Here is a 144179-nt window from a genome sequence, read left to right on the forward strand (position 1 = left end):
GTAACTCCTTTATCCTCTTATCTACATTTGTTGTAAGAATCTCTATATTACAATAGACCCTGTAGATGTTAGTACATTTTTTCAAAGAATTTTCAATAAGTATAAGTTTCTCTTCAGCCTTCTGCTTTTATGTCTCAAAAATCTGGTCAAAAGCAGTTTTCTTAGCCAAAGTAAATCTTTCAAGTGCTTTCCTGTCAAAAATCTGATGTAATGATTGAAAGTTTTTAGAGATGTGCTTTGTCAATACCTTAAGCTTGTTAAAAGGGCTTGCTTCATTTTCAATCATACAATCAGGAATCAATATGTGCAAAACTACTATTGGCTGATCTATTATTCCTTTGTTCGCAGATCCTTCCTTCATTAGCTTTTGAGTAGCCATCATCATTAGCTCTATGAGACTCATCTCTCTAATTGATTTCTTCTCAACTTGAGAAGTGTCAATTGCCAAAAAATTTGTTAGGGAATCAACTGCCAGTACAGTCTCCTTTTCCTTTTCTATCTTCTCCTTATCCTCTCTCGGTGTGTCCTTTTTCTCATCCTCTTTTGCACTAGTGGCTTCGCCACTTGGTTTAGTATTTGTTACTACTGGTGGAGTATTATCCATAATATTAACAGTATCTTGTACATTACCTATATCACCTTGCTCAGACTATACAAATGTTGTCTCTATCTGCTTAGTTTGTACACTCTCATCCATTTTAGAATTAAGTATCGATTCATTCAAAATTTGATCTAAACTTCCCAAAATTCCTTTCCCTTTAGATTTGTCTGAAATGGTGGGAGTTGTTGCCTTAGCAAATTATTCTTGAGAAGTAAGGAAATCAATTTTCTTTTGGAATAATTTAGCCCAACCATCTTTGGTCTCATTTATTATTGCATTGACTCTACCCATCAGTAAGCTTATTTGCCAGGGTTTGCTACTAAAGATTGTTCTATTTGCAACTTTTATACATATTTTCATTTCCTCATTATTTATAGAACCACACATACTTAGAAGTTGAACTTCTTTAATCTCTTTGTCCCCTTTGATTGCATCTAATCTCCTTGAATCTAAGTTATTATATAATGATAATGTTGGCAAATGCACACTCCAATGAGAAATTGTAGGTGATTGAAGGTATTGTCATTGATGGCAACCTTACAATGCTATGGCACCGGTAGACACTAGCACATGCACAGACACTAGCAGCGGCAGCGACAAAGATGTTCACCGACACACTAGCCAACATGATTTTGTTTATTATATTTTGTATTTATTTTTAAAATCTTTTTGTAAGACGATAAGGCAAATTGTAATAAGGCTCATATATAAGTATGAGATCTTAGAGAACATCTATAATAGGAATATGCGAGATGGATAATATGTGTGAATATTAAGGCAGATTGTGGAATAAGGTTTATGATTATTGCAAGAGCTTAAATCGGTACTGAACCTGGCATAGCAGATCCTGATCCGAAGCACTACATGACAGTGGATTTATATAATACACTTTTGTAAGTGAGTGAGACTTCCTTTTTGTATTTAAGTAGTGAGATTTAGGTCGTTGGCCTTCCTGCATGTGCAAGCCCCTCTTGTATCAGCAATATTCACTTATCGGCCAGTGAGCGAATATTGTGGGTCACAAATCCGACCAAGGTTTTACCCACACTGGGTTTCCTCATTAAAAATATCGTGTTATGGTGTGCTTTCTATGTTGTGTTTACTAATCTTATTTACAACATTATTTCTGGTTTACTGGTACACTGTTTTGGAATGCAATTCATTTAATAAGTTTAGAAAATCCATTAACCAATTAGATACCGATTCATCCCCCTCTCGGTATCTTTAGGAATCCTAACAATTGGTATCAGAGCTTGGTCCTCTATTTTCAAAAGCCTAACAACTTGAGGAAGATTCTGACATTGGTAGAGATGGAAAATTTAAGAAAGCAATTCGTAACAACTCTTTCAGACTATGATGCAGAAAAGTTGAAAAATATGAAACTTGAAGATGATTTGAAGGCTACATAGGAAATCATTTAGGGACTTCAATTAAATCTCACTATTGCTAGGAACAAAAGAAGAGAACTTTTTGAGAAGATGTAGAGTGATGATGATGAAAAAGATACCCTTAATGACCTTGTGAACAAACCGCGACAACAAGAAAATAGTACAATGAAGAATGAGATGCAAGATATGACTATGAGGTTTTGCAAAGATATTGAAGACCAAAAGAAGATTGAAGATGACTTGGCTAGAAGAATAAATGATGTTGGAAATGAAAATCTAAGACTCAGTCATGAAAATGATATGTTGAAGACAAATATAATTCACTTGGAGCATGACAAAACTGAACTAATGAGATAGAAAGATTTCTTAGAAAATGAGTTGGCTACTGCAAATCAACAGAAAGAAAAAATCAAGAAAAGCTCAGAGGAACTTGATGACATGTTGAAACATCAGAAACCTAATGGAGATACAAATGGCCTTGGCTTTGAAGTTGGTGAAAGCTCTGGTATTGTAAACAAGCATGATCATAGTAAACCGGTAAGACAACCTAATGCCTACAAATTTAATGGAAAATGCTTTAACAGTAACAAGTATGGTCATAGAGAAAATCAGTGTAGATCTAGAAACTATCAGAACACCAATGCACCCACTGGTCAATGTTCTAAATGCAATAAAGTTTGTCATAACTCAGGAAATTGCAGAATGAATGTAAGATGTTATGTTTGTGGAAGATCTAGACACCTATCTAATCAATGCAGGACACATACCGACATAGGATATGGAAAAGCTATTCAGAAAAAAACAATGTGACTTGTTATGCTTGTAACAAGATTGGACATATTGCAAAATTTTATAGAAGTAAGGCATCACTGACAAATAACAAATGACCCAGTTTGAAAGGTAAAGAAAAGGCTGAAGAAGTAAAGCAAGAATTTTCAAAACAATGGATCAGAAAGTTAGATATGAATGTTAATGAAGCTATTCCTTCACCAGTAGAACAGAGTATCACTCCACTAGTAGGAGATCATTCATATAACTGAAAAAAAACCTTTTGGGTGTATGGCAACGAATTGAAAAACATGCTAATTTACCCTCGGTTGATGGTCAGAAGTTGAAATACTTCTTTACCTGTAGATGTGTTAAGTTTGACTTAACCGACAAGCATTAAATGTGGTATTTGATGGAAATGACATTATAAAGCAAGTGTTTTTGGCTCTTTTCATTCACCGAGCATTCAAATTTCCTAAGAGCACGAAAATCCCGAGCGAAGGCATCCATAGCGAGAAGTGAAGCAAATCATTCAAGCACTCATACCTAAAGGAATATTAAGGTATTTATAACAATGGCTTCCTCCTTTGCACCTGAATTCATTGCAAACCCTACTGTAATTGAAGTTGTTAAGCGCCCTAGACCCATATTTAACTTTATTCTTGAAATTGCCAAGAAAGATGATACCCTAGGAGCATTCTAAAAAATACCTAAAGGAGTCGCTTATGCTTAGGATCCTAGAATCTACATACATTGTCATATAGAAGAACTAGGAGATGATGAAATTAAGAACATGTACAAGACTGTTATATGTGATGAAAATGGAAATGTTAAACAGGAACATAAGATAGTCAAAACCCTAGGTTTTGTGGAGAGTCTTAGTATTCCTAATTTTCCAAAGGATGTTATAAGGATTATGTTAAGTAGAGTTCATGGGGAGTTCTTTTGGTTGGGTTCAATTCATAAGATAACCAAAGAGGCAATTAGGGCAGTGACAGGCTTACCTTCCATCGATAGTAGGCCTGACAAGACTAAAAAGGTTCCAAATGACACTACAATGACCCTAACTGGCGCAACCTTTGACAAGAGATCCTTGAGAGTAAACGATGTAAAGGATACCAATGTAAGGTTCATTAGCATGATTCTTGGATACAAAGTTACACATGCAAACACATTAAACTCTATTTCTAGCTTATGTATCAAAAGTGCTTATGACTTCATAAACAACAATACAAAAATTGACATATGTGAATGGTTGAAGGATGAACTGATAGAAAACCTAAAGAAAATCAAAGGTGATAAGAAAGGGACTTTTAGATTTCACAACCTACTTGTATGTTTAATGTTGTATATAACCAAAGAAGTACTCGGTATTGGTAGAAAGGATTTTGGTTTTGACATCCCAATAGGAGAATAACTACTGGACATTCTAAACAACATGGGAGATGACAGAGAAAAGAACATAAATGAACATTTTCAAACACTGAAGGCTAGAATGAAAATTAGAGAAAGGCTATCTCAATCTATAGTAGATAAATATCAAAAGGATATATGCTTTGTGATAAAGAAAGATGAATTCTGGATGGAGGTAGTGGGTCTGAGGACTATTTGGCTTACAAAAATGGGATATGAGGTAGATGAGAACATAATTGAAACTTATGCAAAAGAACTTCTAGAAGCCCTTAAAGAACCAACTGAAGAAATATTTGGCAGTGTTGAAACAATTGAAAGCAAACTTCAATCTCAGAAAAGAATAAAGAAAATTAAATAGATAGTTAGAAAAGGAACAAGGCAGGAAAAAGCAATCAAGGAGGATGTATTGAATAAAACTGGTATTAAGGAGAGTGACTTAGAAGGACTACAAACACAAACACATCTTTCACCAGTTGCTACCTCCTCTGACAGTGAAATACCAAAATAATTTAAAAGGGTAGTAAGGAAAAGGAAAACCTCACGGGTACCCACTCCTACACCTAAGAGAACAAGGTAGAAACAACAGGCAGTCAGGCCTTTGACAAAGAAGTTGACACCAAAGAAAAGGAAGGAAAAACAATTTATCCCTCCTTTTGACAAACTCTGTGAATGAGATAACTGAACATGGAAAATTGTCAAATATTAGCAAGTTGTATAGCACACTTTCAAATGATGAAAAAGAAAGTATAGAAAATAGTGTTATCTTACACCTTGATATCTACAAGAAATTTTTGATGAATGTTGTAGATGATGTACCCAATGACTTGTATAGAAGGTTAGAAGCAAGAAGGGTAGCAATTGTTGAATTGGATAAAAAGATCAAGATAGAAAAACTACTTGCAGTTCACCCAGTGAACTCAATGCAAGAGATAGATGAATTGATAAGTGAGGCTAACCTAACAGTATTTTCAACCGGTCACCGACATGTAGCACTAATGGCAGGAAGAGTTAATGAGATATCAGAAGAAACTGCAAACAAGTGGGATATATTCTTTGTTGAAAAGGAGAAACAAGAAGAGCTTAAGAGATCAAAGACTTTTAAAGTCTATCAAAAGGAAAAGGATAAGGGTAAAGGTAAGGTAAGTGGACCTCTGAGCATAAAGATAACAGATAACTTACCCTCACCTTCTTCTGATACTCCACCAGCAACAGAGAGTATGGAGAAAACACATGAGGACACAAATCTTCATTCTGAGGTGTTGTATAAAATGAATATCGACACACAGGAAGTCAACATTGTGGTTGATAAGGAATCAAGTGAGAAAAGAGATGTGGCAACTGAGCCACTGGTAGAAGACACAACAGTTGAGACAAATGTTGAAGATACAATTGGAGACATTGAAATTTGGAGTGAGCAACAAACTAAATAGACAACAGATACAGGAAAAGAAGATAGCACTGGTGTACATAATGATGTATCTATTGAGCAACTGACAACTGATAGCAATGAAAAATCTATTGAGATACTAGTTGTAAACATTTTAGAAGTAAGCACAGAAAAACCGGTAGAAAACATAGAGTCACAAATATAAAAACCGGTAGTGGATACCACTAAAAAATCATCAAAGAAACCATTAGTAGAGAGTACAGAGAAATAGGTAGAGCAATAGGATCATTCACAGGTTTATTCAGAGACAGTGCCACCGACTACAACTGAAAAACCCAAACTTTTGGTAGTTGAAATGCAGACACAAACTGACCCTCCAAAGAAAGAGGAAAGCAAAGCTATTACTACCATCGATGGATTACAAATTGTGAATGTAGTTGGATAGTCATCCGAAACCTCCATGACTGAATTTAGACCAACCAATGTGATAGAGGTATTGCTAGACTCAATTAAGAAAATAACAGATTGTAATGTACTAGCATATAAGGCTATTGATGACACCATACCAATTTTAAAGATGATTGCACCCATGTGTAACATAGAGAATAAAGATTCTTTAGGCCAATTAGACACATTGTCTAAGTACATAACCGATAATCTTCTAACAATTGATCAAATCAATGAGGAGACTTTCAGAGAGAAAATGAAAAAAAAAAAAAAAGGAAAAATTCTTTGAGGAGACAGTCAAAAAGAATAAGGAACATATGGATACATTATTACTGGTACTAGGCAAGACAATTTTGGACTTCAAGAAATTGTACAGAGATACATGCAAAACAAACATTTTGACAGAAGATATAGATAAAGAGATCAGCATAGCTCAAAAGGAAATCAATGATATTGCTGACAACTTAATAGGTTCATTGGATTCAATATCGGTGGTAGAATAGGAAATTGCAGGATTTGAAGAGAAAATAGAAAAACTTGAAAAAGATAAGGAAAGGTTAAAATTTAAGGCAAAGGAACTAACATGTAGACTAGGTCCTAAACTAGATATCCTCATCTCTTTGAGAAAAGAGATTTTTGAGGCTCTTGTTCCAGGACTTAAGACACCAGAAGAGCAAATGCACTTTCTCACTAGTACAATCCAGAGGACTGAAACAACACTAAAAGATAGTGAGAGATTCTACAACAGTCTGAATGTTGCCTTAGCAGATTTATATCAGATTGTAACCAACCAGTTAAAAGGATCTAGACAGGAATTGCACTCAATTGACATTGAATGACAAACTTTGTCATTGATGCCAAAGGGGGAGTAGTAGAGGATGATAAAAAGAAATAAGGATAAGAAAAATGTATGATAGAAGAGATCATCTGCTCAGGGGGAGCACACAGTTTTGACAGTTTTGGTAAGTGTTGACTCTGAATTTTACTTTGGAAACAAATAGACTTATGGGAAATTTAGTGATGGAGGACCGATTGTGCAAGGTTCACTGAATGACCTTCGGGATTGAGAAGTTGGCTCTTCCTTAGTGTTTCAAGGAAAGGAGAAGAAAGAAACACTTTAAAATACTAAAAAATTAATCTACTGAGGCGATGCACCAGAGCATATTTTAAGAAGATATGAGTACATGAAAATCAACTACATATGATTTTCAGAGCCCATTCAGCAATCTACAAGTCCAGATCAGAAACATCACCAAGGTTCAATCAAATCTCTCTGTAACATAAAGAAATACCTATCATGCATTTACCAAATAACAAGTGCAACACATAGTTCAATTGGCAAAATCTTAGATATATATATTCCTAAAGTCTTTCACATTCTAACAGAAGAGTACATAAAAGACCATTAATGCATACTGAGAGTAAAGTCTCACAAAGGCCATAGGCATAGTTTAATTAAACTTCTTCAGAAAATAATAAAATGGTTTTTAAGGCTGAAAATACTACTAAGAAAACTAAATCGTCCTTGCAAAGTTCTGAACCCCCTCAACAGGGAAAAAACTAGACTAAATAGAGCCTCCAGCTCCTAACAAACTCAGACTCCATTGCCCTTTCTGTTTGCACGTCTTGGACCACCTATCCTATTTACCAGACAAACCGCCCTTGAAATTGTTAGCTCCTGAAGTTGTTAGCCCTACGACGCTTTGCTCGCCAGGCGCACGACAAAAAGGTTGTGATGAAAAAATGGTAGGCGGGGGACCCAAAAAGATGTCGCTATGTGAACAACCCACACCACATGGCAGCTTGGCGCTACTGCAAAAACAAAAGGGGAAAAACAAGAGCACAGAACCCTCATCGAGCTAACAACTATCTCGCCTGATGCATGCGAGCGCAAGGAACAAAAAGAGGTGGGGCCACCAAAAATAGCAACATGCCGCCCGTGACCGATCCCAAAATAATGTTAACAATAAGATAGTTTTGGACAACATTTTGTTGGCATATGGACACTCCAATGAGACATTGTATGTGATTGAAGGTTTTTTCATTGATGGCAACCTTGCAATCCTATGGCACCAGAAAGACATCATACCGGAAAAGCATTACACAGGCAAGATAGTGCACTGGCATCAACAGATCACTCTACACCAGCACCGCCACTGGCATAGAAGAAAACATGTATACCGGCATAGAGGCCGACAAGATTTTTGTTATGTAATATTTTGTTTATTATTGTAAGCCGACTTGGCAAATTGTAAAATGACTCTTGTATATAAAGGAGATCATTGTAGACATTTGAAGAAGTAAGGTAAGAAGCAAAAAAGAAAATTATTAGGCAGACCTAATGTGCGAATTATAGGTCAAGGGTATATGTAAAGAATAGAGCAAGAACCAGTACTGAATCTGGCATTGAAGATGCTATTGTAAAGCAATACAAGTCATTGGATTAGTATAATCCTTATTGTAAGTCAGTGTGACTTCCCATTGAGCAGTGATCTCTAGGTAGTTGGCCTTCCTGCATGTGCAGGCCCCTATTGTAAGTAATATTCTCTTATTGGTCAGTGAGTGAATATTGTGGGTCACAAATCCCACCAAGGTTTCCTTGTTAAACATCTTGTGTTATGGTGTACTTTCCACGTGGATGTTCTTGATTTTGTTTATTGAATTATTTCTTGCATATCGGTACACTGTTATATTATGTTTTGTATGTTTCAACTTAATAAATTCTTATTACCAATTAGATACTGATTCACCTCCCCCCCCTCTCAGTATCTTTGGGAACCCTAACAATTGGTATCAGAGCCTGGTCCTCTATTTTCAGAAGCCTAACAGCTTGAGGAAGATCTTGACACTGGTAAAGATGGAAAATCCGATGAAGAAACTTGAAGGAGCTCTTACAGACTATGATGCAGAGAAATTGAAAAATATCAAATTAGAAGATGATTTAAGAGCAGCTCAGGATATCATTCAAGCACTTCAAGAAAATTTTACTGTTGCAAGAAATAAGAGAAGAGAACTCTTTGAAAAACTGCAAAATGAGAATGATGAAAAGGAACCACTTAATGATATAATAAGCAAGTTGAAACAAGAGATCATGACAACAAAAATGAAATGCAGGATATGACTATGAGATTTTGCAAAGAGATTGAGGATAGGAAGAAGAATGAAGAAGAATTGACTAGAAGACTAAGTGACGCAGCAAATGAGAACACAAGACTTAGCTATGAAAATGACATGTTGAAGACAGATTTGATGCATACTCAGAATGAATCAAATGAACTAATGAGACAAAAGGAAATCTTGGAAAGAGAACTGGAAACTACAAATCAACACAAAGAAAAATTCAAGAAAAGCCCAGAGGAACTTTGTACCTTGCTGAAGAATCAAAAGCCTAAGGTGACACTTCTAGAATTGGCTTTGAAGTTGGTGAAAGTTCCGGTACTGCAAATACTCAGGATCACAACAAACTGGTAAGACAACCTAATGCTTATAAATTCAATGGAAGATGCTTTAACTGTAATAAGTATGGTCATAGAGAAAATGAATGTAGATCTAGGAATTATCAGAATATCAATACACCCACCGGTCAATGTTCAAAATGCAACAAAGTTGGTCATAACTCTGAAAACTATAGAATGAATGTGAGATGTTATGTTTGTGGAAGATTTGGACATTTATCAAATCAATGCAGAACACAAATCGACATAGGCTATGGGAAAGCTATTCAGAAGAATAATGTAACTTGTTATGCATGTAACAAGATTAGGCATATTGCTAAATTTTGTAGAAGTAAAGATACACAGGTAGACAACAAAAGTGCTAGCTTGAAAGGTAAGGAAAAAGTTGAAGAGGTTAAGCAAGAATTCTCAAAGCAATGGATTAGAAAAGCAGATCTAAATATTGGGAATACATCTCCACCGGTAGAACTAATCAATGCTCCACCGGTAGGACAAAGTGATGCTTCACCGATAGGACAAAGCAGTGCTCCACCGACAGGAAGTTCTTCATCTAATTGAAGAAAATTTCCTTGAGGGTTTGGCAATCAAATGACACATATGCTAATTATTCCCTCAGTTAGAGATAAGAAATTGAAAATTACTTATTACTGGCAAACAATGTTAAGTGAATACTTAACTCACATGCAATTAATATGGTAGATGGCGAAAACACATTATAAAAATATGGTTTTGGCTCCATTTCATTTCACTATGATTTCAAATTTTCAAAGAGCACGAAGATTCTGAGCTAAAGCATTTCGAGCAAGAAGCAAGCACACTCCAAGCAATCATCCATTCAAGGCAGAAAAAGGTATTTAATCATGGCATCCACCTCTGCAATTTAATACATAGAAAACCCTATTGTTGTTGAAGTAATCAAAATACCTAGGCCCGTATTTCAGTTAGTCCCTGAGATAGCAAAGAAGGATGATACTGTTAGGTCCCGGAGACAACTCAGAGGGGGGGGTGATTCAGTTGTCTAATAAATTCAAACCAAAAACTTATTAACCAACTTAAAGCTTGATACCGGTAAACCAGTTAAGTATGCCGGTAGACAGTGCTAACAGTAAATTGCTATACCAGTAGGAATTAATGAATGAAACATAAACATAAAGTCATCCACAACACATGACACCAATATTTGTACGTGGAAACCCTGTAAGGGGAAAAACCACGGTGGGAAACCTTACCCACAATCAGATGATACTACTGCAGATACTAAGTGTACAAAGAGGGGTCTACACATGTAGAAAGGCCAATAGTCTAGAGCTCACTGCTCAATCACAAATGGGAGTCACACTGACTACAGTTGGATGGTTAAATCCAATAAGAATGTACCGTACAAAATTGCACCTTCATATGCTAAATTTAGTACTAGTGTAATTCTGATATGGTTCTACAAAAACCTAACTTCACCTTCAGATGATGTCTTCATGTATACCTCTACTTGATCTTGCATATATCTTCACTCAAAACTTTTTTTCGCATTCCACACTTGATCTTACAAATAAGATCTTACATTTATACCATACCCTAAGACCAATTTTAGTAGGTCGGCTCTACAAGATATTACAATAAAAACTTTTTACAAATAATATAATATCCAATGCAATAATCGATTAAAAATGTTGGCTTAATGCATTTACAACAATAATAAATCATCTCCATAGTGTGCCATGCTGATCTGGAAAAGATAAACTTGCCGATGTAACCCTAGATAACCTGGACCTATTTGCCAGTAAAAGCAAATATGCAAATAAGATTATATCAATGATTATTACCTTTAAATAAAGTGTCCACATGATGTCTTTGACATTACCAAGTGTCTTACATGTCATTCCAGGTACCGGTGAACAATATATCCTGTCGGTGAACCAGATACCCGTAACTGTTGCATAGTTTACTGTTTGCTAGTGAATGTTGTTGGATCTCCAAAGTAGGTGTATTTAGTAGGTGTTGATGTCAATGACAAAACCGTACCAAAATACCAACAATCTCCCACTTTGGCATTGATGGCAACACAAGATAGAAAAACCATCAAAGTGCCAAAACAGAAATGCCAAATACAAAAAACCAACAATCTTCATTTCTCCCCCAATCTTTCATGTGTTTTTCAAAATCATGTGTTTTTCAAAATCTCTCCCCTAAAATCTCTTTTTCTTACTAGGAAGATAATGTGTTTTTCCCTAGATATCTCTCCCCCTTTGACATCAAATGCCAAAGTCACAAAAGGTCAAGTTCATACAAAATACCAACCAATTCAATATACCAACTACTCCCCCTGAGAAGTAGCTTCCTCATCAAATACCAGAATAAAAGATTTGTCCATTTAATTCTGCCGGTTGATGACAATCATCAACTATCTAAGTGTCTACTAGTGGTGGTGTGAATTCAAGCTAATCTCTGAGATACTCAAAAGTTTCCTTAAGCAAAGGTTTTGTGAAAATATCTGCAAGTTGTTCTTTAGTATTCAAATAAACCAGTTTTATTTCTTTTTCTTCAACTTTTTCCCTTAGAAAATTTGGTTTGATAGAAACATTTTTTGTTTTAGAATGTAATACCGGATTTTGTAGATATATCAATTGTTGCAGTGTTATCACAGTATATAGTAATAGGTTCCTTGCATTTTACCTTTATGTCTTTCAACATTTGCTTAAGCCAAAGTACCTGTGTATAGTTTGTTGCTGCTGCAACATATTCTGATTTTGTTGTTGACAAAGATGTACAACTTTGTTTCTTACTCAACCAAGAAACTAATCTCTTTCCAAGAAATAATGCTCCTCCAGTGGTGCTTTTTCTATCATCCACATCTCCTGCCCAATTTGCATCTTTATATGCATATAGATCAAAATTTTCATCTTTAGGATACCATAATCCAATATTTGTTGTGCCTTGTAAGTAACAAAAAATCTTTTTTCCTGCTAATTCATGATTTTCCCTAGGATTACTCTAAAATCTAGAAACTATACATACTGCATTCATAATATCAGGTCTAGTTTGTGTCAAATATAGTAAACCTCCTATCATAGATTTGTATCTAGTTGGATTAATAGGTGTAGATTCATCCCTTTGAGATAATATGTCATTTGTAGTCATAGGTGTGCTTACCAATTTAGAGTTCTCCATCCCAAATCTCTTAAGTAGTTCTTTCAAGTACTTAGATTGACTAAAAAATATACCTTTATCAGTCTGTAAAATCTACAATCCTAAAAAGAATTTTATTTCTCCAATCATAGACATTTCAAATTCTTGCTACATTTCAAGCGAAAACTCTTTACATAATTCATCTTCTCCTCCAAAGATTATATCATCAACAAATACTTTAATAATCAAGATGTCATCATTAGTTACTTTGTAATATAAATTGCTATTTGCATTTCCTTTAGTAAAACCAATCTTTAAAAGATACTTATCCAATCTTGCATATCAAGATCTCCATTCAAAAATGCACATTTAATATCCATTTGATAAACTTTGTAATCCTTGTGAGCTGCAAAAGCCAAGAATAATCTAATTGCCTCAATTATGGCTACCAGTGCAAAGGTTTCATTGTAATCAACTCATTCTTTCTGAGAATATCCTTTACATACTAGTCTTGCTTTATTTCTGACAACCTTACCATCTTCATTAAGTTTGTTTCTAAATACCCATTTGGTTCCAATTATATTTTTAGTTTTAGGCTGGGGAACTAATGTCCAAGTATTATTTTTCTCAATTTGTCCTAATTCTTCTTCCATAGCTTTAATCCAAAATTTATCTTCACATGCCTCATTAATAGATAATGGTTCAATTTGAGAAATAAGACATACCTCTTCATTTGCCAATCTTCCTCTTGTCATAACTCCTTTAAATTTGCTTCCAATTATCTGATCTTCAGAATGATTCAGTCTTACATAATAGGTTGTCTTAGTCTGTTGTTGTTCTTCAATTACTGTGGACTCCTCTGATGATACCAGAGTAACTGGATCATCATTGTGTACCGATGGATTTATTGTAGGTTCATTTGTCATAATTTCTATTTCCGGTTCAGAGTCTATATATCTTGAAGTTCCTCTGAATTGTTCATCAATCTTTACATTTGTACTCTCAACAATTTTCTGTAATCTTTTATTAAAACATCTATATGCCTTGCTCTTAGATGAATAACCAAGAAATATTCTTTCATCGCTTCTAGGATCAAACTTGCCAATATATTCATCTCTTCTAATATAACATTTACTTTCAAGAATTCTGAAGTACTTAAGAGTAGGAATATTACCAAACCATAGTTCATGAGGGGTCTTACCAGTTTCACCTTTGATGTGAACTTTGTTGAATGTATAGATAGTAGTACTTACTGCCTCTCTCTAGTACACATGTGGTAGATTTGTTTTTGATAACATACTTCTTGCTGCATCCAAGATAGTTATGTTTTTCCTTTCAACAACTCCATTCTGTTGTGGTGTCCGAGGTGCTCATAACTGTCTTTTGATTCCATTCACTTCACAGAATGTATTGAAATCTTTAGATGTGAATTCTCCTCCTTGATCTGATATTAAACATTTGATTTTCTTACCGGTTTCATTTTCAACCATTGCTTTGAATAGTTTGAACTTCCCAAGTTCTTCTGATTTTTCTCTGAGAAAAGTAACCCAACACATTCTAGAATAATCATCAAAAATTAGCATGAAATATCTATCACCTTGTAAGCTTTTAGTTCTAGCTGGACCACATAAATCAGTGTGAATTAAATCAAGAGCATTATTGGATTTTTCTGGAATACTTTTGAAACTAGCTCTAACTTGTTTTCCAAATTGACATTCCTTGCAATTTGTATTCTGAGGTTTCACAATTTTAGGTAGATCTCTAACTACCTTAGAAGTACTGATTTTTACCATGAAATCAAAATTTACATGACATAGTCTTTTATGCCATAGCCAACTTTCATCTATATGTGCAATTAAGCATGCCTTTTCACTGTTATTCAAATGAAAGATATTACCTCTAGTCTGATTACCGGTTGCAATTTCCAAACCAGTTCTATTCATGATTTTGCATTTTCAATTTTTAAATTGTAACTGAAAACCTTTCTCAACTAATTGACCAACACTTAAAAGATTATGTTTTAATCCTTCAACATAGTAGACATTGTCAGTGTTATGTTTACCATCAAGAGATATTGAACCCTTACCTTTGATTGAACAGGCTTTGTCATCTCTGAATCTTACTAAACCTCCATTGTATTCTTGAAAGTTCAAGAATTTACCTTTGTCTCCAGACATGTGATGTGAGCATCCTGAGTCAATAATCCATTCATCATTTGATTCAACTTTAGCTGCTAGGGCTTGTTCTACCGGTTGAGCAATAGGTGTCGGTTGGTCCTCTGTTATAGCAACAAAGACCCATCCATTGTCTACTGGATCCTCATCGGAATCATCAGTCACATCTTCATTAGCAATGTAACAAGATTTATCTTTGTTTTTCTTAAATCTATATCTCTAATTTTTAGGATTAGGTTTGTATGTTCTTCTAGCTTCTTCTCTTAGTCTAGCATGTCTATCAGGTTATCTTGAAGCCATATGACCAATCTTATTGCAGTTAAAACATTTAAATGGTGCTTTACCTTCATACTTACTTCCAAGTGGGCCTTTTGGCAATTTTCTTGCAAATAGTGCTTCAAGTTCTTCAAGCTCTTCATTTTCCTTCCTGGTTTCTTCAAGTTCTCTTGCATAAAAGGTTCTCTAGTCTGATTTGTCAAAAGATGGAGTAGATGATGTTGATGCTTTGAAGGCCAAATCAGTTTTTATAGTAGCAACAGGACCAAATTCCTCAATTTCAAAAGCTGAAAGTTTTCCAATCAGTGTATCCCTAGTTACTGATGTATTAGGCATTGTTCTCAAGTCATTTATAGCAGTAACCTTCATTTTATATGCTGGTGGAAAACCTCTTAATATTTCTGAAACAATCTCATCCTCGCTCAAGGCTCCTCTACAACATTTGATACCCAAAACAATTTCATTTACTCTTTCCATAAAAGCAGAAATCCTTTCATCTTCTTCCATTTTTAGATGTTCATACTTGACTCAGAAGCTTTCAAGTTTTGAAATTTTGACTATAGAATCTCCTTCATTCAGTGTTTCCAAATGATCCCAAATAGCTTTAGCAGTAGACCTATTTGATAATCCCATGATTTGTTGATCTGATAATGCGCTCAAGAGTGCTTCTCTTGCTTTTCAATCATTTTCTTCATCTTTAGCTAAAGTAGTTGGAGTAGTCTGACTAGCTACAGTAGTAGTATAACCATTCTTAGTAACTTCCCAGATGTCTTTAGCAATGCAATTCAGATGTGTCTCCATTCTGATCTTCCATATCCCATAGTTGGTTCCATCAAGTTTAGGACTATCCTTTCTGAAATAATTAGTAGACATTGGATCTCCTCAAGTTGTTAAACTTTTGCAAAAAGAGGACTAGGCTCTGATACCAATTGTTAGGTCCCGGAGACAACTGAGAGGGGGGGGGTGAATAAGTTGTCTAATAAATTCAAACCAATAACTTATTAACCAACTTAATACTTAATATCGATAAACCAACTAAGTATGCTGGTAGACAGTGCTAACAATAAATTGCTATACCAATAGGAATTAATGTATGAAACATAAACATAAAGTCATCCACAACACATGACACCAATATTTGTACATGGAAACCCTGTAAGGGGAAAAACCATAGTGGGAAACCTTACCCACAATCAAATGATATTACTACAGATAGTAAGTGTACAAAGAGGGGTCTGCACATGCAGAAAGGCCAACAGCCTAGAGCTCACTGCTCAATCACAAATGGGAGTCACACTGACTACAGTTGGATGGTTAAATCCAATAAGAATGTACCGTAGAAAATTGCATCTTCATATGTTGAATTTAGTACCGGTGTAATGCTGATATGCTTCTACAAAAACCTAACTTCTACTTCAGATGATGTCTTCATGTATACCTTTGCTTGATCTCGCACATATCTTCACTCAAAACTTTTTTTCACATTCCACACTTGATCTTACAAATAAGATCTTACATTTATACCATACCCTAAGACCAATTTTAGTAGGTCAGCTCTACAAGATATTACAATAAAAACATTTTACAAATAATATAATATCCAATGCAATAACCGATTAAACATGTCGGCTTAATGCATTTAAAACAATAATAAATCATCTCCATAGCGTGCCATGCTGATCTGGAAAAGCTAAACCTATCGATGTAACCCTAGATAACCTGGACCTATTTGCCAGTAAAAGCAAATATGCAAATAAGATTATATCAATGATTATTACTTCAAAATAAAGTGTCCACATGATGTCTTTGACATTACCAAGTGTCTTCCATGTCATTCCAGGTACTGGTGAACAATATATCCTGTCGATGAACCATATACTAGTAACTATTGCATAGTTTACTGTTTGCAGGTGAATGTTGCTGGATATCCAAAGTAGGTGTATTTAGTAGTTGTTGACATCAATGACAAAACCATACCAAAATACAAACAATCTCCCCCTTTGGCATTGATGGCAACACAAGATGGAAAAGCCATCAAAGTGCCAAAACAGAAATGCCAAATACAAAAACCAACAATCTTCATTTCTCCTCCAATCTTTCATGTGTTTTTCAAAATCTCTCCCCTAAAATCTCTTTTTCTTACCAGGAAGATAATGTTTTTTTCCATAGATATCACTCCCCCTTTGACGTAAAATGCCAAAGTCACAAAAGGTCAAGTTCATACAAAATACCAACCAATTCAATATACCATCTACTCCCCCTAAGAAATAGTTTCCTCATCAAATACCGGAATAAAAGATTTGTCCATTTAATTCTGCCGGTTGATGACAATCATCAATTATCTAAGTCTCTACTAGTGGTGGTGTGACTCCGAGCTGATGTCTGAGATACTCAAAAGTTTCCTTAGGCAAAGGTTTTGTGAAAATATCTGTAAGTTGTTCTTTAGTATTCACATAAACCAATTTTATCTCTTTTTCTTCAACTTTTTCCCTTAGAAAATTCGGTTTGACAGAAACATGGTTTTTTTTAGAATGTAATACTGAATGTTTAGATATATCAATTGCTGCAGTGTTATCATAGTATATAGTAATAGGTTCCTTGCATTTTACCTTTATGTCTTTCAACATTTGCTTAAGCCAAAGTACCTGTGTATAGTTTGTTGCTGCTGCAACATATTTTGATTCTATTGTTGATAAAGATGTACATCTCTATTTCTTACTCAGCCAAGAAACTAATGTCTTTCCAAGAAAGAATGCTCCTCCAGTGGTGCTTTTTCTATCATCCACATCTCCTGCCCAATTTGCATCTGTATATGCATATAGATCAAAATTTTCATCTTTAGGATACCATAATCCAATATTTGTTGTGCCTTGTAAGTACCAGAAAATCCTTTTTACTGCTGATTCATGATTTTCGCTAGGATTACTGTGAAATCTAGAAACTATATATACTTCATTCATAATATCAGGCCTGGTTTGTGTCAAATATAGTAAACCTCCTATCATAGATTTGTATCTAGTTGGATTAAAAGGTGTAGATTCATCCCTTTGAGATAATTTGTCATTTGTAGTCATAGGTGTGCTTACCGGTTTAGAGTTCTCCATCCTCAATTTCTTAAGTAGTTCTTTCAAGTACTTAGATTGACTCAAAAATATACCTTTATCAGTTTGTAAAATCTGCAATCCTAAAAAGAATTTTATTTCTCCAATCATAGACATTTCAAATTCTTGCTGCATTTCAAGAGAAAACTCTTTGCATAATTCATCTTCTCCTCCAAAGATTATATCATCAACAAATACTTCAATAATCAAGATGTCATAATTAGTTACTTTGTAATATAAATTGCTATCTGCATTTCCTTTAGTAAAACCAATCTTTAAAAGATACTTATCCAATCTTGCATACCAAGCTCTTGGAGCTTGTTTTAATACATACATAGCTTTTCTTAATCTACAAACCATATCATTGTCATCTGTCAAAGAAAATCCATCAGGTTGTTCAATATAGACTTCCTCTTCAATATCTCCATTCAAAAATGCACATTTAATATCCATTTGATAAACTTTGTAATCCTTGTGAGCTCCAAAAGCCAAGAATAATCTAATTGCCTCAATTTTGGCTACTAGTGCAAAGTTTTCATTGTAATCAACTCCTTCTTTCTGAGAATATCCTTTACATACTAGTCTTGCTTTATTTCTGACAACCTTACCATCTTCATTAAGTTTGTTTGTAAATACCCATTTGGTTCCAATTACATTTTTATTTTTAGGCCGGGGAACTAATGTCCAAGTATTATTTTTCTCAATTTGTCCTAATTCTTCTTCCATAGCTTTAATCCAAAAATTTATCTTCACATGCCTCATTGATAGATAATGGTTCAACTTGAGAAATAAGACATACCTCTTCATTTTCCAATCTTCCTCTTGTCATAACTCCTTTAAATTTGCTTCTAATTATCTGATCTTCAAAATGATTCAGTCTTACATATCAGGGTATCTTAGTCTGTTGTTGTTCTTCAATTACTGTGGAATCCTCTGATGATACCAGAGTAACTAGATCATCATTGTGTATCAGTGGATTTATTGTAGTTTCATTTGTCATAATTTCTATTTCCGGTTTAGAGTCTATATATCTTGAAGTTCCTCTGAATTGTTCATCAATCTTTACATTTGTACGCTCAACAATTTTCTATAATCCTTTATTAAAACATCTATATGCCTTGCTCTTAGATGAATAACCAAGAAATATTCCTTCATCACTTCTAGGATCAAACTTGGCAATATACTCATCTCTTCTAAGATAACATTTACTTCCAAAAACTTTGAAGTACTTAAGAGTAGAAATATTACCAAACCATAGTTCATGAGGGGTCTTACCGGTTTCACCTTTGATGTGAAATTTGTTGAATGTATAGACAATAGTACTTACTGCCTCTCTCCAGTACACATGTGGTAGATTTGCTTCTGATAACATACTTCTTGCTGCATCCAACATAGTTATGTTTTTCTTTTCAACTACTCCATTATGTTGTGGTGTCCGAGGTGGTGATAACTGTCTTTTGATTCCATTCACTTCACAAAATGTATTAAAATCTTTAGATGTGAATTCTCCTCCTTGATCTGATCCTAAACATTTGATTTTCTTACCGGTTTCGTTTTCAACCATTGCTTTGAATAGTTTGAACTTCCCAAGTGCTTCTGAGGTTTCTTTGAGAAAAGTAACCCAACACATTCTAGAATAATCATCAATAATTAGCATGAAATATCCATCACCTTGTAAGCTTTTAGGTCTAGCTGGACCACATAAATCAGTGTGAATTATATCAAGAGCATTATTGGATTTTTTTGGAATACTTTTGAAACTAGCTCTAACTTGTTTTCCAAATTGACATTCCTTGCAAATTGTATTCTAAGGTTTCACAATTTTAGGTAGATCTCTAACTACATTAGAAGTACTGATTTTTACCATGCAATCAAAATTTACATGACATAGTCTTTTATGTCATAGCCCACTTTCATCTATAGGTGCAATTAAGCATGCCTTTTCACTGTTATTCAAATGAAAGATATCACCTCTAGTCTTATTACCAGTTGCAATTTCCAAACCAATTCTATTCATGATTTTGCATTTTCCATTTTTAAATTGTAATTGAAAACCTTTCTCAAATAATTGACCAACACTTAAAATATTATGTTTTAATCCTTCAACATAGTAGACATTGTCAGTGTTATGTTTGCCATCAAGAGATATTCAACCCTTACCTTTGATTGAATAGGCTTTGTCATCTCCGAATCTTACTAAACCTCCATTGTATTCTTGAAAGTTCAAGAATTTACATTTGTCTCTAGTCATGTGATGTGAGCATCCTGAGTCAATAATCCATTCATCCTTTGATTCAATTTTAGCTGCTAGGGCTTGTTCTACTGGTTGAGTAATAGGTGTCGATTGATCTTCTGTTATAGCAACAAAGACCCATCCATTGTCTGTTGGATCCTCATTGGAATCATTAGTCACACCTTCATCAGCAATGTAACAAGATTTATATTTGTTTTTCTTAAATCTGTATCTCTAATATTTAGGATTAGGTTTGTATGTTCTTCTAGCTTCTTCTCTTAGTCTAGCATGTCTATCAGGTTATCTTGAAACCATATGACCAATCTTATTATAGTTAAAACATTTAAAGGGTGCTTTACCTTCATACTTACTTCCAATTGGGCCTTTTGGCATTTTTCTTGCAAATAGTGCTTCAAGTTCTTCAAGCTCTTCATTTTCCTTCTTGGTTTCTTCAAGTTCTCTTGCATAAAAGGCTCTCTAGACTGATTTGTCAAAAGATGGAGTAGATGATGTTGATGTTTTGAAGGCCAAATCAGTTTTTATAGTAGCAACAGGACCAAATTCCTCAATTTCAAAAGCTGAAAGTTTTCCATTCAATGTATCCTTGGTTACTGATGTATTAGGCATTGTTCTCAAGTCATTTATAGCAGTAACCTTCATTTTATATGCTGGTGGAAAACCTCTTAAGATTTTTGAAACAATCTCATCCTCACTCAAGGTTCCTCCATAACATTTGATACCCAAAACAATTTCATTTACTCTTTCCATAAAAGCATAAATCCTTTCATCTTCTTCCATTTTCAGATGTTCATACCTGACTCGGAAGCTTGCTAGTTTTGCAATTTTGAGTGTGGAATCTCCTTCATTCAATGTTTCCAAATGATCCCAAATAGCTTTAGTAGTAAACCTATCTGATAATCCCATGATTTGTTGATCTGATAATGTGCTCAAGAGTGCTTCTCTTGCTTTGCAATCATTTTCTTCATCTTTAGCTAAAGTAGTTGGAGCAGTCTGACCAGCTACAGCAGCAGTATAACCATTCTTAGTAACTTCCCATATTTCTTTATCAATGCAATTCAGATGTGTCTCCATTCTGATCTTCCATATCCCATAGTTGGTTTCATCAAGTTTAGGACTATGCTTTCTGAAATAATTAGTAGACATTGGATCTCCTCAAGTTGTTAAACTTCTGCAAAAAGAGGACTAGGCTTTGACACCAATTGTTAGGTCTTGGAGACAACTAAGAGGTGGGGGGTGAATCAGTTGTCTAATAAATTCAAACCAAAAACTTATTAACCAACTTAATGCTTACTACCGGTAAACCAGTTAAGTATGCCGGTAGACAGTGCTAAAAGTAAATTGCTATACCAGTAGGAATTAATGTATGAAATATAAACATAAAGTCATCCACAACACATGACACCAATATTTGTATGTGGAAACCCTGTAAGGGGAAAAACCAAGGTGGGAAACCTTACCGACAATCAGATGATACTACTATAGATAGTAAGTGTACAAAGAGGGGTCTGCACATGCAGAAAGGCCAACAGCCTAGAGCTCATTGCTCAATCACAAATGGGAGTCACACTGACTACAGTTGGATGGTTAAATCCAATAAGAATGTATTGTACAAAATCACATCTTCATATGTTGAATTCAGTACCGGTGTAATGCAGATATTCTTCTACAAAAACCTAACTTCACCTTCAGATGATTTCTTTGTGTATACCTCTTCTTGATCTTGCATATGTCTTCACTCAAAACTTTGTTTCGCATTCCACACTTGATCTTACAAATAATATCTTACATTTATACCATACCCTAAGACCAATTTTAGTAGGTTGGCTCTACAAGATATTACAATAAAAACATTTTACAAATAATATAATATCCAATGCAATAACCTATTAAACATGTCGGCTTAATGCATTTACAACAATAATAAATCATCTCCGTAGCATGCCATGCTAATCTTCAAAAGATAAACCTGTCGGTGTAACCCTAGATAACCTGGACCTATTTGCCGGTAAAAGCAAATATGCAAATAAGATTTTATCAATGATTATTACTTCAAAATAAAGTGTCCACATGATATCTTCGACATTACCAAGTGTCTTCCATGTCATTCTAGGTACTGGTGAACAATATATCCTGTCGGTGAACCATATACCAATAACTGTTGCACAGTTTACTGTTTGCCGGTGAATCTTGCTAGATCTCCAAAGTAGGTGTATTTAGTAGGTGTTGACATCAATGACAAAACCATACCAAAATACCAACAGATACCTTAGGTGCATTTTCTCAAATCCCTAAAGGAGTTGTATATGCTGAAGACCGTAGAATGTACATCCACTGCAATATTGAAGAGTTAGGAGATGAGGTAATCAAAACCATGTATAAAACCATAATATGTGATGATACCAGCAATGTTAAAGCTGAACATAAGGTTATTGAGACCCTAGGATTCACAAAAATCCTTAGGATTCCTGAATTCCCTAAGGATGTGATTAGGATAGTGTTAAGCAGAGTTCATGGAGAATTTTTCTCGCTAGATGCAATCCATAAGATCACCAAGGAAGCTGTGAAAGTTGTCACAGGGTTATCGACCATCGGTAAGAGACTAGACAAAACCAAGAAGGTTCCAAATGACCTAGTTACAAAACTAACAGGTGCAACATTTGATAAGAAATCTCTAAGGGTTAATGATGTAAAAGATATCAATGTGATTTTCATAAGTATGATATTAGGTTACAAAGCCACTCATGCTAATTGACTTAACTCAGTTTCAAGTTTATGCATTAAGAGTGCTTATGATATGGTAATAGACAATGCAAAAATTGACATCTATGAATGGTTAAAGGATGAATTAATAGACAACCTTGAAAAGATAAAGAAGGACAAGAAAGGAACTTTCGGATTTGGAAATCTGTTAGTATGTCTAATGCTACACATAATGAAATAGGTTCTTGGTATAGGTTATAAAGAACTTGGATATGACATATTGGTAGGAAAGTAATTGACAGAACTGTTCAATACCATGGGTGAGAACAAGGAGAACAATATTCGTGACTTTTTCCAAGCATTGAAGACCAAAATGAAGCAAAGAATAAGGTTATCTCAGAAAATAGTAGACAAATACAAAGATGATGTATGCTTTGTTATTAAGAAAGATGAAATATGGATGGAAGCAGTCATCCCAAGGACAATTTGGGTAACCGAGATGGGCTATGAGACAAATGATCACATAGTTGAAACTTATGCTAAAGCACTTCTGGAAGTTCCCAATGAACCCAAGGAAGAAGTATTTGGTAGTGTTGAGACTATAGAAAGCCAAATACAATCAAAGAAAAGAGTAAAGAAGGTTGAGGCATTTGTGAGGAAAGGATCCAGGCAAGAAAAGGCCATTAAGGAAGATGTACTAAAGAAAACCAGCATAATAGAAGATGAGTTGGCAGCTCCACAACCTGAAGCTCATCTATCACCTGTAGGTACTTCTTCGGAAGGTGACATGCCAGCAACTTTTAAAAGAGTTGTTAGAAAAAGAGATCCCTCACCGGAAACCACTCCTTCACCTAGAAGGACAAGGCAAAAGCAACAAGCAGTGAGATCTCCGGTTAGAAAGGTCACACCCAAGAAGAAGCTAACACCAAAGAAAAAGAAAAGGACAAATAGTGACTTGGCACCTCTTGATATATTGTTAAATGAAATCACAGAGGAAGGAAAACTGAAAAACATAGAGAAAATTTATGACACTCTATCTGCTGATGAGAGAGGGCAAGTTGAGGAAAGTGTGATACTGCATATGGACATGTATAAGAAATTTTTGATGGAAGTAGCAAATGAAATTCCTGATGATTTGTACAAAAGACTTGAGGCCAGAAGAAAAGAAGTGATAGAATTAGATAAGAAAATAAAAATAGAGAAACTACTTGCTTTATATCTAGTAAACTCTCCCAAGGAAATTGATGATTTGATTGCTCAGGCAAACCGGTCAGTATTCTCTACTACACACTGGCACATTTCACTAATGGCAGGAAGAGTTACTAAAGTAACAGAGGAAATAGAAGATGGTTGGGACATATTCCTAGTTGACAAGGAAAAATAAGAAGAATAAGCCTATAAAGGTATATCAGAAGGACAAAGACAAGGGGAAAGGCAAAATTTGGTGCACCGCCAAGCATAAAAGTTAAAGACAACCTAACCCCACCTATGAAAATTACAACTACTAAAAATCAACCGGCAGCAGAAAGTATGGATGCAGAGGATAGCAATCCTAATTCTGAAGTCCTGTATATTGTAAATGTTGATACCCAAAAGATCAACATAATAGTTGATAAAGATACTGACAAGTCAGATATGGCTAGAGAGCCTCCGGTAGCAAGGGAAATAGAGAAACTGGTACAAGATACAAAGAAAAAGGTAGAATCTGAGGCACAGATAGAGATAACACAACATTCAGAGAAATCAACAGAGCTAAAGGCTCTGGAACAACAGGTACACAAGGAAATAGTGCCACCAATAAGTAGTGAAGCAAGAAAACCAGTGCTAAAAGAAATGCAGACACAAACTGACCTGCCAGAGGTCAATACAAGCATGGTTATTTCCATTGGCACTCAGATAGTTGGATCATCATCAACATTTAAGTCAACAAATGTGACTGAGGTATTATTAGATTCTATAAAGAAATTAACTGACTGCAGTTCATAGGCTTATAAAGCAATAGATGATTCTATACCAATTTTGAAGGAAATAGTTCCAAACTGTAACATAGATAATAAAGACTCTTTAGGACAATTGGACACATTATGTAAATATATTTCTGAAAACATTGAGAAAATAAAGGAAGAATCAGTAAATGACAAGGTAGAAAAAGAGAAACAAAAATTCTTTGATGAGGAAATAAAGAAGTGTAACAGAAATTTTGACACACTTCTACCGGAACTATGTAGTTTGTTGAAAGAATACAAAAATATGTATAAAGATACATGTAAAACAAGCTTTTTAACTATAGATATTGACAAGAAAATAAGCAAGACACAGGATGAGATAAATAAGCTTGCAAACAATTTTGTAAAGTCACTTGATTCATTATTAGTTTTTGAAGAGAAGATTGCAAATTTTGAGGAAGAATTGCTCAAACTAGAAAGAGAAAAAGAAAGAATAATAAACAAGGCAAAACATATGAGGTCTAAACTAAGTCCAGGATTGGACTATTTAGCATCTTTGCGGAAGGAAATTTCAGAGGCACTAATACAAGGAAGCAAAACACCGGCAGAGCATTTGCAGCATCTCACCGGTACAGTGAAGAGGACTGAAACAACAATAAAAGATAGTAAAAAGTTTATGGATAGTATAAACTTAATATTAGGAGATCTTTTTTAGATAATAACTACCCAACTACAGGGTTAAGGATATGGATAGATGTAACTACAAACTCTACTGACATCTTGACAACCTTTGTCATTGATGCCAAAGGGGGAGTAGTGGGATGAGAAAGTTCAAAATACAGGAATCATATGCTCAGGGGGAGCCCTCATATTTTTGGTAAACATTTTTGGACTACACATTTTTTGGATACTTTTGAAATTTCTCATGAGTGTTGCAATCAATGCCAAAGGGGGAGATTGTTGGCATATGGACACTCCAATGAGACATTGTATGTGATTGAAGGTTTTGTCATTGATGGCAACCTTGAAATCCTATGGCACCAGCAAGACATCATACCGGCAAAACATTACATAGGAAAGACAGTGCACCAGCATCAACAGATCACTCTACACCGGCACTGGCATCGGCATAGAAGAAAACATGTATACTGGCATAGAGGCCGACAAGATTTTTGTTATGTAATTTTTTGTTTATTATTCTAAGCCAACTTGGAAAATTGTAAAATGACTCTTGTATATAATGGAGATCATTGTAGACATTTGAAGAAGTAAGGTAAGAAGCAAAAAAGAAAATTATTAGGAAAACCTAATGTGCGAATTATAGGTCAAGGGTATATGTAAAGAATAGAGCAAGAACCGGTACTGAATCTAGCATTGAAGATGCTATTGTAAAGCAATACAAGTCATTGGATTAGTATAATCCTTATTGTAAGTCAGTGTGACTTCCCATTGAGCAGTGAGCTCTAGGCAGTTGGCCTTCTTGCATGTGCAAGCCCCTATTGTAAGTAATATTCTCTTATTGGCCAGTGAGTGAATATTGTGGGTTATAAATCCCACTGAGGTTTTTCCCACACTAGGTTTCCTTGTTAAACATCTTGTGTTATGGTGTACTTTCCATGTGGATGTTCTTGATTTTGTTTATTGAATTATTTTTTGCATACCGGTACACTGTTATATTATGTTCTGTATGTTTCAACTTAAGAAATTCTTATTACCGGTTAGATACTGATTCACCCCACCCTCTCAGTATCTGTGGGAACCCTAACAATTGGTATCAGAGCCTGGTCCTCTGTTTTCAGAAGCCTAATAGATTGAGGAAGATCTTGACACCAGTAAAGATGGAAAATCCAATGAAGCAACTTGAAGGAGCTCTTACAGACTATGATGCAGAGAAATTGAAAAATATCAAATTAGATGATGATTTAAGAGCAGCTGAAGATATCATTCAGGCACTTCAAGAAAATTTTACTATTGCAAGAAATAAGAGAAAAGAACTCTGTGAAAAACTGCAAAATGAGAATGATGAAAAGGAACCACTTAATGATATAGTAAGCAAGTTGAAACAAGAGATCATGACAACAAAAAATGAAATGCAGGATATGACTATGAGATTTTGCAAAGAGATTGAGGATAGGAAGAAGAATGAAGAAGAATTGACCAGAAGACTAAGTGATTCAGCAAATGAGAACACAAGACTTAGCTATGAAAATGACATGTTGAAGACAGATCTAATGCATACTCAGAATGACTCAAATGAACTAATGAGACAAAATGAAATCTTGGAAAGAGAATTGGAAACTGCAAATCAACACAAAGAAAAATTCAAGAAAAGCTCAGAGGAACTTGGTACCTTGCTAAAGAATCAAAAACCTAAAGGTGACACTTCTGGAATTGGCTTTGAAGTTGGTGAAAGCTCCAGTACTACAAATACTCAGGATCACAACAAACCGATAAGACAACCTAATGCTTATAAATTCAATGGAAGATGCTTTAACTGTAATAAGTATGGTCATAGAGCAAATGAATGTAGATCTAGGAATTATCAGAATATCAATACACCCACCGGTCAATGTTCAAAATGCAACAAAGTTGGTCATAACTCTGAAAACTGTAGAATGAATGTGAGATGTTATGTTTGTGGAAGATTTGGACATTTATCAAATCAATGCAGAACACAAATCGACATAGGCTATGGGTAAGCTATTCAGAAGAATAATGCAACTTGTTATGCATGTAACAAGATTGGGCATATTGCTAAATTTTGTAGAAGTAAAGGTACACTGGTAGACAACAAAAGTACTAGCTTGAAAGGTAAGGAAAAAGTTGAAGAGGTTAAGCAGGAATTCTCAAAGCAATGGATTAGAAAAGCATATCTAAATATTGGGAATACTTCTCCACTGGTAGAACCAATCAATGCTCCACCAGTAGGACAAGGTGATTATGGAATAAGGTTTATGATTATTGCAAGAGCTTAAACCAATACTGAACTTGGCATAGCAGATGTTGATTCAAAGCAGTACATGACATTGGATTTATATAATCCACTTTTGTAAGTCAGTGAGACTTCCTTTTTGTATTTAAGTAGTGAGCTTTAGGCAATTGGCCTTCCTGCATTTGCAGGCCTCTATTGTATCAGTAATATTTAGTTATTGGTCAGTGAGCAAATATTGTGGGTCACAAATCCCATCGAGGTTTTTTCCACACCGGGTTTACTCATTAAAAATATTATGTTATGGTGTGCTTTCTATGTTGTGTTTACTAATCTTATTTACAACATTATTTTTGGTTTACCAATACACTGTTTTGGAATGCAATTCATTTAATAAGTTCAGAAAATCCATTAATCGGTTAGATACTGATTCACCCCCCCCCTCTTAGTATCTTTGGGAATCCTAACAAATAAAGGAATTTCTTTCAAAATCTCTACCAAAGCCTTCTTATATATGTCTACATGTAACAAAATTGCCTCTTCTATTTCATTTTTCTCATTGTCATCTAAATATTCATATAAATTTGACACATTTTTCAACTTTCCATCTTTTGTTACATCATGAATTAACTCTCCAGAAGTCATATTACCAGATTTAGTTGCTTCATCACTCTTACTCTTCTTTTTGTTGGGGGTTGTAGGAGTGGATGGAGCAAGCTTCCTCTTCTAAGTAGGTTTCCTTTCTGGAAGTGTGGATGTTGTTGTTACCTTTCTTAATAGCTTCCTCCTTGGTTCCACTGCCTTCTTTTCTACCAGAGGCTTGTCAACTTTCTTCCTCTGTACCCTTCTGAATGTAAGAGGTTGATTATCCTCTGGATCAGAATCAAAAGTGATAGGAGATATGAAAGTTGTTGGCTTCTTTACCTCAGGAGCACTTTTCACTATAGTTGTTACAGTTGCCATTGCCAGTGGATCTATAGGTTTAGATCTAGAACCTAGTTTTGTATCTATCCTGTGAATTACATTTTGAATGAAGGTATATATTTTGTCTCTCTTCTTTTCCCTCATTTTCTTGTTGAAACCAATTTTAACCTCAAGATCCTTTTCTTCTGTAGTGCCAAAGTGTTTAGTCTTATCATCCAAACGAGCATCAATCAACATTTTATCATATAGTTCCAAGATGTTTTCATCAAATTCATAACCTAATTTAGTGACCCATATTATTCTAGGTTCCATTGCTTCCATGAGTGTCTCATCTACTTTTACAATGAAGTAGATTTCAATGGAGTATTTCTCCAAAATGTGTTTGGAGATTCTCTCCCTCAGTCTCGTGTTCTCTTGAAAACTTTTAAAGTATCCCCAAATCTTCACATCCCTACTACTGCCAAGACCGGTGATTGCATCTTTGATCTGCGTGCCTACCGGTATGTCATGAGCCCAACATTTCTTTCACAAACCCAGTAGCTCATTCATAAAATATAAAATCAAGAAGACAATAAGATTCCCAAACCGGAAAGTTCCTTTCTTAACCCCTTTGATCTTTCCAAGATTTAACATTAATTCACTTCTTAACCATTCACAAAAATCATACTTTCCATTATTCTTTATTATTTGATATGCAGCATGGATACAGGAACTACCAATAGAGTTCAATCGAATTGATTGTGTTACCTTGTAGCTGATGATCATGCTGGCAAATTTCACATTTGTATCTTTGATGGTGTTGACCCTCATTGACCTTCCATCATGAGTTGTGTCGGTGAGCTTTTCAACTTCAGTGTTGGAGATCTTCCCTAGTTCTTGTCCAACTTTGGGTAAGTTGGTGACCGCCTGAATTGCTTCTTTGGTGATCATGTGAGGTCGGTCCAACCAAATGAATTCCTTAGGGACCCTGCTTAGGACATATCTAATCACTTCATCCTTGAATTCTGGTATATACATGATTCTGGTCAACCCTAGGTCTTCAATGATTTGATATTTCGGCTTGATTGTTCTAGAGCTGCCTAGTATCACAGATTGATACATTCCCATGATTTCCTCAGTGCCTAAATCTTCCAAGGTGCAATGAATATAAGCCCTGACATCTTCCACATAAACTACGCTATCGTGAATCCTTGAAAATGCACCAGTAGAGTCTTCCTTCATTGCAATTTGAGGAACTTCCTTGAAAATAGGTCTAAGCCTATCGTTAACCTCAACAATAGTGGGATTCATAATGAAAGTAGGAGCAGATGATGATCTGGATGCCATTTCAAAGAAATACTTGGATAACGATTGTCGGTTGAAAGATTTTGATTACTTCTCAAATAGCTGCTGGAAATCTTTTAGAATGCCTTTGCTCGCTCTTGATTTCATGTGATTCATCTTTTCTTCTCTCTAGTTTGCTCGCATGTGGGGTGAGTGAAAATGAGTCCATTTTCCCTTTTTATCAGTGAGTAAACCCTAATTCCTCACTGTCATAAATGCTTAGCGGTGCTCCCTATCGGATGCTGATTTCATAGTTTTATGTCGGATTAACCTCTATCAATGATCAATACCACTCTTCAGATCTCTTTCAGGGAATATGCAAGATTTGCAATGAATTTTCTAACCCCTAAGGCGTATGCCTTAGTTACCAGTTGAATTTCTTGCTGGTGCAGTTACTGATGTAGTTGCATCTCCACTTGGTTGTTTAGACTTTCTAACCCATCTTTTGGTGTGATCTTGTTGTATTTCATCTACCTTCTACTTTCCTTTCTCATTTTCTTTATCATTGCTAACCGGTTTAGTCTTGCTTCTGCAGTACTTGGCAATATGACCTATTTTGTTGCATGCATAACATGTAACATTGTTCTTTTGAATTGCTTTGACATATCTAGTGTCATTCCTTGACCTACATTGATTAGACAAATGTCCAAACTTTCCACATGCATGACATTTAGCATTCATTCTACAATCTTCTAACTTATGACCATATTTCTTACAATTTGTGCATTGACCGAGAACTAAATTGTAGTTTTGATTTCCTCTATTTCTACATTGTTTAGCCATATGCCTGAATTTATTACAAACAAAGCATCTACCATTGAATTTGTAATAATTAGATTGCCTTACCAGTTTCCTCTGGTCTGATGAGTTCTGCATACTGGTTGTCTGATCTTCATTTGTAGTACTGGAGCTTTCGCCTTGTACAAATCCAAGTCCTCTAGAATCTTCACTCTGCCTTTGTTTTTTTAATAAATCATCCAACTGTGGAACACTAATCCTGAATTTTTCTTTATACTCACTTACAGTAGTCAGATCATCTCTCAGAGTCATTATTTGTCTTTCAAGATCTTGTTCATTATTTTGGGATTGTACCAAATTAGTTCTCAACAGATTATTCTCATGAACCAATCTGCCACACTCTTCAAATTTGTTCTTTAGAGATATAGAAAGATTTTCTTCCTTCTTCTTTCTATCCTCAATATCTTTTGACATCCTCATAGTCAGGTCTTGCATTTCATTCTTCATGAGCATGTTTTCTTGACTCAGTTTCTGACATTATTTATTAAGTGCATTTTTCTCTTCATCATCCTGGTTTTGCAAAAGTTTCTTTCTCTTAGCTTGAGCTGATGATAACCTTTCTTGTAGAACAAGAATGAATTCATTAGAAGAATTCAATTCATCTTGCAGATTTAAGTTCTTCATCCTTTCAGCATCATAATCCTCAAGTGCCATCTCAAGTTGCTTCTCCATAGCCATGTTCAATGATTCCAGTTTCAGGATCTTCCTTAAGCCGTTAAACTTCCTCTGAGGTACCAAGCTCTGATACCAATTGTTGGAATCCAAGAACATTGAGAGGGGGTGGTGAATCAGTGTTGTGCCGATAATATATGATTTTACCTTATTATAACATACACATATGAACTGGTAAATGAAGAAACATATAACATGAAGTAAATAAACCAGCCACATGAATGCACACTATAACATAGAATTTTATACGTGGAAAACCTCAAAGAGGAAAAACCACGGTGGGATTTGTGACCCACAATATCAATTCACTGGCCATATGAAATATATTACATAGCATGGGGGCCTGCACATGCAGGAAGGCACACTACCTAGAGCACACTTCTCAACACAAAAGAGTCTCACTGACTACAAGCTTCTGCTGAGATAAAATAGTAATGGTGAACTCATAAAATGCATCTGCAATGCCAAAAAGAGTTTCGGTTAAAGCTCTGTTCTATACTGATTCATAAACTCTGAACCCTTTTACATGTATCTCCTTTCCTCCAAGAATGCGCTACAAACCATCTACAGATCATTGCATGATATAATTTTTGCATACAAATGACCTACATACATATCCTTTGCATCACACTATTCTACTTCCTTGTCATATATCAAAATGACCTAGCAAACTAACTTAATACCCTTTACAAACAATATGCCTTATGTCAGCTTACAATACAAAAGATATTCAATGTTGGCCCTATACAATAATTATAAAATGATTTTACAAATAAAACTTTTCAAATCCCAGACTGATGTTGGCTTCACTAAAGTACTGGATGTCGGTGCCAGTGATGACCCTAAATACTCCAATGTTGATATTTGCCAGTGTATGCCTCCAATGCCAGTATCTACCGGTATATACCTTCTATATAATCTTATTGCCATCTATGACAACATATGAATCCAATGAGTGTCAATTGCCAACAAAAGCCGCCTTGGGAACTTCTCTGTATTACCTTGTTTATGGCCAGACTCTTGTTTTCTCGATCAATTTATAAATACCTATCCTCTAGCTAATGAAAGAACTTGAAATTGAGGACCAAGTAGAAGTTTGTCTCCTGAATCTATTAAAACTAGATGAGAAAAGGATTAATACCCTACAACACTTTGTTAACCATCAAGCAGTTGTTAAGCTGTGGTTTGACAAAAGAGTCAAGGTGAAAGCCTTTCAGATCTCTGACCTAGTTCTGTTATGGGACAAGGGCAGGGAGAAGAAGGGTGATCACCATAAGTTTAAAAGGTTATGGTTATGTCCTTACCATATTGCCGAATGTTTAGGGTTGAATACTTTTAGGTTGAGATTTTTGTGTGGAGAACTTGTACCATTGCCCGTCAATTGTCAGATCCTCAAGCACTATTTTGATTAATCTATAGTGAAGCTCGACCTAGTGTACTATAGTAGATTAGTTGTTTTTGTTTATGTTTTGGTTTGTTTGTTGTTTGTTTGAGTTTGCATGTTTGCTGCATTTTTTTCATTTTTGTTTTGTTACGTGCATGTTTCCCTTTTTGTTTTGTTTGCCTGTTTGTTTTGGTTTTGTTGTGTTGGGAAACATATTTATTTTCAAGGATTCTTGATGAAGTTAGGTGTTCTTTGCATGATAGATTGGAAAATTTTGGGAGACTTCGATTCTTCACTCCTTACAGCTTCTTTATTATTTGGTTAATTTTGAAACCTTTGTCTACACTCGTCCAAAGTGGTATATAATGGTTTAAATATGTTTTGAGTTCTTGACTCTCACTTAGAAGAGGCTAACCTGATTACTCAGCACTACCATCACATTAAGTTACATCAAAATGTTTTTGTAAGGTATTAGATGAAGTTGTTTCTAAGTGAAAAAATTAGAAGTCGGGATGTTTCACGTTGTCCACCATGGCTCCCAACCCAGCGTTTGGACTTTAATTTTTGAAAGTTTCTTTAAGGTCAAATGAAATAATCCCCTTATATTCTATGATGTTTAAAAAATAAAAGAAAGAAAAACAAGTTATCATCTCCATCGGGCTAGCAGAAAAGCTATGCCCAGGATAACCTTGCACGAAACACATTGGTTGATTTCACCTACGTAGCTTGGGCTAAATTTCTTTTGTTTGTCTTCATTATTAAAAATGATGGAGTAATAAATCATGCACACACACTTAAGAGTTAATCTTGTTCAGTTCTGGACTTGGTTGTTTGTTCATTGGTTCACTCATCTTTTCACTATACATCCTTTTAAATTATAGTAGCCTTAGGCATTGAGTTATATCAAAGATTATGAAGTTCTAAAATGCTTAGAGTCAATTTTCCTAGATAGTCACCATTTCTTATGCCATGCATACCTAACCCCATTAGTTTCCTTGTCTTGAAAATATGGGTCCCTCTTTTTTCTTTATGTAGCTTTGTTTTCCTAGTTTCTTCTTGGGCAGCTCGTAATTTTGGAACCTCTAAGTCCCAAGTAGTCCTTTGTTTGTTTTTGAAGTTCTACCCCAGAACCCCAGAGTCTGGAAGTAGGAGTTTGTTTTAGTTATGTTTTGACCTTGAAACCTTGGAGTTTCGAGGTAGGTTTTTGTTTGTTATGTTTGTCACGATCTTGGAACCTCGGATCCCTGGAGTCCCAAAGTCGTGCCTTTGTCTCTTTTTGTCATTGAACCCTCAGGACTCCGGAGTCTCGAAATCCTGAGTTCTTCATGTTTTGTTGTTAGTCACTTTGGAACCCCGGAGTCTCGAAGTTGTTTTGCTTTCTTTTCTTTTTTCACCTCGGAATCCTAGAATCCTGGAGTCTCGAGGTTTGTTTGTGTTTTTTAGCTTTCACCTCAGAAGTCCCAATCCTCGGACTCCTGAGGTCTTTTTAAAGAAACCGTGCAGATGAAGTTTCATGGGATATAATGTTGGTATTTTGGATATGTTGATATGGTTTTGTCATTAATGTCTACACTTGTCAACACTTGAGAAACACTTTGAGATCTTTGGTTATGTTCACCGGCATGTTTAGTGACATGCACAGTCACTGGTATCTAGTTCACCGACAGGTTATATTGTTCACCGGCACTTGGAATGACTTGGAGATTACTTGGTTATATCGAAGACATTGTTTGGACACTTTGTTTTGGTGATTTGTTCATTGGTCTAATCGGGTTTGCATATTTGTTGTTACCGGCAAATAGGTCTAAGTTATGGACTGGCAAGCATATCTATTCCAGGTCAGCACGACACATCATGAGGATGATTCATTATTATTGTAAATGCATTGAGACGACATCATGCATCGCATATTGATTCATTTCTAATTAATTTTATTGTAATATCTTTTAGTGATCTGACCTACTCATTTGGTCATAGGTTATGGTATAAATGTAAGATCTCATTTATGAGATTGATATAGGATTGCAATAAGGTATATGTGAATATAAGAAGAGCTATACACACAGACATCATTCAAGATTGAAGGAAGGTTTAAAGAAGGCAAATCAAAGCTTAACCAGTACTAAATCTAGCATATGAAGATGCTATTCTAAGCAGTACATTATCATTGGATTTAACCATCCAATTATAGTTAGTGTGACTCCCATTTTTGTGATTGAGTAGTGAGCTCTAAGCAGTTGGCCTTTCTGCATGTGCAGGCTCCATTTTGTACACACATACTATCTGCAGTAGTATCATTTGATTGTGGGTAAGGTTTCACACCGTGGTTTTTCCCCTTACAAGGATTTCACGTACAAATATTTGTGTTATGTGTTGTGGATGTTATTGTCTTTTTATTTCATGCATTAAACTTTACCTGTATTGCAATTAACTGTTAAACTGTCTACTGGCATTAAAGTTTTGTTTACCAGTATTAAGCATTAAGTTTGGTTAAGTTAAATTTGGTTTGTATTTATTGGACAACTGATTCACCCCCCCCCTCTCAATTGCCTCTAGGACCTAATAATTGGCATCAGAGCCAAGGTCTCTTTTTGCAGATGTTTAACAGCTTGAGGAGATCCAATGTCTACTAACTATTTCAAGAAGGATAGTCTGAAGCTTGGTGGAACTAACTATGGTATATGGAAGATCAAGATGGAAACATATTTGAATTGCATCGGAAAGGACATTTGGGATGTTACAAAGAATGGCTATGTTGTTCCTACTCAAGGTCAACCTATTCCACCAACCTTGGCTAAAGATGAGGAAAATGATTCCAAAGCAAGAGAAGCACTTTTGAGCATATTGTCAGATCAGCAAAAAATGGGATTATCAGATAGATCTACTGCTAAAGCTATTTGGGACAAGTTGGAAACATTGAATGAAGTTGATACCACATTCAAAATTGTAAAACTGGAATGCTTCCTGGTCAGGTATGAAAATCTGAAAATGGAAGAAGATGAAAGGATGTTTGCTTTTATAGAAAGAATAAATGAAATTGTTTTGGGTATACAATGTTGTGGAGGAACCTTAAGTGAAGATGAAATTGTTTTTAAAGTTTTAAGAGCATTGCCACTAGCATATAAAATGAAAGTTACTGCTATTAATGAATTGAGAACAATGCCTAATGCATCAGTATCTAGAGATACTTTGGTTGGAAAACTTTCAAGTTTTGAACTTGAGGAATTTGGTCATGTTGCTACTATTAAGACAGATTTAGCTTTTAAGGCATCATCATCATCTAAGAAATCTAATTGGAAAGCCTTTTATGCAAGAGAACTTAAAGAAATCAGAAAGGAGAATGAAGAACTGGAAGAACTTGAAGCACTATTTGCAAGAAAAATGCCTAAAGGTCCAGTTGGAAGTAAGTATGAAGGTAAAGCACCATTTAAATGTTTTAACTGCAATAAGATTGGTCATATGGCTTCTAGGTATCCTGATAGACATGCAAGATTGAAAGAAGAAGCTAAAAGGGCATACAAGCCTAACCCTGAATATCAGAGATACAAATTTAAGAAGAATAGAGACAAATCATGTTACTATATTGGTGAAGGAGTTACTGATGATTCTAATGAGGAACCGATAGATAATGGATGGGATTTCATTGCAATAATAGAAGATCAATCGACACCTACTATTCAATCGGTAGAGCAGGCCCTGGCAGCTAAAATTGAAGATAAAGATGAATGGATTATTGATTTTGGATGTTCACATCATATGACTGGTGATAAGAGTAAATTCTTAACCTTTCAGGAATACAATGGAGGTCTAGTAAGATTTGGAGATGACAAAGCTTGTTTGATTAGAGGAAAAGACACTATATCTTTTGATGGTAAGTACAATACTGATAATGTTTACTATGTTGAAGGTTTGAAGCATAATCTTTTGAGTGTTGGTCAATTAGTTGAAAAGGGATTTCAATTACAATTCAAGAATGGTAAATGTAAAATCATGAATAGAACTAGTTTGGAAATTGCAACCGGTAATTAGACTAGATGTAATATCTTTCATTTGAATAACAATGAGAAGACATGCTTGATTGCACATGTTGATGAAAGTTGGCTATGGCATATGAGATTGTGTCATGTAAATTTTGATTGCATTGTGAAGATCAGTATAACTAAGGCAGTAAGAGATTTACCTAAGATTATTAAGCTTCACAATCTGGTATGTAAGGAATGTCAATTTGGAAAGCAAGCTAGAGCATATTTTAAGAGTATACCAGAAAAATCCAATAATGTTCTTGACTTAATTCATACTGATTTATATGGTAAAACAAGAACTAGAAGTTTACAAGGAGATAGGTATTTTATGATAATCATTGATGATTATTCTAGAATGTGTTGGGTTACTTTTCTCATGGAGAAATCAGAAGCTTTTGGGAAATTCAAACTATTCAAGGTGATGGTAGAGAATGAAACTGGTAAGAAAATCAAATTCTTGAGATCAGATCAAGGAGGTGAATTCACATCTAAGGAATTTAATACATTCTGTGAAGTGAATGGAATTAAAAGACAGTTATTAGCACCTCAGACACCCCAACAGAATGGAGTTGTGGAAAGGAAGAACAAAACTATTTTGGATGCAGCTAGAAGCATGATATCAGAAACAAATCTACCTCATGTGTATTGGAGAGAAGCAATCAATACAGTTGTCTATACACTCAACAGAGTTCACATCAAAGGTGAAACCGGTAAGACCCCTCATGAACTATGGTTCGGTAATACTCCTAATCTTAAATACTTCAAAATATTTGGAAGCAAATGCTATATTAGAAGAGATGAGTATATTGGCAAATTTGATCCTAGAAGTGATGAAGGAATATTTCTTGGTTATTCATCTAAGAGCAAGGCATATAAATGTTTTAATAAGAGATTGCAGAAAATTATTAAGAGTGCAAATGTGAAGATTGATGAACAATTTAGAGATAATTCAAGGTACTTGGACTCTGAACTAGCAATAGAGATAATAAATGAACCTACAATGAGTACATCGGTACAGAATTTTGATCTAGTCACACCAGCATCAACTGAGAATTCCATAGTGACTGAAGAACAACAAGAAGTAAAAACACCCTGGTATATAAGATTGAATCACTCTGAAAATCAAATAATTGGGAACAACTATAGAGGAGTTATGACAAGAGGAAGACTGGAAAATGAAGAGGTATGTCTTATTTCTCAAATTGAACCAGCAACTATTAATGAGGCATGTGAAGATAAACACTGGATTAAAGCTATGGAAGATGAATTGGAACAAATTGAAAAGAATAAAACGTGGACATTAGTTCCCTGACCTAAAGACAAAAATGTAATTGGAACAAAATGGGTATTCAAAAATAAACTTAATGAAGATGGTAAGGTAATCAGAAATAAAGCAAGATTAGTGTGTAAGGGATATTCACAGAAAGAAGAATTGATTATAATGAAACCTTTGCACTGGTAGCTAGAATTGAGGCAGTCATATTATTCTTGGCTTTTGCAACACACAAGAACTATAAAGTATATCAAATGGATGTTAAATGTGCATTTATGAATGGAGATCTTGAAGAGGAAGTTTACATTGAACAACCTAATGGATTTTTTTTTACAGATGACAAAGATATGGTTTGCAGGTTAAGGAAAGCTTTATATGGATTGAAGCAAGCTCCTAGAGCTTGGTATGCTACATTGGACAAATATCTTTTGAAGATTGGTTTCACTAAAGGTAATGCTGACAGCAATCTATATTACAAAGTGACTAATGATGACATCTTGGTTATTGAAGTTCTTGTTGATGATATAATCTTTGGAGGAGAAGATGGATTGTTTAAAGACTTTTCTAATAAGATGCAGGAAGAATTTGAAATGTCTATGATTGGGGAGATAAAATTATTTTTAGGATTATAGATCTCATAGACTGATAAAGGTATATTCATAAATCAATCAAAGTACTTGAAGGAGTTACTTAAGAAATTTGGCATGGAAAACTCTAAACCGGTAAGCACACCTATGACTACAACTGATAAGCTATCTTTGAAGGATGAATCAACACCTGTTAATCCAACTAGGTACAAGTCTATGATAGGAGGTTTACTATATTTGACACAAACCAGACCTGATATTATGAATGCAGTATGTATTGTTTCAAGATTTTAGAGTAATCCAAAAGAAAATCATGAATCGAAAGTGAAAAGGATTTTCTGGTATCTACAAGGACCTACAAATCTTGGTTTATGGTATCCTAGAGATGAAAAATTTGATTTATATGCATACATAGATGCAAATTGGGTAGGAGATGTAGATGATAGAAAAATTACCACTGGCGAAGCATTCTTTCTTGGTAGTAGATTAATCTCTTGGTTGAGCAAGAAACAAAGTTGCATATCTTTACCAACAACAGAATTAGAATATGTTGTAGCAGCAACTAATTGTACATAGGTATTATGGATCAAGCAAATGTTGAAAGACATAAAGATAAAATGCAAGGAACCTATAACAATTTACTGTGATAATATGGCAGCAATTGATATATCTAAGAATCCGGTATTTCACTCTAAAACTAAACATGGTTCTATCAAATTCAATTTTTTGAAAGAGAATGTTGAAGCAAAAGAAGTGAAATTGGTTTATGTGAAGCTTGGGGTTATACCCCACTAGTAGAGACTTACACAGATGATAATTGTCATGAGACTGACAGAATTAACAGAGAAATCTTTTTTTCTTGCTTTGATGAGGAGAGCTAATTATCAGGGGGAGTAGTTGGATAAATTGATAAGTTGGTATTTTGTGACAAGTTCTTTGAACTGATTGTACTTGGTTTTGTATTACTTTGGCATTTGATGTCAAAGGGGGAGAGATATGGATATGGAAAAACACATTATCTTTTGGGGAGAGATTTTTCATTGGGGGAGAGATTTTTACTCTCTGTATCTGTATTTTAATGATCTCCTTGGGAGATTGTTGGTTTTTGGTTTTTGGCATTTCTATTTTGGCACTTTGATGGTTTTTCCATCTTATGTTGCCATCAAATGCCAAAGGGGGAGATTGTTAGTATTTTGGATATGTTGATATGGTTTTGTCATTGATTTCAACACTTGTCAACACTTGATCAACACTTGGAGATCTTTGGTTATGTTCACCGGCATGTTTTATGACTTATGCACAGTTATCGGTATCTAGATCATCGGCAGGTTATATTGTTCACCGGTACTTGGAATGACTTGGAGATTACTTGGTTATGTCGAAGAAATTTTTTGGACACTTTGTTTTGGTGATTTGTTCATTGGACTAATCGGGTTTTCATAGTTGTTGTTACTGACAAATAGGTCTAGGTTATGGATAGGCAAGCATATCTATTCGAGATCAGTATGACACATCATGAAGATGATTTATTATTATTATAAATGCATTGAGCCAACATCATGCATCTCATATTGATTCATTTGTAATTAATTTTATTGTAATATCTTTTAGTGAGCCGACCTACTCATTTGGTCTTAGGTTATGGTATAAATGTAAGATCTTATTTATGAGATTGATATAGGATTGGAAAAATAATTGTAATAAGGTATATGCAAATATAAGTAGAGCTATACATGCAAACATAATTCAAGATTGAAGGAAGGTTTGAAGAAGGCAAATCAGAGCTTAACCGGTACTTAATCTAGCATATGAAGATGCTATTCTGAGCAGTACATTATCATTGGATTTAACCATCCAATTGTAGTCAATGTGACTTCCATTTTTGTGATTGAGAAGTGAGGTCTAGGCAGTTGGCCTTTCTGCATGTGCAGACTCCATATTGTACACACATACTATCTGCAGCAGTATCATCTGATTGTGGGTAAGGTTTCCTACCGTGGTTTTTCCCCTTACAGGGTTTCCACATACAAATATATGTGTTATGTGTTGTGGATGTTATTGTCTTTCTTTTTCATGCATTAAAATTTACCGGTATTGCAGTTAACTGTTAAACTGTCTACTGGTATTAAGCATTAAGTTTGGTTAAGTTAAATTTTGTTTGTATTTATTGGACAACTGATTCACCCCCCCCCCCCTCTCAGTTGCCTCTGGGACCTAACATATAAATAAGAGAAATGAACTCTTTTAAGTTTATTTGTGCACTCAAGTTTTTTTCAAACCTTCTAGTTGTGACCTCCCGACTTCGCACCTCCATTTTGTTGAGTTTTCGCATGTTTTCTCTAGCTAGGTTGGTATATTTTTCTCCTTCCTTGTGTTTTCGTGTTTAGATCTTTTAGTCTTTTATCTTGGATTTTCCTTTTTTCTTTTCTCATTTTGAATGTTTTGTTCTTCCCACATGCCCTAGATTTTCAAAACCCTTGAACCCCAGACCCTTGAGTTCCGAGCTTGGTAGTTCTCTCAACCTCGGAACCCCAGAATCTCAGAGTCCTGAGATTGATCCTTTTTGGATTGTGCTTTTATCCTAGAACTTCGGATCCTCAGAGTTCCAGATCAACTCAAAACCTATGAATGAATTACCCCCAAAATAGAAACCTTGAAACTGTGGAGTCCCAAAGTTCTTTCCTATTTGGCCACTATTTTAACATTAGAACCCCAAAGTCTCGAAGTTCCAAAACATATTTTTAGCACTCAATTGAACTACCCCGGGACTCTGGAACCTCAAAGTCCCGAAGTTAGCTTTTCCTATCCATCCCAGAACCCTAAAGTTCCAGATCCCATTTGTTTTATCCATCCAAAACCTTAGAGTTTCAGTGTTTCAGACTTAGTTTTTTTTAAGCCCATGCTAACCTTGGAACCCCGTAACCTTGGAGTTCCGAAGTCAATTGTTTTAAAGAAAGTTATCCACTGTGGAACCCTAGACTCCTAAGGTGGATGATTTTATTGATATTTTTGAGTATGCAATAAACTAATTTTTGATTCTTTCTTACATCTCAGAGAATTTATATGGACCCAACCTCCAACAAGAGAGGCAAGGAGTTGGAAAAGCTTCCTATAACCATGAAATATCAATATCAAGGGTAGGTCTATGTTTCAAATTTGGATGACCAAATCAAATGGGTGAGAGATATAGAGGTGGGGCATATCGAGTTAGAAGATATCAAAACACAATTGGACAGACCAAAGCTAGAGGCCCCTCTGAGGAGAATTAAGAGATCAAGTCTGGTGGAAGCAACCATTTTCCCACAATTGGTCCAAGCTTTTGAATTTATTATGGTCGTCGCACAATTCTACAATACAGACACCAAAAAGTGCATAGATGATCAAGGTAGAACTATGATTGATTTAACAACGGATATGTTGGGATTTGTGTTTGGCATCTCTGAGAGGGATGAAGTACTCCTGACTACAGAGGAAGAAGCCGTCGGAGTATGGAATAAGAATATTTCTTCAAACAAAAGGCATATGAATGAGAATTGGTTGGAAGAGGAGAGGAAGATAGGGCTACTGGCCACATACATTTTGAGGGTAGATTTCAAGGAGCCATAACAAGACTTAATCATCATGCTGAGCAAGGCCTTTGGCAAGCCATATTACCGACACTTCCATCCTTGGATGTTCCATTTTATGACAACTATACTAATAGAGAAACAATACTTTGACTAGGCCCAAATTCTTTCTAACAATATACATAAGAAGATGAAGAAGTTGCATCAAATGAATAAATTCTTCTTTACCTCCTATGTTATCTAAATAGCTGCCTAAGTAGACAAATTCATAGGCTTGCCAATAAAGGGCTAGCTAGGCGATGAGGAAGGGCAGAAGAAGATGTGGGAGTATTACTCACAACTCCCTCTAAACAACACAAAGGCACAATTTAAAAGAATAACTGATTCCTTCCTTTTTCCTATCATCATCAAACTCACAGGTGATACAAGTTATAGAATAAGCCTAGAAGCAATGCAAATCATTAGGGAATGGGTGTGTTGGTTCATTCAAAGCCAACACTCTACATATATCAGGGTTAGTTGATTCATAGGGAACCCTATGTTTTTTTCATCATACTGCAATGATCACATTATATTGTTAGAATATGCCAGGCAGATGCTCGGCCTTCAATCACTTTGTCTTCAAAACAAAAGGTGGGTATAGATTTTTCTATTTCTATTGGTTACTTCTCTTGTTCCAAGATTCAAGTAGCAAAGATAGAAGAGCAGGAACTTCAAGATTTAAATCTTAAAGAATTTAATTGTGCAAGGGAGTACTATGATCCCTACAACAAGCTAAAGAAAATAATGGCAAAGGCACATGAGGGGAATAAGTCTAGATTGGAGGATTTTTGGGCAAACCTCCAAGATAGTTTTGAAGTTAGAGAAAAGAATTATTATGGGCTGTTAGTACCACAAATAAGAAATTTTGAAATAGAGACCAATCTCCCTAAAGAACTAAGGGATGATGTTGAATTATTAGATTATGTATATAAGGAGAAAGAAATTGACAAGAATCCTCTCTCTCCAATAGGATGGTCGGCACATGAGGATACATATATAGATAGAGTAACTCAAACTGTTATAAATAGAACTAGGTAGTGGATAAATTTGAGGGTTAGGTCAAGCGCTTCGAAAGGGAAGCAAAAGGAATCGACTTCAGGTGTTCCCTAATCAAGGGATTATAAGGAGTATGCCCGTAACAAAAGGTCTATCTCTATAAAGAACACATCAACTGACCCACATGAAACTACCGAACCTGAAGAAATTACTAAGGAATTATTAAATAAAGTCAAAGAACAAATGAGGAGATCTGAACTTTTGAAAAAGGCTGCAGATTTTGGAGTAAAAGAAGAGCTGGGAGCTGTGCAACTGGCAAAGGTACATCCTGTAAGGACAACAATTGGACAAGAGGAAGATGAACAAGGGAAAGTAGATGAAAGTGCACAACCTCCTCCTCCTGATATGACAAGTGCATCCACTTAGCCTCCATCTACCACCATAGCACAAGCTCCAATTTTGACCTCAGTTGCTACTACCCCTATGCCACCACCAACTGATATTTTTGTTACAACAACAGTGCCTTCGATGACATAGGTGTTGAGACCTACCACCAAAATAGGAAGTGTCCATAACATGAAATTAGATTCTGACCAAGAGGACGAGCAACCTATGGAACAACAACCACATGGAGGAGAGAAGGAACAAAATGAGTCTAAAGATCCACAAAATGAAAGGTTGGTCTTAACTCCACAAGACCAAGAAGATTTACTAAAAGAGATGGATGCCAAGCAAGGAATGGATGAAATTTATAAAGATGGAAAGACATTTGAAGAAGAGATCAATGATAAGTTAGGAGAGTTACATAAGAAGAAACAGTTGAATGTTGATGCTACTCTCCAAGCTAGCCTGGACTGTCAAATTGCTTCACTCCAACATCCTAAGCATACAAAAGAAGAGGAGAAATATGAAGCAGAAAAGCAGTCAGACGTACACATAGTGACCACTAACATTGTGCCCCACGAAAGTGAAAAAGATAAGGATGTGCTACAATGGTTAAACTTCACCTTGGACAAAAAGAAAAGGAAAGTAGTGCTACCAAAAGCTACGCTACAATAGGCAATCACTGAAGAACCAAGGAAAACAAAGAAGGCCAATACCATACATCATTTATCAAGAACAGGTTCTAGTGAGGGGATTGCAAATATAGCAATTCCTACACAAGCAGAAGGTCAGATCTCTCTAAAGTACCAAGTATCACAGGTGAAACTGGGTAAGAAGACTAAGTGGGGAGAATTAGATATGTTGGAATTGGCTACTAGTGTCATCCAAGGGAAAATGGAAAAAGAACACACCTCTCATTCAGAGGTGAGGTCATAGCTGGAACAATATAAGCAGTTGTTGGTAAAGATGGGAAAGCCCTTGGATACATGTGTAAGTGATAACTTACCTTCAACCTCATCACTCCTAGAGGGAGATATAAAAGCATTGGTTGAGGTAAGATAGGTCACCGCCACGGTAAAGTCATGGGCACAAATAAATGCTTCCAAAATTAGACTATTTTTGTAGAACACCATGAAGGAATATGGAAGGCCATGCAAGTTGGAGGAATGTTAGCTTCTTGTTCTCAGCAATGGGAGTGAAAGCTCAACACTTTTGGCAAGCAGTTTTGAGTCTTGAATAAAGTTTTGAGTCTTGGGGAAGAAGAGATAATAAGGGAGGACCTCTTGAGTGGAGACACTATAAGAATTTGCAATCCTACATATACATTTTGGAGTTGAAGATTGAAATGCTTCAACAGTATGTGGGGGATATAACAAGTATTTAGTCTCCCCTCCTTGGGTAGTGGAAAAGTATGAGAATTTTGTAGGATAGTTATTAGAAGTTTTTGGGCTTGGAATAACTAATGCAGGAGGTATGGAGGAAGATCAGGTACTCCTCCAGTGGGATGTGTATGAGGTACAACATTTTGCACCTTCGACTCAGTTTAGTGTTGCATTAATGGACTGGTATACATATTTGATAACCTAGTGTGAAAAGGCTGCATAGATAATAGAGGAGTTAGAAAGTGAAAGAAAGAATGCAGAGGAAATTTTGAAAAAGTACAAGTTCAAAATCAAGCATGTTATTGATCCTCCTACCGAAGTGATTGCATGTATCATCATAAATTATATAGCCTATAAAAAGAAGTGAAAGATAAACGTATAGTTGCTAATGATAGCATGACTTTTAAAAGGAGTTTTTACGTGACCACCCCACTCAGACTTGAACTGTGCCTCCAACTCACGCTTCACTTCTAAGCAAAATTTTGCATGACTACGAAAGCCTGACTCATGTAGCATGGTCTGCATAGTACTCACCTAATCTCCATTTCATAATAATTAACTGGACTATAGAGGCAGAGACTTGCAAGTCAACTGTGACTCCTTGATTTTTAGTTCTTAATTTAGGTTAGGTTTATTTCCGAGAAAGTAGGGTAGAAAACTCTACACATTGAGGAGTTTGGCTCATTTGTAAGGGTCCACAAATTGATGATTTGAGGCCCACTTAGAGATTTTAGATTATTTTTGTAGATTGTTATGAATTTGAGAAGTTTTGTGATACATTCTTTGAAGTTAATACACAAAGAAGTTTATAGATTTCCTAATCTATGCATATGTTTTATGATTTTGTTCTTTGCAGTCTGGTAATGTCTATTGTTTAAAATTAGCAACTTGTTCTGATATTCTATTTATTGCTTTATGAATCATACTATGCACGTAAGTTGTGTATGAGAATTACCAGGATAGACGATATTATGGTGATATTCTTTCCATGAAACTGTGAGGTTGTTGAATTTGCAGGTTTATTGGAGGTTTGTTACTGAATGCTGATTTGGATAATATTTGATGTTTTTTAGATTGTAGGGTACTAATTGAGTAGTTCATTAAGTTTTTATTTCAAATTGGTTTTATTGTTATTTTCTTGTTCCCCTATCTTTTTCAATTTATTTCCATGAAAATCTTAAATCATAAAATACAAAAAAAAAAAAAAGTTAAGTTATTAAAAAATATTGGGATTTAGTTTCAACCAAAAGGCTCCTTAATAGGTACAACTGCATCAACCATTGAGCTTCCCATCACCATCGCGACTTGACTATAGAGACCTTGGAGTGATCAGTTCCCAAGAAATTATTGCTTTTTAGGAGAGGTGGTGAGTGTTCACATTGACTACCTGACTGTTGGTGAGTGCATCAAAACACCCGTCAACACCACCTATAAGTTTGATATTCAATATCCCTAGGTCTCGAGGAATTCTAGAAGAGAGGTGGGGTCACAAGGTCAGTGATTAATTTTCACTCCAAATATGGGGTGTTCTCTTAAAAGTAGTGTGGAAGGACCTTACTGATATGCCCATACCAAATGATGATAAGGTGCAACTAGAAAGAGTTCTTAACCATAGAACCATCCTCTTCTCTTCGAAGGAGGATAAACTCATATGGACAAAAAGAAAAAGTGGTAGATATTCAGTAAAAGGGCTACTGCTCATTGATGTTTGGAAGGAAGTTGGGTGGTAAGAGTGAATTCAAGCTTTGTTGGCATGATGTTGTCTTACCTAAGGTAGGTGTTTTCTTATGTTTAGCATTGTAGAAGAGAATACTCACCAGTGATAGACTCAAGAGGTTTGGCATAACTGACAAATATTTATGCATTCTCTATGATAAGGTAATGGAAGATGTAGATCACCTACTTCTCAACTGTGACTTTGCTCAAAATGTTTGGAGATGGGCTACTCAAAATTTAGAATGGGAAGGCCCTTTCCCCTAGTCTCTATCACAGTTTTTAAAGGGTTGGCCATTGTTAAATAAGGGATATTTCTCTGTAGAAGTATGAAGAGTTGTTCCATTAGTAGTAGTATGGGGTATATGGTGGAATAGAAATAAGAAGATCTTTAGAAAGGTGACAATGTTCCTTGAATAGGTATGTGAGAAGATTGAGACTTCAATAGAAAAAGCTATAAATGCCTACACTATAAGAACCAAAACTTTATCATCTCTATTATCATCAGTGGATAATTTTTAGGTCCCGAAGATAATTGAGAGCGGGGGGTGAATCAGTTGTCAAATAAATTCAAACCAAAAACTAATTAACCAACTTGATACTTAATACTGGTAAACTAGTTAAGCATGCTGGTAGATAGTGTTAACAGTAAATTATTATACTAGTAAGGATTAATGCATGAAACATAAACATAAAGTCATCCACAACACATAACACCAATATTTGTATGTGGAAACCCTGTAAGGGGAAAAGCCATGGTGGGAAACCTTACCCACAATCAGATGATACTACTGCAGATAGTAAGTGTGCATAAATGGGGTCTGCACATACAGAAAGGCCAACAGCCTAGAGCTCACTACTCAATCACAAAATGGGAGTCACACTGACTATAGTTGGATGATTAAATCCAATAAGAATGTACTGCACAAAATAGCATCTTCATGTGCTGGATTCAGTACCGGTGTAATGTTGATATGCTTATACAAAAACCTAGCTTCACCTTCAAATGATGTCTTCGTGTATATCTCTACTTAATCTTGCATATACCTTCACTCAATTCTTTTTCCGCATTCCACACATGATCTTACAAATAAGATCTTACATTTATACGATAACCTAGGACCAATTTTAGTAGGTCAGCTCTACAAGATATTACAATAAAAACATTTTACATACAATATAATATCCGATGCAATAACCGATTGAACATGTTGGCTTAATGTATTTACAATAATAATAAATCATCTCCATATCGTGCCATGCTGATCTGGAAAAGATAAACCTACCGGTGTAACCTTAGATAACCCTGGACCTATTTGCCGGTAAAAGCAAATATGCAAATATGAATATACCAATGATCCATTCCTCAAAACAAAGTGTCCACATGATGTCTTCAACATTATCAAGTGTCTTCCATATGATTCCAGGTACCGGTGAATATTATATCCTACCGGTGAACCATATACCAGTAACTGTGCAAAGTTACTTGCTTGCCGATGAATGTTGCTGGATCTCCAAAGTGCTAGTTATCAATAGGTGTTGACATCAATGACAAAACCATACCAAAATACCAACAATCTCCTCCTTTGGCATTGATGGCAACACAAGATGGAAAAACCATCAAAGTGCCAAAATAGAAATGCCAAATACAAAAAAAAGCAACAATCTCCCTTAGACAACAATTTCTCCCCCTAGGAGCAACATGTGTTTATCTGAAGATTTCCTCAAAAAGATAATGTGTTTTTCCATAGATATCTCTCCCCCTTTGACCTCAAATGCCAAAGTTACAAAAATCAAGTTCATACAAAATACCAACTACTCCCCCTGAGAAGTAGCTTCCTCATCAAAAGACTGGAGTAAAAGTTTTGTCTTTTTATTCTACTGGTTGATGACAATCATCAACTGTCTAAGTCTCTACCGGCAGTGGTATGACTCCAAGCTGATCTCTAAGATATTCAAAAGTCTCCTTAGGCAAAGGTTTTGTGAAAATATCTGCAAGCTATTCTTTAGTATTCACATAAACTAGTTTTATCTCTTTTTCTTCAACTTTTTCCCTTAGAAAATTAAGTTTGATAGAAACATATTTTGTTTTAGAATGTAATACCAGATTCTTGGATATATTAATTGTTGCAGTGTTATCACAATATATAGTAATGGGTTCCTTACATTTTACCTTTATATCTTTCAACATTTGTTTAAGCCATAGTACCTGTGTATAGTTAGTTGCTCCTACAACATATTTTGATTCTGCTGTTGATAAAGATGTACAACTCTGTTTCTTACTCAACCAAGAAACTAATCTTTTTCCAAGAAATAATGCTCCTCTAGTGGTTCTTTTTCTATCATCCACATCTCCTTCCCAATTTGCATATGTGTATGGACATAGATCAAAATTTTCATCTCTAGGATACCATAATCCAAGATTTGCTGTGCCTTGTAAATACCAGAAAATCCTTTTATAGGTGATTCATGATTTTCCCTAGGATTACTTTGAAATCTAGAAACAATACATACTGCATTCATAATATCATGCCTGGTTTGTGTCAAGTACAGTAAACCTCCTATCATAGATTTGTATCTAGTTGGATTAACAGGTGTAGATTCATCCCTTTTAGATAATTTGTCATTTGTAGTGATAGGTGTGCTTACCGGTTTAGAGTTCTCCATCCCAAATATCTTTAGTAATTCTTTCAAGTACTTGGATTGACTCAAAAATATACCTTTATCAGTCTATGAAATCTGCAATCCTAAAAAGAATTTTATTTCTCCAATCATAGACATTTCAAATTCTTGCTACATTTTAATAGAAAATTCCTTACATAATCCATCTTCTCCTCCAAAGATTATATCATCAACAAATACTTCAATAATCAAGATGTCATCATTAGTTATTTTGTAATATAAATTGCTATCTGCATTTCCTTTAGTAAATCCAATCTTTAAAAGATACTTATCCAACCTTGCATACCAAGCTCTTGGGGCTTGTTTTAATCCATACAAAGCTTTTCTTAACCTGCAAACCATATCATTGTCATCTGTCAAAGAAAATCCATTAGGTTGTTTAATATATACTTCTTCTTCAAGATCTCCATTAAAAAATGCACATTTAATATCCATTTGATAAACTTTGTAGTCCTTGTGAGCTGCAAAAGCCAAGAATAATCTGACTGCCTCAATTCTAGCTACCGGTGCAAAGGTTTCATTGTAGTCAACTCCTTCTTTATGAGAATATCCCTTACACACTAGTCTTTCTTTATTTTTGACAACCTTACCATCTTCATTAAGTTTGTTTCTAAATACCCATTTGGTTCCAATTACATTTTTATCTTTTGGCCGGGGAACTAATGTCCAAGTATTATTTTTCTCAATTTGTCCTAATTCTTCTTCCATAGCTTTAATCCAAAATTTATCTTCACATGCCTCCTTGATAGATGATGGTTCAATTTGAGAAATAAGACATACCTCTTCATTTGCCAATCTTCCTCTTGTCATAACTCCTTTAAATGTGTTTCCAATTATCTGATCTTCAGAATGATTCAATCTTACATACCGGGGTGTCTTAGTTTGCTATTGTTCTTCAATTACTGTGGAATCCTTTGATGATACCGGAGTAACTGGATCTTCATTCTGTACTGGTGGATTCAATGTAGGTTCATTTGTCACAATTTCTATTGCCGGTTCAGAGTCTAGCATGTCTATCAGGGCATCTTGAAGCCATATGACCAATCTTATTACAGTTAAAACATTTAAAGGGTGCTTTACCTTCATACTTACTTCCAACCGAACCTTTTGGCATTTTCCTTGCAAATAGTGCTTCAAGTTCTTCAAGTTCTTCATTCTCCTTCCTAGTTTCTTCAAGTTCTCTTGCATAAAAGGCTTTCCAGTCTGATTTGTCAAATGATGCAGTAGATGATGTTGATGCTTTAAAGGCCAAATCAGTTTTTATAGTAGCAATAGGACCAAATTCCTCAATTTCAAAGGCTAAAAGTTTTCCAATCAATGTATCTCTAGTTACTAATGTATTAGGCATTGTTCTCAACTCATTTATAGTAGTAATCTTCATTTTATATGTTGGTGGCAAACCTCTTAAGATTTTTGAAACAATCTCATCCTCACTCAAAGTTCCTCCACAACATTTAATACCCAAAACAATTTCATTTACTCTTTCCATAAAAGCAGAAATCCTTTCATCTTCTTCCATTTTCAGATGTTCATACCAGACTCGAAAGCTTTCAAGTTTTGCAATCTTAACTGTGGAATCTCCTTCATTTAGTGTTTCCAAATGATCCCAAATAGCTTTAGCAATAGGCCTATCTGATAATCCCATGATTTGTTGATATGATAATGTGCTCAAAAGTGCTTCTCTTGCTTTGCAATCATTCTCTTCATCTTTAGCTAAGGTAGTTGGAGCAGCATGGCCAGCTACAGCAACAGTATAACCATTCTTTGTAACTTCCCAGATGTCTTTACCAATCCAATTCAGATGTGTCTCCATCCTGATCTTCCATATCCCATAGTCGGTTCCATCAAGTTTAGGACTATCCTGCCTGAAATAATTTGTACACATTGGATCTCCTCAAGTTGTTAAACTTCTGGAAAAGAGGATTAAGCTCTGATACCAATTGTTAGGTCTCGAAGACAACTGAGAGGGGGGGGGGGGTGAATCAGTTGTCAAAAAAATTCAAACCAAAAACTAATTAACCAATATGATACTTAATACTGGTAAACCAGTTAAGCATGCCGGTAGATAGTGTTAACAGTAAATTATTATACTGGTAAGGATTAATGCATGAAACATAAACATAAAGTCATCCACAACACATAACACCAATATTTGTACGTGGAAACCCTGTAAAGGGAAAAACCACGGTGGGAAACCTTACCCACAATCAGATGATACTACTGCATATAGTAATTGTACATAAATGGGGTCTGCACATGCAAAAAGACCAATAGCCTAGAGCTCACTACTCAATCACAAAATGGGAGTCACACTGACTATAGTTGGATGATTAAATGCAATAAGAATGTACTGCACAAAATAGCATCTTCATATGTTGGATTCAGTACTGGTGTAATGCTGATATGCTTATACAAAAACCTAGCTTCACCTTCAAATGATGTCTTCATGTATATCTCTGCTTAATCTCGCATATACCTTCACTCAATTCTTTTTCCGCATTCCACACTTGATCTTACAAATAAGATCTTATATTTATACCATAACCTAAGACCAATTTTAGTAGCTTGGCTCTACAAGATATTACAATAAAAACATTTTACATACAATATAATATCCGATGCAATAACTGATTGAACATGTCGGCTTAATGTATTTACAATAATAATAAATCATCTCCATATCGTGCCATGCTGATCTGGAAAAGATAAACCTGCCGGTGTAACCCTAGATAACCCTGGACCTATTTGCCAGTAAAAGAAAATATGCAAATATGAATATACCAATGATCAATTCCTCAAAACAAAGTGTCCACACAATGTCTTTGACATTATCAAGTGTCTTCCATATCATTCTAGGTACCGGTGAACATTATATCCTGTTGGTGAACCATATACCAGTAACTGTGCAATAGTTACTTGCTTGCCGGTGAATGTTGTTGGATCTCCAAAGTGCTAGTTATTAGTAGGTATTGACATCAATGACAAAACCATACCAAAATACCAACAATAATAACATCTTCAAAAAGTGAAAAGGAATAAAGATACCTTTCAAAGGCGTTCTAGTAGGAAAAACAAAAAAACATGAAGCTCAAAGGCAAGGAAAATGGGAAAAGCCTGCAGTGCCCTTCTTCAAACTAAATTTTGATGGGGCTTCCAAAGGGAATCCGGGTAGGTCAGGGATTGGAGTTGTCGTAAGAGACTTGACATGTAAGGTATTAAAAGTTATCATCTCAAGAATACCAGATGGATCAAACAATGTTACAGAGGCTACAACATTGATGGAAGGTGTGAAATTGGCTCTATCCATGGGCATTTCAAGACTTCACATTAAAGGTGTCTCTTAGATCATAACTTCAACTTTGATATCACAGCAAGTGGTGAGCTGGGGTCTGCAATACATTCTTAAAGAAACAGGGAATCTTTTACCCAGATTGGTAGAATTCAAGATTTCCCACTACTACATGGAAGCTAATTATTTTGTCGACTGGATAGCAAATCTGGGAGTCTTGTTGGATCACGGGTCCAAAGTGTTCGATGAACTTAGGATTAGAAAATCAAACTTTGAACAAGCCCTCCCAAAAAAATTGGTTGAGAAGCTCGGTTACTTTAAGGTATAGGCTATCTTGGATGGGTTAGTGGTGTCTTGGTGGGGCCAGAGATGTTGCCATGTCCTCATCAGACATGTAGGCCATATCACATAGTATCTCAGGGATTCATTTCAGGCAGCGAGGGTGTGGTCATGTAGTTGGGGGAATGCTTTTGTATTATAATGGATTATTTATAGGTTTAAATATGAAGCATGGAAGGTCTACTAGTATTCATTGGGATTTGAAATAAGGGGAATTTCTCAAAATTTCTTGGGTCACAGTTTTTCTAGACATGGTTGCAAAGTTGGGTGGAATGGGGACTGGACAATAGCATTCCAAGAGAAATGCACAAGGTTGGATCATTCCGTCAAACTTCGAAAGAAAAGTATTTATGAATAGTTATGTCTTTAAGGAATTCAAGAGTCCTGTGTCGATACGTGAAAAATAAGATATCAGTTACAATGTACAGAGAGAATATCTCATAATGATTGTGGGGTACGATTAGGAAAGTGCAAATCAAAACAACAAATCTGGTGTAGGCTAAAACAGGTGGAACTACTCATAACCAATTACAAGTCCCGATGAGAAATTATGGTAGGTCGTGCACTCAAATCTCCCCATACCAATCTTGATGTTTGTAAAGTGGTAAGGAATGCTCCAAATAGTAGAAAATACAAACAAAAGTACACAACTAGTGCTTCAGGTAACATTTAGCTTATGCTTCAGGGAAGATAAAGTGGTTAGGAATCTGACAAAAAGAGACAGATCTAGCCTTCTCATTTCTATATTACTACCCAGAGTGTTGATGAGGTTAGGAATCTGACAAAAAGAGACAGATCTAGCCTTCTCATTTCTATATTGCTACCCAGAGTGTTGATGAGTTGTTCTTTTAAAGGGGTGTATCAAAGAAGAGTGAATGCAAGCAAGGCTTTCTATTCTAGTTGCAGAGATGGTTCATCACTTTGGTTTAAGTTGCATATGTAGGGATGAAACTTTTCAAGTTCAGTGTAGGAGGTTTTTTCACACTAAAGAGAGGGCCCTAGATGCGGTGTGGAGACTGGTGGACTCCATTCTTGGCAATGGTTGATATTCCAGACTCCAAGGAGATGTGTATCCAAAGGATAGATGAATTTATCCATGTTATGGATGGCCAGGCCATAGCCAATGCAATTTTGGATTTAGAGTCAGATAAATGGGCAAGTATTTTGGTTATGTATTTCCACACTGCCAACTATTTCTCCTCTGAATCTAAAGAGGAATATGATTCTGAGAACGAGGAGAGTGATAGAACAAAGGTAGAGAAGGAAAGGAAGAAAACCTTCATCGAGGATGCCTGGGAGGTGTACCGGGTTGGGGTCATTAACAGGAATATGACCCTCTACCAAAGGTTGTTGGATGTGGATGATTGTTGGCTCTCGATGGCTTCTATTGTAAAAGTGGTGGAAATTGGATATCTGTTGGCTATCATTCTCCAATCAATCTAGGTTTTGTCTTCATAATAGGGTTTTTTTCTATAAAGTAGTAGAATATAATGTAAGAGTTTACCAAAAGAGTTCGAGGATTTGATGGGGGTTATGGGTTAACAGAATTAGAGGAACTAGCAATCACAATCTTCTATTCCTTGGAGGCACAGTTCGAGCCTCATGTGTATCACCTAACATGGGGCATGTCATGTGTTTTAGTCTTCTCTATTACTCTTAGATTTGGAGGTCTCAATCTCCAATTTTGTTCATAATTGTAATGGATATTTGGTTGATCATCCTGAAGTGTAGTCTTCATAGGTGATTCAAATGAATCTTGGTCATCTATATGAACTTGATTTTAATCCTTTTTCTATATTTATTCATTTTATAGGCCCGTGCCTTTTGCCAAAAAAAAAAAAAACTACTCACATTTATTAAATTAATATAAAACAAATAGTAAATCATGTGAAAAAAAGATATAATAAAAAAGACAACTTTAAGAGATCTTAAGTAATATTTCTAATTATTGACCACACTTTATTTCATGGCATTGTGTTATCTTTTCAATTTATTGTTTTAATAAATTTTTCACATTCTTGCAATAGATTCAGATTATTTTTCCTCTTATTGTTTTCATCTTTTTAATTTTGACCAAATTATTAAGCGAAGGAGAAAAGAGTGAAAAATGTTCACATTGAAAGATAATTTAAATTAAGAATATACATTGACAAAATATTAAAATTGGTCTAAAAAATGATATAATATAGAGAAGATACAAAAACTATACACATTCCAAAATAAATAAAAAATAAAGAGAAAATCACATGAGAGAAAAATATAATATAAAATCAATTTTTGAAGATCTTAAAAATATTCCTAACATTGAAACTACAAAAAAAAAAAGTCATAACCACGAAACCATTAAACTCATCAAATTCATCTATCATTTCAATTCTATTCTTTTAATTTAAAGTTGCATTTAAAAATCAATTTATTTGACATCTACATTGTCTTGAATATTTGATTTCATTCCTATTTATAATTACTAATCTCGCAAAAGTATATTCTATCATCTAATAGTTTCTTGAATACCACTCATTTGAAAGATTATTTATTTGTTCCATATCATTACATTCATTCTTAATTTTTTGCCTTAATTTTTTTAAAGCATTTAAAACTTATCTTTTTTCTACATATGGTGTATAACCTTGTTGCATTGAGAAGTTCCATGTGTTTTGTTGTCATCTATTTTAGATGTATGGTGTCAGCAATGAAAACTTAGCATGACCCATATTTGAAAAGAAAAATGAGTATGATCTAAAAAGGAGATGCACAAGAACACCAAGAGACCCTCCTTGAATTACTCATTCAAGAAGCCCGCCCAAAGAAAAATGATTGGGCACTTTATAAGTAGTGTGATTTAAATTACCAATAGCAATAAAAAGCTAGGTGGATTTGACTACAATGCCTTATATAGGTTTTTATAAAATAAGCATATGTTATTATTTACTAAGTTGTCATTAGTTTTATGTCCAAAGTCATCCTATATACTCTAGTGGGTTAATACTACTGAAATATTCAGTCGGTAAGTACTAAGGCTATCGGTTACAAAAGAAAGGCTAGTTACCGAGATGAGTAACACCGAGCTGCCTACTAAGCAGCAAAGAAGGTATATCAAGTTAATCTGAACCAAGTGGAAATGTGTTGCCAGATTCAATGAACCTGGACACATATGTGGAAACGTGTTACAAGTTTCGAGAACAGGGAACCGTTATTACATAGGAAATTGTATTCAAAGATTTTGTATGATTTTGAGGAAGTTTATCCAATGAAATAATTTCTATGTTTATTCATTCGATAAAACATGTTTGTATGATCAATGTATGAACAAGATCACCGTCTCAGAGATCTATATATGCAGAGTGATTTGAGAATGTAACATTGAGAGGGAAGATTGATGATTTGAAAATGAAAATCATAAGAGAAGAGCGACAAAGATATTCAGAGGTCACCGAGAAGGTTTTTCAGAAAACAGTTTTAGGGACAGAGTATACAGAAGAGGTCACCGAGTTGATTTATCAATTACCGAGGTATGATATGAGCAAGGTAATTTCATATTGAGCACATAGAGTCTACTATAACATTGCAGATGTAAAGTTGCAGATATTTTGTAAATATTTTTGATTGAATCATTTGAGTTGTAATAGAAACCTTTAACAGGGTAAAAGACTCTAACAAAGTCTATAAATTGTAAAACCTTTAACCAAGTACAACATTTTGTAAAAGTGTTTGTAAAATCCTTTAGCAAGGTAGATCTAAAGTATCATGATACTCCTAATAGGGTAAGCTATCAGAAATAGCCAAACATGTAGGTCTAACCGAGCAACCTTTGTTATTGCAGTAGTGAAGTTGTGGGTGCCATCCCCACCACAGTTTTTCTCTCTAACAAAGAGTTTCTGCGTAACCAAAATATTTGTTTTATGGAGTGAAATGTGTATGGATGTTATTTTTATGATTATGTTTTAGCTTTATATATTATGAGATCAGCTATACATAGTTTATGTTTATCAATAAGATTGTTTTTGAAGAAATGTTTTGAAGTACTGACTCACCCCTCCCCTCTCAGTACATTAGCTTTCCTAGTTGGACCTAACAACATATTCCAAAATTTTAATTTTGGAACAATTGTAAGTGAAATAAACAATGCTAGGGGAAAGGACCCAGTAGCTGAGCATGTACCAATTGTTGTGAGGGTTGGGGTGAAGACACCAAAGGTAAAGGCAAGAAAACTATAGACATAGATGATATCATACCTGAACCAGATCCCTTGTTTGATGAAGAACCTTTTGTGAAGGCTATTAAGGCTTTGAATACCAAAGCTTTTGAAGGATTGCCACATTTTAGTGGAAGGATGGACATTGACACTGTCATGGAATGGATTGAGGGCATGGAAAACCACTTTGAGTGTGAGGGAGTGACAGAGGCTCAAAAGGTTAAGGTTGCCAAATCAAGATTAAGGGAAGCAACTTTGACATGGTGGAAGTACCTGCAAGAAGAGAGAGTTAGCATGGGGAAGCTACCTATTGCCAATTGGAAGGCCATGGTGAGTAAGATCAAGGAGAACTACTTACCAGAGGATTATGAAGTTCAACTTCATATGAAGAGACAGGGTTTGAAACAAAAAGACCTTGATGTGACCTCCTACACTGAAGAATTTCAAAAACTTTGTCTTAGATCCAAAGTCCAAGAAGATGAAACCATTAAGGTGGCTAGGTATCTAAGTGGCCTAAAGTGGAACATTCAAGAGGAGATAAGCCTATGGATTCCTACTACTATTCAAAAATGTCATCAGCTTGCTGCCAAGGTAGAAGAGAGGAACAAAAGGAAAGGAGACTCCAATAACAGGGGTAAAGGTAGAGGTAGAGAACAAATGAATCACCGAGGTGGTTACCAAAGCATTTTAAATGAGTAGAGGAGCCAAGGAGAAGCCAAGTTGACTGAACATGGTAGTGAAACCAATCTTAGAGGGGGCCATTCTAGAGGAAGAGGTGCACAAGATGGTCCAAGTAGGGGTAGAGGTACCAGTGGGGGTAGCTCCTACTTTGCAACTATGAAGTGTTACAACTGTGGACAATTGGGACACCCAACATATAGATGCCCTGACAAGCCTACATCATCAAACAGTGGAAAGAGGGTTGATTTTGCACATGAAGACTCTTCAAGCAACAAGACACTGGATGTGGACCAGATTAAATCAGAAATTGGTGAGAATCTAATGTTCAATAGGATTTTGATCAGACAGCCGGTTAAGGAGCAACCCAAACATAGGAGAGCATTGTTTAGGGTGAGATGCAAAGTTCTTGGTAAAGTGTGCAAGGTGATAGTTGATTCAGGCTCAACTGACAAAATCATATCAGAAGAGGCACTTAGGAAGTTGAAACTCACAAGAATACCCCACACTAGCCCTTACAAGGTGACTTGGTTGAACAAAGGACAAAGTGTGCTTGTCAATGAACAGACTTGGGTAGAGTTTTCTATTGGAGGATATAAGGATAAGATCCTTTGTGATGTGTTGCCTATGGATGCTTGTCATCTGCTGCTAGGAAGACCCTGGCAATTTTATAGGAAGGTGATCTATGATGGAGAGGAGAACTCCATATCATTCAAGAAGGATAGCAAGACCTTCAAGATTTAGTCTTTAACAGAGAATGAAGAGGGAACTTCAAAAACACCTAGTGTCTTATTGGCTCCTGGTAAAGAGTTCTAAAACTTGCTACATGAGGAGGAGATAGTGAAGTGTGCCATCTTTGTGAAACCAAAGGAGGAAGAAGACAAGTTGTAGGCAGAAGTACCCAAGGAGGTGAAGCAAATGTTGCAAGAGTATAAGGACATAGTGAGTGATGGAGCACTTGCAACACTCCCACCTAGAAGGTCTATAAGCCATCAAACAGACTTTCTTCCCAGAGCATCCCTACCTAACAAGGCAGCATATAAGCTCACACCTGATCAGAATAAGGAGGTAGCAAGGCAAGTGTAGGAGTTATTGGAACAAGGATTGATTAAGAAGAGCATCAGCCCATGTGCAATCCCATTAGTGCTAGCATCAAAGAAGGGAGGCAAGTGGAGACTTTGCACTGACTCAAGGGCAATAAATAGGATCACCATAAGGTATAGGTTTTCTATTCCTAGAATAGAGGATTTGATGGACTGTCTAGGAGGTGCTATGTATTTCACCAAATTGGACCTCAAAAGTGGTTATCACCAGATTAGAATCAAGGAGGGAGATGAGTGGAAGACTACTTTCAAGACCACAAAGGGATTGTATGAATGGCTTGTGATGCCATTTGGACTCACCAATGCCCCAAGCCCCTTCATGAGGTGTTAAAAGACTTCATAGGCAGGTTTGTGGTGGTTTACCTAGATGAAATTATCATCTATAGCAGAACCAAAGAGGAGCACCTTGAGCATTTGAGGTTAGTCTTAGAGAGGTTGCATGAGGAGATGTTGTAGGATTTTGCCAAGATCAAGGGCACAATGAAAAGCATAAAAGAGACAATAGAATGACAAGAACAAATTGTATTCTCATCAATATGCAAAATGATCAACTGGATTAACCAATACAATGAATATAGGCCTGCTTATATAGGCAAGGCCATATGGATGTATGAGCACACAAATATGACATGTGGCTCAATGAGAAACAAGGGTAGGTAAGAAATACTAAGGGTAGGTAGGAGAAATAATATAATATTCCACAAGAGGTGGATGACCCACCGAATGTGGAGTGTAACAGCAAAATAATACCAAAAAAGGTGGAATTTCTCCTACAAGCTCTATCCCTATGTGCACACTTCCCTAAGTGTCTCAAATCCAAACTACAAAAAGATGCATTATCCTAAGTTAACTTAAGTAAGTGTAATAATATCCAAAATGAATATTTATTTACACCAACACCCCCCCTTAAGTGCAACTTAGGGGAATGAAGACTCAAGTCAACAATGCAAGATGGGTCCTGGCTACTAGGCCATGATAGGTACCCATGTACAATATGAAAATGCAAGAAGAACTATGCAATGCAATCTCTCACAAATGGAGAAAGGGAGAAAACCCAGTGGGAAAAAACTCCCCCCCAAAAGAGAGATGAATGTACAAAAGACTCTTAAAGAAGAAGGACAAAACCTCAAAGAGGAAAAAGTCCCCCCCATAAGAGAGGAAGGAGAAGTCAGTTGACCCTCCCTAATGACACATCCCACACCCCCAAGAGAGATCGCAATTGCTGGAACTTACTCTTGGTGAAAGGTTTGGTGAATATGTTAGCAACCTGCTCTGCTGTAGGACAATACTGCAAATCAAGGACCTACTCCTGGATGAGCTCTTAGATATAGTGCATATGAATCTCAATTTGTTTGGTCTGCTGGTGCTAGACTGGGTTCTTCGAGATCGCAATAGCACTCTGATTGTCACAATGTAGAACTATCGACTGTGGAGTGGTGAAACCAAACTTTGTGAGAATCTGCTGGAGCCAAATGGTCTCAGTCGTTGTGTTAACAGCGCCTCGATACTCAGCCTTAGTCAAAGAAAGAGCAATAGCATGTTGCTTCTTGCTCTGCCAACAAATGGGGCCCGAACCAAGGTGAAAACAATAACCAGAGGTAGACTTACGATCAACTAGATCACCAGCCCAATCGGAGTCTATGTAACCAACCAAGCGAAGTCCTGTGCCTGCTGCATAGTGAATCCCATAGTGATGTGTACCCTGGATGTAATGAAGGATGCGTTTGGCGGCTTTCCAATGAAGCTCATGTGGATCTTGCATGAAGCGGGAAACCATGCCAACTGCAAATGAAATATCAGGGCGTGTATGAGTCAAGTAGATGAGACTACCCACAAGCTGATGATACAAAGTGGCATCAACTGGTGGAGAAGAACACTGAGCCTCAAGCTTGACTCCTGAAAGAAAGGGAGTTGGGGCAGGCTTACAATCAGCCATATGAAAGTGTGCAAGTAGATCAAGAGCATACTTGGGCTGTGATAGTGTAATCCCAGAAGGTGACTGTGAAATCTCTATCCCGAGAAAGTAGTGCAAAAGACCCAAGTCAGTCATAGCAAATCTGTCATGCAAAGCAGATTTGACCCTGCTAATGATGGATGAAGTACTCCCTGTAATGATCAAGTCATCAACATAGAGCACAAGTATCAAGTGAGATTCATCCTGTCACAAAATGTAGACATTCGGATCAGAATGACACCTGGTGAACCCAGCGGAGAGAAGAAAGGAATCCATCTTGGTGTACCAAGCCCTGGGGGCCTACTTAAGGCCATAGAGAGATTTCCTTAGTCTGCAAACCAAGGAAGTATCCTGGATGAAACCCTATGGCTGCTCCATATAAATCTCCTCATCAATATCACCATGAAGAAAAGCACTCTTCACATCCATCTGATGTACAACCCAACCATGAGCTGCAGCAATAGCAAGTGTCAAACGAATGGAGTTCATCTTGGCTATGGGTGCAAAAGTCTCAGTATAGTCAACAGCTACAACCTGCGAGAAACCTTTCGCAACAAGCCGAGCCTTATACTTATCTACACTACCATCCGCTGCAAACTTGGTCTGATAGATCCACTTACATCGAACCATCTTTCTCCCCTTAGGGAGATGGACTAGATCCAATGTGTTGTTCCTCATCAAGGAACTATACTCTTCCTCCATAGCTTGGTCCCACTCAGGAACCCCTGATGCTTCCCTAAATGTCTGTGGATCGGAAGCGGTAGCAATGAATGCATGTGGAAGATCCTGATGTTGTGATCAGGTTCTCCATGTATCCGAAGGATCCCCAACAAGGGAACCCATAGACTCAAGTGTCTGTCGAGCCCAACGAGGTCTAGGTGGAGGTGGAGAACGAGGCTCCTCAACTTCAAGTGGACCTTGTGGAGGTGTAACCCTATGAGTCAGAGTTGAAGGAGTCTCAGCATCTGAATCACTAACATCACTATCCACAATGGAGGAAGGTGGAGGAGGTAGAGAGGCTAAGCTAGGAGAGCTTTCCTCAAAGTGAACACTCCTCTCAATGAGTACCTCATGTGTCTTTGGATCCATCAATCTATATGCCTTAACACCCTTAGGATATCCAACAAATATGCAAGGTCGACTCTATGGTTCCAATGCCTTGCATTTTTGCAGAGGTATGCGAGCCCATGCTGGACACCCAAAGACTCTAAAATGTCTCACAATCGGTTTCCTACCAGCCCAAGCTTCAAAAGGTGTAATACCTTGCAAAGCTTTGTGAGGAACCCGATTCTGGATGTGTGTGGCACAACTGATAGCCTCTGCCCAAAAGGCGGGATCAAGAGAATGTGCATGTATCATACAGCTAGCCATTTCTTTGAGAGTTCTATTCTTGCGTTCTGCAACCCCATTCTGTTGTGGAGTGTATGCGACATAATGCTAAAGATCAATCCCCTCAAATGTACAAAAATCCTCAAGTCTTTTGTTCACATATTCCCTTCCATTATCTGTGTGAAGAATCTTGACCACTTTCCTTGATTGCTTCTCCACATGAGTCTTGAAGTTCTGAAATCTGTCAAAAAATTCACTCTTATGAATGAGAAAGTAGACCCAAGTGAAGCGGGAGTAGTCATCAATGAAGGTGAGAACATAGCGGGCCTTACTAAATGAAGGTGTTGGAAATGGACCTGCTACATCACTGTGAACAAGTTGAAGAACTTCCAAGGCTCTCCAAGTTTTCCCTTTATCAAACTTCTCTTCAGGATGCTTACCCATGGAGCAACCTGAACGTACACCTTCTGAAAAATTGATTCGAGGTAGACCTGTGACCATGTCTTTAGTGCTAAGGTGCTGAAGATAGCGGTAGTTGAGGTGACCAAACTGCTCATGCCATTGCTTACTTTCTGAATTTGAATGAGTAAGCAAGGCCCTAGAAGGTGAACTTGGCACAAAGTGGGAGAATGAATAAAGCCTTGAGTTATCATTGACTTGTCCCACTGCTACCAAGGCATCATCATCAAGTTCTCTTACCACAACTGAATCTGGTGTAAACTCAACCTTTTTCCCATTCCCATAGTGAGTGATTTGGTAGATGGAGAGAAGGTTGGTGGACAAGTTAGGAACATAGAGAACATTCTCAAATGTTCCATCAGCCATGTCAACTGAACCTTTCCCTTCAACCTCTACTTGTGTGTCATCACCTATGTAAATGTGAGGTACCTTAGATGGCTCCAATGAAGAAAACTGCTCCTTTGTAGAACCCATGTGATATGAGGCACCCGAGTCAAGTATCCATTGCTATGAAGAACCTGTTGTAGCCACAAATGCTTGCCCTTTTCCCTTAGATTGTGAGGAAGAGGAAGTAGATGAATCCTTCTTTGTGTAGGTGGATGGCAAGTTGATGTTGTTTTTCTTAAGAAGATTGGTTAACTCATCAACTTGCTTTGCGTGGCATCGATGCTCATCATGACCATACTTCTTGCAATATGCACAAGTTGGTTTATCCTTCTTAGGTGGTGTCCCCTTCTTGGAAGAGGATGAAAAATTGCCTTGGGATGGAGAGGATGATTGTCCTTTTTCCTGGTGTGGCTTAGACTTAGAGTGCTTCTTCTTCTTGTTGGAATCTTTGCCTTGACTTCCTTGATTTCCTTGATTTGCTACCAAAGCCTTGGACTTTGAAGACTTGAGAAACCCCATGTTCAACAACTTAGATTGTTCCAATATCAACATTTCTGTGAAAGCATCAAATGAAGGCATAACATAAGAACTCCCCATTGTCAAACGATGAGTTTGGAAGCTAGACACAAATGCTGCATATTCTGGTGCAAGCTTATCAAACAAGTTGAATATCAATTGAGCATCCTTTTTGTCAATTCCACAATCCTTAGGCTTTGCTCTTAGCTCATTTGCTTTGGTGACATAATCTTGGATTGTATCAAAACTCTTGGGATCCAAGTTGGTGAGCTCATTGTCAATCTGATAGCCTCTAATTTCATCAACTTGTCCATACAATTTTTGAAACATATCCCAAGCCTCTTTGATTGTTTTACACTTCTCAATGTGAAAAATGAGGTCATCTGATACATACTTGCGCAAGGTTCCAAGAGCCATGCAATTCTTTGTGAGCCATTCTAATTGAGCATTTGGATCAGCCTTAGGATTAGGTGGTGTTGTTATTGTTCCATCTATGTAATGTGTGAGACCCCTTTCCATTAATTTACTCCATACTTTGATTTTCCATGATGCATAATTATGTGGAGTTAAAGGTGGAAATTTATTAGGACTCATTGCAACAAAACTGGAAAGAGCACAAAGAGAGGCACAATCACACAAGACACCCCCCAAATTCACTCAATCAAAGAACCCCCCCCAAATGTGATGATTTTGGCACTTTATAAGTAGTGCGTATACAATGGGCCACTTGCAAAAACTGGCAAAGTGGACTTCTAATTTACAATTTTACAACTACCTCAATAAGGCCAAAAGAGACTCAAACTGATAATGCAAGAGATCTAACTAAGATCCAAGCAATTTACAAGTACCTAATAGGCCAAATAAGACCAATATCTGAAAGTACAATTTCCACTCAAAATCTCTAAAATCTGATCATAGATTATGAAAGTAGACAAAAAAATAAGCACTTTCAAAAAAAATGGCACTTGAAAAGGAGGTCGTATGAGCTCAAACGAGACCTTTGAAGTTGCAGAATTGAGGATTGGATAGGTACATCTGAGAGAATCTGAAAATTCTGTAAAAACTATGCACCAAAATTAGAAAATAACCACACCACTATGAGGATCATGAAATTTTAGCCCATTTCAAAAAAAATTGCACCAAAAAAGGAGTAAAAATGAGCAAGATATGGCCTTTCAAAGTTGCACTGCAAAACTGGAAAGCTCAATGGAGAGGGGTCAAAAAATTTCCAAAAAGTGCTGATGTGGCACTGACATCAGCATTTCACTATGTTAAATTTGATGGCTGTATGACCGTCGCAAAAACTTCACCTCCTTGCTGACTGAGCGTCCATACTGTACGGACTGTTGACTGGGCAGGTGACTGTGCAGGTCTGCTGACAGGGCATACGGATTTGACGTGGCTGTGCAGGGTGTACGGTTTAGCCTGTAGGCAAGTGGCCACCTGCAACGTGGCGAACGCAGGGCTACCTATTTTGGTGGTCGCCGTCGCCGGCGGATGAAGCGGTCGGAGCCAAGGGGCCGACAGTGGTGGCTGAGGGGGCCGGCGGCAGCCTACAGAATGCGGAGACCGGTGGCGGCGATGGCAACGAGCGGCGGTGGCGACGACGACGAGCGGGTGCGGAGGAGTATAGGCCGGCAGGTATGTGTCAGTGACAGGTATGCGATAGAGAAGGTACAACCTGCAACACCTGCGACACGCAGGTACAACAGAGTACGGGGGGGGTCTGCGGACCCCCAACAATGCAAAAAAAACTTTTTTTTTGACTTTTTTTTTTCTTTTGATTTTTTTTCGAAATTTTTTTTAAAAAAAAAATTTCAAAATCCGTACGATAATAGTCAAAATGAGGAAAAAAAATTTCTCACCAAAATAGGTCGACTTTATAGTTGAAATTTATGGAAATGGCCTCCCGGATTCAACGGTGATGCCCAAATCGCTGTATGACACCCCCAAAAACTGAAGATCCCCAAATCCGAAAATAGAAGCCTTCCACGATGTCTCCAAAAACCAATCAATGAAGCCTCAATAGCTCTGATACCATGTAGGATTTTGCCAAGATCAAGGGCACAATGAAAAGCATAAAAGAGACAATAGAATGACAAGAACAAACTGTATTCTCATCAATATGCAAAATGATCAACTGGATTAACCAATACAATGAATATAGGCCTGCTTATATAGGCAAGGCCATATGGATGTATGAGCACACAAATATGACATGTGGCTCAATGAGAAACAAGGGTAGGTAAGAAATACTAAGGGTAGGTAGGAGAAATAATATAATATTCCACAAGAGGTGGATGACCCACTGAATGTGGAGTGTAACAGCAAAATAAGACCACAAAAGGTGGAATTTCTCCTACAAGCTCTATCCCTATGTCCACACTTCCCTAAGTGTCTCAAATCCAAACTACGAAAAGATGCATTATCCTAAGTTAACTTAAGTAAGTGTAATAATATCCAAAATGAATATTTATTTACACCAACAGAAGTTATCCATCAACCTAGAGAAGTGTGACTTCTTGAAGCAAGAGCTAGTCTACTTAGGATTTGTGGTATCTAAGGGAACCTTGAAGATGGATCCAAGCAAAGTGGAGGAAATCTTGAATTGGTCTGCACCTAGAACAGGGACTGAAGTTAGGAGTTTCCATGGATTAGCCCAATTCTATAGGAAGTTTGTGAGGAACTTCAGTGGCATATGTGCACCAGTCCTTGACACCATAAAAGGAGGCCTTAAAACTAAGTTTAAATGGATTGAGCAGGCTGATAAAGCATTTCAATTATTGAAGCAAGAAGTAGCCACAAAACCTATCCTTCTCCTACCTACTTTTGATAAGCTATTCACATTGGAGTGTGATGCAAGTGGAATTGCAGTAGGGGGTGTATTGAGTCAAGAGGGAAGACCTGTGGCATTTTTCAGTGAGAAGCTTAATGAAGCAAAGAAGAAGTACTCAGCTTATGACCTAGAGTTGTATGCATTAGTGCAATCTCTAAAGAAATGGAGGCATTACCTACTTCCAAAGGAATTTGTGGTGTTCACAGACAACCAGGCATTGAGTTACATTAACACTCAAGAGAAGCTTAGAAATAGACATTTGAAATGGATGGAATACCTCCAATCCTTCACCTTCACCATCAAGTATAAGAAGGGGCAACTCAACAAGGTACCAGATGCATTAAGAAGGAAGTTGTTGATAGTTCAAGAACTACAGTTGCAGAGCATAGGAATAGAAGGTTTCAAGGACCTCTATGAAGGAGATGAAGACTTCTCATCAACTTACAAGGTTTGCAAGGAGTTTGAGAACCATTTCCATGGTGAGTATGTAGATTACACTCTCCAAAATGGTCTCTTGTTCAAAGGTAATTAGTTGTGTGTACCAAGAGGATCCATGAGGGAGAACCTCATCCAAGAGAAACACAATGGTAGTTTAAGTGGACACTTTGGAGTCAATAAAACCTTGGATTTAGTACAGAGGTACTACTATTGGCCAAAGTTGCCAAGAGATGTGAAAAGATATGTAGAACAATGTGGTGTGTATCAAAGAGCAAAAGGAGGATCAAGCAATGCTAGTCTCTATCAACCATTGCCAGTCCCAAATAGGCCTTGGGAATGTGTAAGTATGGACTTTATAGTAGGACTTCCCAAGAAAAGGATAGGTATGGACATCATCTATGTGGTAGTAGATAGATTTTCCAAGATGAGCCATTTCATTCCATGTAAAACTACACATGATGCTAGCTATGTTGCACATCTGTTCTTTAAGGAGATTGTTAGGATTCATGGACTCCCTTTAAGTATTGTTTCAGATAGGGACAACAAGTTCATGGGCCATTTTTGGCAAACATTATGGAGGAGACTTGGAACTAATCTCTCATTTAGCTCAGCTTACCATCCACAAATAGATGGTCAAACTAAAGTCATTAATAGGGTGTTAGGCAACTTGTTGAGGTGTTTAACTAAGGAGTATGGGTAGACATGGGACCTAGTCATTCCTCAAGCAGAGTATGCATATAATGACAGTGTGAATAGGACCACTGGTAGAAGTCCTTTTGAGGTTGTCTATGGTAGACATCCAAGAGGAGTATGTGATTTGAGAGACCTTGGTACCATGGAGATGAAGAGTGGGCAAGTAGAGGACTTCACTCAAACCATCAAGGAATTCCAAGAGCACGTTAAGAAATCCATCCTTGAATCCACTCAAAAACTGAAGGCCAAAATGGATTAGACAAGGAGAGAGGTTTAGTTCAAGGTGGGTGACTATGTGATGGTCCGTTTGAGCAAATCTAGGATGCAAAGTGGTAAGCCTACCAAACTGCAAATGAAGAGGGTAGGACCTTGTAGAATTCTAGAAAAATATGGTGAGAACGTCTATAAGGTTGAACTTTCTTCTGACTTAGCCATTTCACCAGTCTTTAATGTAGCTGACCTGATCATGTACAAGGGTGAAATAGCAGGGCAAAAGGAGAACCAAGCCAAGGTGCTGCAGGACCTAGATGTTAATGTCTTACCACAAGTGAAGAAGCCTATAGAAAAGGAGATCTTGGAATCTAGAGTAAGGAAGTCCACCAAACACCACGTCTACATGGAACACTTGGTGAAGTGGGCAGGTCAACCTGAGTCTGAAGCTACCTAGGTTGAAGAGAGCAGGTTCAAGACACTTGGCATAGACCTGGCTCTCATCTCTTCTTCTATTTCTTAGTTGTGTGTAGAGGGGGAGTATGGTGCAGGAGAACCCTTCCAAGCTCTTCCTCCTTTTTTTTGTTGGTGTTATGCTTCTTTTGAAGCCATTGCATATAAAATAAAGAGCCATGTGCTCATTGGTCCTAGTTGAGGTCTTAGGGTCATGAGTCAAAAATTGAGATTTTCTTGAAAATAGACGGTATGTGTGTCTTTAAGGTGTTTAGGGGTCCTTCATAGCATGGTGGTTTCCTTAGGTTTGTCCAATGTGGGTCTAGGAGTCAAGAAAAGCAACATTGGGAAAGTTGCTCAAAAGTTGCAAAAGTTGCATGACAACTTTTAAAAGTTGTCAAGCAACTTTTCCACCATGAGGTCAAAATCCTTAATGTAGCTTGGAAAACCCTAATATGGGAACATAGACCAAGGAGAGGTTAGTATAAGTATTTCCAAGCCCTAAGTTAATGGGTTGGATGCCAGACATTGTATGGCCCAAGCAAAGTGACCTGACTGAGACTGCAATTTTGTTGCCAGTCGGCACAAATGGAGTAAAGGAAGATTGTTAATGGATTGATTTACATGAAAACCTATGTGGAGTGTCTTCTATGGTGTAAATAATTTCATTTTGAGCAATTATATTAGGTTTTGGTTTGTAAGTGTGGTGTACTTGTAAATATTTTGTAAGTTGTCTTCTCACTGTCCAATTTTGGACTGGTTTGTGCAAATGGAATCATGACTCCATTCCCCATTGTGGAACCACCATAAAACCATGGGAAATGAGAGTGCAGACCTTGTACTATAGTTCAATGCAAGTAGGGCCCTTGAAAATGCAAGGAGGCCATACAAAGACCCACTCCTAGGCGAGACTGGACAGTGCCCGACTAGGAAGGGTCAAGTTGCAGAGGTCTTGGAGAGCAAGGTTGGTCAAAGGAGAGTGCACCCTTTGGAGGAGGTGTAGAGGAGTGTGTGAAGAACCATTGGTGTGAAGGAGGAGCCTCCACCAATCTAAACAAGGTGGCTAAAACATAAAACACACACTGTGACCCAGGCAGACCATAAAACCCTCACAAAACCCTTAAAAACCCCAAAATTCACCCAAGGCACTGTACGACCACTTGGAGGCCCAAAACTAGGGAAATCCTTGAGCCCTTGCCAAATGAATGGTAGTCCAGTTTGGGAGTTTGGGTAGTTTGTGCACCGTTTGTGAGAGGGAGACCTAAAGGACCGGGTAGGAGGCCTAATTGGTCAAAATCCTTGTAGCCCTATTTTGTAGGCAAAAACACAAAATAGTGAAATCGGTAAGGGGTTGGAATCTTGAAACCTCTTGGGGGCACATGGATGGGTGGAAAAACCATGAAATAGACCTAACCTAACCTTGCTAAGACCTAGGAAGTAGTAGGACAAGCCAAGCCCTGATTAGCCATAGTAAGGGGTTTTGAGTCTCATGAGTAGGTGAGACCTTAGGAGCAGCATTGCAACTCATTGGTGGGTGGATTGGGCAAGGTCAAGGGATTCCTCAAGCAAGGGAAGTCCTAGAGACCCTGGGGTGTGAAGAGAACACCAGGTGATTCAAGGGAAGGATCCAAGAGCATAGACTAGGCTAGTCTATCCCTAACCCCATCCCATCAACTGAGAAACCTCAGGACATGAAACAAGGTAAAGAGGATCAAAAGGCTACACAAGGTGAATCTATCTCCCAGGCCATAGGTGAGAAAAATTCTCAAGTACATGCAAACATTGAAACTATTTCCATTGAGACCCCAAGCAAGGAAACACCGAAGGATACATCAGAGGCTACAGGAATCGACAAAAGTGTTGCTTCCACCGACCAACCAACTGAGGAAGAACAAGCCTCCAAAGCCATTGTACTTGTTCAACCAGTGAAGGCCTCATCATCCAAAGAGAAGAAAGAAAAGAAGCATAGTTTTAAAATAGATCTATCAAAGCCTATTGTGTTACCAAATGTTGACATTTCAAAACTAAAAGGGAAAGCACTTATTGAATTCGGAGAGCTGTGTAAAGCCAAAGCAGAACATGAAAAATAGATAGCTATTCAGAAGAAGAACTAAGTACTTTAGAAGGTCAGAGCATTATTGACAGACATGCTACCTAAAGCTACCATGAATAAAGATGCTACCATCCATATGCAACTGGATGAACTACTCACTCAATTAGAAGCATCAGGAGTAGACACATCAGAATACCTTAGCAAATTAAAAGACAAAGAGCTAACTGCCAAGATGATTGAAGAAGTATAGAAAGCAATTGCTATAGGTAAAGTCAAGCTTGTTGGATTCATTGCTGAGTTGTCTCCTCAACCCAAGCACATTATTTATTTATTTCAGAATTTATGTACATTTTTATTGTTTGTTAAAAATATCAAGCATAAGACCGAAGTCACTGAAAAAGAGATTACCGATCTCTCCAATAACCTGACTACCGAGCCCAATTCTATTTAGCATTTTTATACAAAATTACAAACTCTTATGGCTCAGCAATTAGAACTTTAGAATGAAGAGCACAAAATAAGGATGGATATCATGACTCTTCAAACATTATTTATTCCCCATTTATCATCCATTCAAGAGTAGATCAACCGAGCTACCCAATTATCCACTCAAACAGAGGGAAGCACTTTAGATGGTTTGATTTCACTGTTAGCTGATATTACAACTTAGAATTCTTTAATGGAAAGTGTCAAGGATGCACTTACCAATGCTCTCAATGACGCTCGTACCAAGTATAAATATATTTTTGACCAGTTGCCCCCACCTAATGGTAACTAGTTTTGATGTTTGTCAAAAAGGGGGAGAGTACCGAGTATACAGAGTACAAAGTTTTCAAAGTTTTATCCTATCTATCGAGTGTACAGATGACATTCACAGGGGGAGCATGGAACATCAGGAGCATGCAAATCAAGTTATGTACAACATATTGATAAGGGGAGTATGTATTTGAAGTATGTATTTAAACAAATGTATATACTGTCATTTTAGTCAAATTTTGTAAGTATATAGATTTTGAGTTATGACTTTGAAAGGAGTTTTGTCAAACATACCAAACTAATGTCAAAAGGGGAGATTGTTATTATTTACTAAGTTGTCATTAGTTTTATGTCCAAATTCATCCTATATACTCTAGTGGGTTAATGCTACCAAAATATTCAGTCAGTAAGTAATAAGGCTGTCGGTTACAGAAGAAAGGCTAGTCATCAAGATGAGTAATACCGAGCTGCCTACCGAGCAGCAAAGAAGGTATACTGAGTTAATCTGAACCAAGTGGAAATGTGTTACTAGATTCAATGAACCTGGACACATATGTGGAAACGTGTTACAAGTTTCGAGAACAGGGAACTATTATTACATAGGAAATTGTATTCAAAGATTTTGTATGATTTTGAGGAAGTTTATCCAATGAAATAATTTCTATGTTTATTCATTTGATAAAACATGTTTGTATGATCAATGTATGAACAAGATCACTGTCTCAGAGATCTATATATGTAGAGTGATTTGAGTATCTAACATTGAGAGGGAAGATTGATGATTTGAAAATGAAAATCATAAGAGAAGAGTGGCAAAGATATTTAGAGGTCACCGAGAAGGTTTTTCAGAAAACAGTTTTAGGGACAGAGTATACAGAAGAGGTCACCGAGTTGATTTATCAATTACCGAGGTATGCTATGAGCAAGGTAATTTCATATTGAGAAAATAGAGTTTTCTATAACATTTTAGATGTAAAGTTGCAGATATTTTGTAAATATTTTTTATTGAATCATTTGAGTTGTAATAGAAACCTTTAACAGGGTAAAAGACTCTAACAAAGTCTATAAATTGTAAAGCCTTTAACTAGGTACAACATTTTGTAAAAGTGTTTGTAAAATCCTTTAGCAAGGTAGATCTAAAATATCGTGATACTCCTAACAGGGTAAGCTATCAAAAATAGCTAAACAGGTAGCTCTAACCGAGCAACCTTGATTATTGCAGTAGTGAAGTTGTGGATGCCAACCCCACCATAGTTTTTCTCTCTAACAAAGAGTTTTTGCATAACCAAAATATTTGTGTTATGGAGTGAAATGTGTATGGATGTTATTTCTATGATTATGTTTTAGATTTATATATTATGAGATCAGCTATACACAGTTTATGTTTATCAGTAAGATTGTTTTTGAAGAAATGTTTTGAAGTACCGATTCACCCCTCCCCTCTCAGTACATTAGCTTTCCTAGTTGGACCTAATAGCATATTCCAAAATTATAATTTTGGAACAATTGTAAGTGAAATAAACAATGCTAGGGGAAAGGACCTAGTAGTTGAGCATGTACCAATTGTTGTGAGGGTTGTTGATACCTTTTGTTTCAAAAATTGAACAAATAAAACCTATTGTTTGAAACAAAAAATATCATTTATTAGGAAATGTACCAGCACTTGTTAGGAAATGTACCAATAGTTGTTAGGAAATGTACCAATAGTTGTTAAGAAATGTACTAATATTATAAAAAGTAACCAATCAGGTGATGCCATGTCAGCTACATAACTATTGGGGTCTCTTTTGCATGCCTATTGGTCTCACTTTTTGGGGGGGCTGTTTTGGACACCTTAGCAAGAAGTATGTTGACGTGGCATCATATTTGATGATGTGGCCTTGAAACCTTAGTTATAAGTAGGGGACTTGCCAAGTAAGTTTCTGTAAAAAAATCAGAGTGATTTAAAATTTCCAACTAAGATTTTGAGAAGCGTGAAGTTACGGTGCACAACTAGTGGGTCCTTTCCCCTACTATGAAGTACGTAAAAAAATGCACTTTCCTCAATCTGAGGGTCTATGCAAAATATATGGAAAAAACAAGTTACCCCCATCCAACCAACAACCTGTAGCATGGAAATCAAGGTGGCATAGAAATTGAGATGATGCCAAAAAATTTGGCATAGAAATCGACAGAATAGTGTAAAAAAATTAGCACAAACAATAAGGAGGCAACAAAGAAATGGCACAAAAATTGAGGTCAGTATGAAAAACTTTTGGCATAAAAGTTGAGGCAATTGTGTAGAAATTTTTTGGCACAAAAATCAAGGTGATTATACAGAAAAAAACCTCCAAAAAAAACAAACCTCATAAAAAACCCAAAAAATTAAATATCTTTGATTTTGATGAATTTAATATGAAAATAGGGGTTTTTGTGCCTTCTAGATGCAATGGTACAATCTATTTTTCTTCAAGGTGCCCCAATTTTTAACAACTCACCAAATCTTCATAGAATATCATCTGCTTCACTCATTCACAGATCAGGCTTCTGGTGTCCAAATTAGAAAAAATCAAAGCCAAACTAGATTGTCTCAGCTTCTTTGAACTCAATGGTGAGCTCAAAGTTCCTCCAAGGTAAGTTCAAAAATAAAATCTATAACTAGCACGCCAAACAAGAACCCCCATAGAAACTAGTGTTTTCTCCACACTTTTCTAATTTTCCAATTCAAAACAAGAGCATACTCATGTGTTTCTTAAAATAATAGACCTACACTAATGTTTCTTCAAAAAATGCTAACCCACAACTCACAACTACTTTGATACCATGTAATATTTAGCTAAAAAGCTAGACAAGAATGTAAATCAATGAAGGAAAGGAAAAATGGAAATATGATATGAGCTAATAAAACTATATTCAACTTAAGAGAATTCAAAGAATACTATGATTAAAAGTACCCATATGAGAGTGATGTGCAAGTATATATAGCACTTACCACCCAAGAGACTAAAATCACTACCAATGTGGGATAAAGTGGAAAAGTCCCTAAGTAAACTAAGTGTGAAGATAGCTATAGTGCATAACTAGCTAATAAAGAACTAGATAGCTAAAGAACCATATTCACACTAATAGATGCATAGAAACACCAAATGTTGCTTGAATTAGAATAACATTACAATACTCTTTGAATTATCCTATATGATCATGAATTATTGATATAAACCTTGGGAGTAGTTGATTTCCTTTCTCAAGAGATTAACTAAGTTTGTGAATGAGTCAAACCACTAGAATTGTTATGTAGAGAAAAATATGTTATAATTTGTAATAAAATGAGATGGTTGAAATCGTGAACTAAACCTTGATGGATTGGGACAAAATTTATTTCAACAATGCAAGATTAAAGTAAAATATTTGAGTTGAACAATAACTACCAAATACATTATTTGATAAACAAGTCTCAGGGTAAGGTACTATATGAGATGTGGACAAGCAATAATCCTATTTGTACACATTTTAGGGTATTTTGATGTGAGACATTTGTTCATGTTCCTAAAAAAAATTAGTCTAAAACTTGTAAATATTTTTAATGGAAAACACTAAAAATGTAAAAAACTATAAGACTTGAAATACTATAACACTTAAAGTTTTCTATTCAAGAGATGCTTTCTTCAGATCATATATTTTTATCTAAATATAAATAGCCAATGGAAAAATACAACAACAAGATTCATTTTGAGAAAAGAACTAGAGTTAAAAGATTCATCATCTAAAAAAAATTAGTTGAGAATCTATAGTAAGGGTAGAAAGGAAGATTGTGGAGAAGAGTGCTTGGAAGAAAAATAACCAGTAATTTTTTAATAAGAATTTAATTTTGTTGAATCAAGATATATAACACCGATGAGATGGTCTACAATATAGAAAAATCTACTTGATAAGTCTTATTCACTAGATTTGCGTAATGTTTTTCTCTAGCCTATATAAATGGTATACCATGTTGTGTAAGTGAATTTCTATTTTTAAGGTAAAATGAGTCTTGGAGGAAGGCTATGAAGGAGACATTGGCCTATTTGAAGGGAAAAAACCTATTAGCATCAAATGAGTGTACCAAAAAAAATTTAGTGTAGATGGTACATTTGAAAGATAAAAAGGAAAGGCTAGTGCTAAAAGTGTATTGCCATATTGAGGAAATTGACCTTGGTGAGATTTTTATCCTATGATGAATTGAACACTATTAGATTGTGTAGACACCCAAATCTGTCCACTTAATTAAATGAATACTTAGTATTTATTTGATTATTTAACCATCATTCATTAATTAATTAAATTAATATTTAATTAATTCATCTTAATGTTAGATACTTGATCAGTCCTAAAGACACTGAGAGGGGGGGTGAATCAATGTCTAGCTGATGAATGAAATATTTAAACTTATTTGCAACTTTACAACCCAAATTAATGTACTGGTAAACAAGCAATAAAGCAATAAAGATAAATAAGAGAGACAACATCAATGCACACCTTAACACAAGATATTATGGCAAGGAAACCCGGTAGGGGAAAAACCTCGATGGGATTTGTGACCCACAATATTTACTCAGTGGCCAATATGAATAAATATTACTGATACAATAGGGGCTTTCACATGCAGAAAGGGAAACAACCTAGAGCTCACTACTTAATCACAAAAAGGAGTCACACTAACTACAAAATTGGATGATTAAATCCAATGACAATGTACTGCTCAAAATAGCATCTACAATGCTTGATTCAGTACCGGTTTAAGCTCTATCAAATACCTCTGCCATAAACCTTTCTTCACTTTGATCTACTCTTATTTTCTCATTAAAATTATTACATCAAAATGCATATACAAATATTCTCTATCATAATTATTACCTAATTACATAATCTTCTTCTTCACTTACATACCATACATACTTACAAAATGCCTTACAAGATCTCATACATATATGAGTCTTTACAATACATCATGTCAACTACAAATAATTAATTACATTATATTATAATTCACATAAATAAAACTTTATATTATGTCGGCCTGAGTGCCGATATGATTCATTGCCGGTGTAAACTGGATGCCGGTGTGAATGAACTTTGTGTAGCTGTCGGTGCTGGTATGCGAAGTTTGTTGCCGATAAAATCAATAGAATCATGTAGAACCCTATTACTAGTTGGTTGCCATCAATGACAAAATCAACCCTTCTCATCTGACTGTGTAATGCCAACAATCTCCCCCTTTGGCATTGATGTCAACACTCATGAGAAAAGTCAAAAACCAAAATTGCCAAAAACCAAAAATGCTCCCCCTGAGCAAATGATCTCCTTCAGTATATTTTTTCTCTCTATCACTCCCCCTTTGACATCAATGACAAAGGTTGTCAAAAAGAAACGAAAATTCAAAATTCTACCTCGTTGCCTGTAACCTATTATGTACAATCTAAAAGATATCTACTAAAATCAAATAAAGTCCTTGCAAAAATTTAGAACTATCAGAAATGGTATCCTCTATCTGTCGGATCATGCCGGTTAGATGAAGCATTTGTTCCTCTAGTGATCCTCCTCCTGGAATAGTAGCCTTAGATAGTCCATTCCGTTGTGTCAACAGATTGTCCAATCTTGGACCAAGTTTCTTCTTTAATTCACGGGCTTTTAACCTCAATCAATATTTCTCCTTTTCAAGATTTTCTATTTTCTCCTCATATACTGCTATTTCTTGATCTAAAACTGAAGTGAGTTCAGAAGAGCCTATCAGGTTGTTTGCTATATTGTCAATTTCCTTCTGTGTCTGTTTAATCTGATCATCAATATCAACAGTCAAATGGTGTGGCTTGCAATCATCTCTATACAATTCCTTAAACTCCAAAATTATTGAATTTAGTGCCAGTATTAAGGAATCTAACTTTCCTATACAATCCTCAATAGATTTATTAAAGATGTTCGTCTTCTCCTTTTTTATCCTTCTTCTAATTGTCTCCTCATTAATCTTATCAATCAACAGAATATTAGTTGAAAGGAATTTAGACAATGTGTATAACTTACCAATAGAGCCTACAACATTATCTACCTTACATGTCAGTGCTATCTATTGTAAAATAGGTAAGGTGTCATGAATAGCCTTAAATGCTAAGGCATTGCATTCAATGATCTTCTTGATAGAATCTAATAAAATATCTCTCACATTTGTAGGTCTGAAGTCCATGGTGGAAGGGCTAGGTTGTGCAATAACTTTCTTTTCTTTGGATACTTGTCCAATTGCCTTAACCACTTCTTCCTTATTTCCATCATCGACCTCTTCTTTATCCATTTTTGCTTCCTTTTGCTCACTTTGTGTGTCAACTATGTTTTCAACCTTACTGTCATCCTTACTTTCTATCTTGCTGACTGTCGGTTCAACTATGATCTATTCAGGTTCTTTCTCTGTCGGTTTCTCTGCCTTCCACTAAGTGTCAACATTTATAGGTTTAGTTTGTTCTTTTACCTCTACTTCTACTTGTGCTTCTATCAGTTTCTCAATGTTAGGTGGAGTAGCATCAGGGATGGCATCTGTTATCTTAACTTAAGTTGTTTCCTCAGTATTTTGAGAGTCAACGGTGTTGACCAGTGGCTCAGAGATCTCAATATTTGTGGCTTCAATTTTATTTTCTTCAACATTCTCAGAAGATTTATCGATAATTACATTGATATCTAGAGTGTCCACATTCATGGTAAACACAATGTTTGACTCCGGAACAATATTCTTAGTGTTCACTTCCTCTATTTTCTCTTCCTCATGTTTAATCTATGCCTCAACTTGTTCTTTAGCCTGTTCCTTTGCTTGTTCCTCAAATTGTTTCTCTACCACTACCAATGGAGTGTCATAAGCCAGCGGGGTTAGGTTATCCTTGATAGTCAAGTGAGGAATACCACCAACTTTGTTCTTACCCTTATCTCTTTTCTGATATACTTTTGTGAAATATTTGTCTATTTTCTGTCTATCCTTCTCTTCCTTCTTCTCTTTTTCTACAAAGAATATATCTATTGTTTCATCTGCAAATTCCTTGACTCTGCTAGCCATTAAGCTAACTTGCTAGTGACCACTAGCAAAAACTAATCGGTTGGCTTTAGCAATCAATTCATCAATCTCCTGCCAAGAATTGACAGGGTGAACCGCCAACAATTCTTCAACTTTTAATTTCTTATCCAATTCCATTATAGACATTCTTTTTTCCTCAAGTCTCAAATAAAGATCATTAGGAAAATCATCAACAACCTCAATTAAAACTTTCTTGTAAATATCAAGATGTAGAATGATACTTTACTCAATTGTTTCCTCATCAGAATCCTTGAAAGTATGATAACATTTGTTGACATTGTTGAGATTTCCATCCTGGGTAATTTCATTTATAAGTTCTTCTAGGGATAGAATATCCGATACCTTAGGTGTCGGTTTCTTTGATGTAAGTTTCTTTTTCTGAATGTTGGGCTCTCTCCTAGCTTGTTGTTTCTTCCTTAGTGTTCTTGTCCTTTTTGGAGAAGGAGTAGGTTCTGGTGAAGGTTTCCTTTTCTTCCTTTCAACTCTTTTAAATTGTGCTGCTTTATCACTTTCTATCTCAGAAGAAGTAACAACTAGGGAAACATGAGCTACCGATGTCTGCTCTAATTGTCTTTTTACTTCAGCAGCAATACAACTGATATTCACTAGATCTTTTGTTACCTCTTAAACTACTTTAGAAGCCTCTCTCATGAATTTATCTCTTTTCTTCCTCTGCTTCATCATAGATACATCACTCTCAATTGTTTCAGTTGTGCCAAATATCATCTCAGTTGATTCCCTTGGTGCATCAAGAAGTATCCTTGCATAAGACTCAAGAATGTTCAAATCAACTTCATAGCCCATCTATGTTATCCAAATGGTTTGAGGAGTAACAACCTCCATCCATGTCTCATCTCTCTTTATTACAAAACATATCTGTTTGTCATAACTGTCCATAATACTTTGAGGAATCCTTTCCTTTTCCTTCATCTTAGTTTGAAAGTTCTTGAAATAATCTTTTATTAGTTTGTCACCATCAACACCTATGCTGGTAATTGCTTCCATAATTTGTCTTCCAATAGGGATGTCATAAGCAAAGTCCTTGGGACCAATGTCGGGGACCTCCTTTGTGAAATAAAGCATTAAGAATATAAGTAAGCTACCAAATTTGAAGGTTCCTTTCTTATCACCCTTGATCTTCCCCAAATTATCTAGCAGTTCATCCTTTAGCCATTCACAAATGTCAATCTTTGCACTATTCTTCACCATTTCATATGCACTATGTATACACAGACTAGAAATAAAATTTAGCCTATTTGTATGAGAAACTCTGTAGCCAATCACCATACTCACATATTTCACATTCTCATCAGTGATATCACTAACCCTAAGAGATCTGCTATCAGATGTGGCACCGGTTAGGTTCATAACCACCTTGTTTTGGATCTTCGTCTTCTTGTTAGGCCTGGTACCGATAGAGGGTAAACCAGTGACTGCCTTGATTGCCTCCTTAGTAATTTTGAAAACAGAATCTAACCACATAAATTCTCCATGAACCCTGCTAAATACAAGATGAACTATCTGATCTGGAAATTCAAGAATGTTCAAGATATCAGTAAATCCTAAATCCTCAACAATCTTATGCTCTGGCTTGATTAAACCTTGTTTGTCAACTATAACATTCTGGTATATATTTTTCAAATCATCAGACCCCAAATTCTTTATGTTGCAATGAATATATATTCTCAGATCTTCAGCAAAAGCAACTCCATTCAGAATTTTAGAAAAAGCACCAATAGAATCATCCTTCTTAGCAATCATGGGAATGATCTTAAAAATGGGTCTAGGATGCTTAACATTCTCTACTACAGTAGGGTTTGCAATGAATTCAGGAACAAAAGATGAAGTAGACATGATACTGAAATAAATACCTTTTCTGCAACTGAAATCCTCTGAAATGCCCTGAAAATGTCTTAGCTTCTTTGCCTCTTGAATGCTTTTTCTCTCTTTGTGCTCTTCATAAATTTGAATGCTTTGTGATTCAAAATGAGAGGTTACAATGCCTTTATAACCAAAAATTTTGCAACCGCATTAAATGCTTCCAATTAAGTGAAAAATTAACATGTCTACCGGTAAAGAAGAAATATAACTTCTTACCATCAACCGAGGGTAAAATGAATGAGTTTCAATTTGTTTCCTTACCCCTAAGGATTATTCCTTAATTAGATGAAGTACCTCATGCCGGTCCAGGACTACCCTATTCTGCCAGTGCAGAGACAGATTCACCACTACTTTGATCTCTCTTTCTAATCCATTGTTTAGAAAATTCTTGCTTGATTTCAATCACCTTTTCTTTGCCTTTGTTATTGGATCCTTTGTTGTTCACTGGTGAATTCTTGCTTCTACAAAATTTTTCAATATGCCCAATCTTGTTACATGCATAACAAGTTATATTGTTTCTCTAAATAGCCTTTCCATAACCTTGACCAGTTTGAGTTCTGCATTGATTAGATAAATGTCCAAATCTACCACAAACATAGCATTTCACATTCATTCTGCAATTGTCCGAGTTATGACCATTTTTATTGCATTTGGAATATTGACCAGTGGGTAAGTTTGTATTTTGATTATTCCTAAATCTGCACTGATTTTCTCTATGACCAAATTTGTTGCAATTAAAATATTTCCCATTAAATTTATAAGCATTAGCTTGCCTTACCGGTTTGTTGTGATCATGGTTGTTTGCAGTCCTTGAGCTTTCTCCATGTTCAAATCCAAGTCCAACTATTTCTGACTTTTCAGCATATCATCAAGATTATCTAAACTTTTCTTGAATTTGTCTTTGTATTCATTTGCAGTGACCAACTCATTTTCCAAAGTGCTAACTTGTCTCAAAAGTTCCTCTTTGTCATGTTGCATGTGGATCAAATCAGTTTTAAGAATATAATTTTCATAACTAAGCCTTTGAGATTCATTTGATCTTTCATTAAGTCTTCTAGCCAAATCTTCTTCATTCCTCTTCCTATCTTCAATACCTTTGCATAGTCTCATGGTTATATCTTGCATCTCATTCTTCATGTTACTATTCTTTTCTCTCAATTTGTCTGCAATATCTCTAAGAGTTCCTTTTTCTTCATCATCTTGATTTTGCAATTGCACATGTAATTCTTTTCTCTTATTCTTCGCTATAACCAGGTTATCTTGAAGTGCTTTGATAAATTCCCGAGAAGTTATAAGTTCATCTTCCAATTTGATATTCTTCAATTTTTCTACTTCAAAATCTTCAAGAGCTCCTTCCAATTGTTGTCTCAAGCTTTCCATTGATACCGGTTTCAAAATCTTCCTCAAGCTATTAGGCTTTTGCAAATAGAGGACTAGGCTCTGATACCAATTGTTAGATACTTAATCAATCCCAAAGAAACTGAGAGGCGAGGGGGGGGGGGTGAATTAGTGTCTAACCGGTGAATGAAATATTTAAACTTGTTCACAACTTTACAACCCAAATTAATGTAGTGGTAAACAAGCAATAAAGTAATAAAGAGAAATCAGAGAGACAACATCAATGAACACCATAACACAAGATATTTTGGCCAGGAAAACCGGTAGGGGAGAAACCTCGATGGGATATGTGACCCATAAGATTTACTCACTGGCCAGTATGAATAAATATTACTGATACAATAGGGGCCTGCACATGTAGGAATGCCAACAACCTAGAGCTCACTGCTCAGTCACAAAAAGGAGTCACACTGACTACAAAATTGGATGATTAAAACCAATGACAATGTACTACTCAAAATAGCATCTACAATGCTTGATTCAATACCGGTTTAAGCTCTACCAAATACCTCTGCCATAAACCTTGCTTCGCTCTACTCTTCTCTTATTCGCTCATCAAAATTATTACATCAAAATGCATATACATATATTCGCTCTCATAATCATTACCTAATTACATAATCTTCTTCTTCGCTTACATACAATACATACTTACAAAATGCCTTACAAGATCTCATACATATATGAGTCTTTACAATACATCATGTTAGCTACAAATAATTAATTACATTACAATATAATTTGCATAAACAAAACTTTATCTTATGTCTATCTGAGTGTCGATATGATTCATTGTTGGTGTAAAGTGGATGCCGGTGTGAATGAACTTTATATAGCTGCCAGTGTCAGTATGCAAAGTCTATTGCTGATAAAATCAATAGAATCCTGTAGAACCTTGTTACCAGTTGGTTTCCATCAATGATAACATCAACCATTCTCATCTGAGTGTGTAATACGAACACTTAACCCTCTTCTCCTATTAATTAAATAAATTATTCAATTTATTTTCTTTAATTCACTAAACCAAATTCAACCCATTAATTAAATAAATAAATCATATTTATTTAATTAAATCTTCTCTCACATTTAAATAAATTAATATTTATTTAAATCCCCCAAAATCTCAGCTCTCACATTTAAATAAAGTATCATTTATTTAAAACACCTTTATCCTCCACCCACTTGCATTTTCCTACAAATGCAAGTTGCACAACCATTTTAAATAAATAAATAATTTATTTAAAATCCTATTTATCCTCACCCACTTGAAACCTTTAATGGCTTCCCTTAAAATCTTCAAACTTAATGGTTTCCATCTAGAGTCTACTCAAGCCTTTAATGGTTTCCCTTAAAGTCTTCAAACTTAATGGCTTCTTTCTAGAGTCTTCTTAAGCCTATAATGGTTTCGCTCAAAGTCTTCAAGAATTTAATTCTTTATCCCCCTTTTTCTCATTTAAATAAATTAAGACTTATTTAAATAAAATCCAAAATTCACATTCACATTTAAATAAATTAATATCTATTTAAATATCTATCCAAATGCAAATTGCACCATTTAATTGAAATAAATGATTTTATTTTAAATTGAAAATCCCCAAAATCCTCTCACTTGCATTCTCCTACAAAAGCCACTTGCATGCCTAAACCCCTTCTAGATTCTTCTAATCACTTCCAATTTAGCCTAATCCTATCCTAATAATTTTCCCATTCCTAAATAAAAGGAATTCACTTCTCAAAAACCTCCAAAGTCTTCAATAGCCATTAAAGGTTTTATGTCTTCAAATGGTTAACCTCTAAAGTCTTCCAAACCATTAAAGACTCTTACATAACCATTTATGGTTAACTCACCTTTTACCTTTGGCTAGACACTTTCCTCTAGCTTAACCATCCTTTTGATGTTGGAAACCAATAACACTGAGAGGGGGGGATGAATCAATGTTATACCAGAATAGTAAATTTTAGCCTTAGAAAAAAATTCATACACCAACCAATATACCAGTATAAACAGAATTAAAAGAAGTAATGCAACCAATAAGCCAAACACATAAATGAGAAATATAACACACAAATTTATACGTGAAAAACCTCAAAGAAGAAAAACCATGGTGGGATTTGTGACCCATAATTGTTGGCATTTTTTTATGATTATGTTGTGATTGTCATTGATGGACACACACTTTCTATGAGATCACTTTTTGTATGTATGAGTTAAAGCTCAACCGGTATGATGTATTATAGTCTTTAGACTATCGGTTTTTTGCAAAAGGTGTTTACCGATCTGAAGTGGTATGAAGACCCCAAGTGGCTCGAGGATCTCAAGCGGTACGAAGGAACAAAGTGACACAACTCATATTTCCCAGTCTTCATTTTGACAAAATGGCAACCGGTATTTTGCTTAAACTGGTATTCCGTATGAACCGGTAATACTCTATGATGAGTTACCAACTGGCATTTTGTGATGAGTTACCATCCACCGATTGTTTGGCGGTACCGACACTTTAACGCTGCTTTTTGTCTCATATTACAGAATATGTCTAGATGCATTGAACCTAGGAAATTGTATTGTAATCCTATTGGACCGACATGAAATCAGATTCCTTTATAAGGACATCATGTCTAGGGTTTTAGGTTGTTGCTAGGGTTTAAGGTGATTGAAGAGTTTTTTTTGTAAGTGAGAACATAGAAGAGAAGTTCAAGTCTTTGAGAGAAAGCAGAATGTGAATGTGTTGAAGACTGAAGTAATGCTGGGATGCATTAGGAATGAGCTATCAAGGATCTAACCAAGCAATCTATGCTATTTGCTAGATCACTCACTTGTTGATTACTCACATCTTCGACAAGTCTGAAGCCCTTAATCGGGTAGGCCCAAAAAGCCTTTTGTAAATCCTCTAACAAGGTGGTTCACATCTGTGAATCTAAAATCCTCTAGCAAGGTAGTCTTTAATCAAACTTATCTCCTAACAGAGATTAAGATTCCTAACAGTATCTATTCTGGTAAAGAACATTGTATGACCTTAACCGGTCTGGTTCCTATTTTGCAGATAGTTACTTGTGAGTTTCATCTCACCATGGTTTTTCCCATTTGGGTTTCCACGTCAAAACCTCTTGTGTTATGGTGTTTGTGCTTCTGTGGGTGAATGCATTACTTTCTATTTGGTTTGCATGTGTGCTAACCGGTTTGTTTCCTAAACTATTTTACCGGTTTACTGCTAGACTAGTAAAGTGTTTAAGTACAGAGATTTTTGGCATACTAATTCACCCCCTCTGCCTCTTAGTATTCATCAATTGGTATCAGAGCCAACTTTTCTATAAGTCTAACCACTTGGAAAGAGATATGGGGGAATACACTATGAGGGAACTTACTCATCGGCTCACTCAGCCTGAGCAAGCCTATGATGATCTTATGGTCAAATATAAGGCCTCTTAGGTAAAAAGGAGAGAACATGCTGAAAAACTGATGGAGCTATCTGAAAAATAGTTCTTTTGATGAAGCGGACATGGAAGCCCTGATTCAAGAAGTAGAAAAGTTGAATGAATATAATTCCAACCTAAGAAAGGAGTTGGAAGGACTGACTATTCGAATGTGCCAAGAGCTTGAGAACCAGAGGACAGATGAAGATCTAGTAAAAGACAAAGATCATGAAATCTCCAAGCTGAAGCAAGAAATCAGTGCCCTAACTGCTCAACTCCATGTGAGCAAAGTGGAAAAGGAAGACATGCAAGGAGAACTGAACATAGCCATCTCCGAGAATGCAAACTTGATGGAAACAAATGCTGTTATTTCCATAGAACTCTCTGAGTCAAAGGAAATACTTGCTAAGTTCAACAAGAGTACTATTAAGCTAGAGCAAAAGCTTGAACCAGCCAAACCTGTCAGGAATACTGATGGACTTGGTTACTCCGGTTATGAGCAAGGTGAGACCTCTAGTGCAAATGCTAAACCATCGAAGAAGCAACCGACATCCAAAGGTAAAGGTAAGAAAAAGTTCAAACCTATTTGCTTTAATTGTTTTAAAGAAGGACATACTGCTAATGTGTGTAGGAGCAAAGCCTACAATAATTTTCCTTACTTTATAAACAATGTACCTAGATCCAATAAGTTCAATGGTAACTATTATGCATGCAACAAGTTTGGGCATAGAGCATTTGAATGCAGGTCTGTTATGAAAAACACTGGAAGATATCCTCAGAGGACTCAAGGAGTTGGTCTGAAACCTTTTGTGAACTGGAATCACAACCGGTTTAATACCTTTAATCATCAGTCAGGTAGCCATGCCTGTCAATAGACAACTAGATGGAGAGGAAATTGTTTGATCTATCATGGTCATGGTCACACTGCTACAACATGTAGGAGGAAGAATAGTAACATGAATAATGGACCATGGAGAGCACTTGGAATGGTTTGCTATCATTGCAACAAACCGGGTCACATTGCTAGATTCTGCAGAACAAGAAAGAACATATTGAATGACATACCAGTCACTCCAGAAGGAAAGATTGATATTGAAACTATTCAAGTGGATATGAACAAAACTTGGAAAAAGAAACCAGCGGTGTTGCATGAAGAACCAGTTTCTGCACCTAGTGTGGAAATCACAGAACCGACAAACTAAGCAACATAAAAGCTTAGGGGGAGCAGTCGGTGAAATACTTAGAACCCTCGGTTTACATCGGTAAAATACCTTAACCGATATGTGATACCTGTCAGTTGACAGAAGACCGGAAATGGTAAAAGGCAAATTAGGGTTTACACCCTAATAGTGGAGCATTTATTATGGTAGGTGGAGAACCTGTTTAAAAGGAATTTTCAAATCATTTCTTACTTATCATTTTTCAAGCGAAGAAGTTTTTCAAGTGCAGAGTGAAGGAAAGTGATTTACATTGTGAATCAAAGAATTCATCAATTGGTATCAGGTATCAAATTCCCAAAGAAGAATCTGAAGCGAACATCTACTAGAGGAGTGTAGAATGCAAAGAGGTATCTCTGCAACTGAAGGAGTGTGAAGCGAAGTTCAAATTGTGAAGCCCTAAATTTCAATCTATGAAGGTATTTTTCATAATTCTTCATTTATCATGGCTTCTGCATCTCATGATAGCTCTAGTGCAATTGTTGATTCTATGGACTTCATTCAACGAAAGTTGAAATACAATGCCCTATCTCAAGTACCTGTTGGTGTCATAGTAGAAGAAGGCATTTCCAATTACATAGACTACAAAATCGAAGACCTAAGGTCTCTTGTGATCCATTCCCAGCTGAGCCTATTCTGCGGAAAGGATAAGAAGATTAAACTAGAATTCAGCATTCTGGAAAAGAAGAAACTCCACAATGCAGTTTACTTTCTTGAAGAATTTTTGGATGATCACATTCGCATTATTCTAAGAAGGGTAGATGGTGATAACATGTACCTAGAGCAGATGCTTGATATCACACCAGAAGTGATTCATGCGGTCACCGATTTCTGTAACATAGGGGAAGTGCCAACCCTAAGGAAGGTCAACAAGACTGGAATGTCCAAGCTCACCGGTTCAGTGAGTGACTTACGTGGTATGACTATCAACTCAATCAAGGATGATCTGGTCAAGTATGCCTACATGGTGATAGGTTACCGGACATTCAATTATGCAAAGAAAAGCAATTTACACAGTGATTCAAGGAATCTATCAAAAACCTAAAGAAGAATTTGAAGCTAACATCTGTTGAAGGAGAGTAGATCGCAAAGTGGTATCTCTGCAATCAAAGGAGTGTGAAGTGTAGTTCAAATTGCGAAGCCCTAAATTTCAATCTACAAAGCTATTCTTCAATATTCTCTGTTTATCATGGCTTCCGCATCACATGATAGCTCTAGTACACCCATTGATTCTATGGACTTTATTAAACAAAAGTCAAAATACAATGCCCTATCTCAAGTACCCGTTGGTGATATAGTAGAAGACGGCATTTTCAATTACATAGACTACAAAATTGAAGACCTAGGGTCTCTTGTAATCCATTCCCAACTGAGCTTATTTTGCAGAAAGGATAAGAAGATTAAACCAGAATTCAGCATTCTAGAAAAGAAGAAACTTCACAATGCATTTTACTTTCTTGAAGAATTTTCAGATGATCACATTTGCATTATTCTAAGCAGGGTACACAGTGATAAGATGTATCTATAGTGGATACATGATATTACACCGGAAGTGATTCATGTCATCACCGGTTTCTATAACACAGGGGAAATACCAACCCTAAGGAAGGTCAGCAAGACTGAAATGTCCAAGCTCATCGGTTCAGTGAGAGACTCACGTGGAATGACCATCAAATCAATCAAGGATGATCTAGTCAAGTATGCCTGCATGGTGATAGGTTACCGGACGTTCTCTGCTAGCAGAATTAATTTTGTCTCTGGTACAATGGTAAATGCCACTTACAGGATGATCAAGGAAGATGCATCACTTGATCTATGCACTTGTATGCAAAGACAACTTATGTTGAATCTTAAGTCAATCAAACAAGACAATGCACTGAGATTTAAGTTTGGACAACTACTTGTTGGTTTGTTCTCTTACTTCCAAAGCTACTTTCCAGGAGTAGGTGACATTCAGTGGTCTGTCGACCAACTAGTGACAAAACAAATCAAGGAAAGCCTACAAGCAATTGGAACCGGCTATCTAGAAGCACTGAACAAATACTTTGATGAGTTCAGATGCAAGATGAGCCAAAGGGTAAGAATATCCAGTAACATAGTCAAAAAGTATGAGGAAGACATTTGCTTCACCATCAAAGTGGATGAATACATAATTGAGTTCATTGAGCCTAGGCAGGAAGAAGTGTAGCCTATGGGCTATGAGGTAATGTATGATATGTTGGATGGGTATGCTTCTACCCTAATCACCTCACCCCTTGATCCTAAGGAAAAGAGAACCGACACCTATCTGGAAAGGGTTACACTAGTTGAAGAACCCTCAGAAAAGAAAGGAAAGTTAGTGCCTTCAACATCGACACTAGTTACTGCAGCTAGTCCAAAAGTGACTAAGCGGTCACCAGCTAAGAAGAAACCGGAAGCTGCACTTGCCAAAGTCTTTGAAAGGAAGCAGAAAAAAAAAGTAGTACACCAAACTCAAAAGAAACTATGTCAAAAGAACTGCCTAAGAAGATGACGAGGCAAATGAAGAAAAAGACAAAGAATGAACCAGCAACATCTGCACCAGTAAATATTGATATTTCTTCTTACAAACCTTTGGCACATTGTCAAAGAACTATAAATAATATCAGGCAAAAAGTGTTGAATGATTTAATTGATTGTTTTGATGACTTCAATGATGATGAAAAGGAAGAAGTTGAACAGGAAATCATTAAGTATTTGTGTGTCAATGACCAATCGCCTTTAGAAATTAGATCTGAGACACCAGATTCTTTGTATAATTCTTTAGACAATAAATGGCACATTGCCATAGAAAAGGAACAAGAAATGAGGGAGGAAATATTTGCTCAACATTTTCCTGATGTATCAAATTCAGAACTTTTCAAAGTTATGAATAAATACAAAGGCCTCTTCTTCATGAGAAGAAGAAGACTCCTGTTACTAGAAGGAAAGGGTCATGAAGTGATCAAGGATACACATACTCATGCTCAAGAAGCTCTTAAGATGCATCAAGTGGTTGAAGCCAACAGGAAAGCTGAACAAGAACTAGAAACTGGCAAACCAGATGAGGTGTATAACAGTGAAGAAGAACTGGTCATAGACCAAATGGGCCCCATTCATGTTGACACCTTAGATGGTGAAAATGTTAGTCAGAGCACACCTTCAGAAGGAATAGGACAAGAAAAGAAGGCTGAAGAAGGAAAGAAGCAACAGGAAGCAGAAAAGAAGAAACAGGCAGATGAAGAGGGTAAGAGAAAAGAAGAGGGAAAGAAGAAAGAGGAAGAGGACAAGCGAAATGAAGAGGAGAAGAAGAGAAATGAAGAAGAAAAGAAGAAACAAGAAGTGGAGAAGAGGAAGAAGGAAGAGGAAAAGAAAGAAGAGGATAAGCGGAAAGAGGAAGAGAAGAAGAAGGAAGAGGAAAAGAAAGAAGAGGAGAAGCAGAAAGAGGAAGAGAAGAAAAAGGAAGAGGAGAAGAGGAAGAAGGAAGAGGAGAAGAAGAATGATGAAGAAGAGAAGAAGTGAAAAGATGAAGAGAAGAGACAAGAAGAAGAGAAAAGAAAGAAAGAAGAAGAGAAGCAAAGGAAGGCTAAAGAAGATAAGAAAAAAGCCAAGGACAAGGAAGTAGCAGAAAAGAGCACACAGGTGGAGATTCCAATGGCAACTAGTAGTCAGGCTAAACCGACTGACATTACTAGTCCTATTGACCTCCAGTTTGCAAATGAATCAGAGCTACTACAAAGCATTAAGCTTGCTCAAGAGTGATTGGATGCTCTAAGGAGGAAAAAGGAGGAAGATGTTATCCAAACTATGGTGGAAACACTTACCAGTTTGATACCTGGTACGAACCTTCCCAGTACCGATTCCTCAGTTGCACAATTCAAGCTCCTATGTACAGTTGTAGAAGACTAGGTGCAAAGCCTGGAAGAGGTCGCAAAAGCAAATGCCAATAAGGAACATCAAAAGGCTCTGGACACTGCCTTGGTGAGAAAATTAATAGAGCTCCGGTCTGATCTCTAGAAGGCATAGAAGGACATTAGAGATGTGATGAAAGAGGGCAATCTTCTACTCAGCAAGATTTGTCAGCCTCATTTATTCTATGATGATGTGCTCACTCAAAAGGACAAACTGCAAACTAATATGCAGTCATTTATTAGCACCTTCAAGATGCCCTATGACTCCTTCTCCACCTATGGACAAACTGTTCACCGGCTTCAACTTCAGTCTGTAAGACTAGAGGCAGAGATAAGCAACCAGACATGAAATTTGCAGGAACTTCAACTGGTCCTACTGCAAAGACTGTAAATTCTCCAGAAATACTATCTAAATATTGATGCCATAATGGTCACTCAAGAAATGAGCATGATAGATGCAATGGAAGAACAAGTCTCCCAGATGTAGACAAAGAAAGAGGTGGCTACATCCCTACTTGAGTCATGGTCCTTATCCATGAAGCAATTTTTGCAAGACTTTAAATCAGTTTTTGACAAATTTTACTCTTTATTGTCATAAACACTTATTATTTTAATACTAATGAAACAGGGGTTAGTCTACGATATTTTTTTTGTCATTGTTGGCAAAGGGGGGGAAGTATATAAATTTTGATGCTTTGATGTATAATTTCATGTTATTTTTGTTAAGGAGTAGTATACATTGCATTTTCTGCAAAAGGGATAGTGTATATGCTTAGGGGGAGTAATTTTGATTATGGCATATTCTTTATTGTAAAACACTTAGATGTCAAAGGGGGAGATTGTTGGTATTTTTTGATGATTATGTTGTGATTTTTATTGATGGACACACACTTTCTATGAGATCACTTTTTGTATGTATGAGTTAAATCTCAACCAGTATTTGTTCCAACCGATATGATGTATTATAGTCTTTAGACTATCGGTGTTTTGCAGAAAGTGTTTATCGATATGAAGTGGTATGAAGACCCCAAGCGACTCAAGGATCTCAAGTGGTACGAAGGAATGAAGCAACACAACTCATATTTCCCAGTCTTCATTTTGACAAACTGGCAACCGGTATTTTTCTTAAACTAGTATTTCGTATGAACTGGTAATACTCTATCATGAGTTACCAACTAGCATTTTGTGATGAGTTACCATCCACTGATTGTTTGGCAGTGCTGGCACTTTAACAATGCTTTTTGTGTGGTGTTACAGAATATGTCTAGATGCATTGAACCTAGGAAATTATATTGTAATCCTATTGGACCAACATGAAATCAGATTCCTTTATAAGGACATCATGTCTAGGGTTTTAGGTTGTTGCTAGGGTTTAAGGTGATTGAAGAGTTTTTTTTGTAAGTGAGAACATAAAAGAGAAGTTTAGGTCTGTGAGAGAAAGCAGAGTGTGAAGGTGTTGAAGACTAAAGTAATGTTGGAATGCATTAGGAATAAGCTATCAAGGATCTAACCAAGCAATCTGTGCTATTTGCTAGATCACTCACTTGTTGATTACTCACATCTTCGACAAGTCTGAAGCCCTTAACTGGGTAGGCCCAAAAAGTCTTTTGTAAATCCTATAACAAGGTGGTTCACATCTATGAATCTAAAATCCTCTATCAAGGTAGTCTTTAATCGGACTCATCTCCTAACAGAGATTGAGATTCCTAACAGGATCTGTTCTGGTAAAGAACATTGTATGACCTTAACTGGTCTGGTTCCTATTCTGCAGATAGTTACTTGTGAGTTTCATCTCATCGTGGTTTGTCCCATTTGGGTTTCCACGTCACAACCTCTTGTGTTATGGTGTTTGTGCTTCTGTGGGTGAATGCATTACTTGTTATTTGGTTTGCATGTGTGCTAACCGGTTTACTGCTAGACTAGTAAAGTGTTTAAGTATAGAGATTTTTGGCATACTAATTCACCCCCCCCCTCTTAGTATTCATCAAATATTAATTCTCTGGCCATATAAAGATATTACAATATATGATGGGCCTGCACTTGCAGGAAGGATTACAGCCTAGAGCACACTGCTCATAACAATAGGAGCCTCACTGACTACATAACAATCCAGAAAACAATCCGGAGAAGTGTGAACTACTTAGTATAGCATCTCCTATGCCAGAATATAGTTCCAGTTTAAGATCTGTATGTTTCGGTTAAAACCCTAAACCTCGGTACCAGAATAACCCTTATAATGAATTCCTCACATACATAGTCTCTCTGATATATTTCGCATTACATTACATCCATATTTCCATTCCACATGTTTATCCTTATTATAAAATGATCTAATCAATCTCCCCTATATACCCTATACAAATTTATGCCTTATGTCGGCTTACAAAGACATATACAATATCATATTTACAAGTTGACCATATAACATAAATGAATAAGCATTAAAACAATTTGTTGATGTCGGATCCAAGATGCGTCGGCCTTGAATACCGATGACCTTATCTATACCAAGTTGTCTTGCATTGTTGATGACCAAAGAAATCTTCTATTCTGTCAGTGCCAGTGTCGCTGTCGGTGTAGAGTCTGTGAAGTGCTTGTCGGTACACCATATGAAGCTGGAACCCAAAATCATGTTGCCATTAATGACAACATAATGAAATGTAACCAATAGAGTGTCAATTGCTAACAATCTCCCCCTTTGGCATTGATGGCAACAGTCATGTGAAAAATGGTCATGGTTTCAAATGTTGGTTTCATCTTGCCCTGCACCCCTTGAGCTAAATATGCAAAATGCTCCAATACTCCAAAAATCCAAAAACTCTATAACCTCCCCTAATGTATGCAACTCTTCATTATTTTTCACATCTATACTTCTCCCCCTTTGACATCAACGCCCCAAAAAAATGTCAAATAATATTTACTGTAAACTGAATACTTCCAAAAATGTCTTACCGGAGCTTGACCAATTTCAAGATTTCTTGGTAAACTTTCTCTAATAACTCCATATAAGTATCCCAGTGGGTTTTGAATGTGTCAGAGATGGATACAAGTCCACTCAATAAATATGCAAGTGATTCCTTCTCATTAACTTCTATCGGTGTGGGCTTACCAAGCATATCTATGCATTCCTTCTTATGTACACCAAGTGAATCCAATCTTGGACTCACAAAAACCTCTGAGACTTCTGGCTCTCCAAATAATCTTATCTCTTTCCTTTTCAAGAGCATAAATTTGGTTCTCCAAAGTCAAAATTTGTCCATCAATAGATGTTGTCAGTGAAATTAGTCCATCAATAGAGTTAGCAATACTAGCAATTTTGTCCTGTATCTCTTTTATCTTTTCATCTACTTTTGTTGTAAGAATCTCAGTATTGCAACATACCCTGTATATGTTAGTACCTTGTTTCAAATAATTTTCTATCAAAATTATTTTCTCCTCAATCTTTTTCTTCTCTCTCTAAATGATTTGATCAAAAGCAGCTCTCTTAGCCAAAGTGAATTTTTCAAGTGCTTGCTAGTTAGAGATCTGTTGTAATGATTGAAAATATTTACAGATGTTCTTTCTTATTACCTTAAGCTTTCCGAAAGGGTACACTTAATTCTCAATCTTACATTCTGGGACCAATCTATGCAAAATAATTATAGATTGATCTATAATCCCTTTGTGTTTGGTTCCCTCCTTCATTAGTTTTTGAGCAGCCACCATCATCAGTTATGTGGGACTTATCTCTATGATGTTTGTCAATTGTCAATAATGATGTGCCAGCAACTAGTTCCCTACCAGATTCCCCCATTTTCTCCAGTGATTTAACTTGTATTACCTCCTCACTTGCACTTATCTCATTCATCTTTCCTAACATCAAGCTAGTTATTTTTTGTTTGCTATTAAAAACCTTCCTATCTGCAGCCTCAATTGTCTTTTCCATCTCATCTGGAGTTATAGAAACACATATAGCTAAAATTTCATGCATCTTAATGTGTTTATCATCTTGCATTGTAGATAACCTTCTAGCACCTAACATGTTGTATAGCTCTGTTGGTATTTGATTTTCTATTTCAATTAATGCTTTCTTATAGATAAATATAGAAGAATTGCTTCCTCTACCTCTCTCTGTTCATCATCTTCAAATGTATCATAATAAGACTTAACATTTTTCAGCATCCCATCCTTAGTAATTTCATCAATAATTTCAGCACAAGTCTTAGGCAGAATAATTGTTACATTACCAGTCTCTAGTGCCAAATCAATGTCACTCTTCTTCCTCTTTCTAGCAGTACCAAATGCAGCTGATGGTGTAGCCTTGGGTGCCTAATTTTGTGCCGGTAATTTGATGGTAACCTTCCTAATCAGTTGTTTCTTTACTTCCACTTTAGGTTCATCCGGTTTCTTCCTCACAACCCTTTTGAATATTATTGGTGTGACATCTTCAGGCTCAGAATCTGTAGTCACACGTTCAATGTAAACTACTGAATCCTTCCTCTTTCTCCCTTTCTCCAAGACAACATCAATGAGTGCCTTTATGTCCTTGGAAACTTCCTATACAAACTTGGTTGCCTTACCTTCTTATTTTTCCCTCTTCTTTTGGTTGAACTCAATTTCAACCTCAAGAGTCTTTTGTTGTGCTATTCCATAGGGTTTTTCTGCTTCATTTGTATCTACATCAAGTAGAATTTTCATATATGCATCAAGAATTAATGCATCCACCTCATAGCCCATTTAAGCTATCCAAATCTTTCAGGGCCTGACTACCTCCATGAGGGTCTCATCTTTCTTGACCATGAAACATATGTCAGTAGAGTATTTATCTACTATATGCTCAGGTACTCTCATTCTAAACCTCATAGATTTTTGAAAAATCTTTGAAGTAACCCCATATCTTATCATCTCTAAGACTTCCCAATGCAACAATTGATTGTTTTAGTTGTCTTTCTACTGGGATGTCAAAATCCCATTGCTTCCTTCCAGAACTGAGAGTATCATTCAAAAAGTATATCATTAAGGAAACCAATAGATTTTCATACCGGAAGGTGCCCTTATTCTCACCTTTAATCTTCCCTAAATTGATCAATACCTCCTTAAGCATCCAATCACAAAGATCTAACTTGATATTTTTTCTCATCATCCTATATGTAGCCAAAATACATGAACTGGAAACTGAATTCAGTCAGTTAGACTGAGTTACCTTGTAGCCTATGACCATGCTTCCAAATTTGATATCGGTGTTAGTGATGGTGCTCACCTTCATCGATCTATTGTCTGATGTGGCGTCAGTCATCTTCCTTATGAAGTCATTTGATACTTTCTTATCTGGATGTGGCCCTGCTGATGACAAGCTAGTAATTTCCTAGCTGGCTTCCTTAGTGATTTTGTAGGGTCAGTCCAACCATATGAATTCCCCATGTACTCTGCTCAGTACATTTCTAACTATCTCATCCTCTAACTTCATAATATCTAGAATATCAGTGAACCCTAGATCTTCGATGTGTTGATATGTCAGTTTGATTTTACTAGATTCTCTCATGAGTTAATTCATAAGCATCCCTTTTATATATGAAGTTACCAAGTCCTCTATATGACAATGAATATAGGCCCTAACATCTTCCACATATACCACTCCTTCCGAAATGCAAGAAAATGCTCCAATCGAATCTTCTTTGGTAGCCACATGTGGATACCATTTGAAAATTGGCCTGGGGTAGTCCTTAACTTCTACTATAGTTGGATTTGCAATGAAATTAGGAGCAGAAGATGATCCCGATTCCATGATTCAAGAAAAATACCTTTAGAACACTTCCAGTGAAAACCTCTAAAAAATCATTCCCGATGTCGTTGTGATCGCTCAAGAAGAAATCAGATCACCTCTGAGTAGCTTCTTATTACACTAAGTCACTCTGAATCACTCTGAAATTGCTTTGAATGCTGGGTAAATAACAATGAAGTGTAATCAAACTTTTATCCATCGAGAAAACCCTAATCTTCCATTAACATAAATGACTGTCGATGAAAGATACCGGATCTCACTCTGAACATATCAATGTCAGATAACCCTTTCCAATATCTGGAACATCTTACAGAATATCCTCCAGGGGTATATGCATCATCTTCCATGAAATTTGCCTTCCCCTAAGGCATCTACCTTAGTTACCGGATGAGCTCACTGTCGGTGTAGGAGCAGCCTCTTCTACCGAATAGGTAACTGGGAGATTCCCATCTAATGATTTCTCTTTAGTCTTATTAACCCATCTCGGAGTATGATCATGCCGGATTTCATTAACCTTCTCCTTACCTTTATCATTGGATCCTCCATTACCAACTGGTGGATTTCTGCTTCTACAAAACTTAACAATATGTCCAACTTCATTGTATGCATAACATGTAACATTGTTCTTTTAAATTGTCTTGCTAAAATAGGTGAAATTGCTTGACCTACATTGATTAGCATAGAATTTTACATACATTCTAAAGTCTTCTATCTTATGCCCAATTTTATTGCATTTAGAATATTTACCAGGAGCAGAATCAGGGTTCTGATTTGCTTTGTTTCTACATTACCTAGCCATGTGACCAAATCTATTGCAAACAAAACATCTACCATTGGCTTAATAAGCATTTAATTTCCTTACCGGTGCCTTATAGTTTTGATCATCATTACCAGTACTGGAACTCTGTCCTTGCTCAAATCCAAGTCCACTAGAATCTCCAATCTACCTTTGTCTCTTCAGTAACTCATCAAGCCGTGCTGAGCTGATCTTGAATTTTTCTTTGTACTCACCTGCAACAGTTAAATCTATTGGCATTATGGATGAATTGATTATATGTTGCATTGATGTTTTGTCATTGATGTCAACACTATTAGTTATGGTTGGTTACTAGTAGAAGATCTAGTGTTACCTGCAAACGAGACTATCTGTTGGACAATTCTGGCATGTTTGGATAAATGAAGTATGTTTGATTTTATGTGTTACATGTTCCTGGAGCATGTTTTGGTTAGTTGGTATTGACTTGGTGATTGGATGCTATCATACACTCTTGTAAACCCTTACCGACATTGGTTTAAGGTTTTAACGACAAAGCTTTTACTAAGGAATCTTGATAGGATGCATAAGTGGTGTTGATGCGACTTATACATGGATTTCAGGATGCTGAAGATGTTCTTTGATCATGCTTCAACAACTTGAAAATATTGCTTTAACGTGGTGGACCAAGAATAGGTCTGGTGCCTATCTAGGTTATGGACCGCTATTATGCTAACTTGTACTCTACATGTTACTGGGATGTTCTATTGATTGGTCATTGTTGTTTTGGTCTTAAGCTGACATGGAATATCATTGTAATACGGATTTATGTAATGATATTATTGTAATATCTTTTAGGTGGCTGACCTAATTGGTTTCGGACTTAGGGTTGGTATAAAATGATGTAAGATCTCATTGTAGATCATGGGGAATAAGTATCATGGTCTTGAAATGCAATATCATATGCGAAGGAGATTTGGTCGATCATAGGTGATTGAATTGGGATTAAGGAAGAGGTTAAAGGCCTCTGGAATTGAGCTTAATCGAGGTTGTAATCAGCCATGGTAGATGCTATCTCTGGTAGTTCATTACTCTAGATTGTTGTCCATTTATCTTGAGGTGGTTATAACCTCTCTATAGTTAGTGAGACTTTTTTGTAATGAGCAGTGCGCTTTGAGGTGGTTATAACCTCTCTATAGTTAGTGAGACTTTTTTGTAATGAGCAGTGCGCTTTAGATAGTGTGCCTTCCTACACGTGCAAGCCCCTCATTGTATCACATACTTTTTGCAAAAGTAACATCTGACTATGGGTAGGCTTCCCACCATGGTTTTTCCCTTTCTATTTTTTTCATGTACAAATCATGGTGTTCTGTGGTATGGTTGCATTGTGTTGATTATCTATTTCATTGTTAAGTTTTATTACTTACTGGTATTTGTTTGTGCTTTACCAGTACTTAATCTGGTTAAAGGTTATTAAGTGGATTAAATGACATAATCTGTTAACAACTAATTCACCCCCCCTCTCAGTTGTTCATCAATTATCATAACAATTGGTATCAAAGCTTGGTCCTCTTTTGCAGACACTTAAGCGCTTGAGATAGATCCTATGGCAACTAATCCACCGGCAACTATTTTCAGAAGAGAAATCCCTAAGCTTGATGGACCAAATTATGGGATATGGAAAATTAGAATGGAGAGTCATCTTAGATACCTTGGACAGGATATTTGGGAGATCACTAAGAATGGATACACACCTTATGATCTGGCATCTAGCAATCCTGCTCCTGCGGACTTGGACAAAAATATTGAAAATGATTGCAGAGCTAGAGAAGCCCTCCTGTGTGCACTTACTGATCAGCAAATCATGGGATTTACTGATAAATCATCGGAAAAGGATATGTGGGATGAATTGCAAACTCTGAATGAAGTTGACCCTACTATCAAAATTTCTAAACTTGATGGTTACTAGGTAAGGTATGAAAACTTCAAGATGGATGACAGTGAAAGAATTGTTGTATTTATGCAAAGAGTAAATGAGATTGTTATGGGAATTCAATGTTGTGGAGGATCTCTGAGTGAAGATGAAATAGTTTCCAATTTCCTGAGAGCCCTTCCACCGGCTTACAAGATGAAGGAAACTGCAATTAGTGAGTTGAGAACAATGGCAAACACTTTAGTTAATAGAGACATTCTAATTGGAAAATTATTTGCTTTTGAGATTGAAGAATTTGGACCTTCTGGAGCTGCGAAATCTAAACCTTCTTTTCATGCATCATCATCATCATCATCATCATCATCATCTACTAGAAAAAGTGATTGGAAAGCCTTATATGCAAAAGAATTGGAAGATATGAGGAGAGAAGAAGAATTTGAGCAACTTGAAGCCTTATTTGCTAGAAGAGTACCTAAATGACTGACATGAAGTAAGTATGAAGTAAAAGCACCTTTGAAATGTTTTACATGTAATAAGATTGGTCATTTTACATCTAGATGTACTGAAAGGAAAGAAATATTTGAGGAAAGAGTTAAGAAATCATTTAAGCCTAACCGAAACAGATATAGATTCAAGAAAAGTAAACAATGTTACATAGTGGATGAGGAAGGAGTAAGTGATGACTTTGGGGATGAACCAACATAAGACTTTGCTAGTGTATCCCATAATGGAAATGAATGGGTGTTTTATGCTTTAAAGGAAGATGAACTGAAACTGGCTATCATGAATGAAGAAAAGGCCCTGGCAGCAAAAGTTGAAGATAAGGATGAATGGGTAATTGATAGTGGATGCTCACATCATATGAATGGAGATAAAGGAAACTTTCTATCCCTGCAAAAATACAATGGTAGTAAAGTCAGATTTGGAGATGACAAAGCATGTATGATCAAAGGTAGAGGTACTATTTCTCTAGATGGTAAGCATAATACCAACAATGTCTATTATATAGAAGGTTTAAAGCATAATCTTTTGAGTGTTGGTCAATTGGTGGACAAGGATTTCCAACTTCAGTTTAAAGATAGAAAATGCGAAATCATTAACAAGACTAGTTTGGAAATTGCAACCAGTATTCAGACTAGAGGTAATATCATTCACTTTAACACTGGTAATAAGACATGTTTGATTGCTCATATTGATGAGAGTTGGTTATGGAATAAGAGGTTGTGTCATGTTAATTTTGATTGTATTGTTAAGATCAGTTCAACTAAGGCAGTTAGAGATATACCTAAGATTGTGAAGCCTCATAATCTGGTATGTAAGAAATGTCAAATGGGAAAGCAAGTTAGATCTTCTTTTAAGAGCATACAAGATAAATCTAATGATGTTCTTCATTTAATTCACACTGACTTATGTGGTCTAGCAAGGACTAGAAGCTTTCAAGGTGATAGGTATTTCATGTTGATTATTGATGACTATTCTAGGATGATGTGGGTGACTTTTCTTAGGGAGAAGTCTGAAGCCTTTGAGAAATTCAAGATATTTAAAGAATAGGTTGAAATGAAAACTAGATTGAAAATCAAATGTCTAAGATCAGATCAAGGCAGTGAGTTCTCTTCTTATGAATTTAACAGTTATTGTGAGACAAATGGAATTAGGAGACAATTATCTGCACCTCGGACTCCTTAACAGAATGGAGTAGTGGAAAGAAAGAACAGAACCATTTTGGATGCAACAAGATCTATGATGATGGAAACCAAATTGCATCTCTAGAGTACTGTTAAATATTTCATAATTTTTGGAAGTAAATGCTATATCAAAAGAGATGATTCAATTAGAAAGTTTGATCCTAGATGTGATGAAGGGATATTTCTTGGTTATTCAATTAAAAGAAAAGTATATAGATGTTATAACAAAAGATTGCAAAAAATTGTGGAGAGTGCTAATGTGAAAGTGGATGAGAAAAACAAAAAGCAATCTATATCATATGACAAGGAACCGACAGTGAAAATGATCACAATTGAACGAACAATGCCTCAACCAGTACAGGACACTGAGAAAGTTACACCGACATGGTCTGAAAAATTCAACTATGACTAATGATTAGAGCAGTGAACCTGAAGTTCAGAAGACACCAAGGTATGTAAGGTTAAATAATTCTGAAGATCAAATATTTGTAGATAGGAACAAGGGAGTTATGACAAGAAGACTGGCAAATGAAGAGGTATGTCTTATTTCTCTAGTTGAACCGAAATTTTTTATTGAAGCTTGTAAGGATAAACATTGGTTAAAGGCTATGAAAGATGAATTAGATTAGATAGAGAAGAATGAGACTTGGACTTTAGTTCCCCGGCCTAAAAATAAGAATGTTATTGGAAATAAATGGGTTTTTAGGAATAAATTGAATGAGTATGGTCAAGTTGTAAGAAACAAGGCTAGATTGGTTTGTAAAGGATATTCTCAAATGGAAGGAATTGATTATGGTGAAACATTTGCACCTGTAGCCAGAATTAAAGTTGTTAGACTATTTATTGCCTATGCAGCTTATAAGAACTATAAGGTTTGTCAAATGGATGTTAAATATGCGTTTTTGAATGGTGAACTTGAAGAAGAAGTATACATTGAACAACCTAGTGGTTTTTCACTGATAGATGATAAAGATATGGCTTGTAGATTGAAGAAAGTTGTATATGGGTTGAAACAAGCTCCTAGAGCTTGGTATGCAAGGTTGGATAAATATCTTTTGAAGCTTGGTTTACTAAAGGCAGTGATGATAGTAATTTATATTATAAAATTACTGATGATGATATTCTGATTAATGAAGTATTTGTTGATGATATCATATTTGGAGGAGAAGATAAATTGTGCATGGAATTTGCTAACAACATGAAGAATGAATTTGAAATGTCCATGATTGGTGAGATGAATTTTTTCTTAGGTTTGCAGATTACTCAAACTGACAAAGGTATCTTTATCTGTCAAACTAAGTATCTGAGGGAATTGCTGAAGAAGTTTGGTATGGATAATTCAAAACTGGTAAGTACTCCTATGGTGACAAGTGAGAAATTATCTATCAAGGATACTTCTACACCGGTAAATCCAACAAGGTATAAGTCTATGATTAGTGGCTTGCTATATTTAACTCAGGATTGAATGGATATTATGAATGCAATAAGTATTGTTTCAAGATATCAAAGTAATCCTAAAGAAAATCATGAATATACAGTAAAGAGGATATTTCGGTATTTGCAAGGAATGACAGAATATGGCTTATGGTATTCTAGAGATGATGATTTCACTTTATGTTTATATACTGACTCAGATGAGGCAGGAGATACTGATGATAGGAAGAGCACTTCTGGTGGAGCTTTCTTTCTTGGAAAGAAACTAGTTTCATGGATCAACAAAAAATAGTCATGTATTTCTTTATCTACTGCAGAAGCTGAGTATGTTGCAGAAGTAACTAATTGCACTCAAGTCTTGTGGATGAAGAAAATATTGAAGGATATCAAGGTAAACTGTAGTGAACTGGTAGTTATCTACTATGATAACTCTGCAACTATTGACATGTCTAAGAATTTGGTATTTCACTCTAAGACTAAGTGTATATCAATAAAGTATAACTTTCTGAAGGACAAGGTAGAAGGAAAGGAAGTCAAATTGGGTTATGTGAACACTAGAGAACAGATTGTAGATATATTCACTAAACCACTATCTAAGGTATCATTTGACTATTTGAGAGACAGGTTGGGGGTTTCTACCCCTCCGATAGAGACTTGATTGATGTTGTTTGTCATCAGTCTGGCATGCATTATTAGAGAGTATTCATTCTGACACTGATGAATGGTGCTACTACTCAAGGGGAGTAGTTAGCTTTGAAATTTAGAGGTTTACATTATTGCTTTGATATTTGTGTCAGATTTCTAGCATTGATGTCAAAGGGGGAGAGATAGTGATGTGAAAAAGAAATTCAAAACTTTACAGAGATATTATTCAAAGGGGGAAATTTATTGATATTCAGGAGATTGTTGGTTGTCTTCCATAGGGGGAGACTTGTTTGGCATTTTTTTGGTACTTAGATGTTTTTCACATTTAGTGTTGCCATCAATGCCAAAGGGGGAGATTGTTGGCATTATGGATGAATTGATTATGTGTTGCATTGATGTTTTATCATTCATGTCAACACTATCTGTTATGGTTGGTTACCGGCAAATAGGTTTTGGTTAACGGTAGAAGATCTAGTGTTATTGGAAGAAGAGACTATCTGTTGGACACTTCTGGCATGTTTGGATCAATGGAGTATGTTTTATTTTATGTGTTACATGTTCTTGGAGCATGTTTTGGTTAGTTGGTATTGACTTGTTGATCTGATACTATCATACACTCTTGTAAACCCTTACTGACATTGGTTTAAGGTTCTACCGGTAGAGCGTTTACTGAGGAATCTTGACATGATGCTTAAGTGGTGTTGGTGCGACTTCTACATGGATTTCAGGATGCTGAAGATGTTCTTTGATCATGCTTCAATAGCTTGAAGACATTTCTTTAGCATGGTGGACCCAAATAGGTCTGGTGCCTATCTAGGTTATGGATCGGTATTATGTTAATGTGTACTCTACACATTACCGAGATGTTCTATGGATTGGTTATTGTTGTTTTGGTCTTAAGCCAAAATGGCATATCATTGTAATATATTTTAAGTGGCCGCCCTAATTGGTTTAGGCCTTAGGGTTGGTATAAAATGATGTAATATCTCATTGTAGATCATGGGGAATAAGTGTCGTGGTCTTAAAATGCAATATCATATGTGAAGGAGATTTGGTTGATCATAGGTGCTCGAATTGGGATTAAGGAAGAGGTTAAAGGCCTTCGGTTTTGAGCTTAACCACGTCTGTAATCAGCCATGGTAGATGCTATCTCTGACAGTTCATTACTTTGGATTATTGTCCATTTATCTTGAGGTGGTTATAACCTCTCTGTAGTCTATGACACTTTTTTGTAATGAGTAGTGCGCTCTAGGCAGTGTGCCTTCCTGCATGTGCGGGCCCCTCATTGTATCACATACTTTCTGCAAAAGTATCATCTGACTATGGGTAGGCTCCCCACCGTGGTTTTTCCCTTTCCGGGTTTTCCACGTACAAATAATGGTGTTATGTGCTATGGTTGCATTGTGTTGATTATTTGTTTCATTGTTAAGTTTTATTGCTTACCAGTATCTGTTTATGCTTTACCAGTACTTAATCTAGTTAAAGGTTATTAAGTGGATTAAATGACATAATCTATTAACAACTGATTCACCACCCCCCCCCCTCTCAGTTGTTCACTGGTTATCCTAACAAAATCATCTCTTAGTATTGACATTTGTCTCTCAAGCTCTTGCTCATTGCTTTGGGATTGTACCAAATTAGACCTCAACATCTCATTTTCATGAATCAACCTACCACATTCCTCAAATTTGTTGTTCATTGATACAACAACATTTTCTTCCTTTTTCTTTTTGTCTTCAATCTCTTTAGACATCCTCATATTAATTAATAGCTTGTATTTCATTCTTCATAACCATGTTCTCCTGACTCAATTTCTAACATTGTTCCTTAAGTGCATTTTTCTCTTCATCATCCTGATTTTGCAAAATTTCCTTTCTCCTAGCTTGAACAGATGATAATCTCTCTTGTAGGACAAGAATAAATTCTTTAGCAGAATTCAACTCATCTTGTAGCTTTAATTTCTTCAATCTTTCAATATCATAATCTTCAAGTGCCATCTCAAGCTGCTTCTCCAAAGCCATATCCAATGATTCCAGTTTTAGGATCTTCCTCAAGCTGTTAAACTTCTCTGAGGCACAAGGCTCTAATACCAATTGTTGGAAACCAATAACATTGAGAGGGGGGGTGAATTAGTGTTATACTGGAATTGCAAATTTTAGCCTTAACAAAACATTCATACACCAACCGGTATACCAGTATAAATAGAATTGAAAGAAGTAATGCAACCAATAAGCCAAACACATAAATGAGAAACATAACACATAGATTTATACATGGAAAACCTCAAAGAGGAAAAACCACAGTGGGATTTGTGACCCACAATATCAATTCACTAGCGATATGAAGAGATATTACAATATATGATAGGCCTGCACTTGCAAGAAGGCTCATAGTCTATAGCACATTGCTCATCACAATAGGAGGCTTAGTGACTACATAACAATCCAAACAACAATTTGGAGAAGTGTGAATTGCTTAGTATAGCATCTCCTATGCAAGAATACAGTTTTAGTTTAAGCTATGTCTATTTCGGTTAAAACCCTAAACCTCAGTATCGGAATAACCCTTACAATGAATTCCTCACATACATAGTCTCTTTGATATATTTTGCATTACATTACATCAATATGTCCATTCCACATGTCTATCCTTATTTTAAAATGATCTAATCAATCTCCTCTATATACCCTATACAAATTTATGCCTTATGTCGGCTTACAAAGATATATACAATATCATATTTACAAGTCAACCATATAATATAAATGAATAAGCATTAAAACAATTTGTTGATGCCGGATCCAAGATGTGTCGGCCTCCAATACCAATGACCTTTGCTATACCAAGTCGGCCTGCATTGCGGGTGACCAAACAAATCTTCTATCCTGTCGGTGTCGGTGCTAGTGTCGGTGTAGAGTTTGTGAAGTGCCTGCCTGTACACCATATGAAGACAAAACCAAAAATCATGTTGCCATCAATGACAACATAATGAAACCTAACTAATAGAGTGTCAATTGCCAACATTTGACTCATGGGTCTCTTAAAAGCATTTATTTATTTGACTAAGGTAACCATTTAACCCTTGCATATTCATATATCCCTTGGATAAAAGGAATATCCATTAACCTAACCCTAACCCAACCCTCTACAATAACCATTATGTCCCCTCAAGCATTTAATGCTTTGTATGTCTCCTCTCAAGCCTCCTCATGGTGACACTTGTCAACATGGGATTGGGTTGAAAGTCTCACATGGATTGAATATCCTTCAATCCTAACCCTTGTTAAGATTTGTCAATCTTATCCCTTCATTTCCCTTTTCTTATATAAATAGAACCCTTCTCCTCAAGCAAAGGAGGAAGCATTAGAGTATTGTTACTATACTAGTATTATCATAGAGCTTTCTCATAGCATCATTATCTACACTTGCATAGCATTTGTTAATCATATCCAAGCATCTTGAAGCTCCATATGGCATCCATGGCTAGTGCTAAAAGCTGAGAGCTACACTAATTTGGGACTTGGAGAGGGGAGAAACAAGGGAGAAGCATCAAAAGGAATCATGGAAGCATCTTAGGGAGGCTCTTCTCCTTTCTTTTGTTTTTTTATACTTCTTTCATGTTTTTTGAAATCTCTTTTGATATGTTTGGAATGATTTTTAGTTCTTTATTTTGGTTTTATGGTTGAAACTAACGTATTAACATTGAACTTTGTTGTTGCCTTGTCCCCATTTCCACAACATCATTTGGTGAACCCAACGTGAATCGAACACTTTTGTAACCTCAAGGACATTTTTTTAGGCTTGTGAGCCCACCATGTGCACTAATGTTTTGAATGTTTTAGTTGTCGATTTTCTAATTTTTTATGCAGGTTTTGGAAGGAGTTAGTTTAAAACATTTTAACTTCTTTGGTTTAAAACAAATCTTTCTTGTTTTTTACAAAGGGATAAAAAGAACTTCACATTTTCTATTTGGTGCAACTAAAACAAAATCAACTTTTCATTTGGTGCATAGAAAAGAACTTCATCTTTTTTGTTTTTCACAAAGGGATAAAAAGAACTTCACATTTTCTATTTGGTGCAACTAAAACGAACTCAACTTTTAATTTGGTGCATAAAAATAATTTCATCTTTCTTTTTTTTCACAAAGGGATAAAAATAACTTCACATTTTCTATTTGGTGCAACTAAAACAAACTCAACTTTTCATTTGGTGCATAAAAAGAACCTCACATTTACCTTTTTGCTACAAAGGCTACACGACTTTATTTTATTGACTAGGTTTTCTTTCCAAAGTCTGTCAAGTGTCAAACATTTTGACATCTTGGTTAAAAAGAACACCATATCTGTTGGAGCAACATCTCCAAGTAGCAAATAGATCACATTGTGATGATGGGTTAAATAGAACAAGTGTTTTTTGTGTTTTGGCATGCTTGTGCAAATTTGTAGAGTGGTCCCAATTCTTACACACACTATCCACTCCCTTGGCTCTCATGGTCCTAGGTGCAAGAGAAAATGGTAAATGCACAAAGTTAGGTCCCAATCTTGAGGAAGTCCGCGGGTTGGGAAAAGAGCCCGCTAGAAACGGGTGCCCGATTTTTACAAACCAAACACCCGTTTCGATTCGGGTGCCCTAGGTGTTAAAAAATGAGTGCACATTTTTTGGAAATGTGTGCTCATTTTGGTTTGGGTGCCTAAAGCTAAAAGGGCACCCGTTTTGTGAACCTTTTTCTAAAACCATTTTCCATCATTTTCATTGCTTCAAAAACAGGTAAATGTTTCAGAGGAGCACAGGTACCCATTTTTTTCATCCCAGCTGACCCCTCCCCTAGACCATTTTTTACCTCCTTCTAGGTACATAGTTTTGTTTTTTATATTTTATATTATTATTTTTCATAAAAAATGTTAATTTATTATTTTTTTTAATTGTAGTATTTTAAAGTTTGAAAAATATTTTTAATTTTATTTAATTTCATGTTTAAAATAGTTTTTAGTTTTTAAATATTGCAAAAAATATGAAATTTAAAAAATAGTAAAAACTTAAAACCGTAGGAGAAAAAACAAAAAACAAAAAGGTAAACGAACAATAAACATTAGACACAAAAAACAGACGATAAACCCTAGACAAAAAAATGAACAATAAACCCTAGATAGAAAAAAAATGAATAAAAAACCCTAGAAAATAAACGAACAACAAACCCTAAAAAATTAATGAACAATAAACCCCCCCTCTCTCACACACATGTACACGTTACCCTCTCTGTCATTACGCTCTCTCTCTCTCTCTCTCTCAATCTCTCATTACCCCCTCTCTCTCACACACACATTACCCCCTCTCTCTCCCTCTCTCTCTCTCACACACATTACCCCTTCTCTCTCTTTCATGCGTTACCCTCTCTCTCTTTCATTACCCTCACTCTATCATTATCTACTCTCTATCTCTCATTATCTATTCTCTCTCTAACTCATTGTATCTCAAATTACCTACTCTCCCTCTCTCTATATATATTTTAATCGTGCATAAAAGTTTGAATGTTTAAATTTATATTTTTAAATATTGTATTTAATTATAGGATTCTTTTGTAAAAGTTAGATGTTTAATTTATGTTTAAATTGAACTTTAAATTGATCATGTGTTGAAATGTTACATTTTATATGTTTCCAATGTTATGTATAAATATTAAACATGTATAGTTAGAAGTTAAAATGATATCCTAGGACACCTTAGTATAGCCTACAACATTTTAAGATACCTAGGACCCCTTAAGATACCTAACTACCCCTTAGTAGGACTTTTAATACCATAAGATTCCTTACCTTCTCTCTCTCTCTCTCATTATCTATTCTCTCTCTCTCTCATATTACCTACTCTATCATTACATACTCTCTCTCTCTCTTATTATCTATTCTCTCTCTCTTATTATCTATTTTCTCTCTCATATTACCTACTCTCTCTCTTTACATACTCTCTCTCTCACTTATTATCTATTCTCTCTCTCTCTCTCTCATATTACGTAAGTTCTCTCTCATTACATAATCACTAACTCTCTCTCTCTCACTCTTATCTATTCTCTCTCTCTTATTAAATATTCTCTCTCTCTCTCATATTACCTACTCTCTCTCTCATTACATACTCTCTCTCTCTCTTGTTATATATTCTCTCTCTCACATCATCTATTATCTATTATCTCTCTCTTTCATCATCTATTCTCTCTCTGTCACATCATCTATTCTCTCTCTCTCTCTCTCTCATCATCAATTCTCTCTCTCTCTCTCACATCATCTATTCTCTCTCTCTCATATTACCTACTCTCTCTCTCTCTCTTATTATCTATTCTCTCTCTCATTATTTATTTATTCTCTCTCTCTCTCTCTCATATTACCTACTCTCTCATTACATACTCTCTCTCTCTCTCTTATTATCTATTCTCTCTCTCTTATTATCTATTCTCTCTCTCATATTACCTACTCTCTCTCTTTACATACTCTCTCTCTCACTTATTATCTATTCTCTCTCTCTCATATTATGTAAGTTCTCTCTCATTACATAATCGCTCTCTCTCTCTCTCTCACACACACTCTTATCTATTCTCTCTCTCTTATTAAATATTCTTTCTCTCTCTCTCATATTACCTAATCTCTCTCTCTCATTACATACTCTCTCTCTCTCTTATTATATATTCTCTATCTCATCATCTATTATCCATTCTCTCTCTCATCATCAATTCTCTCTCTCACATCATCTATTCTCTCTCTCTCTCATATTACCTACTCTCTCTCTCTCTCTTATTATCTATTCTCTCTCTCATTATTTATTCTCTCTCTCTCTCATATTACCTACTCTCTCTCTCATTATCTATTCTCTCTCTCTCTCTCTCTCTCTCTCTCTCTCTCTTATTATCTATTCTCTCTCTCATGATTATTTTTATGATTTTCATGGAACTTATACTAATGCATCTTTAGATGTTAAATCAAATTCATGTTCCTTATATAATATTGATCTATCTTAAATCAAATTAATTTATCAAATTCATATTCCTTATGTTAAATCAAATTCATGTTCCATATTAAAAATGATTTATATAATGATTATTAAAAAATGATATATATTAAGAAAAATAGGTAAAAATGTATTGTTTGAGTTGCATGGGCATTATGATGTTTTATTCTGTAGAATATTTATTATACTTTGATTTAAGTGGATAATATTTCTTAAATGATGCTTATTATTAAAATAGACCTACCTATTAATAATATAGATATGTGTGAATTTCCTTTTTATATATTTAAGTTGGTAAATTGTATTTAATTATAAGTTTTTTTGGAAGGTGAAATGTAAATTAAATAGTAATTGTAAATTTTCATGTTTGTATATATATGTAGATTATTTTCACATAATGGACGAGTTTGAGATAGATGAGCTATTAGGTCTAGCGCCACCTCCACCTCCACCCCCTCCACCTCCACCTACACCTCCACCCGATCAGTTGAAGCAGACCATTATGACAAATATTGATTCCTTGATTAGAGATACCACACCATTAGACATGAGCCTCATCCTCATCCATGGTTGTTATGCCTAGTAGATAGTATGCAAGGGATTGTGCAGTCTATACAAGCTTTAGATAGTGAGTTGGATAGCTATCGAGTTGGAGGGAGGGATTGTGTTCTTTTTACGCTGATGGCCTATCATATAAACAAGTTAATGAATTGAAAATAACAAAAAAAGGTTTGAAACAATATTTTGTGAACCCTAAGATGGGTGAAGAGATAGATTCGAAGAAGCCAGGAATCTCTATTTGATGGTGTAGGCACCCTACCATAGCTAGACACTTTTGGGAGTAGTGGTGGATGGTCTTTGACTATCCACCACACTCTAGTCATGAGGTGCCCATTTATTTTTTCAAAAAATTATCAGCCAAATTTAAATTGGGTAAAAAAACCAATTACTTTGACATTAGATCATTTCAAGGTGTCGGGAGAGGCATGCCCCAGGATAGGTCGGGGGCCAAATTGAGAGAAAGAGTTAGAAACCATGTGCATGATGATCCCTTGGTTCCTCTTCCTGCACTAGTTGTTCGAGCACCTGCCCATCATCGATTGATGGATTCTACTCTTGGCTCATTAAGTTCCCTGTCGAGCAATTTGGTATAGCAATTGTGCGAGGTGAGGGTTGCCTCTAGCTTAGCACATGTTTGTATGAGCTGCGGGAATGTATGTACGGGTCCGCCGAGTGAGGTTGTCCCTAGAGGAGATGGTTATTTTGATGATGTTGATGTTGCCCATGGTGGTTATGATGATGTCGAGGAGGCTGCACATGCTGATGCCATCTCCTCATATGTTGATCTCCTGTGCACAGACAATGATCATCCTAGAGAGGTACAAATTTATTTATATAGTTGACAATGCAATATTAAATTCCTTATATATACACATATGAACCGTAACATGAGTCAAATTTTCTGAACAAAGGATGGATCATACCACGTGATTGAGGGACCGACATCATGTTACCTCGATACCTATAGATGTCGGTGCACCATTTATAGTATGCACTTTCATCTAGATACATTGTATTGATATGTACATTTAAAATAAACAATAAAAAATTAAATGTAATGATGTGTATGATATGTTTTTTCAACTTTGTAGGGTGCTTCGTGTAGCACTGAGGTGGCTAGTTCTTCACATGACCCATCGACCACTGATGCTCAGCCTCATATACCACTAGTATGTTTTTCATCAATTAATTTGAAGTGTTTATATTCTTACTAATTTATGTACAACTCTGATTCATGTTCATTATTTTTTGCAATTGTAGGCTTCTGGATTGTTTGATGGTGCATCACATGTACGCTTTCACCCATCAGTTATTTTGGCTACACATGACACACCATATGTATGCTTTTCTATGATAAACTTGTAGTCTATATATGTACTTTATAATTTATGTATATACAATTTTGACTCATGCTTTATATATGTTGTTGAGGTCGATACCACTACTAGTATTGGTATGGCTACGGGATTGAGCCAGATGCAACTGTTGACATTGTCATTTGCGGTGATGATCAGAAAAATAATTTCTAATTTGTTTATACTGTGTAATTGGCTTTTATAGGGACTATAAAAATTCATGTACAATGTTTTATTTACAGGACTTGACTACAACCACTTTTCTTGTTCATGATAGAAGACTTCCATGTACCAGTGAGGGCATTGTAGAGCACAGTCGTATGGTAATTTATTTTAAATTTTCAGTATTTAATTACTTTATAAGTGAATTATGCAAGTAACTTCTTCTCATGTTAAATCTTCTTCTCATGTAAAATATTTTAATAATGTACATGAGGGTGGAGACACTGATACTGCACACACATAGGATGGTACATCTTAGGACCACGTGTAGCAGGATGATTCATCTCATCCACCTTGATGTGGAGTGAAGAGGACTACATATAAGATGCATGAGAGTTCTTAGATTATATATTCTAGATCATGTCATGTTATTGTATTATGGACTTTATGATGACACTTGTTATGTTATCCTAAGACTTGTTATTATGTTATTTGGACTTTTATTATGTCATTTCCTTGTTATTATTTTTTCAGGCCTTGTTATTATGTCATCAGGAATTGTTATGTGATTATATATAGGACATTTTATTATGTCATTTCCTTGCTATTATGATATTAGGTCTTGTTATGTGATGGTGCCCTCTAGTGATTATATATTATCAATTGTTATGTGATTTGGTGCCCTCTAGTGATTATATATGATCTATTTATGACTTTAAATTTTAACATTGTGATTGATCATCTTATAGTGCAACAATTTATAATTCAATAAAATAATTATCCCAATTTACAATAACATCCTATTCTTAAAATAATAATAAAATCAAGAACTTACAATTAATCTATGAAGAGATTACGATAAAATAAATATATCATAAAAAATTAGAATGATTGTAACACAATTACAATGTGCACAAAATAACATTAAATTATTATGAAACCAAAATTGTATCTAAACTAGAAAAATACAATGTAACACAATAAAAAATTAGAATGATTGTAACACAATTACAATGTGCACAAAATAACATTAAGAAGAAGATAACTAATACAATGTTGTTTATGAAACCAAAATTGTATCAAATGTAGACAAATACAATGTTAAAGGGACAAAGAAATTTTTTTATCATAATTAAATATAAAAGAGTCCACACAATTAACACAAACTTACATGCATATAAATTTTATTCAACCTAATGTACCATTTGCATCCTCTCTCTTTTGTAATGCATCTATGATTGCCTCATGCTCTTCTACTGAAAGTGTCCACAATACCTTATTAGTAGGTCTGCCTTTGTATCTTTCTAATTTGATGTTTGTTGCCACCACCAAATGAGAATAGTGTATAATCTTCTTTTTTAACTGGTAGTCTTCATAAGCTGGTAAGCCATTCCTTCTTGTTAAGTATTTGTGTAGCTATGTGCCAACTACCACAACAAACCCAACTGGATACTAAAAACCATCATCATCTACTTGATCACATATCAAATTTTCCTTAGGTTCTACACATATAGCTAGCCAATACTCAACTTGCTCATCATTATCCTCAGGTGCAACAACAACATACACATGTCCTAGAATTTTTTTTAAAGTACATGTAGAAATAAAACTTTTTAGAATATATAATTCAAATACAATCATAAATTATATGACAATACATAAGAATATAAAATTTAAAGTTATAAACAAGAAATTGAATTAAATTACTAGGTTGTATGAGGTCTGAAACACGAGCATAATCTTCTAATGCAAATGCATGATCTGGGTCTTCATTTCTTCTAACATCTTGATATTGTGTCTCACTAGTTGTTAAGGATTTGTGTTTCCATTCTTCGACTCATTCCATATTCTCACATTCTTCCCATTCACCTGCAACACAAAATTGACAAAAGCATGCAAGCTCCCTAGTCCATATAGTCCAAGTGTTAGAATTAGAACTCTTAAATAAATGCCATCTAGCTGACCCATTGATTGTATCACAATCATATCTTGGAAGGATGTTCTCCTCTTTAACTAGCCAAATGAAACATCTAATTGTAGAGTTATGACTTGATCATGTGGATAAAGTTGCACTACACCAATCCACAATTGCACTTGCATTTTTAAATTTAGCCTTTTCCTCGAATTTGAGTTGCTCTCTACAAAGGGCTCTCTTAACACATGCATTGGCACCATCATGTTCTCCTTTCCCATGTCCAGCCTAAAAAAAACTCCACATGTGTTTGATATTAGTCTTCTTATGAATCCTACTCAACCAATAAAACATTATAGCATTCTTGAATTGCCCTATGCAATTATCTGACCATATTAGATGTTGTGTCATCTAAATTTCTCTCTCCCTCAAATTCTCAAAAAAGGTCTTGAAGCAATACTGGACAAACTCAGATGAGTGTAATTTATTATCATTCATATAGAAATGGTACTCTCTCAAAATTTTACGATCCTCTTATGTACTATACGGTGCATGCATATAGACAATATGGACAAAAATCGATACTTGCACTAAATTGTAGTATTGTGATTGGACCTCATCTTGTGGTGCAAGCATGTAGTTCTCTACAAAGTCAATGACTGAAAGTATACTACCAATAGGAAATCTATCCTTACATATTTGAAACTAACCATCGAGCCATCTAGCATTTTGAGAGTGTTTAACATATTTAGGTATGATCTTACTCTTAAATTCATTCATAAATGCATGAACACTAACTTTTTCAGTGATTAGATCGCACTGTCTTCCAACCTTTCCATCCTTGAGTGGATACTTAATAGTTTTAAATCTTTTAACATCAACTAATTGTTATCCAAAATCATTTGAAATATTTTCATGCAAACATTCATCCAACAATGCAAGATTGCCACATATATCACATACACCAGAAACACATGCATCGAAAAGAATATTTTGCTCATTTGGTGGGTTGCAAAAAAAACTTGATATAAACTCCTTTATAGTTTCAGGTGGAATATTTATACCACATTCTTACAACATTCCATTAGTATGCATGGTAACACGTTTATATCGAAATACATCATAATGGTAGCAAAATTGAACATGAGTTTTCAACAACATGTGACTCTTTCCTTGTTAATTCAAACAGACCAAGGTTTACACTTTTCAAAAGATCTTTGAAAAATGCTAATAGCCAACACCTTATCATCCAAAAACGTTTTATACAATTCAGTTTGAGTCATATCCAATAGGTATTTTGGATGTGGATCACAAATTTTTGACCCAACACTTAATTTAAGAACATCTCTAGCATTAGGTGATACTCTCATATTATCGTGCCAAAATTTTTCAATCAAAGTTTTGACTTCACCAGTAAGTTTCATATTAGACCTTGGTACTCTACCACTAAAAGTCCACAAATTTTTTGCCGGATTGCTTTCAAACTTAACACTTATTTTTACATCTCTTGACAAAATTTTATGATGAATATTAAGATATCCACTTATGTTACTCATCATTCTTTTGTCAAAAGTTGTTTGGCTTACTAAAGCTGTTGTTATTGCCCGTCGTGCCACATTTTTATCTTTAGAATGACTTTTCTTTCCGATTGTATCAAATGCGCTAGCAACAGTCAATATGACTTGTTTTAAAGACTCATCCTTCTTCTTGGGTTTGACATGAAAGCCTAACTTCATCGCTTTTCGCATTTTAGTCATTTTAATTAGTTGTACCATTAATTGACATTGAAACCCAAATTTCTTATTATAAAAAACTGTCTACACAATATATTTGCATGTGTCCTAATCTGTCTCCATGAAACCAAGCCAGGAAGATTGTCTAGTACATCACTTTTAATTTCAAAATTTTCATTCGCTTGATTATCATTCAAACATGTTTCATTTCAATTGGTGTTTCCATGTCTAGATCCATATTATTGGTTTCAGTTGTAGGTGGATTTTCAAGTTCATTTGGAGTTTCAATTTTGGTTTCAATTTCGGTTTCAAGTTGAGATCTAGTTTCATTAGGGGTTTCAATTTGGATTTCAATTTCAGTTTCAACTTGAGTTCTAATTTCATTTGGGGTTTGATTTTCAATTGGTGTTTGATTTAATAAGTAATCCGCTTCTACTAAATCACCAATTTCTTCATCAGAAAAAAAACATAGGGTTGTGAAGACATACATATATCCAATAATGGATTAGAAGATGCACCTAAATTAAATGGTTCTATTTGTTAGGCCCAATATGGAAAGCTAATGTACTGAGAGGGGAGGGGTGAATCAGTACTGAAAATTTTTTCTTGAATAATAACTTTACTCTTATGCATAAACAGAATAGTGTAGTAACATAAAATAAAGTTAAAGCAAATAGATAACAATCATACATGATTCACTCCATAACACATATATTTTGGTTACGTAGAAACTCTTGGTTACACAGAAACTCTTGCGGTGGGGATGGCACCCACAACTTCACTACTGCAATAATAAAGAGTGCTCGGTTAGAGCTACATTTTAGCTATTTCTGATAGCTTACCCTATTAGGAGTAACAAGATCTATTAGATCTACCTTTGTAAAGGATTTTACAACATTTATTCTAAATGGTGCACCTGGTTAGAGGCTTTACAATTTATAGACTTGATTAGAGTCTTTTACCCTATTAAAGGTTTCTCTTTCAACTTCACAATATTACAATAAAATCGTTACAAATATCTGCAACTTTACATCTGAAATGTTATAGCAGATTCTATGTGCTCAGAATAGATTACCTTTCTTATAGCATACCTCGATAACCCATATAGTAACTCGGTAAACCCTTTTGTTTACTCTATTCTTTGACTGTTCTTTGAAAACCTTCTCAGTGACCTCTATGTCTCTTTAACAGTCTTCTTACACACACATATACACCCTTAACTCATGCTGTATAAATAGATCTGTTAAGACGGTGATCCAATTCATTGCTTCAATCTTACAAACAAGATTCCTTGAATGAATAACTAAACAAATTATTTCATTGGTTAGATTGATCTCAAAATCATACACAATCTTCTGGTGCAATTTCCAATGTGATAATAGTTAGATGTGCCTCAATCTTGTAACACATTTTCATATGCATGTCCAGGTTCAATGTATCTGGTAACACGTTTCACTCAATGTATATCAACTCGGTGTGTCATCTTTGCTACTCGGTAGACAACTTGGTGTATACTGTGTTCTGTGACTGCTTTCCTCTATAACCAACTAGACTGTGCATACCGACTTCTCTATGTATACCGACTGCATGATTTGGTAGTGTTAACCGACTAGAGTATATAGTATGACTTTGAATATAAAAACTAATGGCAACTTGATAAGTAGTGACAATCTCCCCTTTTGACATTGGTTGAGATGTTTGACAAAACTACTTTTATAGTCATAACTCAAAAGTCTATATACTTTGCAAAATGACTATACTTGACAATATATACAATAGTCAATGAAATAGTATATTCAGATATACTCCCCTTATCATTATACTGTACTTAACTCTGATTTTGCATGCTCAGTTTTATGCTTGTGTGCTCTGCTTACCGTCCTTGGATACTCTGCATACTCTGCTCGGTATACTCCCCCTGTATACAATACTCCGAATACTATATCAAAACTGTATCACAAAAACTGTATCACTCCCTCAATATATTATATTACTCCCCTTATATAGTATCACTCCCCCTTTTTGACAAACATCAAAAACTTAATTTCCATCAGGGGGTGGTAATTGATCAAAAATAGATTTATACTTCTTCTCGGCATCGGTGAGAGCGACAGAGAGTGCATCCTTTACACTTTCCATTAAATAAGTTTGTGCTTGAATATCAGCCAATAGGGATATTAAGCCATCAAGAGTGCTTCCCTCTTGTGTAGTAGATAGGCGTGTAGCTCGGTTAATCTATTCTTGAACTGATGAAAGATGAGGAAGGAATAATGTCTGAAGTGTCAATATATCCATCTTGATCTTATGTTCTTCATTTCTTAGTTCCAGTTGTTGAGCCATGAGCTGTTGAAGCTTTGTATAAAATTTTTGAACTGAATTGGGCTCAGTGGTCAAGTTATTTGAGAAATTGGTGATCTCTTTCTCAATTGCATCAGTTTTATTCTTGATATCTTTAATGAATATAGAAAATGTGCAAAGTTTCTGAAATAAATAAAGAATATGCTTGAGTTGAGGGGACAACTCAGTAATGAATTTGGCAAGCTTGACTTTCCCAATAGCTAGAGCTTTTTGTACCTCTTCTATCATTTTTGCAGTAAGCTCCTTGCCTTTTAGCTTGCTCAAGTACTCAGATGCATCTACTCCGGATGTTTCTATTTGATTAAGGAGTTCATCCAATTGAATGCGGATGGCTGCATCAGTTGACACTGTAGCTAATGGTAGCATATCTGTCAGTAGTGTCTTCACCTTCTGAAGTACTTTATTCTTCTTTTGAATGGCCATCTGTTTTTCTTGTTCAGCCTTTGCTTTGCATAGTTCACCGAAATCAATAAGTGCTTGCCCCTTTAATTTTGATATATCCACATTGGGCAACACTATTGGTTTAGATAAATCAACTTTGAAAGTATGCTTTTTCACCTTCTTCTCTTTACCATTGGTCATTTGGACCAAGACAATAGCTTGAGAGCCTTGTTGACCCTTAGTAGGTTGCTCGGTAGAGGCAACACTTTGGTCGGTTCCTATAGCTCTGTGGTGTCTTTCGATGTCTCGGTACTGGGTGTCTTGGCTGCTCATTTTCGGTGCTCGAAGGTGCTTGAGAGGTCTTTTCTTGAGTTGTACCTTCTGCTGCTTTAGACTGGTAACCTTCGGTGCCTTGTGATGTATCCTAAGGAGCTTCGATAGAGACAGTTTGATTGATTGGTGGGTAAGGTTGAACTTGTTCTAAAATGGATTCACTAGATACAAGTTTGGCATATGTAGTGCCTTCGATCATTTCCTGCTCCAGTGTTTCTGCATCCATGACATCTTCATCAATTTGAATAGTGTCAGTCGGGTCTTGCTTGGTAGCATCAGGACCGTGCTCAGTGACATCAGGATCTTGTTTGGTGACATCAACAATTTCAACTTTACATTGTTCACCGAAATCCTTAGTTTTGAAGATTTCCTGCCATTTTGCTTTTGTCTCATTTTCTACATCAATATATAGCCCATTCATCAGTTTTAAGGCTCTCTGTTTGACAAGAAATTTTGAATTGTAGGTTGTCAAATGTTCCTTTATTTCTGCTACAGACATATCAGGAAATAGATGGACTTGACTTCTTTCTCTAATTTGTTTCTCTGAGTCCATTGCATATTTCGACTTATTATCAAAATGCAAGTAAAGTTCATTTGGAAGTGACTTTACTAGTTCTAATGGAGCTAGCCGAAATTTTAGAAGTGTGCAAATAACAGCTTCTTCAATTTGTCTCTTCTCATCATTATTCCTAGTCTCATACTTGACATATCTAAATCTTGCAAATCCACCATATTCTTTTAGATTGGCACAAAATTTTTCAACACTATGAATATTTACCTTCTTGCTTTTTACAATCTAGAATTTGTTTGCCTCATCGGATTCTATATCACTAGACTCTTTTCCCAGAATGAGTCTCTGAGTAGATTTATTGTAGGTCTTGGTTACCTTGGGAGCAGTAAGACTCTTTTGTCTCTTACTCGGTGATGCAGCTGATGCTCTAGTGTTAGGTCTCTTTGTTGGTGGAGTCGGTAGGGCCTTTGAAGTGTCCAGTTTCTTTCTTTTCAACACTTTACCCTTAAGCAACTCAGTGCTCAATGTTATTGCTGCCTCTTGAGCTTCTGATTCCTCTTCGATGATGGCAAGAGTGCCTTTGATAGGTGTAGAGGAGGATTATTCTCTGAATTTCTCAGATAAAACATTTATCATCTTTGTAGCCTTTCTTGTAGCCTTGGGTACTACAATGCTCATTTTTACTTTTCCCTTCACCTCTTCATAGGTTCCATATCTTAGTTTAGTAGCATGCCTTGGTAGTGTAAGATATGCATCAATTTGCTATTGTGTGATATCAAAGTCAATCTCGTAACCCATTGGTGGCAAAGATTGAGTCCTTGGTTCCACAGCATTCACATAACAGTAATCAGTATCTACCTCAAAGCATATATCATCTTTATATTTCTCTACTAGCTGGGGTGGAATCCGATACCTGTTTTGCATCTTCTCTTGAAATTTGTTGAAGTAGTCATCCATTATATCATTGAAATTGTCTCCCAACTTCTTGATAAAGTCATTAATTTGATGGGTGATTGGTCGGTGTAGCTCCCAAACTACTTTACCGACTGATGGAAAGAATTTCTCAAAGTAGAAAAGCATGCATACAAGAAGTGAACCAAACTTTAGTGTATCTGCCGAGTTGTTTTTCTTCAGCTTCCTTATTGTGTTCAGATTCTCAAACAAGTTCTTCAATAACACTTCACATAAGTCAACTTTCTTTCCCTTTTTCACAATTTTATAGGCTAAGTCAACTGCTGCACAAGGTACACTATTTTCCCTTGCTGATTGGAAGAAACAGTAACCAATTACTCTAATGGAAAACTTAAGTTTTGCATCAGTGGCATTGTTCAGTTTCAATCCTCTATAGTCAGATTCTACTCCGGTTAAACTGATTAATTCCTTCTGTGATATCATCTTTTGAGCTCGTGCACGATCATAGATAGGATAACCGGTGATCACATGAATGATTTCCTTGGTGATTTTGAATGGTTTCTCTTCTAGCCACATGAAATCATCATGAACTCTGCTTAAAACAAACTTAACCCATTGGGGCTTGAACACACGAGGGTAGGTTAGGGCTTCAGTCAATCCCTTGATTCTGATGTGTTCATACTTGCTATTTAATACACCATCGGTACATAATTCATCATAGGTGTCTCTAATCTCAACATGACTGAGTTCTTCAACACGGCATTTGGTGAAGAATCTAACATCTTCAACTAACAAGACTCGATCTGGGATGAGTGAAAAGGCAGTTTTGTCATCCGATTTAGAGGCAACTTTAGGAGTCAAAGTGTATTTTAGTGAGGGCTTCTCCACATTCTTGACAACTATGGGATCTTGGATCTTGGGTGCCATTGTAGATTTCAGGTAAAGCTTAGCAAACTATCCTTAGGGTTTGATGGTTTACAAATGGTAGATGCTTCACACTCAGCAAATAATAGCAATTTGATAAGATCAGTAAACTAGCTTGACAATGCAATGAGATTTGATGTAAATACCTTGGATTCACTTTCAATGAAGTTTTATCACCTTGATTCGCTCTTCTCTGCTCTTTTGAAAACTTGGTGAATGTAAATGACCACGAAAATGCTTTTAAGTACACAAAATACCTTATCGGGCTCCATGCGGGTTAGGTCAAAACATTAAATGCACTCGGTTTACCTTTAACCGATTTACTCTCCATTTTTTTTATTTTTAACCGAGTAACCAAATTTCCTTCATTTATCGACTTGAAAAGCTTCCTATATTCACCGACTTGATAGGTTCCCTATAAAGTACTTTTAATAGAATTTCAAACTTACTCATGCATCTTTACTATGCAGATTTTGAACTTTGTACAAAATAGAATAGGAACTGTTATGATTTTAGCCTTTAGAGATTGTAGTCCCTTCATACCTTTTCTGATTAATTTGGAATAGGTGCACCTAACTCGGTAGGTAAGGTGCTTTCTTCATTTGACACAATTTCCTTCTTTTTCCAAATCATCTTTAATTTCTCTTTTATTTCTTCAGTGTCTCCTCTAGGTTGATCTCTGCAATCTCCAGCTAAATATCCAACTTTGTGACAATGAAAACATGCCATACCAGGATTTCTCCATGATCTTCGGTTGTTCATTCCAAACCTTATAAAATAGTTGGCACTTATATGTCCATATCTTCCACAACATTCACACCATATCCTTGTGTTGTAATCCCATGGTACTACTGCATATTGTTGGTAAGGATCTGTGTGAGTTCGGTAACCTCTAGTGTTTGCTCGGTGTGCAGACCACATGTAGTTCTTTTTCTTAAGCCAACACTTCTCAGTACTATGTCCATATCTATTGCAGTTTCTACAAAACCCTTTGAATTTTTCTTTCTGATAGTTGTTAACAGACTTTGTCCTACATTGATTAAATGTGTGACCATATTTATTGCAATTGTAACAATAATCATTGGACTTAGAGATATTCGGTTGCTTACCTTTTCTGATTTGGTATATGTTGGCAATATGACCTTGAATTCCATAGTAGTAGCAAATAGGCTTCTTCCTTTTGATGTTATCCCTATTTCCATCTTGCTTTGATGATTCTCCTCTCTCGGTAGTATGAATTCCTTTCTCGATATAGTCTTTTCCTTTGTAACTGAGTCCTACATCTTTGTTGAGTCTTCTTGTATTCAATTGCTCATCCAACATCTTTGATGCTTCATAACTCTTCTTCAGTGTTTCTTTGGATTTCTTCTCAGTTTCAAGTTCATCGGTTAACCTTGATACTTCAAGTTTCAATGCTTGATTCTCATCATTCTTTAGAATTGCTTCATGATGTGCATAACCTAGTTGATCTGTCATATTTTGTTGAATCCCAATCAACCTTATGATTTCATCATTCTTATCATATACTAAGACTTCAAGTTGTTGTTTCTCTCTCTATAGATCTCTTGCTTTATTCTCAGCTATCCTCAATGCATCTAGATTTTCAATCATCTGTGTACTGAAATGTTCATGTTCTCTTTTCATTGCTTTTATTTGATCAGCCAATGCTTTGTTCTTTTCTTTCAATACTCCAATCATTTCTTTAGTTTCTTTAGATATACTATTCTCAAATGATGTCTCAATTTGTTCCACTAACTCTTGAGAATCTTGCAAGTCATCAGATAATCTTCTTCTTACTTTCAGAGATTTTTGCATTTGCCTTTCCATGTCTGAAATCACTTGATTAGCATGATCCAACTCTTCTTGCAGATACACAATCCTCTAAGATTGTTTATAGCCTTCCATTGATAAGATCTTTCTCTTTAGGTAGTTAAACCATTTTCCAAGATTCAAGCTCTGATACCAATTGTTAGGCCCAATATGGAAAGCTAATGTACTGAGAGGGGAGGGGTGAATTAGTATTGAAAAACTTTTCTTGAATAATAACTTTACTATTATTCATAAACAAATAATGCAGTAACATACAATAAAGTTAAAGAAAATAGATAACAATCATACATGATTCACTCCATAACACATATATTTTGGTTACACAGAAACTCTTGGTTAGAGAGAAAAAATGTGGTGGGGATGGCACCCACAGCTTCACTACTGCAATAATAAAGAGTGCTCGGTTAGATCTACATTTTAACTATTTTTGATAGCTTATCCTGTTAGGAGTAACAAGATCTGTTAGATCTACCTTGCTAAAGGATTTTACAACATTTATTCTGAATGTTGCACCTAGTTAGAGGCTTTACAATTTATAGACTTGATTAGAGTCTTTTACCCTGTTAAAGGTTTCTCTTTCAACTTCACAATATTACAATAAAATCATTACAAACATCTGTAACTTTACATCTGAAATGTTATAGCATATTCTATGTGCTCAAAATAGATTACCTTGCTTATAGCATACCTTGGTAACCCATATAGTAACTCAGTAAACCCTTCTGTTTACTCTGTTCTTCAACTATTCTCTAAAAACATTCTCGGTGACCTCTGTGTCTCTGTAACAGTCTTCTTACACACACATATACACTCTTAACTCATGCTGTATAAATAGATCTCTTAAGATGGTGATCCAATTCATTGCTTCAATCTTACAAACAAGATTCCTTGAATGAATAACTAAACAAATTATTTCAATGGTTAGATTGATCTCAAAATCATACACAGTCTTTTGGTGCAATTTCCAATGTGATAACAGTTAGATGTGCCTCGATCTTGTAACACGTTTTCATATGCATGTCCAGGTTCAATATATCTGGTAACATGTTTCACTCGATGTGTCATCTTTGCTACTCAGTAGACATAAAAAGATACTCAGTAGACAGCTCGGTCTATATTGCATTCTGTGACTACTTTCCTTTGTAACCGACTAGACTGTGCATACTGACTTCTTTGTGTATACCGACTGCATGATTCGGTAGTGCTAACTGATTAGAGTATATAGTATGACTTTGAATATAAAAACTAATGGCAACTTGATAAGTAGTAACACTATTGTGTTTCCTTCCTCAACATTTATAGTCTCATCAATGTTCTCCTCTTCTAAAATGATTGTGGAACTTGAAGCTCTTTTTCTCATTCTTGCTCTTCTCTCTCGTTGACATATTGCCTCCTTCTCCCCATTTGCTGCAATCTCCTCAAATGTCAAAACCTTCCTTTGCCTCTTTCTACATTGATTTGATCCCATGGCTGCAACAAATTTTGAATTCGAATCGATCTCCTTACCAAATCGATAATAAGACAAAAAAAGAGAATGATGAATCAAAACATTCTCTTTGCAGATTGTACCTATTAGGGAATGATTGAAAAATCATTCAATCATTGGGATTTGTGCTTGTGGGCCAGATTCTGGCCCAACAGATCTTTTCAGAAATGGGTGCCCATTATTTAATGAAATGGGTGCCCATTTTAGAATCGAGTTCCTGTTTCAAAAATCGGGCACCTATTTCGCTTTCAACAGTACAAAGCAAAACGGGTGCCCATTTTTAAAAATTAGGGGCGGAAAACAACCCTTAGCCTTGTTTTTTTCTTTGGGATAGGTTTGGTCCCACCAAGCCTATGCTTGGACCTCCAAAAAAATGGCTAAGGTAAAACAACATCAAATTTCTACCTTGGCCTAATTTTTTTGGGCCTTCTTGATTGAATTTTTTGACAAAACGAAAACCCATTAGAGTTTTCAGTGTCTTGATTTCAGAAATGTAAATTTCATAGTGATAAGATTATTTTTTACTATTTTTGTATTATTTATTAATCAAAAGTGGTACCTAAACCTAAAAAATTGAGGTTCAGTTAAACTTTAATAAGTTTTTTGTTTATAGGATTTTAGAAAAATAAATGATATGACATCGATATACATACTATTATTTTTAATATTAAAAACAAAATTAAAAAATATAAAATATAAAATTTTCATCAAATTATGGTGGTCGCACACCCGATGTTTTGAAAATATACTTTATTTTGAGTTAAAAATTAATAAAAAAATATATTCAATAAAAAAATAAGCAAAAATATTCTCATTAATATTTGGTGTCTTAGGTATCGTTTCCCAGAAGGATTTGCAAAAATTAATTTATTTGCATCAAAAAAAGGTGGTCGTACACATGTGGTATGGTCCTGAAACAGGCATTTTGAAACAACGATTTTTAAACATGGCTACTAAAAAGAGATTTATACCATGTGGGTATTAAAATAAATTAAATATTTGAAAAGTAGACTCCAAGCACTGCATTTTCTATTACTGAAGTTTTTTGAGATTCAATCTCTAAGTGCATCAAATTTTGACATCAATCGACAAAAAATTTGAAAAATGGAGAAAACACTTCCACTTTTTGCCCAAAAGTGGGACTCAACTTCTTGCAGCCATCTAAAAGTGTTAGTAACACTCTAAATTTTCTATTTTTAAGAGAGGCCTGCCAAGAGACACATCACTCTTGGGACGACCTTGAGTGGTAAATCCTTCGAGCTGCTATAGAAATCAGGTGAGAGCAAAAGTTGTAGCCTTAGGTGTATCTGTTCCTATAGTGTAATTTGCTGAAAGGTCATATGGGCCCCACCGTGAGTTACAAGGCTCTTACATGAGTCACTACAGAATGAACTTACATCTAAAGACATCGAAAATTAGTAGACACCTCTTATTTTAGAAGCCCACATGTTCTATTAATTGAGGATATTTGTGAAAAGTTCAGTGGAAGATCATAGAAGGTTTTGCTCCCAAGATACTCACCATACATATTTCCTTGAGTAGAAACAAGGCTTTTTGGAAGGCACTTGTAGCTTGATGAAAGTGGTGACTCCCCCATCATAGGGACAACCTATTTGTTATGCTCACACAAGACTTAGTATATCACATCCTTACCTGCAACGGTGGGATACATAAGGCATGTAGTACCAAAGTTGAAGAAATATCAAGTTGTGGGCTGAAAATATTGCAACTAGCCATTACCTTAGGGATAAAAAGTGTTTGAGTTGTCTTCGTCTTGTTTCATACTAGTGGAAATTTGGGCCGACTTTAGGCCTATGAACATACATGCATTATCAGGGTCAAAAAGGTCATGAATGGGTTGATTTAGACCCACACCTTTTGTGCCATTTTTGAAAAGGCAAGAATATGTGCTTGTGTGCTTGATGGGTTTAATTTCCAAAGGATTCAAACAATTGAAATAGGTTACGCCCCAACAACAATCTCAACAAACAAAACAACATTGTTTAAAGAGCCATCAATTCTTCGTGTTTGGAAATCTCTCAAATACGCCAAGAAGTCAATTTCTTGCAAAAACAAAAAAGAAGCAAAGTGAAAAGAAAACCCAAAAGAGAATAAGTTTCTTGTAAAAAAACCATAAGTTGTTAAAACATCACACTTTCATCCATCAATATCACGATTTTAGTCACGGTTTTACCAACGACTTTGAATTAGAACCACTTGCATCACAAGCTTTCTTTCAAAGAAGGGTTCTATCATATTGTCACAATCACGGTCAATGAATTCCTCCATTATAAATTCCACAACCCACAATCACTTATTAGAGATTCCTAGGTTCACATAATCCTCCTACATTTTCTTCCATCTTTCTCACTTCAAAATCATTTCCAAAATCAATCATCAAATTCATAGTCCCTTAGTAGAAATTCCAAGGTTCACACTCATTCCAAACGCATCACAAATCTATTCAAATCTCAAAACACCAAGGTTTTTGTCCTTAGTTCTTTTAGGATGTTTATAATCACAACAAAACATGCTTTCTAGTGTGTCTCTACATCTAGGATCAATCATCCTAAGAGGGATTACTAAACATCTAGATAGGTTAAAACTAGCTTTTGAGTGCATCCTCTCATAGCTAGGTGACTTGTGCTTTGTAAAACACAAAACCTCGTTACACCTCATCTCACAATTATTTGAAACCAAGTGAGAAATCTCAAAAATAAACTTTGTTCATATACAACCTTCGGTAATAGGAGATCCCTCATCCATACACGTTTCAACACATATTCATCACATCTTACCCAAACAAATTTTGGACTTATCAAAGGATCAACCACACACTTTTTCACCCACAAATTAATGCTTCAAACATGGCTAGTACTAGGTCTCAGAATCATAGACAAACTCAAAATGAAATATGGGAAGAAAAAGAGGAGAACATTAACCCCTTTTCCAGAAGACGAGACCCAGATACCCCTACACAAGCACAAATAGAAGACGCACTTAGCAACCGCACATTTAACAAAAATTTTGAAAAAATTATCAAGGGAAGTGTTGATGCCCATTTTCTAAAACTTGCTCAAGAAGGAGCCGAACTTCCCGCTTACTTTGTCATATCACAACTTGAGGATATAGCATAACAAGCCCAACATAGCCATCGACAAGAACAAAATCACGATGAAAGGGGGGCAAGGAATACACATAACTATGATGATAACTATCAACACTGCAACACCCCCCCTCATCTTATAGAAATGGATATGTTAAGATAGTAGATGCAAGACCTCGCCCAACAAGTGTACTTAGGAAGGAAACAAAAGAAATATGCTCTCGAAGATATCTATCCATATCCATTTGATACAAACATATACATGTGTCATTTCCCACGCACCTTCGAAACCCCAAAGTTTGATAAATACAAAGGAAAGGGAGACCCTAGAGATCATGTGCGAGAATTTTTTTCTGCCTTCTTAGAGGTTGCATACAAGGACACATATTTAATGTACCTCTTTCTCCAAAGTTTGGGAGGATCAATCATGCAATGGTTCTCACGCCTTCCCAATGGGATCAAGACCTTTGAGAACCTCCTACAAAAATTTATCACTCGTCATGCACATAACATAGAATGGGATGTCTCCATGGCTGATCTATGCAATAGAAAACAAAAGAATGGTGAGTTATTCTCAACATTATTACAAAGATGGAGACACCTTTCTAGTAGACATTCCTTTCCCATTCCCAAAGAGCAATTAGTTGAAAATTTTATTTCAAACTTAAATGAGGAAATGGAATTTTACTTAGACATAAAATATTCTGACAATTTCAAAGACGTCATAGATCAAGGACTTAAAATAGAGAAATCCCTTATCAAAAAGGGACTTGTCAAAATATACAATGAAAACAAGGAGGGTCCAAGACCAGCCTACAATAGTGATGAACCAAATTTTTGGGCTAAGAACAAAAAAATTATTAATGATGGTGTTGTGGACACATGAACTATCAAAATAGCCTAACCCATAGTCAAAATTGCAGTGGTTGCAGATAATCGCAACAACCCCACTACCAATCAAGGTAATCCTCAAACCAATCCAGGAAATCAACCTTCAAACACACAGCAAGAGGAACCTATAAATAGGTACTCGACCTACAAACCCAATCACACCTACACACCCTTGGGAGAGTCTCTTGAAAATATTTTACACCATCTCATCTCTTTTGATCTTATCACATTACCTAAAACATCAAACTATAAACCGCAAGTCAAACCTTTCTGGTGGAGAGATAATGAGTATTGTGAATCTCATAAAGGAAGAGGGCACAAAACAAACAACTCTCATCGATTAAAGGATATCATTCAAGACCTCATTGATCGAGGTGACATAGAAGTGGATGGTCACAACGCAAAAACTTCCAATACTAATCATACCATGCTCAAAAATCCACTCCCATCATATCAGAAAGGAGGTCGTTCCCATCAAGGTAAGAATTGAGATAACATGACAAATTATACGCATGTAGCCTATACCTATACTATCAATAATCTTTATGATGCTAATGAACAAGTTTCTACCATTACCATCAAAGGAAAAGATCCTGCATGCAATGCTATTACCTCCCATAGCAAGCTTTTCTTACTAGGTGCACCATCAAGAGTGACATTCGTGCCCAAACATTATAACCTTGTGGACCAATTAGATAAGGTGCCAACACTTATCTCCATACTAGAGCTTTTGTGCATATCACCCTCATATGAAACCATCTTAGATCAAGCTCTCCAACAAGTGTTAGTTCCACCCAACTGCAATACAGATCAATTTCAAAGCATGGTTGGTAGTCTCAAATCATCACCATGTCTCACTTTTGCAGAGAATGATGACGCGTCCTTTCAACAACTACATAGCGCTCCTCTCCACATTGAGGGATTCATACATAAACATAGAATCAAGCGATTCTTCATTAACAATGGAGTTGGCATTAACATTAGCACATTACAGTTAATCATAGCATTGGGATATATAGAAGATGCAATAGATGCCAGAAAGTGGATCACAATCAAGGCCTATGATGATGCAGAATGCTCCTCTAAAGGTTGTGTCACTCTACCAATCAAGGTAGGACCCATGGTGAAGAATGTGGTTTGTCAAGTCCTAGACGTCCCTCTTCTATACACTCATATTAGGTAGACCATGAATTCATGCCATGCAAGAAGTACCATCTACTTACCATCAATGCATCAAGTTTTCCTATGATGGAGTACAGATTACTATCCTTGGTGATGCCAACCCATTCGCTTTTTGCAACAATATAAGTCATCAACCTAATATCACAGTCCCTAGCAATAGAGAAGCTACCACCTCATCATCTTACATTCACCTAGAAAACCTCACCAGTCCACTGATGCCTACACCCAAACAAGAAAAGCAGAAAATGAAAGTACAAGATGAAGGCCCAAGAGAGTATAATATTAGTCAGCTTTTCTATGTTGTCCAACTACCCCTCTCACCTAGGACTTATGGAAAACCACAACAGCCACTCAAACGACTTGTTGTAGCCCATACTACTAGACTTGATGGATTCATCTTGGGAAGATCATAGGAACGGGAAACTATTGATGAAGGTTTGGTAAGATGGATCTACAAAGACCCTTCCAACACAGCTAGACAATAGGTCAAGATCCTGACAAGGAGGTATGGTAAAGGTTTTACCCTAACGTAAAAGATGGGCTATGATGGCTATAGTGCATTGGGATTCCACAAGTAAGGTGTACAAGAGCCATTGCAACCATTGTTACAACCATGGGATACAACTAGAGTCAGATTCAACCCTGATTCAGGTGACTTTTCTAAGCTCAAAATTCCGAGCAAACATAAGAGGACCACTTCTAAGCTCACCCCTTCTAGAAACATGACAATGTCTATTGTAAATCAACCTACCAAGTCTAAATTTTCAAGTTAGGAAAACACTTCTCAATTTACAACAATTAAGAAAAAGATTTATGTTGTCTACCAAACTATTGTTGGTATTTTGGATATGTTGATATGGTTTTGTCATTGATGTCAACACCTATTAACACTTATCAACTCTAGCACTTGGAGAATTGGCAATGTTCACCGGCAAGCAAGTGACTTATGCACAGTCACTGGTATCTGGTACACTGGTAGGATATATTGTTCATCGGCACTTGGAATGACATGGAAAATACTTGGTTATGTTGAAGACATCGTTTGGACACTTTATCTTGAAGATTTGTTCATTGGTATATTCGTATTTGCATATTTTTGTTACTGGCAAATAGGTCTAGGATAAGCACCAACAGGCTTATATATTTCAGATCAGCACAACACACTATGGAGATGATTTAATATTGTTATAAATGCATTAAGCCGACATGTTGAATTGGATATTGCATCGGTAATTGTTTTAGTTGTAAATTATTTTATTGTAATATCTTTTGTAGAGCCTGTTGGCATATGCACACTCCAATGAGACATTGTAGGTGATTGAAGGTTTTGTCATTGATGGCAACCTTGCAATCCTATGGCACCGGCAAGGCATTATAATGGCAAGGCATTACATCGACAAGTTAGTGCACCAGCATCAGCAGATCACACTCTACACCAACACTCAGGACACTGGCACCGACACAGAGGCCGATAGGATTTTGTTATGTTACATTTTGTTTATTATTGTAAAAACTTTGTAAGCTGACTTGGAAAATTGTAAAATGACTCTTACATATAAAAGAGATCATTGTAGACATTTAGTAGAGCAAGAGAGAGTGAAAAAAGAAAAATATAAGGCAGACCTATTATGCAAAATATAGGTTGAAGGGTTTATGTAAGAAGCAGAGCAGCAACCGGTACTGGATCTAGCATTATAGATGGTATTGTAAAGTAGTACAAGATATTGGATTTGAATAATCCACATTATAAGTCAGTGAGACTTCCCATTGAGCAGTGAGCTCTAGGTAGTTGGCCTTCCTGCATGTGCAGGCCCCTATTGTAAGTAATATTCTCTTATTGGCCAGTGAGTGAATATTGTGGGTCACAAATCCCACCAAGATTTTTTCCACATTGGGTTTCCTTGTTAAATCCTTGTGTTATGGTGTGCTTTTCATGTGGATGTTCTTAATTCTATTTATTACATTATTTCTTGCATACCGGTACACTATTATAATATGTTTTGCATGTTTTAAGTTAAGAAATTCTAATTACAAGTTAGATACTGATTCACCCCCCCCTCTCAGTATCTGTGGGATTCCTAACAATTGGTATCAGAGCTTGGTCCTCTATTTTCAGAAGTCTAACAGATTGAGGAAGATCTTGACACCGGTAAAGATGGAAAATTTGATGAAGCAACTTGAAGGAGCTCTTTCAGACTATGATGTAGAAAAGTTGAAAAATATCAAACTAGAAGATGATTTAAGGGTAGCTCAGGATATCATTTAGGCACTTCAAGAGAATCTTACTGTATCTAGGAAATCGGAAATCATCAAAGCAAATAACAAATTAAGCTAGCTCAATCACAAAAACTCAATTGCAATGATAACAATCCTAAAAACACTCAATAAAGACATGAAAACAAGACATTCAAGATTGAAAACTAAGCAAACCAAATGCAGACTTGAATGTCTCCTTCATGTGGCTCCATTGTCCTTCTTTCTCCTTCAAATGGCTTTGTTTGTGGATCTCACCTACTAGTGCATAAGCATGACGTGAAAGCAAGTAGATAAGATAGTAGCGCAAGAATACTCGAAGCGTGATTGATTCGGGGATCGATTTGAAAAAGTGATTAGTTGGGATTGAAGAAATTCATCCAATTTATAGACAAATTGGAGAGAAGATCAAATTAGCATGAAGATATTCAAATGGAAATTGCAAATCAAAAATGACAAATATGACAAATTATGACAAATTTGCACTTTCTATGCAAGATTGATTGATTGATAATTCATGACAAAATTATGACAAATTTCTATGTCAAAATTGATTGATTGTCAATTATGACAAATTATGACAAATTGAATTGTCATTCCCATGAAATTAGGAGAAAAATAGAAGAGAATTGAAATTAGATGAAATAGAAATTAGGAAATTAGAAATTAGAAATTGGGAATTAGAAATTGATGAAAATTAGGAAATTAGGAATTAGGAAAATTAGAAAATGAGGAAATTAGGAATTAAGTGAATTAATTAACAATTTTGCATTTATACATTAATTCACAAAGAGGGAGGAATTAGTTAGCCAATTAAATAAACATTTAATTATGACAAGAAGACTTAGGTTAAATAAATAAATTATTTAACCTAGAGGGAGAAATGACAAACAAGGTTAAATGAAGTAATCATGAAAACCTAGAAGATGAATTAGAAAATGCAAGAATGACAATTAGGTCTTGACAAAAGATAATTGATATCGATTCAATTTGATCATGATTCTGACTGACAAAGGACCAATGCTAACAAATGATTTGATTGATAAATGCGCCAATTGATGAGGAACAATGACTAATTGATCCAAATTGACATGATTGAGAAAGATGACGATCGATGACAAATAGATCGCAAAATGACAAAATTGACAAGAGGACAAGGATCGATGACAAAATAGATTGCAAAACAACAAGATTGAAAATGACCACGATCGATGACAAATCGATCACAAGACGACAAGATTGATGACAAATTGATCAAAGGACAAGGATCGATGACAAATCAATCACAAGATAATAAGATTGAAAATGACAATGATCGATGACAAATCGATCGCATGATGAAAAGATTGATAAGAGGACAAAACCCTAATTAGGATTGACGATGTCCAAAATGATGACAAATGAGCACGCACATTGATGCGATAGGATAAGATCGACCAAAATCATGACTGAAGATTATTGTCGACAAGACCAAATTCGAGAGTGAGATAAATGAAGAATGCAGAAGAAGGACTTGATGCTCACAAATGATAAAGACCAAGTGTGAATCATAGGAGAAATGTTAATTCGACACAAAAACCCTAAAATAAGGCAATGCACAAATGTTAAAGTATGACTCCGCAAGCGTTGACCATTTTTAGGTGTCTACATTTTGCCCCTCTTTGAGACAATGTAATTTTAAGAGTTGTTTCAAAGAACAATAATGAAAATGCCCCAGAGAATAATAATGACATATGCATGCCCCCTTGAGGAATTGGTCGGAAAAATCCAGAAAAGAGGCCAAGTGATCGATAAGAATGATAAAACATGATAGGAGCAAACAGACTGACAATCGGAGATCGGATACATGAATGACAAGCAATTGAAAGTGCAAAAGACCGTGATTAGCATAAGATGGAGAGGGTGCACGTCCATCGATGCACTAACAAAGATCTATAAATGAGACAAAGGGAGTGAAAATTTCTCATTTGCACTAGCCAAGGAGGAGAATTTGATGCTTTGGAAAAGGACACTTGTAGAGAGATGGCGAACATTCCAATGGTAGATCACCTCAGAGAACATGTACACACCTACAAATGATCGGATGACGTGGGAGCAGTGGTATGTATCTCAAAAACCCATATTGTCAATTTTATGAATTTTGATCGCCAGCAAAACATTGTGGGGCCCACAGGAGATGCAGAAACTGACTTCTACGCTTGTGTGAGCGCATCCTGCGCTTGTGTGAGCGCATCCTGCACTTGTGTAGGGTACACAGGTGCAAGACTTATCACATAGGCGCAGTTGTGCATTGGGAACCCTAATTTGGCCAAAAATAGCATGCGAAAGATCCAAAAAGGGGGGATAAGAATAGGATAGGTTAAAATAGAGTAGAAACACCCTGATTTGGACATGAAACAAGGAAATGCAGCCCATAAGAGCAAACCCTAAAACTGACAAAAGGTGCCCCAATTGTGATGCAGAGTCGATAGTATCCATTGATCACGCGGGAGAACCGACCAGACTGCTTCATGTTACGACATAGACTCAGAAGCACGGACAGAGATACATTAGCAGGACTTGGGATAGGAGGGACATCATCCATGAGACATGGCAAGGATGAGGAAGATAGAGGGAGCACCTAGTGACAGAGGCACGTGCTCCTTATGACAGATAGTGGACATTATGTAGTGTGATATTATATAGTCAGCTTGCAGGCCATACTTAGGACAGACAGTCCAATTTTGTACTTCGATATTATTTTGACATATGATATGATATGCATCGATATGATGGGATGCATTGTGTTATGACTTATGTTTATTTGCCATGTATGGATGGCGTATGCACTATTTATGTACCATTGTGGAACATGTATGGATATATTTTTTTATGTGTTTTTGATGCATTTATAATATGAAATGGATAAAATGCTTGATATGATGCTCGATGTGATATTTGATATAATGCAAATGTACTAACCAATGAATGCAGGATGTAGCATATGTGTTTGGGGAAATCGGAGCACTAGACCGAACTGACTATTTGAATGGACAGAAGAAATGTTAGTAAGAAGAAATGAGATAGAGGACAGTTAGAGACGAAGAAAAACTTGCTTTCAGTAATGCACTTTGTAGGTGAGAACCTTTATTTTAATGTAGCAAAATGGATGCGTAGCATCATGGCATTGAAGGCCAGAGCTGAAATGCAACCCTTTTTGCAAAAGACAAACACATCGCAGACAAACAACAATCACAACAAAAAAAGAAAGGGACCATGAACCATCCCAGTTACTCTAAATCACTCAGTGACATCATCGAGCAACATAGGAACATGATCGAAGATAAATCAATAAATGATAAGACTCGCTAATTCCAACAAGTCAAACAAACATCTTGATCTTCATTGTCAAAAGTTGAAAGTGTTGATAGGACGATCATGCTATCTGGTTTCAGAGAATGCTGTACCCCATCTAAGACAAGACACAGTCTGGTTTCGAGTATACCACACCCTGTATAAGACCCATGATAGTAGTGACAAGGACAAATGATATTGATGTTGATTGATTGATATGACAATTGTGATCAGTTTGAATGTCTGGTTTGATTGAAAAGTTCATTTGTGAATGCGTGATTCCATTAAAGCACAATGTGTGATTGAAAGTCATTGGATGTATGCTCAGCGATCTGTCTATGCACAAAGGGATCATTTATTGCAAAATGCTTGTTTTTGGATTTTAATGTTTTGAAAAAAAAATTATTCATTTTTTTTTTTTTAGGACTTTATTTGACTTTTTAGGGATTTTTTTAGGACATTTTTCAAATTTTTTTTTGGATTATTTCGGGACATTTTTCAATTTTTTTGGATTATTTCAGGACAGTTTTCAATTTTTTTGTTTTTATTTCAAGACATTTTTCAATTTTTTTGTTTTTATTCCAGGACATTTTTCAATTTTTTTGTTTTTATTTCAGGACATTTTTCAATTTGAAAGTTCCAGTGATTGATCATGACAAGGGGAAGCACCCAATGCACATCGGAAAGACATATAGAGCGACCAGGACCAAAGCATATGCACAAGAACCGGAGTATGTAAGACAATGATGTTGACCAATCACAGGCTTGAAACAGGAGATTGGGTCAGGACAAGGATAGACACAATAAATCTTTAGAGAGAAAGCATAGCTAGAGGTCATGATAGATGACAGAGAAATGATCATTCTTACACATGGCACTTGTTTGCTAGGTTTTCACCAAGGTACTTTCCCAAAGCGCCTGTTTGCCAAGTTTTCACTAGAGGACGAATCATTTTTCTTTACTTCTTTTTTTTTTTTTTTTTTGGTCTTTTTGATTTTATTTTTTTTGTATTTTTTGCTTTTTAGATTTTTTTGTATTTTCTCAGGATCATACTTGAAAAAATGCTGATAGAAAATTATGCCTAGTACTTGCAAAGGTGCATGCTATTTACAAGATCGGACAAGGTTCACCTTCTGGGGTGGCAAGCTGATATGCCCCCGAGCCATAGGCTGCAGTCACTATGAAAGGCCCAACCCAATTAGGTTCAAACTTGCCTTTGATGATGTCAGTAGACTATGCATTCTTAGGGTTTTCCTTTAAAACTAGATCTCCCACTTCGAAGTGTCACCCTTTGACCTTCTTATTATAAGAGCGACGAAGATGGTTTTGATATGCTTGCAAATGTGTCAGGGCTGTCTGACGTTTCTCATCTAACATCTCAAGCTGATGCAACCGAGAGACTCTGTGCGTCTCATCATCAATCAGATTTTGCAAGGAAACATGCAAAGAAGGAATCTCCACTTCCAAGGGTAAAATGGCTTCTGCACCATACACCAAGGAATAAGGTGTGGTGCCAGTAGGTGTGTAGATAGAAGTGCGATAAGCCCATAGTGCTAGATTCAACTATACATGCCAATCTCGACCAGCATCATTGACAACCTTTTTTAGGATCTTGATAATGGTTTTATTTGATGCTTTGGCTTGACCATTACCCTATGGATAGTATGGACTAGAGAAACAGTGTTGGATATGAAACTTTTCACAGAGTTCCTTGACATCTTTATTCTTGAAGGGACGACCATTATCTGTGACTATGGCAAGGGAAACCCCATATTTGCATATGATATAATTCAATAGGAATTTTGAAATTTGCACACCAGTGATATAGGTCATGGGGATAGCCTCGATCCATTTTGTAAAATACTCTGTGGCTGTAATGATGAACTTGTGTCCATTTGTAGATGTTGGGTGAATCTTGCCAATAAGATCCAATCCCCATTGAGAAAAGGGCCACGGAGATATGACAGAATGAAGCTATTGGGCTGGTGCATGAATGTAGTTTCCATGGATCTAGCATTTGTAGCACTTCTTAACAAAATCGTGAACATCTTTTTCCAGAGTGGGCCGATAATACCCAGCATGAATCAACTTTTTGGCTAAGCTCAGACCATTGAAATGGCCCCCACATATACCATCATGAACCTCGTGTAAAGCCATTTGTGCTTCGTCAGAATCCAAACACCTGAGGAGGGTATGGTCAAAGGAACGACAGTAAAGGGTGTCGGCAATGATGACATATTTGGCCGTCTGTCGGATGAAGGCTCGACGTTGGCTAGTGGAGAGGCTAGGTGGTAAGGTTTGGGATTTCAAATATTGATATACATCATTGTACCACGGGGAGTTAGGACCAACAAGAACGCACATCACATCTACTGTCAAAATGTCAAAAGAAGGAACAAGCAACTGTTTGACCAAAAATTCACATTTGTCCACATTGTGGGGCATATTTAACATGGACGCAATCGTAGCCATCGCATCTACTGACTTGTTTTGCATTCTTGGAACTTGACTGAAATGGATAGCCATGAATTTTGTCTTGAAGAAATCTACCATATGCTTGTAGGGAATAAGCTTTTCATCTTTTGTTTTGTAGTCATCATTCACCTGACGGATGACTAACTGAGAATCTCCATAGACTTGTAAATGTGTGATGTTCCAGTGGACCGCTACTGGGAGTCCTATGACCAGTGCTTCATACTCTGCAATGTTATTGGTACAATGAAAAGTTATTCTATAGGATTTGGGAATAGCATCACCTTGAGGGGTGACAAACAATATGCTTGCTCTGGAGCCAAACTTGGTATGGTATCCATCAAAGTATAACTTCCATTCATTAGAAGATGTAAGAGCAAAGACTGATTCATCTGGAAAATCTGTCAACAAGGGATGATCATCGTAAATAGGAGCCTCTGCAAGTTGATCCGCTATGACTTGCCCTTTTATTGCCTTTCGCTCCATATACTCAATATCAAATTCACTGAGGATCATAACCCACTTTGTTAGGCGACCTGTCAAAGCTGCTCTGCTAAGCAAGTATTTTAAGGGATCAATTTTTGCAACCAACAATGTTTGGTGATTTAACATATAGTGTCAGAGTTTCTGTGTTGCAAAGACCACTGCTAAGCATGCCCATTGAATAGTTGAATAATTCAGCTCATAGCCTACTAGTGTCTGGCTGATATAATAAATAGCTTGCTCTTTGTCGTTCTCATCCTGTTGGGCCAAGAGAACTCCTAGTGCCGTTTCAGTTGTAGAAATATACAATATAAATGGCTTTCCTTCTATAGGAGGCATTAGAATAGGCATCGACAAGAAATAGTCCTTGAGAGCTTGAAATGTTGATTGACATTGCTCAATCCATTTAAAGGCGACTCCTTTATGCAATAGATGTTGGAATGGATGACATTTGTCTGCCAATTGAGCTATACAGCAGCAGATTGACTATAGCTTTCCTTGCAGACTTCTTAATTGACAGAGATTAGAAGGAGGAGGCATGTCCATTATTGCTTTAATCTTGACCGGGTCGACTTCGATGCCTCGGTGAGAAACAATGTACCCTAGTAATTTGCTGGTTGTGACACCAAAGACACACTTCTTTGGATTGAGTCTGAGCTTCTAGGTCTCCATTCGGTCAAAGATTGGGCCCAGGATGGCTAGATGACTATCTCTTGTGATAGATTTGCATAATAAGTCATCAACATAATCCTCCATCAAAGTATGCATGAAATCATGGAAAATTGTCATCATCGCTCTTTGATATGTTGCACCTGCATTTTTAAGACCAAAGGGCATCAAATTCCAACAGTAGGTACCCGAAGCACAGGTGAATGCAGTCTTATGTTGGTCTTCAGGAGCAATGCGAATTTGGTTATAGCTAGAGAAACCATCCATCAATGAGAGCATCTCATATCTAGCAGTCATGTCAACTATAATGTCTATATTAGGCAATGGAAAATCATCTTGAGGGCATGCTTTATTGAGATCCCTAAAATCTGTATAGATTTTGATGCCCCCAGTTACCTTGCTAACTGGTACCAAATTTGAAATCCAGTCTGCATAATCAATGGGTCTAATAAAGCCCACATCTAGTAATTTTTTCAGTTCCACCTTGACCAAAAGAGCCACCCGGGGATGCATCTTTCTGAGTTTTTGTTTGACAGGCTTGGCATCTGCTTTTAATGGCAAGTGATGAAGGACTAATTCTGGATCAAGGCCAGGCATATTTGCATAGGACCATGCAAAGTTGATCTTCTTCTCAAGAAAGAAATTGACAAAATCTATCTTTTCCTATTTTGATAGAGAAGCAGCAAAATGAATGACCTTAGGGTTGTCACGTGTACCCAAATTTACTTTATAGGGGTATGTCCACTCTTCCACCTTTGGGTGCCTCAGAGAGGTTTTCACCCGCAGGTACGTCTTTTATTTTTACTTTTCCATGATCAGAGAGTGCCTTACGGTTTTCACTCAAAGACCTATTGTTTTGATTTTTTACTTTTTCTTTTCTTTTTTCATTTTGATGACTAGAAGATGGAGTTGACTCCCCAAAATATGCTGTGGAATCCAGATCAATAGCAAATCCTGCCTTATGATCACCTTGTGGTATGCCTTCCCATAGTCCAAGGAATACTGCAATTGCTTCATCATTTTGAAAACAATCCAATGTGAGTGGTTCTTGTTGGTCATGTTGGATAAGCTGGGGATAGACAAGGGGCATGTCATCATCGGTTTTAAGGAGGGAGAGGACTGAGATGGTAAAGATGTAAACATTCATGGTATCACTGTCTGAACTGCTTGTATCTAATTTGGAGCTTGGGTCCCAGAATGACTCTATCCAAGCATTAGGACATGTTTTAGGAGGGGGGATTTATTTCATGTTTGTCTTCCATAGGCAAATCATCAGGGTCAAGGAAAACATTGTCAAGGGCATAGGAGCTAGAAGAAAAAGAACTCCACTCCCATTCATTGGAATTAGTTTCAGGTCGGGTATCCTCAGGTGTTATTTCATCATCAGAGTCATGCCCCTTTCCACACGTGGTCACTTTGGTAGATGAGGATCCAATTCGCAATGGTACAAAACCTAACCCTAAATTTGGAGGTCGCATCTCAAGTATAATAGGTTCTAGCCTTCCATTCTTGTTTGGGCCTAAGCCACTCCAGCCATCATATCCTTTCTTTTCCAGCATAGTAAATCCTTTGTCGTAGCGTTCCATGGGCAACTTGACATGTGGGGTCTCAGTTGGATCTTTATAAAGCCAATCTATGACATCATCATCTAAAGTTTCTTTGTCAAGTTCACCCCATCTTGTAAATGTAGTGGGAGGCTGATATTGAATAACTACCTTGGGTTCCATTTGCAACAAATGTGGTTTGCCATATGATTTTGGAGATATTGGTAAATTCCCAATGAGGAAGGTTTGATCCATTGAATATTCTCCGCATCCTTGGTTCTGTATCTTCAATTTTCCTTTGACAACATCTAACAATTCTTTAGGATTCACATAACTATGTGAATGGGCCTCTCTATTGACTGGGACTTGTTGCTGAGGGGAATCCTTTAGGGTAGCACAAAATTGAAATGGATTAGGATCTCCTAGAATTGTTATCTCAGTTCCATTGTAAGGATATTTTAAACATTGATGATAGGTGGATGGAACTTCTTTCATTGCGTGGATCCATGGATGGCCAAGAATCATATTGTAAGGGAGATCAAGGTCTAAGACCTGCAGGAAAGTGTTTTCTGTTACTGGACCAACTCTGATAGGCAATGTAATTATCCCTTTAGATGGGCGCTCAACATCATCATATGCTTTGATTGTTATTCTTCTAGAAGTATCAATGTCATTTTCTATATAACCAAGGCCAATGACCACTCTCAAGGTACAACTATTAAGACCCATTCTGCTATCTATAAAGACTCGTCAGATTTTGCAATTATGGACAAAGACTTCAAGATGTAAAGGATCATTATGAGGGAGCTTATCAGGTGAAATATCATTATCAGAAAATGCAACATTTTGGGAAACAGCTAGATGTCCAATTCGGGCTTGAAACTGGTCAACATCACTGTCTGTCGGGACAATGGACTCAATTAAAGCTTTATCTAGGATTGCGCGATGCATGGGGGACATTTTCAACAACTCAAGGATCGATATTTGTGCAGGTGTCTTTCCCAGATGATCTAAGAGATTATACTGACTTGCAGGAGTTGGTTTGGGAGGAACTGCAGGAGCTCCTTTCAGGACTATTTTGGATCGACGAGTGGTGACTGCGCAAGAAGGATCTTGTCCCTTTATTCTTAGGGTGGAAGCATACTCATTTGACGCGTGAAAACAATTGATGACATTGTTATAACTAGTGTTTGCATAATTTGTTGTTTGGGTAGAGTTTGAAGAAGATGCTTTACCCTTGTCATGATCAAGCAAAGGAGTTTTGAAAATTGTATGATCAGTGTTAGAGGTCGCGTTGGGCGGATCTACCTCAATTACTCCTTGCTCTAACAAGTCTTGAATCATATGTTTCAATTGAAAACATGATGCAGTTTTATGTCCTTTTGACCGATGGTACTCACAATATGCATTATCATTCCACCAATGCGGCTTTACCACTGGTTCTACCTTGATATCTGGTAGCTTGATAAATTTTTCTTGTATTAATTGTTTCATTACTAACTCAATAGGCTCTCCCAATGGCATAAATTGTCTCGGAGGCCCATCCCTCAATCGAAAAGGTTTGCGTCGCTGATTTTGTGGCTGACCTTGTTGTTGATTATATTGTTGAGTGTATTGTTGAGTATGTTGTTGGTATTGCGGCTGTTGTGTAACATTGCTCGCTGGTGTTTGATTTTGTTCCATAGTTGACATATTAGGAACACTCAATTTCTTGATTGTGAATGGGGGTTGATTTGCATTCACCGTTCTTGCATCAACAACTCCATCATTAGTGACATTCTTGTTTTTATACCAAAATCTATTTCGGTCTCTTGAATTGCTTGTGTTGTCACTGTCTTTGTTGAGCTTAATGATTCCCTTGGCTACAAGAGCGGTTTCAATGTTCATCCCTTTCTTAATGAGTTTCTCAATAGTACTGGGACTTTTCAATTTGAGTTCATACATCATTTCTGGGACCAAATTTTGGATAAACAAATTCATTTGTTGTTCTTCAGGTATATCTAGGGAAGAACGACTATACAAGCTTCGCCATCGTTGCAAGAAAGTCACTAATGCTTCGCCTTGCTTTTGCTTGGTGTTGCATAAATCTGACATGGTCATGTCACTGTTGATGTTGAACGCGAAGTGAGATATAAACTTTTGAGCCAGTTTTGACCAAGTCTTTATATTTCCTGGCAGATGCGAATACCAATCCATGGCTTGTCCCGTGAGACTTCATGCAAATAAGCGCATTAAATATGTTTCCTCATAACTCACTTCAGTACATGCCACGAAAAATGCTCGAATGTGATCTTTTGGATTACCATTCCCTTTATATTTCTCAAAATTAGGTGCCTCAAAATGCTTAGGGAATGGAGGCATGTATAAGCTCTTGTCAAATGGATTAGGACATAAATCTTGATCTGTGTACAGCTTCTTTGTTCCTTTGGTTTCCAATGCGTCAACTTGTCATTGCAACTTCTCAAGCTGTTGTGCAATTGTGTTAGATTTTGAAGGTCCATCATTAATCCTAGTGGGTACTTTGTGTCGATACATCGTGTTTCCGATCGGTTGTTGATGCTCTGAAATTGCCATCTTTGGTGTCTCCGGCATATAATGTTCTTGGTACACCTCTTGTTGTTGTGGTTGTGCCATGCCCTGATATTGACCTTGTTGCTGTGCTTCTTGTGGTTGAATTATCGTTTGTAGTCTAGGTTGATATTGCAATTGAGGGTGTTGTTGATATTGCACAGACGTCAATTGCGGTTGTGAAGTATGATAGCTTGTTTGTCTTGGCACGTATTGAGGCACATGTTGTTGTTGATGCTGACAAATCAGAATTTGCTGACTTTGTGCCAATTGTTGTCACGGTGTAAATCCCATCATTTGCAAAAAACTTTGTTTGAGTGGTTTTTGTTGTTTCTCCTTAAGATGGGGTATGGCACTTGCATTAACTTGCTGTGTTGTTTGTCCAATCCATTGTGATGGTTGCAAGTTTGCATTAATTTGTAATGGTGTAGAAGGCGCTGCAATTTGTTGTCGAATGTGGTATTGTTGTTGTTGTACATTGCTTGTTTGCACATTCGATTGTACCTTTTGTGTATTACTCAATTGTTGCAACATTTGTTGTTGGTACAAACCACTATCTATAGCTCTTTGTGTCGCCATTATCGAAGGATCTGTCACAATAGTCTGCATAACAGGTACATGAGTGTTTGGCAAATATATTGAATTTAGTAGGACATAGGAACTTTGTTGTATTGTGGAATTGTTTTGGACATTTGTGAGATCAAGCATTCCAGTCGTGAAGCTTTCTTGCATCTTAGATTTTGATCCAATTTTATGCATGTGAGGAACCACTTCTTGTTGAGGGAAAGTTGTCAATATTTGTGTGTTCTTCATTTGATCTTGTGTTACAGGTGTTGTGTTAAATAATGGATTATTTATTGTCTCAAATGGTGACTTTTGAGGAATAGTCACTGTCAATGCCTTTGAAGCATGTTTACTTATCAAAGTAGGTTGAGTTTCTTGTTGCACATGTTCTTCATTTGGATGCGGAGAGAAACTTAATAGCTCACCACCTTGTTGTTTTTGCACATTGATTTGCTCACTTGAGGAGGTTACATTACTCATCATGTCAAGGTATTTCTGTGGGAACATCTTAAAGACCTTGTTCAAGAATTTATCCATCTTTTTTGTTAACTTTGGATCTTGAAGGAACATATCAACATCATCAGAAGCAACGGAATCTAATGAAGAATCTGGTTGGACATTTGGATTTTCCTCCTGTTGAATACCTTGATCTAAACCAAATCCTTGTGAAAGAGTTTGTTCCTCATGTAATGTTTGAATTTCATGTTGTAGGTTTGGTTGATTCCAATCGAAAAGTGCATTTCCTCTTGGTGTTGGTGGAACACTCCCATGTCCTAGTTTCATGGGTACAAATACTGGTTCATATAATGGAGGTGGTCCAAGTTGAACCATTCCATATGGTGGTAATGATGTGTTTGATGAACCTTCAATTTGTACTATTTGACTAGTTTGAAACTGTGAATTTGATATGTTGTCAATGGGTTGATACGTTGGTTTGCCCATCTTCTTAGATTTTGACCTTGTTTCAACAAGCATGTCACTTATGCAAATGCAATATTTTTGGAATTTTTCAAGGGTAATGTATGATATGCAACTAAATGCAAACTAAATAAATGAGAATGCAATCTATGGAAAGAATGCAACCTGTGTTTTTGGTTGTTTTTCAAGATTTTGACAAACTTTTTGGAATACAAATCAAAAAGAGACCCTTAGGAAATTGAAATGAT

This window comes from Cryptomeria japonica, chromosome 3, assembly GCF_030272615.1.
Source record: "Cryptomeria japonica chromosome 3, Sugi_1.0, whole genome shotgun sequence".
Classification (NCBI taxonomy): Eukaryota; Viridiplantae; Streptophyta; class Pinopsida; order Cupressales; family Cupressaceae; genus Cryptomeria; species Cryptomeria japonica.